This window comes from Hippopotamus amphibius, chromosome 9 (genome assembly GCF_030028045.1).
Source record: "Hippopotamus amphibius kiboko isolate mHipAmp2 chromosome 9, mHipAmp2.hap2, whole genome shotgun sequence".
NCBI classification, from domain to species: Eukaryota; Metazoa; Chordata; class Mammalia; order Artiodactyla; family Hippopotamidae; genus Hippopotamus; species Hippopotamus amphibius.
The window spans coordinates 143,475,512-143,597,407 of record NC_080194.1 but is presented as its reverse complement, the minus strand read 5'-3'; the positions used below and the strand labels follow the sequence as shown (position 1 = coordinate 143,597,407).

At 62.9% G+C, this 121,896-nt stretch overlaps 6 protein-coding genes across 9 annotated transcripts; 3 read left to right on the top strand and 3 right to left on the bottom strand.

Moving 5' to 3' along the window:
* Positions 1-1,190: 1,190 nt before the first annotated feature.
* LOC130861539 (cytochrome c oxidase assembly protein COX19) lies at positions 1,191-9,281 on the bottom strand. 4 transcript variants are annotated; one of them, XM_057750510.1, is made up of 4 exons: positions 9,099-9,281; positions 8,624-8,739; positions 5,674-5,718; positions 1,191-2,006 (listed from the first exon to the last, which is right to left on the bottom strand). In XM_057750510.1, exons 1-4 carry the CDS (start codon positions 9,178-9,180, stop codon positions 1,884-1,886), a joined length of 366 nt encoding a protein of 121 aa, XP_057606493.1. In that variant the 5' UTR covers positions 9,181-9,281; the 3' UTR covers positions 1,191-1,883. The 4 variants fall into 4 exon arrangements, with proteins under 4 accessions (XP_057606493.1, XP_057606495.1, XP_057606492.1 ...); XM_057750512.1 differs by having other exon boundaries at positions 1,995-2,050; positions 9,099-9,278; XM_057750509.1 differs by lacking the exon at positions 1,191-2,006 and adding an exon at positions 2,057-5,583 and having other exon boundaries at positions 9,099-9,275.
* Positions 9,282-9,401: 120 nt separating this feature from the next.
* LOC130861079 (collagen alpha-1(XI) chain-like) lies at positions 9,402-16,548 on the bottom strand. The gene is made up of 5 exons (XM_057749568.1): positions 16,468-16,548; positions 16,164-16,396; positions 15,648-15,948; positions 13,915-14,041; positions 9,402-9,651 (listed from the first exon to the last, which is right to left on the bottom strand). The coding sequence occupies exons 1-5, from the start codon at positions 16,546-16,548 to the stop codon at positions 9,443-9,445; spliced, it is 951 nt and encodes a 316-aa protein (XP_057605551.1). The 3' UTR covers positions 9,402-9,442.
* LOC130861365 (cytochrome P450 2W1) lies at positions 16,456-24,549 on the top strand. The gene is made up of 9 exons (XM_057750194.1): positions 16,456-16,880; positions 17,975-18,137; positions 18,406-18,555; positions 18,622-18,779; positions 20,055-20,228; positions 20,553-20,691; positions 20,777-20,961; positions 21,300-21,441; positions 21,551-24,549. The coding sequence occupies exons 1-9, from the start codon at positions 16,707-16,709 to the stop codon at positions 21,814-21,816; spliced, it is 1,551 nt and encodes a 516-aa protein (XP_057606177.1). The 5' UTR covers positions 16,456-16,706; the 3' UTR covers positions 21,817-24,549.
* Positions 24,550-27,603: 3,054 nt separating this feature from the next.
* Positions 27,604-114,268, bottom strand: C9H7orf50 (chromosome 9 C7orf50 homolog). Its single transcript, XM_057748956.1, has 5 exons — positions 114,131-114,268; positions 105,735-105,863; positions 33,759-33,919; positions 30,080-30,161; positions 27,604-28,265 (listed from the first exon to the last, which is right to left on the bottom strand). The coding sequence occupies exons 2-5, from the start codon at positions 105,861-105,863 to the stop codon at positions 28,080-28,082; spliced, it is 558 nt and encodes a 185-aa protein (XP_057604939.1). The 5' UTR covers positions 114,131-114,268; the 3' UTR covers positions 27,604-28,079.
* GPR146 (G protein-coupled receptor 146) lies at positions 54,929-66,116 on the top strand. The gene is made up of 2 exons (XM_057748955.1): positions 54,929-55,030; positions 64,737-66,116. The coding sequence occupies exon 2, from the start codon at positions 64,743-64,745 to the stop codon at positions 65,736-65,738; it is 996 nt and encodes a 331-aa protein (XP_057604938.1). The 5' UTR covers positions 54,929-55,030; positions 64,737-64,742; the 3' UTR covers positions 65,739-66,116.
* GPER1 (G protein-coupled estrogen receptor 1) lies at positions 79,760-80,993 on the top strand. The gene has a single exon (XM_057748954.1). The coding sequence runs from the start codon at positions 79,924-79,926 to the stop codon at positions 80,986-80,988; it is 1,065 nt and encodes a 354-aa protein (XP_057604937.1). The 5' UTR covers positions 79,760-79,923; the 3' UTR covers positions 80,989-80,993.
* Positions 114,269-121,896: the final 7,628 nt, after the last annotated feature.

Here is a 121,896-nt window from a genome sequence, read left to right as displayed (position 1 = left end):
CTCGGGGGCCTCGGGAGACAGCCCTCCCACGGGTGACCCTCTCAGCACTGCAGTGCCGCCGCCACCCAGCAGGGGCGCCGCGCCACCACAGGAGGCTCCCCAGGTGCTAAGACCCCGGTCTCCCGAGTCTCAAGGAGGAAGGGAAAGGCCGCTCCTCCGCCCCGGGGTTTCTGTCCTCCGGCGTCACGGCCAGCCCACCCCCGGCCTAACAACCCTGACGGCTCCCCCTCCCCCGACGTGGCAACGCAGCGCAGCATCTTCAGAAGGCTCTGTCCCCCTCGCGCTGAGACGCCCGGAGAGCCTCCCCACTGGGGACTGCCTGTCCCCCCCAACACAGCCGGCAGCCCACAGCGCCCATCACAGGGCCTGGCTCCGAACCCAGCGCGCAAGAGATCTGCTTCCCCTTCACACTCAGAAAGCGTCCACCAGAGACCCCGGTGGGCCCCCAGACGCTGAGTCGCCTGTGAGCTCTACATCCCACACGAGGGCAGCCAGCAGGGTGCTGTGGATGGAGGCTCCCAGAAGGCGCTGGGAGTCGTGGGCTTCCTGCAGGGCCCTGGAGGGGCTGCAGGGAACAGGGCAGAGAGCCTGCTGCTCCGCGTCTCCCTGAAGCCCCCAGGGCTCTGCGAGAGCACCCTTGGCCCTGTTCCCAGGGTGCGGCGGGGCGCTCCCTCACTCCACAGGCGCAGCTGAGACCTGAGTCCATTCCTCCAGGAGAGACTTTGTTGACAGGGTTACGACAGTCACTTGCTCCACGGATTCATAAGAAGTTCTTTAATGCTTCCTGCGATAATAAAACCCCTGCTTTCTCATCCATAAACATCTAATTTCACTAAAAGATGGACCTCAAGCACCAGGCGGGTGGAATGACCGACCTGTCTTCCCCAGCAAAGGCTGGGAAGGCAGCCCCTCGGACGGGAAGACGCGCTCATGGGAGCCGGTCTGTTCCCTGCCCCAGGGTCACCTCCGACTTCCTACAGGGAACCAACGCGGCCCCTCCCTCAGAGCCAAGAGGGTCCACGCTGGTGGCGGCTGGCCTGCCCTCGACCAGTCCTGTGCACTCGGTGGACCAGCAAGGGCCACTCCGCACCTGACACGTGAACCAGCACGTTTCTGCCCAGGGGCTGTAACCACCACAGGCATGCGATTTACAGATGATATCAAATTACAACTAAACACAAAGAGCCCTTTTAAACGATGATTTTATTGTTTCTATAAAAACGATACATGCTTGTTACAAAATACAGTCATAAAGAAAAACAGGAGGAGGAAGCCGCCCAGACAGACAGGCAGGCGTCCCGAGCATCCACTGTTCAGGGCTGCAAACTCTCTCCCGCCTTCAGAGCATCAGGGGACGTCCGGACAGATACCTGACGAGGCGGGGCACCCCGTCCCACACGGCTGTGACTTTCTGATCCTGGTTGCTAAGTACACACCCATGCTCTGCTGTCTGCCAGCAAGAAGTAGCAGCAAAGCCAGGACCAAAGATTCCAAAAAACAGGGATTTCAACTCCGTGCTGAGAAAGTTCAACCCACAAATGGCTGCAGATAATTAGGACAAATGCTCAGCTGTCCGAGAGCCCACGCCCCACACGAGCCACGAGCCACCGCCACCCAGCAGCTCAGGGACCCCCGTGCTGTGCTCACGTGGCCTCCCCCAAATCGCCAGCAGGTGGTGCTGTCGGCAGAGGACCGGCCTGAAGGGCCCACGTCCCGGTCCCGGAACACGTGAATCTGTGGCCCCGCGTGGGGGGGACTGTGCAGATGTGGTTAAGGATTTTGAGATGGGAGGGGGGATCATGGGGGGTGGGTGTCGTCCTCACAAGAGGGAGGTGGGAGGGCCGGGGTCAGAGAGAGGATGTGGGGAGGACAGATGCCACCACTCAGGATGGAGGCCGGGCCACGGGCCACAGATCACGGCGCCCCCAGGAGCTGGAAGAGGAGGAAACGGGGCCTCCCCAGGACCTCGGAAGGAACCAGGAGCTTCTGGACTTGTGGCCGCCAGGCTGTAGCAGAAATGTGTTGTTTAAGCCACTGAGCCTGTGTGGACCTGTTAGTGGGGAAGGAACCTGACTTGTGCTTTTGTTGTTGTTGTTGTTGAATAAAAACACTGCCTCCCTAAACAGACACACAGTAAACATATTCCAACCACCTTGCTCTCCGCAGCGTGAGGTTTTCACAGAGCTGCTGACGGGACCTGGCTTGCTCCCGGAGGCCGGGGCCCGGCAGCAGAGGCCAGGTCTGCGTGGGGCTGCAGACAGAGGGGCCCCGCCATGCAGCCCAAGCTTCCGTCCCAGGTGCTGGAGGGAGAGCCAGGCCAAGGGGCCCCACCTTCCGGGACGGTGGCCGTGGACCCAGGCCTGACCCGACTGCTCCGGCTTCCCTCCTGCCCAAGGAGGACACATGGAAGACATTCCGGAAACTGTCCTCTAACAACGTCACTGGCTCATTGTGACAAGCATTTTCGAGAAATAAAAGCGTCCTTTACGTGACAAATGACAGGCAACCAAAAATACCTCACGGGAGCTTTGGCAGGACCAGACGGGAGGTCTGGAGCCCTGAGCCTGGCATGTGTGGCAGCGGAGACCCGGGAGACGGCAGGCGGTGCGGGAAGCTGCTGCCCTCTGTCAGGAGCCCGACTGTCCCCTCCTGACGCAGAAACCATCACGTCTGCCCTCTCCGAGAGTCGTGAATGTGTTTCAAAATGAGAACTTACCCAATTATGGACATAGAAAGTTCAACTACAACGAGCTTAGCAGAAAACATTTTTTAAAATGACTCAAATAATTTCAGACTTCCAAAAAGCGGCAGAGTTTGCCCACTTCTCCTGACGACACCTCTGTGAGCCCAGGACACGATGTGCTGTGACCAACCCGTGGGCCCTCGGGCTCCCTGGCGCCACCCCCGCCCCCACCCCGCACCCCCAGCCCGGTCTGGGACCCTCGGCCCAGGGCAGCCCCGCCATCTGTCCTGCAGGACGTGGCACTTCCGAACCCTGTCCTTCACTTCGCAGAGCGTCCTTTGGGTCGCGTGTGCCTGCGTTCCCGTCAGACTGGGGCGACGCTCTTCTGGTGAGGAAACAGCGGAAGCGATGCCGCCTCCACGGCGTGGGGGTGGGGAGGCGCCGTGGGGCCACCGAGGCGCCGTGGGGCCACCTGGGCAGGCAGCCGCCCTGAGAAGTCTCGGCCGTGCGCCGAGTGCCTCGCGGGGCATCCTCCAGACCAGGCACACCCACCCCACAGCACGCGGCCCACCCACCTCAGGACCCACCGACGCCGTTCCTCCCACACGGGTGGCAGCAGGAAGAAGGCTGTCCCTGCACCGATACGTTTCCCCCACTCGTTATTTCCGTCACAGGGACCCTGGGGCAGGAACCCACTCTGCGCCCAAAGCCCAACAGCCACTCCTGCGGCTCCACCGGGAGTGCCGCCGCGCGCTCTCTCGACGAGGCCGCCGTGGTGCCCGCAGGTCCTCGCCTTCTGACGTCTTGGCCTTTCCCTGCCCGGGGCCTCCCACCGCAGAGGCTCGGATCCAAGGCCAGCCGTGGGCAGGTGCTGTGCTGCGGGGGGACAACGCCCCCAGCCCCTTGGTGCCCAGGGAGGGGACCTCCACACACACGTGCGTGCACACACACACACACACGCGCGCACACTCTCTTGTACGTGTTTCTCTCCCCGCCGCCCGTGCAGACGTCGCAGAATCGGGGTCCCACACACCTGCTCTCGTGACTCACAGCACAGCCCCCGCTCTCTCCCGCTTAGCATCCACAGCTCCAAACCGCCGTCCACGCCAACCGCAAAGGCCCCAACCAGGGTATGATCTTGTCCTTCTGCCTCTAGCTCTGGTCTAAACGCTGTTTTCCACGGAGGCCCGGGGGGCTCGAGCCCCGCCTCGCCAGCCCCTGTGCTGCGGGCAGCGTCGGCGCTGGCGCCACGCCGGGCTCAGGGTCACGGCCACCGGCCCGCGGTGGGCCCCCACTCCCCGGTTTATTTTTTGAGCACGTAAACCAAGAACACGCTCGGAGCCAGCAACACACCAAGAGGCGCTCCAAGAGGGGCCCCCCCCGGCCCGTTGGCAAGCATCCCCGCTGGCTTCAGGTGTGGCCCCGGGAGTCTCCCTTCGCTCCAGCACGCGGGCTCCTCCTCTCCCGCCACGACACCCTCCGGGCCCGCGCTCCCTCACAGCGCGCTCACGGCGCCGCCGCCCTGCCCCGCGGGCCTCCCTGCGGCGCCCGGCCCCTCCACTGCTCTGCAGGTAGCCAGCGCCGCAGTAAGTAACCTTGTGCGTGTGCGAGGTCGCTGTGGGAAAACGTAAAATATCTGCACAGCTCACTTTGGTGGTAAAAACCAAGGCTCTTCGTAAACTAGCTAAAAATTCGGAAAAAACCTGCAGCACAACTGGAAGCGTAGACAGACGGCCGAGGCTGAGCAGTGAGAAACCGCAGACGGGGTGCCTGGCCGAGCACGGCCCCCACAGCAGGCCTGAGGCAGACGGACGTCTCGCGGAGAAGTGGACACGGCCGAGGAGCAGGGACAAGGACTTCCCGGAGCCCGGGCCAGGTCGCCAGGCAGAAGGGGGTCAGGGCTGGTGGCCCCCACCAGCGGGACATGTTTGGATCCTCCCAGCACCGCCTCCCACGGGCCACACCAGGACCCAAGCCATCTGACGGCGGCCAGGGCAGGCAGCCCCCAGGACAGGTCCCGGGGCTCCGTTGTGGGTCTGCTCCCACACAACAAGGTGCCGCAGGAATGCCACCGAGGGGCCCGCACCCGCAGGAGCTCTGTCCTGGTGGCGCCTTGGACAGTGCCTGGCGGGACCACGCGGCTCCAACCCCGCACGGCCGGGAGGCAGGGCTGGCTGCGGGTTTGAGGGCTTCCTTGGAGTAAAAGCACTGGAGGCCACTGTGCACGTCGACAGACAGAGGGGAATATTCTGTTTCTCAGTTACAGCAAATGAGTTCTTGGAATTAAACATCTAGTTTTACAAATATCGTCTGATACAAATCAGAACATGCCCCTTAATCAGAAAGATACATGGCGTTCACGCATCACCGAAAAAAATCAAGTCAGATACATCAAATGCCAGACGGTTTCCCACTTGCAAGCTTGTCCTCTATTTTTGTTTAAAAAAAAAGAAAAAAAAAGGAAAAGCATACATATTTATGAGTACAAAGAGAAAACGACTCGCTAGGGGATATTTTCCTGACAGTCTCTGTCTGTGTAACAGAGCGCAACTGCTGAACGTTTACCACGTTTGCACAGAAAAGACACACAAGGCCCGTGACGTGAACCCAGCATCTCACAGCAGCCCGCAGTGCCCACACTAGGTGGACGTCACCTGGCGCCTCACCTCCCCGGGAGCCCCGTCACACACTTGAACTCAAAAGATAAAACCTAACGCTCCTGGTGAAACATGGGAATCTAAAAGGAACAAAGGTCTTCCAGAATCCTTTGGGGAGCATCAGAAAACGAGCCATTTCCCAGCCCCGAGGCGCATCCACCAGGGAGAGTCTGTGCTGGTTTCCAGCGGCACCTCGCAGGCGTCCCCAGAGCCCCTTCCTGAGCCGCGGTACCTGCAAGCAAGCTGTTGGGGCGGCGGCTCACCCGGATGACCCCTCACAGCCCTACGGGTTTCTTCCATCACGGTTCAGTTTCTGCCTGACGTTCCACCTACCAAATCTCCAAATCCAAGTTTTTCCAGAGGTTCTCGTGCCATCAGCTGCCTGAAAGGAGAAGTGACAGCGGTCAGGGTGGCCAGGATGAGCACTGTCCACGAGCGGCCACGCAGGCCCTGGGCGCCCGCCACCGCCGCACCCCCAACCACTCCGCCCTGCAAACAGACCTGCACCCCTGAGAGGCGGGCAGTGGTCGAGGCCAGGGCAGAGGAGCCCTGCCGTGCTTCTGGCCACACCTCCCTTGTCACGTGGTCCCTCAGGCCAGCCAGGTGGACAGCCAGTGGGAGACCAGAGGCAGAGGGGGTGGAGGACAAGGGGGTGAAGGGTTGCCTGGCGGCTCCGGGGTCCAGTTTCCCCACCTCCGCCCCTTTCCCTGCCCTCGTTTGCCACGCCCACGAAACCCAGAGGCCGGGCAAGAGTCCTTAGGACGATGTCCCCGGAACCATCAACCCCGCTCAGCACGATCTAACCCGGCAGTAGAGTAAACTAATTCCACAGTGATGGAATGCACAAGACGTTTCTTAAACCCAAACAGGCAAATAATGATACCTTGGACCACATCCTGCCAAAACAGCACAACTGGCTGACAGTTCTTACAACGGACTGCTCAGACGTCATTGTGGTCGGTGGACCCTGACCCCCCGATGACACCCTAATTCCTAGAACCTGTGGGAGTGATCTTACACGGAAGGGGAATTAAGGCTCGCAGAGGAAAACAAGGTTGTCAGTCAGCCGATTCGGAGAAGAAACCACCTTGGATTATCCAAGTGGACCCAACTAATCCCACGAATCTCTAAAGTCGGCAAACCTTTGCTGGCTCTGCTCAGAGAGAAAAATATGCACAGAGGACGGAGGAGGTGGCAGATGCAGCACTGCAGCCCGTGAGGACGCAGACGGCGGCCACGGGCCGAGGACACGGCACCCCTGGGAGCTGGAAAAGGCCCGGAGCCAGCACCTCCAGAGGAAAGCTGCCCACACCTGGTGACCGTAACAGTGTGTACGGGCCCCGCCCTGGGTCAGGCCGAGGGTTTCCCTAGGACCACCTGCTTTGCCCTCCGGCACCCGCTCAGGAGGCCCGGCCGCGGGCGGAAACTGGACTTGAGGTCGTGGATCACGTGTGTCTGCTGGGTCCCTGCCGACAGTGCCTCCCAATTATAACAGCTGCTGCCGTGAGAAAGCGTGACCCCCACCTAAGCAGCAGACCCGTCCACTTCAGGCTGACAGGGCCCGAGTCCCCGTGAGGGTCCCCGTGAGGTGACTTGCAAACTCTGCTGCGGTCTGGTTTTTAAAAAGACGCGCATGAAGTACGTAGTGGCAAAATAAGGTCTGGGATGTCAGCACAAAGGGAAAAAGAGGAAAAGAAAAGGAGCTTTAAAAAGGGTGATGGAGAAGGGCAACGTGGGCAAAATCTTGGCCCTGAATCTCGGTGGCACTTAGAGGTCCAGATGACCCTCTGCTCCTGTATGTTTGAGGATTTTCATTAAAAACAAACTAAAAGTCTCCAGGCAAAATAACTGACCAGGTCAGAAACACACACCCCCCGCACATTCACCCACACGTCACCTGACCAGCCAGTGAAGCCCCTTGAATTGTGGGACCACAGAGTGGCCGGCCGCACCCCCGTCTCCCCACATCCTCAGCGGCCCAGGGAGGCTGGTGCCCAGAGGCTGCGCTAGACGAGGGGCCGCCACATGGAGACCCGACAGCCCCCCCCAGGGGCAAATGGGGAAAGAGGGCCCTTCCGCTGCCCCCCCCCCCCCCCCCCCCCGCCCCGGGAGCCCTCGCCACACAGCAGGACCTGCTCTGGGACGAAACCAGCCAACCCCCCCCAACCCCCGAGCAACCTCGCACAAGAGCTGCTGCGCCCCACGCCGGCCCAGGGACGGGCACCTGAGCTTCGGGGAGGCGGGAGGCCTGTTCACACCCTTGCACAGGGCAGAGGCCAGCTCCAAACTCCGTCTGCAAGGCATGGAAGCATTAAGAAGAAACGCGCTGAGTGCTGGTGTGTTAAAGATGCATCCATTTAAGAGTGATTGAACGTGCAGCTCTGACGGACGCACTACTCAGAGGGAGCAGAGCTGGCTGCAGGCTGCCTGTCATCCAACCTTGGCCCCGAGAGCCTGCACGACTCGGGGCGGAACAAGCGCGTCACCTGAGGGCCAGACACCAAGAAGGCGCATCCCCCTCAAGGTCCCAAATGTCCGCAGACACCTGGGTCCCACCTGGAGGGGAACGTCTGAGTTTGTTCTGGGAAAACGAAAATGGGGCTCAGAGTGGATTGATTCACGTGAATCTGGCTTCAGACGTGACCCCTGACGACGCGATTCCTTAGGGAACTCACGAAGGGCTCAAAAGGAAGGAGTAAAAGTTCCCAACCAGGTACGTACTTATACCTCACACGCTTTCCCCACGAAGGCTGACAACAGTACTTGTTTTAAGTAAGATCTCAAACTCTCAGCCAGGGGCCTTCTTGTTTTCTTTAAAGGTGAGGCCTGGCGAATTCTGGTTGTGCCTGGAAGAACCACTCGTCTTTCATCAGGGCCCACTGTCTCGTCTCGCCCGTCCCACTGCCACCAGCTCTGAGAGACAGGGAACAGGCGGAGCGCGCGCTCCCGGGTTCCGAGAACGTTCAGAGGCATGAGCTGCACACCCACACGTCGTCGCAGCTTCTGGCTCGGTCAGCACTCTCACGGTGCACGATTCTGAAGCCGGAGTGACACCTCAGCGACACCCACATTTGGAAAGAAAACACCGTGAGGAATGCGGTCCCGCCCAGCGCGGTCCCTAGGGAACAGGCTCCCACGATCGCTGAACAGCCGAACGCGGCTGAACCTGCGAAGACCCCGCGGCACGGGCGAGCAGCCCCGCCGCTCCCAAACACACGCCCGCAGAGGCCCGAGCGAGGCCGGAGCCGCGGCAGCGGGGAGCCGCGGGGCGGTCGGCGGGTACTCGCCTCTCCATCCTGCACTCCAGATATTCTTTTGATTCGTTTCTGCACAAGGCGCTTTCAAAATTATTGTCCCGGAGACACTTCATGAACTTCTCCTTGAAGCTTTTGCACTCGCCTAGGATGGAAGAGAGAAGATGCTCCCTTTCCCAAGGAGAAGCGCGACGTGCGCGCCCCGCGGCCCTGCTGGCCGCCCCGTCCCCCCGTCGGCGCCGGCTGCCGCGCCAAGCCTGCCGGGCGCCGGGCCCTCCGCTGCCCTCCCGCCACGCCGGGACCCGCGCGGCCGCCCTCCCGCAGGCGGCTCGGGGACGCCCCGTCCCCCGCGGCCGCTCCCCGGCCCCGTCCGGCCCTCGGCCTCGGGCCGCGGCGGGAGCCCCGCGACGGGACTGGACCGGGCCGGCCGGCCGGCCCCGACCCTCAGCGGCCCCGCCCGCCCCGCGAGCGGACGCCGGGGCCGCCCCGACCGCCCGCGCTCACCGAAGTGATCCAGCGGGAAGCTGCCCTTGTCCGGCGGCCGCGGCTGGAAGCTCTTGGACCCGAAGTTCATAGCCGTCGACATGATGGCGGCGCCCGGAGTCTCCCGGAGCGACGCGCGCCGTACGCAGGGCGGCCGGCCGAGCGCCGAGCAGGCTCCGCGGGAGCGCCGATCACGTCGCGCGCCGAGCCGGCCCCGCCCCCCGGTCGCTTAGCCCCGCCCCCCGCCGCATAGGCCCCGCCCTCAACGCAGGACCCCGCCCCTCCCGCGCAGGCTTCGCGGCCCCACCCCCACCCCGCCCGCGGCTCTGAAAGGCCCGGACCCTCTGCCAAACGCTCTGCGGGGCCTACGACCTTCTGGGCAACCCAGTGGCAGAGGGTCCAGCTGTCAGCTGCGTATGGTGAGGAAACGGAAGTGCAGAGAGGGTCAGCAACTTACCCAAGGACACACAGCAGCCGTGCACGGTCCCGGCAGGCTGTGCCTGGGGGTCTCTGCATCCCCGCGAGTCTGCAAGGGCTTGTCCCCCCACCACCAGTGCCTGATCCTGGCGCTTGCCTGGTGAGAAGGAAGGACTGTCAGCCTCCTGCGGCTGCCGTAACAGAGTGCACACGCCTGGCCGCGTAGAACAACAGAAATTCTTCCTCTCACAGTTCTGGGGGCTGGTCCTCTGAAACTGGGGTGTCTGCTCCAGCCTCTCCCGTCCCTGCTGGTGGGATGCTGGCGCTCCCTGGCTTGCGGACGCATCACCCCATCTCTGCCTCTCGTGTGACCTCTTCCTGTGTGTGTATCCAAACGTCCCCCTTTCGCGAGGACGCACTAGTATCGGGTGAGGGCCCATCCCGACGACCTCACCTTAACTAACTGCGTCTGCAAAGACCCTGTTCCCAGAAAGCCCACGTTCTAAGGTCCGGCAGCTAGGACTTCAACATGTGAATCTGGGGACAAAACTCAACAGATTAAAGAGTAAAAATGCATCACAAACAGGAAAGCCCTGGATGGTCATTATTATTGTTGTTATGGCAACAGTACCAACAGGAAAGGGCTCCGTGGGGCCCCCAGCCCCCCCCCAGCAGAGCTCCTCCCTGCCCTGCACCCTGGGCAGAGCCTCTGGTTTCATCTGGGTGGCTGGGGAGGCGGGGGGCTGCTGGCCCAGCACACCCTGCCGTGCGATTCTGCCCTGACCTCCAACCCCCACCCACCCGCCGTGTGCCGGGCCCTGGACACACGCATGTGCGGGCCTCAGCGTCACGGACTCACCACCGGCCCCTCTGGACAGGCTTTCCTCCCCCAGGCCCTGACCTGACCCCGCACCACTCACGGTCCCTTGTAATGTCAGGGGCTTGCCAACCAGCCCCAGCAGCCCCTGCTCCAACCCGCAGGGCCTGCCCCCTTCCAGGCCTGGCTTGGACGCCTGCCCTCAAGAAGGCATCCGGCTCGCCCCCACCCACGCGCAGCGTCCCCCCACGGGGCACACCCCCGGATCTCCGTGCCCGAGGTCGCACTCCACCCTGTGTGTCCAGAGCCAGCACAGAACTAAAGGTTCACGGGGCCGCACGCAGAGGTCTGCCGGGAAAGCCCAGCCTGTTGTCTGGGCCTTGTTCGGCCTGGGGCTCTGGGCCCACTTAAAACTACAAAAGGAAGCTTGTACCTGTTCCTGTCATATTAACAACTGTTTACACTGCTGGAGCCAGGGGCCGCACACTGGGTTATTCATTAATATGTTTCCAGGGCTGTGAACAATAGAGGCTTTTATTACCCAGCGAATGGCACTTTTCCACTTGACTAGATCGCACCACTTAGCAGTAAAAGGCACAGCCCCTCCCCCCCAAGGCTGCCTAACCCTCTCTGTCTGGCGGCCCTGAGGGACCCGTGAAGCATCAGAGGCCCAGCGACCTGGAGGTGACAGCCAGCTTTTAACGGACGTGTTTGTACCAGACAAGTGGTTATTGCTTTGTAGGAGATGTTTAGCAGTGCAGAGATTGGAAAATCAGGGAAGAAACTAACGTTTTTGGAACTCCTCTATGTGCTGGGCTGTTTCGTGTGGGGTCACGGGGCCTGCAACAGCGCCCAGCACACAGCAGGTGTTCGGTCCATCCCCGGCACTCCAGTGGTGAGGACTCTGCGCGCTCACTGCTGGGGCCCGGGTTGGATCTCTGGTCAGGGAACTAAGATCCCACAAGCCTCAAAGTGTGGCAAATAAATAAATAAGTAAATAAAATTTTAAAAAGCCTTCCTGAAGAATGAGCTCAGTCAGGCAGGTATTATTACCCTCATGTCACACGTAGAGACACACCGTTCGAGCCCCTCGCGTGCAGTCACGCAGCCAGAGCACGAGTCGCCCACCGCTGCGTGACAAGCTGTGCTGCTGGACCTGCAGCGTGGGCGGGCCCGGGTCCAGACGGCCCCACGTGGCATCCGCTGGGCTTGCTGCGCCTCAGGCTGGGGAACCCCCTTAGGACGTGGCCGGGAGCCCTGCCGACGTCTGTGGGCCGGGGCTCCCCTCCCCCGGCCCTCCCCAGCTGATGGCAGCTGGGTCTCGCACACGAGCATCCCAGGAGGAGCAGGTGGAAGCTGTATCGCTTTAGTGCTCCAGCCTCCAAAGTCACAGAGCCCCGCCTCTGCCGTGGTCATGCGCTCCCACGCAGATTCAAGGGCAGGGCCTCTGCTCTCCGCGGGCGGAGCACACGTGATACAAAGAGCTTCTGAGGGCTGGGCGCCGTCACTGGAGGATGTCGTCTGCCTCAGCTAAGCAGATGGAGGCGCCAAGTGTGGAGCCAGGTGTGTGCAACTCCAGACCCCTCTAGGGACACCCTGCACCTCGGGTGTCAAGGCCATGTGTGACCTAAGCCCCAGTCAGAGCCCGGGGACCCCGGCCAGCTGGGCCTGGCCAGTGAGTCTGACCAGAATCTCCAGGCTTCTGCTTGAGCACCAGGATGGTGTTGGTAGAATTGCGCACTGGACCACAGCTGGGAGGAGGCGAGCCTGGGTGGCAGGCTGTCATCTGGCCACCAGGTGCAGAGAGGTTACCCGCACCCCCTGCGGCCCCCGAGTGCAGCCGGCAGACCCAAGAGCAAGGAGAATTCATCCAAACCCTAGTAACATCATCCGGTCCCTGGATCAACCCTTGCCTGAAACTAGATATCGCTGATCTTTCCACTTTAACAAATTCTGCTGTCAAAGTGTAATTTTCAAAAAGCTCTCAGACAGATACTGAGCACATGTCCGAGTTTTATCTCACCTGCTAGCGAAGGAGCATGTTTAGCTGGCAAGGCTGGTTCAAAGAAGAATGTCCAAACCCTGATGGACCCACGTCCAGCCAGATTAGAAGCAGCTCTGGAGCGAGACTGCTGAGCTGGGTTCCGGACAGGTTAATGTCTGACAGGACAACAAAGCCACCGCCCTCAGGGCTATCTTCTCTGCCAGGCAGAAGTCATTGCATGTTTACGGGGGGAAATCACCTGCACTTTTCCTCTTTTCTGCAAGGTAACCTCAGCTTCCCAGCACCTGGGCCTGGTCGATAGTAAACAGCAAGTTAAATACAGCGACCCTCCCGGGCGAACAACAGGGGCTCGTGTCACCTGTTTGCCTCGTTTCTGCGAGTGGGGCAACTTTCTGAACTCTGCTTCCACGGTCTCCTGGGGCTGCCCTAACAGGACCACAGTCTGGGGGACTGAAAACACCATCGACTCACACCCTCTCGCCTCCGGAGGCCGGCGGCTGAATCAAAGTGTCACAGGGCAGGCTCCGTGGTGGGGGGGGTCCTTCCTGCCATTCCAGCTTCCGGGGCTCCCGTGTCCCCTGGCTTGAGGCCTCGGCTTCCACCTCTCCCTCTGTCACCTCATGAGGGGCCAGTGACCTCGCTAAAGACCCTCTCTCCAAACAAGGCCCATTCTGGGGTTTTGGGTGGGCATGAGTGTTGGGGGACACCCTTCGACCCAGGGCCCTGCTCCAGCCAGCTTGGGGTTTCCCTAGGGAGAGTCCCACTGGGCACAGAACCCCTGGGTCCAAGTGCATGAGACGCGGAGGGTGGTCTCACACAGGGGGCTGGAGGGGTCCTCCTGGGCCCCAGGGTGTGGGCACCACCTCAAAGCTCAGGGGGCCACGAGTGTGAAAATCATTCCTGGTGCCGAGAAAAGGTACCAGCTGGCCTGGAGCAGAGGTGCGGGCAGAGGACAGAGCGGGCACAGCGCTCAGGAGACCCCCAGCACTTGGTGTCAGATATCGAGGGGCAGGAAGTGGAGGAGCGGCGGAGACCGGGGCACTCGGTGGTGGGGACCCCTCCGGACTCCCGGCAGACACAGTGGCGGGAAGGGCCTTGCCTGGGGTGGCAGGGGGTCGGGGTGCAGCCGCTTCCCTGGGTGGGAACGTTGCCGGATTAAACGAGGAACAACCCCGCTGGCTCAGGGGCCGTGTTTCCAGGAAGTTATCTTCAGCGACCATGCAACCGTGCACTGGGACGGGCACACAGGCGTTTTCAGCAGGAGGTTTGTAATGGCCTGAGATGGACCGAAGGACAGGCAGGCCCGGCCCAGCAAGGAGGCAGCAGTTACGGGGGGTGGTAGGGGGAAGGCCCCTGCCCGTCCCAGCCACATTGTTACGGTAAAATGAAACGCAGAGACTTGGGCGGATGGAGGTGTTTGTGTTCCTGAACGTGGCAAAGGTTCCGTGGGTGTCCCCGCATCTCAACTCACCCAGTTGTACGCTTTCACGTGCTGTTTACCATACGTGAATAAACTTTAAAAAAAAAAAGGGCACGTACACAACAGGGCACACCTCTGAAGGATGCACGAGGAAGAAGCAGGTCGGGGAGGGCCTCACCTGCTAAGGGACCTGGTGGACTTCTGGACTCTTCGCCGGTGTGCGTCTGTGAGTACTGGAGTCTGCGGGGTGTTGTAGTGGGTTCACTGCTGGCCCTGCGAGAGATGTGCCCACCTGGCCTTGGCAGCTGTAAGAAAAGGAAGAGTCTCCAGACGAGGTCATCCCGGATTCGGGTGGCCGAGGGGCGCCCACCGCCCTCGGGAGCTGGGAGACAGGAGGGCCCTCCCGTCCACCCCAGGCCTGGGGAGGAAGCAGTCCTGCCCACACCCACTGCGCAGCGGAGGGTACATTTCTGCCTTCTAAACAGCCGGGGTGCTGCAGCCCTGGGACCCCACACAGGGGTGGCCTGTGACGCAGTCGCTGGGAGGCTGGCAGGACCCTTTCTGAGGCTGGAGTCGGGGTGAGGGGAGCGCGGGGCAGCTCTTCTAGGAGTGTGTCTGGGAAAGCAGTGGCATGTGAGGAGGGCTATCATTATTGCCGCGGTTGTTATTTCAGGCTGGGGGGTGGGGGGAAGGTACTCGATGAGCTGCTGGATGCTGAGGGCTGAGGAAAGGTGGGGGGGGGCTGGAAGGGACGCCCCCAGGCCCTGCCAGCACCGCCTGTGGGAGCTCCTGGACGCGGGGCCCCGGGACACTGCAGACGGAGCAGCGCGGGCCCCCGGAAGGATCGGTGTGGACTCTGAGGGCTGTCCGCCTCCCCGTGCCAGACTCTTCTAGAACCCTGCCCCTCCCCCATCCAGCCCCCCCACCTCGGCTCCCCTAAGGTGGCAAAGCTGCGTGATTCCAAGGCTAGGTCGTAGGTCATCAGGCGTGGCCCGTCGCTCTCGAAGCTTCAAAACACAAGTGCCCCAGCCCCCTGGGGTCCCAGAGGTCAGAGGCCCAAAACGGCGCCCCACCCGCACGGCCGCCCCGGCCTCCCGGGGGCCCCGTGGTGCCTCAGGATAAGCTCCCTGCCTCGCGGCCAGCAGCCCCCCCACACCCCCGTCCATTTTGCACCAAAGGCCTCTGCTGGGACCCGACACGCGCACGTCCCGGGGCCCCAGTGCTCAGCCCCCTGCTTGCCGAGCCCGTGACCTCCCCTGCTGCGCGCCGCTCGCTGGCCGGGACGCAGCGGGTGGGGGTGGCTGACGCCTCCCAGCTGAGCCTGCCTCGGGGCGACCCCACCGGGCTGTGGGCGTTGGACGCGCGCAGGACGGACGCCAGCTCTGCTGGGGCCGGTCCCGAAACGTCCTCCCGGCAGCACCGTCCGGCTGCCGGGCCGCGCCTGCTCCCGGTGCCCAGGGGCCCCCCACGCAGCGCGGCTCCTAGGCCCGGCCTCACTGCCAACCTGGACGGCGAGGCCCCCACAGGGACCCCGCGTGCTGCCTCCAGCACCCCCAGCCACACTGCCCGTCACCAGGGGTGTGCTCCCCAACGCGGGCCGCCCCGCGTGGCTCCTGTGGCCGTGACCTTGGCCGCCCAGCGCCCTGTCCTCACGCCGCCCTGGCTAGCTCAGGCCTCCAAGCTCCGCACAGGCTGTTCCCTCTGCGAGATCGCCCTTCCCCGAGGCCCAGCTCTCCAGCTCTGACACCCGAGGCGGTTCCCACGGCAGAGTCGCAGCCACGTGGGCCCCTCCCACTGGGCTGTGGGGGCCCTTTTAGAATCCCTGTGCCTCCGATTTCACACAGGCACTCGAGAAACGCACGACGGATTAAGTGAACCGTCCTGGGCAGACAGGACCCCCAGCCTATGCACCTGGTAGCGGCCCTGGAACCAGCTGCTCAGCTCGAGACCCAGCAGACAGCGCGGGGCCTCCCTCACGGCAGCCCCACGGTATCCGAGCGGTCGGCCTGTGAGGTAGTGAGCGCTCCATCCCAGGAGGTGTGCAGATTCGGGCTGGGAGGGGTAAGGGCCCTCAGGCTGCCTTGGCTCTGGGATTTGCAGAGGGGCACGACGGCACCCAGGAGACGGGCCCTGGGGTGAGGGCCCAGCGGCGGGGATGGGGTTCCCGCTGCCTCGTGTTGGGGCAGGAGGCCCGGAGCAGGCCCAGCCACTTCTGGTGCCAACAGCCCTCCCGCCCCTCGGAGCTGGTTCCCAAAGCGGCGCCTCCTCCCCTCCCAGCGGGGCCACCGGGGTTTAGGAGGCCAGAGTGCAGCCCAGACAGACGGGGCACGCAGCCCAGCCACCTGTTGCCCGGCGGGCGCTGCCCCGGCCTGGCCCTGCCTGCGGGGGAGGCTCCCCTGAGCGGCCAACCGCCTCCCCCCCCCGCACCCCGCCCCCGTGGGACCCGTGCCTCCTGCCTGGATGCGCGTGCGCCAGGCCGCCAAGGAGCAGACCGTCACGCGGGCGAGCTCACCGCCAGGGCCTTCGAAGCCCCGGGATTTGAGGCGCTTGCTGTGTCGACCCTGCGGGCCGTGCCCCGTGGGCTCCGCGCCCGGCGTCCCCCACTGGCCCCAGGCAGAGAGGAGCTGGGCGGACCCAGGAGGCCGTGGGTCTGGAAGAGCCTAGGGGGTCCCGCAGAGGGACCGGGCAGAGGCCGAGACCTGAGGGGGGCAGGTGGGCCACCACGCGGTGCTCTCCCCAGCAAGGCCAGGGCCGGGGAGGCCCCAAGCGCGGGCCGGCCCCCGCCGCAGCCTCGACCCCACGTTCCACGCATGCCTGCTGTCGCTTTAAGCCGCCTGGCTGTCCCCTGCAAACTGCTCATTCCACATTCTCGGGGTGGTGGGGTGGGTGGGGTGCCGGCACGCCCTCCCGGGAGGCCTATAAGGCACAGGGCCCAGGAGGGGGGCTGGGGCCTCGCCGCGTGCTGTCCTCATGGCCCTGCTGCTCCTGGGGCTCCTGGGGCTCCTGGGGCTCTGGGGGCTGCTCCGCACCTGCGCCCGCACGCCCGGCCCGGCCCCCCGCTGGCCCCCGGGGCCGCGCCCGCTGCCGCTCATCGGGAACCTGCATTTGCTGCGTGTGTCTCAGCAGGACCAGTCGCTGAGGGAGGTAGGTCGGGGCAGACGTGTCCTCAGCTTGGCTCTGCGCCTGGGCCCAGGGCCGGGCCCCCTGCCAGCCCTGAAGGCACCCCAGCCCCACTGCGGGAAAGCTGAGCCCCCGTTTTCCAGGACCCCTGTGGAATGGGAGGTGCGTGTCCAGCCTGGTGCCGGTCCTGAGAGCGGACACAGGAGGCCCAAGTGCCCACCTTGCCTTGGGGAAGAGAACATTCCACCCCACAGGGAAGCAGATGGGCGGGCCACGGAGCAGGGGGCCAGGAGTGGCAGGCCAGGAGGGCTCCTTGGAGGAGGCAGCGTTTGATGAGTGCCCGCAGGGGGGCCAGGTTTGGGGGCAGGGGAGGGGAGGAGGTAGGTGCTCCTGGCAGCGGCACCCTGCGGCAGAGGTCTGGCAACGGAAGGACCAGGACCTGTGCACAGATCAGATGTGCCCGTGGGGCAGGTGGGACGCCTGCTGGGTGTGGCTTCTCCCACCTGGGTGGGAGCCTGGACTCCCTGGCCCACCTTGAGCTGGCTGACCTGGTGAAGCAAGGGGCGGTCCTGGCCCTGCTCTCGAGGGCCGTCCAGCCAATGCCCTGCCCAGTCCAGCTTTCACGGTCACTTGGCTGAGGTGCTTCCAGGACCCGCCCACAAGGCTGCCTGGTGGCCCTGCAGGTGGGTGGGGAGGAGGGCATGGTGGCACCTCAGGGGAGCCGTGATGGCCCACAAAGTCAGGCTGCAGGCACCAGGGTTCTCAGGCCTGTGCCCAGTGCCTGCCCTGGAGGCCACCATCCACGCTGGGGGCAGAGTGGGCAGTGGATGGGAATGGCAGGCCCTGCTCCGTCCGTGTGAGCCACAGCAACTCACTCCCCAACCCCAGGCCTCAGGTTCCCCATCTGTAAAGTGGGGAGATAGCCCTCCCGTCTCAGGCAGAGGTGCCGTGAGGACAGATGGGAGGGGGCGCACGCAGAGGCCCAGGAGCCGACCCCAGCCCCCGCCCCAGGCTCTGAGTCTCCCCGCGTCCTCCCCACACGGGCAGGTGGGGGCCTGAGGGGCTCCCACGGGACCTGGGGTTGGGGCAGCAGGCTGACCCCTGCCCGTCCCCGCCAGCTCGCGGAACAGTACGGGCCCGTGTTCACTGTCCATTTTGGGCGCCAGAAGATGGTGGTGCTGACCGGCTACGAGGCGGTGAGGGAGGCCCTGGTGGGTACCAGGCAGGAGCTGGCCGGCCGGCCTCCCATCGCCATCTTCCAGCTCATCCAGGGAGGCGGGGGTAGGTGTGCCGCAGCGGGAGGGGGCTTCCGCCGGTGGGGAGGGGCTGGGAGAAGGGCCCGTCCCTCCCAGCAGCAGGCGGGAGTGCTCCCCGCGTGACCGTGTGGCAGGCTGGGTGCGCCCGGGACCAGGGCACACCAGAGGGGGCCGGGCCGGCCAAGGCCAGCTCCAGGGGCACAGGCTCAGGGGTGGGACTGAGGCCCCCGCCAGCGGCCCCCCCCTCCCCCGCCCCACCTCGGGGCTGCTCACCGGGTGTGTCCGGCCCGCAGGCATCTTCTTCTCCTCCGGGGCGCGCTGGAGGGCTGCCCGCCAGCTCACGGTGCGCACCCTCCACGGCCTGGGCGTGGGGCGGGCACCCGTGGCCAGCAAGGTGCTGCAGGAGCTGGAGTGCCTCACGGCGCAGCTGGACGGCTACGCAGGTACGTGGGGCCCGGGGCGCCCCCTTCCCAGGGCCCCTCAGCCCTGAGGCCTCTCTCCACCCGCAGGCCGGCCCTTCCCGCTGGCCGTGCTCGGCTGGGCTCCCTCCAACATCACCTTCGCGCTGCTCTTCGGCCAGCGGTTCGACTACCGGGACCCCGTGTTCGTGACGCTGCTGGGCCTTGTTGACGAGGTCATGGTCCTCTTGGGGACGCCCAGCCTGCAGGTGAGAGGCCGCGGCTCCCGGCGGCTCGGGGTGGGGGCAGGAAGCGGCCCAGCAGCCCGAGGTGCAGCCCGCCCCTGCCGTCGACGGGCCGTGCGGCCCCAGGCCAGTCCCCTGTGCTCCTGGGGAACCGCGGGGGCCTAGGGCGGGGGCGCCCCCTCCCCGCACCTTCCCATCAGTAACAGGTGCGCCTGCTCAAAGGCGGGACCCGGGCGTTTCTTCCCTGGACGTGGGGCTCCGTGTCCCCCAGGCCCCAGCCCTTGAATCTGGGGGGTCCTCCTTCCGGGTCAGGAACCCACAGGGATCCGTCCTGATTCTCAGAGCCCCCAGAGCTGTGTACATTTCATTCTTTTCCAGAATTTAAACTGTTTCTATTTGTAGCCACTGTTACCAGTTTTCACTGTAACTGGCTTAGGCACACAGGACGGCGTGGGGGTGGGATGGGTGGGATGGGGGGTAGCGGGGTGTGTATCTGTGGTGGCAGCTGGCTCACGTGTACTTTTCAGCCTGATCTCGCCAGGATCTGAGGCTATGGGCGGGGGTGGGGGCTCATGGCTTCTGTCCTGATTCTAAGTCACCCCTCGCGGCTGGAAGAGCCTCAGACGGGCAGAAGTTTCAGCCTCCGCCAGAAAGTAGCCTGGCCGAGTCCCGCCAGGGAGCCCCAGGAGGACAGAGGCCGGAGGATCAGGGGCTCCAGGGAGACAGAATGTCCCGTGGCCTTCCGCGCCTGTGCCCGTGTGGTGGCTCATGTTCTGGGGGACACAGGGGTGCGAGTGTAGCCGGAGGGCAGCTGACCACGGTGTCAGGCAGGCGGGGCTGTGACCCCCTCTTCACAGCGTTGGGGGCCAAAGCTCTGAAGTTTGCAAATTCCCCTTTTTCCTGATGACTCAGCAAATTCAAAGTTATTTCCACAGTGGCAGCCCTGCCCCTTCTCCCCCTTACCTGCTTTGGTGGGTGGGGAGCAGGGGCCGTGACAGCAGTCGCCTGCTGTGACTTGCACGGACCCCCAGGTGTGTTACCTGTCAGACGGTTCAGGTGGAGGATTTCATCAGAGCCCCTGGGGCTCCTGGTCCCGCTGGGAGGGTGGGGGAGGGGCCCCGGGGGCGGGGAGCAGGTGCCCCCTTGCGGCACCCCTGCCCTGAGCCTGGGGAGGCGCCGGGTTGCTGCACAGGTGGACACACCCGCTGGAAGATGGCTCCGCCCCTCACCAGGTGGAGCTGTGGGGCCCGCGCCCTCGCCCCCCCCCCCAACGCTGTCTTGCCCCCGCTCTGCTCCCAGCTCTTCAACATCTACCCCTGGCTCGGGGCCCTCCTCCAGCTGCACCGGCCCGTCCTGCGGAAGATCGAGGAGGTGCGGGCCATCCTGAGGACCCTCCTGGAGGCACGGCGGCCCCACACGCCCGGCCAAGGGCCCGCACAGAGCTACCTGGATGCCCTCATCCAGCAGGGCCAGGTGTGGATGAGACCCGTCCACCACCCAGGAGGCCTGGGGGGCATCCCGGGTCTCCAGCCAGGCAGAGGGGACTGGGGAGGGAGCCACGCTGGCCCTATGCCGCGCTGCTGCACCTCCTGGCTGGGGGCCTCTCTGAGCCTCAGTCTCCTCATCTGTGCAGTGGGGCGGCTGGGAGGCTGCGGTGAACCCAGGACGCAGTAGGTGCTCAATGATCCTGGCGCCATCCTTCCCGCCAAGCCTGTGTCCTCCACGCCCTTCTTGAGCCCGGGGCTGGGGTCCATGGAGCCAGCCTCCCGCTGAGCCCGGCCCCGCCCACCTCTGCAGGGAAAAGACCCCGAGGGCCTGTTTGCCGAGGCCAACATGGTGGCCTGTGCCCTGGACATGGTCATGGCCGGCACGGAGACCACGTCTGCCACGCTGCAGTGGGCCGCCCTCCTGATGGGCAAGCACCCGCGCGTGCAGGGTGAGCCCGTGAGCCCGTCCCCGCGGGGCCTAGTGCCAAGGGGCGGAGGCTCCCGGGACGCTGGCGCCCACCTTCTCACCCGCAGGCCGGGTGCAGGAGGAGCTGGACCGCGTGCTGGGGCCTGGGCGGCCCCCCCGGCTGGAGGACCAGCGCTCCCTGCCCTACACCAACGCCGTGCTGCACGAGGTCCAGCGCTTCATCACCCTCCTGCCCCACGTGCCACGCTGCACGGCCGCCGACACCCAGCTGCGCGGCTACCTGCTCCCCAAGGTGGGAGGCCCAGGCCCCGCGGCCCTGCGCCCCCTCCCAGGCCCCCCTCCCACCTGTTCCTCCCACTCAGGGCAGTGGGGCCGGGACCTCGGGGACTCGGGTCATGACGCCAGGGCCCCGCGAGCAGCGGGAGAGGGGGCTCAGCGGGGGGCATCCCTCAGCCTCAGGGCCCCGCACAGCAGCCGCGGGGGGGCTGCACCCCCGGCCGTCCCCGGCCAGGCCCCGCCCCCTCCCCCGCCCCGGGCCCCGCCCACTCCCCCCCGGCCCCTCCCTGTGCTCCCCGTCTGCCGCCGCCTGGGCGCACGGGGTGTCCAGCTGCCCCCCCGCCGCCCCCACAGGGCACGCCCGTGGTGCCCCTGCTGAGCTCCGTGCTCCTGGACGAGACGCAGTGGGAGACCCCCCGCCAGTTCAACCCGGGCCACTTCCTGGACGCCGACGGGCGCTTCGTGAAGCGGGCGGCCTTCCTGCCTTTCTCTGCAGGTACCGCAACCCCAGCTGGGGGGGCCTGGTCACCGGGGTCCCCGGCTCCCAGGACTCCCCCCACCCGCTGTGGCCTCCGGGACCCACCTGCGCCCCGTGTCCCCTGCAGGCCGCCGTGTCTGCGTGGGGGAGAGCCTGGCCAGGTCGGAGCTGTTCCTGCTGTTCGCGGGCCTCCTGCAGAGGTACCGCCTGCTGCCCCCGCCCGGCCTCTGCGCCGCCACCCTGGACACCACGCCCGCCCCAGCCTTTACCATGCGGCCGCCGGCGCAGACCCTGCGCGCGGTGCCCAGGCTGCAGGGCGCTGACTGCAGGAGGCCTGGCCCGACTGCGGGACAAGCCCCAGGGCCGGGAGGGTCTGAGTCCCTCCTGGCGTGAGGTGCTCAGCAGGGGACGGCGGGCGGGCGGGCGGCCCCCAGCTGGGCTCTCTGCCTTGACCGCCGCGGGCTGTGTGCCCCGCCCCCTCCCTGAGAGCCCCGCCCAGGCCCCACCCCGCGCTCTCTCTTCCAGGCCCCGCACCACGGGGCAGAGCTGGGTTCCCTCCTCCCTGTCCCCAGACCCTGGGGCATCACTGTTGCCTGTCTGCACCCGGCCCCCTGCCCCAGACCCTCCAGGGCACCCCCTCACGGGTGCAGCGCCCCCTCCCCACCCTCCCACAGGCCTCCCCACTGCCTCCTCTCCCACAGCCCCCCCACACCGTCCCCATCTGGCTCCCCTGCCCAGGGGGACGGTGTGACCCAGGAGACCCAGGGCCAGTGCCACCAGGCAACACCTGCCAGGCAGGGGGGGGCCACCCGCCTGCAGTTGGGGTGCAGGGAGATGGCAGGGGTTGCTGGGCCCCAGGGCAACACCCACCAGAGGCCAGCCTCAGGCCAGCATTCCCAGCTTGCTCCGTGCCGTGCCAGGCCCTGGGCCCCTGGGGCCCCTGCAGACCCACCCCATTCTCAGAGCTCCCTGAGCCCTGGGGCAGCCACAGAGATGCCCTTCGCAGGAGACAGGCCAGCCACCTAGAGGGCAGCAGTGGGGCTTGGGCGGGAGTCTGCGGGGAGGCCACCTCCACGAGCCTTTTCTCTGGTCCATTCTGACCCCCCACTCTTCTTCCACATCTGCCCCCGGACCCTCCCCCTGAGCCGACTCTCTGGGTGAAGGTCACCTCTCCGAGGATGAGAACACAGGGACCAGCAGGCAGTGGGCGGAGAGCCGGCCGGGGCCCCAGACATGGCAGGAGGTTAGCGACAGTGGCGGATTCTGAACAAAGAGCTGAGGTCACACCCAGGCCTTCACAGCGCCTCCCCAGTGAGCTGGACGCTGGAGCTCGGAGCGTGCCTGCGGGACTGGAGGGAGGCACAGGGCTGGGGGCAGGCGGGAGAAGCCCCTGTTCCCAGCCGGGGGCCGGGGGGCCTTCCTGGAGGAGGGTGGACACCAGGGAGCATCAAATGAGCACACGTTAAAACGTCTGACCACACTACGAGTCGGTGACCACGCCACGCGTTGGTGACCACGTGGGGAGGCTGTCCCGGGGCGTGCACTGGTGGGCAGGATGGGGTGGGGCGGGCATGGCCCAGGGCTTCCAGTGCAAAGCACCCGTAACAAGGAGCCCGGCGCTCCAGAGGGCAAGCGGGTGACCTAGGACACACCAGTCAGCACACAGTCTCGGGGCGGGAGGTGGGGCCTGGGCAGGGCTGTGGCCACGGATGCTCCGGGCTGCGCTGACGTCACGCTGGGCCCTGGAGGTGGAGGGGCTGCGGGCAGGGCAGCAGGGGCTTGCTGTGTCCTTCTCTTCTTGTGGGTTTGGAACACCTGGCATTGAACACGGGGCGGAAGGAGCCTGCCTCGCCCGGGCACAGCTGCAGCACCGAGCACCATCCTGCAGGGCGGGGCAGGCAAAATGCTCCGGAGGCCACGGAGCCGCCCCCCAACCCCAAGCTGCTGTGGGAAGAGACTCGGCGTCCTGGCAGTGGGCCCTGGTGGGAGGAGGCGGGTACGGCTATAAGGAGGGAAAATGCGGGCACCGCACAGCCCCTGCTCCGGGCCGGGGACCCAGCCCAGGAACCGCAGCCACGGGGCCTCCCAGGGTGTCCTGCTCGGCCCAGGCGCTGGCCCCAGAAACTAAGGCGCTTACTTTCTAACGTATAAGAACAGGCATCAAATGAACCACTTCCAAAGGTGACGGTTTTCTCAGAAGAACCCAATGGGCTGCTTGACGTTTTAGGGCAGTTATTTTAATTTGCCAAGCACAAATTTAAAAAGCCACCCTGCTGGATCGGAGGGGTAGATCCTGGCAAAAAAAAAAGTATAAAAAATGTGCTGTTCTGGGAAGCCCGGCCCCACAGGTGGAGTTGGTGGCTTGAATGCGGCCAAGGGGGCGGGGGCGCTGGGGGGCAGAGGCCCCAAACACGTCTGGGAATGACGGCGGCCCCAGGGGTGTCCTCACAGGTGAAGGGAGTCAGGGAACCCTGTTTCTCGGCTGAGGCTCCAGTGGAGACGGGTCTTGGCTGGGGGGACGTGCCTGGGGCGTCCGACGGCAGCTCCACCCCATGACCTCCGCTCTGTGACCTCCACGCTCCGTGGCCCGTCTTGCGGGCCTGGGCTTCCCGCCAGCACCCAGGCATCCTGCCACCGCAACTTGGTGCCCTCAGGTGGCTGGCTGCCTGTCACCTGCCCCAGTCGCACCTCTGCCCCCCATGCCCGTGGGTGGTCACCCTGTGTCCCGATGCAGCTCTCAGGTGGGCTGAGCAGAGGGCTGGTGTGAGCGAGACCCTCACCCACCCCGGTCCAGGGCTCGGACCCCACCGTCTCTCGGCCCCGGAGAGCCGAGCCCACCTAACCTCTGGGCACACCGATCCCCTTCCCCTGACACAAAATCAATACGTTCTGCCAAGTTTGACGTCTGTCGTCTGACCCATGAAACCACCCCTGGACCCGCCTGCCAGACTCACACAGTCTGAAAGCTTCTTCTTCAGTGAGGCACGCGGGGTGAGGAACCGGGACGGCAAACATCTGCCTGGCCCCCCCGGCCCTGGGGCTGCCCTACCCCAACCAAGAGGCAGAGGCCCCCGCCACGTGCTCAGACCGACCCCAGATGGCAGCTGATGGGCCAGTCATCTCTTTGCCTCATATTGTAGTTGGTTTTGTTCCTTTTTAAAAAAAAAATATTAATTAATTAATGGGCTGTGTTGGGTCTTCGCTGCTGCGCACGGGCTTTCTCTAGTTGCGGCGAGCGAGGACTGCTTTTCATTGGGGCGCACAGGCTCCTCACTCGGTGGCTTCTCTTGTTGCCGAGCACAGGCTCGAGGCACGCAGGCTTCAGTCGTTGCAGCACACAGGCTCAGCTGTTGTGGCTCACGGGCTTCGTTGCTCCGCGGCATGTGGGATCTTCCTGGACCAGGAATCAAACCCATGTCCCCTGCATTGGCAGGCGGATTCTTAACCACTGCACCACCAGGGAAGTCCTGGTTTTGTTTCATTTTTAAAAATATTTACTTGTGGTAAAAGATACAGAACATAAAGTTTACCAACCTAACCGCCTCTCAGTGTCCAGTTCAGGAACATCAAGGTCACTCCCACCATCGTGCAACCATCCCCACCGTCCGTCCACAGAATCTTCTCATCTTCCCAAACTGAGACTCTGTCCTCCCCCTCCCCCAGCCCCCCCCCCCCCACTTCCTGTCTCTGTGACCCTGACTCCTCCAGGACCTCACAGAAGTGGAATCGCACAGTGCCTGTCCTTCTGTGATGGTCTATTTCAGGGAGCCTCACCTCCTTGAGGTTCACCCACCAGGTGTGGGCATTTCCTCCCTTCTAAAGGCTGACTCCCGTCCCATTGTACGAATGAGCCACATTGTATCCACTCACCCTTCGATGGACACTCCAAGTTTCAGATCCTATTTCTTGCCGGCTGTGTGGCTTTTGGGAGAAGCCTCTGCAGACAGACGTCCATCAGGAGCCGCCTGGCATTGTGGGTCAGGAGGGGACCCGTGGCTAGATGTGAGGACTAGGCGCACGCGGGTAGGTCGGTCCCCGGATGCCTGTTTCCACGGCTGCAGCACCCCAGCCTCTCGGTCTTGAGGACGTACCTTTAGGGGCTGGCGGGCGGCTGTTGGTCCAGATCTGCCTTTGGCTCCAGGGCTGGCCGCCCGCCACACCGCATCAGCCCCAAACCACAAGCGAACTCTCCAGGACAGACACACAGCCTGTGGGCTCAGCTCCCAGGTCTGCGGGGACTCAAGACATTCTTCCGTGAGTCCAGAGCCTCGCAGGGCAAACACGTGGTGTGGGGAGAGCAAGCTGGGGGCAGGGGTCCTGCTCAGGGGTTCACAGGGACCCTGTGGCTGGTCACCATGTCATTACAGGACCCACGGGACACACTCAACTCTGATTCTCCCAAAGTGGACGCACGCCTCCTGGGGGCACAGAAGCAGCTGAGTCCCCACGTCTACAGCCGAGACCAACAGGAAACACCCGTTTCTCAGCCGTGAATCCTACAACCAACCACTGGCTCCAGGGCCGGAGGGCGTGGGGCTGGGGCTCCGACAGGCCAGTGAGCTCGACCGCACCCCAGAAGGCCCGGCCCGCACCTGCCAGCCGCGTCCTCAGCCCTGGCGGTGCCACGGCCGCTGACCGGATGGACACCCGGGACTGCAGCCAGCACAGGTGGGGAGCCCCGCCTGCCCCTCGGGCAGACGCCCCTCAGACTTAGGGGTGCGGCGGAGGGCGCGCCAGGCTCGGACCCTCCACACCCACTGACCCAGGGCCCCAGGAGCCCCTGGGTCCCAAGCTTGGCTCACCAAGTGACATGTCACCTCCCCTGCACCTTCTGCGGCGGGGGGGCGGAGGGCAGAGGGGACACGCTTCGGGGTACAGCACCGCACACCCGACAGGAGCGCTCGGGGAGGAAGGCGCCCCCTGCAGCCGCTGTCGCGCGCGAGGGCGGGGGGCGCCAGGCCCTCCTCGGCCGGCTCCGTCAACAGGCAACGAGGAGCCGGAACCCAGCACGTCCCCCCGTTTGGTCTGGCTGCCGGGAGACGCAGAGCTACCCTCCTGCTCAGTCCATCGCGGCTCCTTCCGGGGAACCCGCCCCTCCTCTGTGCCCCGGGGACCTCCTTTATCGCACGTCTATTTCCCAGTCTTTAAGACGCCCCAGAGCTTACGGACAGGGAGGCCGGCACCCGGGCAGCCGGCCTGTCCACAGCTTATCTGTGGAGCTGTGACGCCTCACGGTCAGGAGCTGCTTTCCTGCTGGGGACCGCGCCTGAGGGCCTCCAGGAGGGCGGGGCCCCCTCGCTCTGTCTCCAAGGGCTGCAAGGCCAACGGAGGCGCCGGGCCAGGCGCGCCCACCGGAACTGGACGTGTGCACGCGCAGCGGGGGGGGCAGGGGCCCCCCGGGGAGCAGCACCGCACCCCCTTCCGTGGCACGGAGCAGGTGAGCCTTCCACACGGTGCGAAGATGGAAAGGCCCTGAGTGGTCAGTGAGGGACCTGCCTGGGCCCTCGAGACGTCTGGCCCTCCTGGGCTTGGGTCACCCCCTCCTCAGGCCGACCCACTCCTCGCCATTCAGACACGTCTTTCGGGTAAGCGCGGACGCCCGTGGGGACACTGCTCTGAGGCGAGATCCCCGAGGCCACGGCGGGGGGCCCCGCCAGGCCGGGAGTGGCCACAGGAAGTCCCGAGACCTTTTTCTGGAAAAGAGGGCCCCCTTACTCGCTGGCCGTTGGTGTCAGACTCACGACAGAGTGGCCCCCGTGATGCGCAGCCTGCAGACGCCTTCCTAACCGCGCCCGCAGACGCGGCTCGCAGGCCCGCCACGGGCGCGGGAGGCGGGGCTCGGCTCCTCCCGCCCCTCCGCGGCGGCCGAGCCCCCCAGCCAGCCTCGAAGCCCCGGGATGCCCGTGCGTCTCCCGCGCGGGGAGCCGACCACACCGGAGGGGCGGAGCATCACAGACTCGGGGGCCAGGTTTAAATGCATTCCCCTGGGGAACGGGGCAGAGCTCGGGCTTTCCCGCCCTCCGCACGTGGTCCCTCAGCACGTGGTCCCTGCCGCCCCCTGGAAACGCAGGCTGCAGAGCAGGGGTCACCCCGCAGCCAGAAAGCCACACAAGGGGCTCGCCTGGATGCCGTCCCGGGGAGGCCACAGGGCCCACCCCCGACCCACAGACACACAACGAGTCACACAAGAGCCATGGCCTCCAGGGGCCGGTTTTTATTGAAAACACACCCAGGTTTCCCCTGTAAGTGGCCAGCGGGGCCGTGGCCTGGCCCGAGGAGGGAGGTGACATGGCCGAGCCGCAGCCCGGGCCCCCGGTGAACGCAGACAGGCGGCACGGAGGGACCGCCAGACCAACAAGGAGAGCCGGAGCCCTCACACGGGTGGCCACAGCTGGCAGGAAGGGCCAGCCGTGGCAAGCTCTAAAACACCCCTGGTACAAAAATAGACATTTCACTCAATAAGCAACTTCCTTGGGGACCTGAGGGACAGTGGGAGGCCAGGTTGTTTCAGAGTGACTGCATTCAGCTGTGAAGGGGTGAAAACCGTCATCCCCCATGAACAGTCCCTGGTCAAGGAGCCAGGAGAGAGAGGTAGTCCCTCCAAGGGTCAGGGGGCCAGGAGGACCAGGGGCCTCGCCCCCGCGGCGAGCCGCCCGCTAGGAGAGCAGCTGCAGCACCTGCCGGACGCGCTGGGTCCCCCCCGGCAGCAGGGCGGCAGCGCCGGCGCCGGCCTCGTCCAGCTCGCGCATCAGCGCCTCGGCCTTCTGCACCGTCAGCTCGCGGGCCTGGCCCCTGAGCCCCTCCAGGTAGGCCAGCAGGGTGGAGAAGTGCTCATCGGGGACCTGGGCAGGGCAGAGAACAGTCGTCAGGGCTGGATGGCAGGCGCACAGAGACGCGGCGGACCGTCCAGCCCCCGGCGCCCTCGGAACCAGGACGACGGGCAGGGAGGTGGAGGGAGCGGCCAGCCCGCTGTCCTCTGCCGGCCCCGCTGTCTTCCCCACAGGCTCTGGCTCGCGCCCCAGAGGCTGGCAGACGTTGGTTTCCACGCCCTCCTGAAATGCCACTACAGCAACAGTAACGTCCGTTTTCAAAGAGAGATTTCTCAGGACAGAGAGAGTAGAGGACGAGACAAGAGAGACACAGCCTGGGGGCTGGAGAGGAAAGATGGTTACTGAGCAGATCTGAGAAGACGAAGCCTGAGCTGAGAGATCGTGCTGCAGAACCCCCCAATCCTGCCCAGGACCCCAGAACTGGGGTTCCAATTCCTGCAGCACCGCTGGCATGGCCCGGCCCAGCCTCTGCACCCTGAGGTCCCCACGGCCCCTGACAGCCACGGCCTGACTTCAGAGCTCAGCTCACAGGTGCCTGCTCCACGGAGGGCCCCCCCACCCCATCGAGTGCACACAGGGCCGAGCCAGCCCCCGACGACCCCCGCTGGAGCCACCTGTCGTCACGAAAGCGACACGCGTCACAGACGATGGCAACGGCCCCAAATGAATGGGTCGCAACCCGTCGCGCACACCGGGAGGGTCCGCAGACGTGGAAACACACAGTCCCTGGCGGGCGCGGGCAGCAAAGCTCTTCCTCACCAGAGACGGGATGAAGGAAACAGGAAAGCCCCGGACAGGGTCAGGGCAGCCCCCAGACACGGCACTGAGGGAATCAGTAACCTCTCAGGAGCAAACCCCACAGCCACCCCGAGCCACGTGGCAACGTCGACACCAAGTCACCACGGACGGGCTACCAGGACGAACACAGGCACTTCCGCCTGAGTCTGGGCGGGGCCCGCGCAACCACGCTGGCCACACACCTGCCCGCTGTGAGCACATCAGGGCCGCGAGGGGAAGACGAGGGACGTTCACGGCAGAGAAGACGGAGGGGCAGGCACCGGGTGAGTGCAGTTCTCCACGGGCCCCGCCCAAGGACGGCACTGAGAACGTGGAGTTGGCGGTGGCCACGTGACGTGGAGCCCTGACTCGGGCTGGGCTGTGGTCCTGTGGCACGCCCCGACGTGTAGGAAGCACGCTGGAGTGTCTGGGGGGATGGCGTCTCCCAGTCTCAGCCTTGAATCCACACGCCCCCAGGACCCACGGGCGGGGGCCGGCGCGGGGGGCCGGGCAGGACTTCCAAAAGCACGTGGAATGGCAGCAGCTTCCTGTGGCCGGGACCCCCGTGGAGGAGCCCCGTGGAGGAGCCCCGTGGAGGAGCCCGCCACTGGGCAAACCCAGCAGGGGTTCCGACTGCCTGACCCTGAGCGGGTCCCTCCCTCTGAGCCCGGGTTTCATCTCTGCAGAGCGAAGGGCGGGACGGGGTGCTCCCCCGGGGCCTCCACGAGCTCCAGAGCGTCCTCGTAATCGTCACTCGGACAGGCCACGGGAAGGACGGCCGGGGCAGGGGGCGGCGATCGAGGGGCCTGCCCTTCCCACACCCCCGGCTGGAGGGGCGGCCGCGCACAGAGGGGCTCGAAGACCCCAGGCCAGCGTGGCCCGACCAGGCCCTGCCAGCCGGTCCTTCCCACCCCGTCACGGCGAGACCTGACCCCACCCTCTTGAGTGTACACGACCTCGCTCCCCGCCCAGTGTGCAAGGACCTCGCCCCGCCCCCCCGAGCGTGCACGACCTCGCCCCCGCCCCCGCCCCCCCGAGCGTGCACCCACCTGGTCACGGTCATACATGTGCAGCAGCAACCAGGTCTGTCTCGTCTTCTGAAACTTCCAGTTCTCGTGCTTCTGGGCCCAGCTGGGGAGGCAAGGACACGACGTCTCAGGTCCTGGACAGGAGGAGCCAGAAGGCCTGCACCCCCTGGCCTGGGTGGCTTTTCCTCGGCTGGGGGGGGGGGGCAGGGCATCTGCAGAGGACGCAGAGGACCCTCCCAGTGCGAGGGCAGCAGGGGGGCTCGGGTCCACACCGGGAGGACCCTCACCTCCGCGCGCCTGCTGGGGGCCCTGGGCCAGGATGGCAGGGCCGGGGGCACAAGGCTACTTGCTTCCGGCTCTGCATGTCCATCGTTCCACAATTCTACTGTGGACACCCTGAACGTCACAAATCCAGTCCTTCTTCCGGAAACGTTAACTGTGCAGGATGGCAGGAGTGGGCCCTGAGCCGGGCATCGGGGAGGGGGCAGGAGCCCTGACCCCGAGCGCCACGCGGAGGCCCCAGCGGCCCGGCCTGCACGTCACCACCCAGGGGCCTCAGGTGACGAGCACACGGTGGCAGAGCCCAGCTGGTCCGGTGGAGCCCAGGCTGAAGGGGCCTGCGGAGGAGGAGGCCGGCCGCACCGGGACCCGTGCCCGGGGGACTCGAACGCTGGGACTGGCAGGGCAGCGTGCGGGCACCGGGGCGGCAGCACGGCTGTGCCATGCCAACACGCCCGGCACGTTCTCCGAGGACAAGCAGCCCCCTGTGTCGTGTAACGGCACAGCCCCCCAGGCCCTGCCCACAGGCGCCCTGGAGACCACGGGCACTTCGCCTGGCAGCCGCCTGGGCCACACCGGGCGGCGGCTCCCGTCCTCCCGGGGGTCCAGCACCCCGCCTGGGCCTGCGGTCTCAGCTCCAGCACTCAGCAGCGAAGCCGGGAAGGCTGGGCGCCCACGACAGGGCCCGGCCGGGGCGGGGAGGGGAGGAAGACAGGGAGAGGGGGCCCGCAGGCTAGGGCGTCCGCGCCCCAGCGGGGCCATCTGTGTGGCCGACGCTGAGGGGGCCCAGGGAGCCACCCGCCACCCACCGCCGCCCGCGGGACCCCTCCCGGATGTCGGCGGCCAAACAGCTGCCTCTCGGCTGCACACCCACCTCTCCCCCTCCGCCCGCGAGCGTGGAGACGGGCCCTTCGAGATGTTTCCTTCCCAGACGGGGCACCGTCACACAGAAGAGGCTGGAGACGCACGGGGTGGGGAGGAGGGGGGCCCGCAGCCCTCCCTGGGGCCCACGTCCGCAGCGCCGCCTTCCCCGCAAGCCCGCGGGTGCTCCCGGGGCCTCCCTGCCACCCGTGAGCCCGTGCTCCCAGGCTCAGCCCCGCCCATCTGCTCCTCTGCAGGCTCGCGGCCTCATCCCGGAGGGTTCTCGCTCTCTCTACAGTTCACCAGTCTTTAGAATAAAGAAGACGCCCCCGCTCCCCCACCCCTGGCCCCAGTTCAAGCCGCCTTGTGGTTCCACCCCCATCGCGCCCTGGCCCATTCACCTGCCCTGGAAGACCTCACTCCCCCCAGGGTCTCGGGGGTCCTCCTGAGCGGCCAGAGGGTTTGGGAGGGAGGGACCACCTCGGGCCTGGGGCCCCGTGGGCCTGGTTCCCTCACTGCAGCAATGGTGATGCCGACGGGCTGGGCATCGGCCCAAAGCACGGCCTCCTGCCTGACCTCAGGGCTCCGACCGGGGTCGGCTCGGCCCCTCCGTGGTCAGCTGGGCCCCAGAAGCGGCTCGGACGTCTGCGAGCGGCGGACCGGCTTCAGATGGGCTGCAGGCCCCCGGGGAGTAAGGGGCACCGGGCCGGGGGCCCCACAGAAAGCCAGGACGGACAGAGAAGGCTCCCAGACACACCAGGAGCACGTGACCGACGATGGAGCGACCTGTGCCCACAGATGGAACACCTGCGTGACTTCGGCGAGCAGAGGAAGAGGTCGGAGGTCAGCAGGGAGGGCACATGGGGGGCGAGGACCGCACCTGACCCTCTCGAGGGGTACTGCCCAGGACACAGCTCTCAGCACCGTGGGGTCAGGACGAAGGATGTTCTCACCAGCCAGACGAGGGCGAGAGGTAGGTACGGGCGCTGCCCGCCGGGCCCGGCCCAGGTGCGACGGCTGCTCTGAAGCCACAGCACCCACAGGGTCTGGTCCCACGGGGAGCCTGGGGGGGCCCTGAGCTGCTGAGGGGCCCACCACTCCCCCCCAGGACCACAGTCTTCAGAGCCGGCCTCTGAGTGAGAGCAGGGCCTGCAGGTGCCTCTCGTGGCTGCTCTGCACAGCTCTTGTCACCATGGAAAATATCATCTCCGCTGCAGGTGGAAGGTGCCTTCACGGGACCAGGTGTCACTGAGGGGCCTCAGTCCCACTGGTCCCCCCCCGCCGCCTCCCAAGAGAACAGCCCGGGCCCAGGGTCAGGCGAGGCTGCTGGGAGGCTCCCTCCACCTGTGCTCAGGCCGGGCCTCCCTGCCCCCTGGGTTCCACGTGGCCATTCCACGTGGCCCCGGTCGGCCAGCCAAGGGTGGTCCCTGCAGGGAAAGAGAGGGCATCCGGCTTTCCTGTGAGAAGAGGAGCACTGCGCCGAAGGCATGTTTCCTACAGGAGGTGGGCAGATCCTAGCGGGAGCGTGCCCCCACAAGGAGGGGATGCCGCTCGGAGACCCCGGCAGCGCAGACGGCGGGCTGCTCCCTGCGGCTCAGGCAGGCCCAGCACGTGGCACGAGACTGCCCAGGGCACCCGTCCCGCTTACGGCCTGTGTCCCCCTCTGTGCCTGGCTGGGGCCGGGGGTGGCAGGCCCCAGTCCATCCAGCACGTGAGAGCCCTGCCCAGGCCCAGCGGGGTGACCTGGCTTGGCGGAGACATGGGATAGTGTCCAGTGCTTTGCCACGGCCTCCTGGGCTCCCGAGACAGCAGAGGGCAAGGCGGCGGGGGTGGCTAGGCCCGAACCTGGGCTGCCCGTGCCGCTGACTCACTGGGCACTCAGCCCGGTCCAGGAATCCGGAAGATTCTGCTTCACGCAGAGCCCTGGGCGCTGGGCAGCGCCTCCTTCCGAGAAGCCAGGGCTCTGGAATGCCCCGTCTCCACAGGGCCCTTCCTGGCCTACGGCAGGGTTCACACGTGCACACGTCCTCAGGCCCGTCTGTCCTTCCAGAACCCCCCGTTGGGCCCCCAGAAACCCTGTTCCTGAAGCCTGCTTTCTGAACCAGCCTCCAAGCCGCCAAGCCCAGGCCTTGGCTGGATCTTGAGGGTTCCACGAAAGAGCACAGGTTTCTGGAGGGAGACGTGTGTGTGTGCGTGTGTGTGTGTGCGCGCGCGCGACGGGTGATGGTGGCGGGGGTGGCGGGGGGGACAGGGCTGACGGTGCGATGAGAGGCCACCTTCGTCACCGCCCAGGCAGCTGCAGGGTCACCGCCGTGTCAGGCTGTCACGACACGACGCGAGGCTGGTGGGCGACCCCCCCCCCATGCTGCTGATCTCAGACGCAGGCGCGGGGGGGGGCCTCGCCCAAGCGCCTGCAGCTGCGGACCCGTCCCCCTGGACCCCGGGGCTTCAAGCCGCGCTGCGCAGTGACGGACGCCCGGGGAGGGGCCCGGCGGCTCCCCCGGCCCCGCAGACACAGCCACAGAGGCTGTGACCCCCCCGCCCCTCTGGGGCCGCTCACCTGCACAGGTAGTCCAGGGCCCGCGCGGCCCCCGAGCGCCTGGCCGCCGGGCTCTGGGTCACGGCAACGCCCGCCTCCCGAAGCCGCCTCCGGGCCTCCTTCTTCCGTTCCTTCTTCAGCTTCCTCTCCAGGACCCTCTGCTCCCCTGGGGACGCGGCTCCCTGGAAGCAAGGGGACTGGCATGAGGGCTTCGGGCGGAGGGGGCGCCAGGGCTCCCCGCGCCCCGCGGCCCACGCCGGCCCCTCGCCCCTGGACCCCCGGGGAAATGCTGCGGGGGCCGCACGTGCCCACAAGGACCCCCCCACCCCCGGCTCCAGGGGCCGCAGGAGGCACGCGCGAGAGTCTCTCTGGGGCTGAGCGAGGAGGAGGCGCCCGGCCTGCGATGCAACGCCCCACCCCCCGGCAGACGGAACAAGAGGGGAGTCCGAGGGCTCCCCACCTCCCCGGACGCCGGACCAGCCCGTCCACCGTGATGCAGGCCGGAGCCGCGGCCCCGGGGCTTCCGGGAAGGCCTCCAGCGCGGCCCGCACCCCGGGGAGCAGGGCACAGCGGGGCGCCCTCCCCGCACGCCCGGCAGGCAGGCCCTCACACAGGCCGATCCCTGAGCCCCTCTGTGTTCCCGTCCCACACCCGCTCCCTCCAGCATCTTCTAGAACAAGAGAGCTGCTCTCCCCAGCCCCTCCTCCTTCACCGGCCGGGACGCGCCCCCACCCGGGAGCGTCGGCGCGGCTCTGGGCGCGGCTGGCGGCCCTGACACGAGGCGCACAGCCCACCTGCCCAGGAGGTGCCTCCACACGGGCTCGGGGCTCCTTTCCTGGAGAGGAGCGGTGCCCTGCACGTGCCCGCATGCACACCCGCCCTGCTGTGCAGTGAAGGGGGGAGAGGTGGGGGGACAGTGAAGGGGGAGGGGGACAGTGAAGGGGGAGGGGGGCAGTGAAGGGGGGAGGGGGAGGGCGAGGGGCAGGAGGGGGAGGGGCAGCAGGCCGGAAGAGCCTGGATGGGCAGCAGGGGCTCTGACCACACAGCTGCCCGAGGGGTGTGTGTCCGTTTTAAAATCACATCTACACCTAAATTAGCAACACCAGTCACAGTCAGACGGGCGCTGACAGGAAGTAGAAACCGCCCTGTAAAGCAGCGTATTCTTCACGGGAGCAACACGGGCTCCGGGCACGGGAGTTCTGCTTCTGCGCGCCACCCCTGAACCGTCCATTTCCATTGTCACCCTGGGGAGACCCTCTAACTCGCCCCCGCCCCCTCCCCCGGTAACCACCGCCCTGTCCCATCTGCGTGTCTGCCTGCCTGTGCTTCAGCTCCACGTGGTGAAATCACACTGTCTGACTTACTCCAGCACGACACCCTCCCGGTCCCTCCACGTCGTCACAAATCCCAAGTGGGATGTGACGGGGTCTGGGAGACGCAGCCCTGGCTCACGGAGAAGCTGGCACTGAGAGCGGCTGGCCAGCCCTGCCCCTCTGAGCCACGTAAGGGGCTTCGCACTGGCCACCAGGTTCTAAGTCCCAGGGAAGGGTCAGGGCTGGGGACTGGCCAACACTGACCCCCGAGGGAGGCCAGCAGGTTGGGCAGGTCTGGGAAGGGACAGGGGAAGTCGGAGGCATCTGTCCCCAGGGTGGGCGCACCCCCGACGGCCCCTCGCTGTCACCAGGACGTGGCAGCATGCTCCAGACCCAGGGCCAGGCCCCTGCCGCCCCCCCACTCTGACCCGGTGGGGTGCTGGCGGCGGCCCGGTCACGCGAGAGGGGACAGCCAAGTCCCACTCCCAGAGGGCGCCTGGGGGCTCTGCAGGCCCAGTGATGCCTGGGTGCCACTGTCCCCACAGAACGGCACAGGAAGGAGGCTGGAGGGGGACATGGCCAGGGCTCCCGCGTGGGCCTGGCTGGGAGGGGACAAGGACCCTGGCGGTCCCATGGGGTGGGGCGGGGGGGGGGCACACCTGAAGGGTCCAACTGTCTCTCCCAGAATGTCCAGCGCCAAGGACCTAGGTCTTATATTAAGCACGGACTCTGGAAACTACAAGAGGTTCTTTCAATCACTCTCACTGTGGCCCGTGGTGCCCGATGTGGCGGTGGTGGGAGCCCACACTCCGTGGCCCCGGAGAGGAGCTGTTTGGAGCCATGAGGCCCAGGGGCCAGGGGCGGGGAGGACACACAGGGATGTGGGAGCCGGGGGAGCTGGGGGTCCCGGGCAAACACCAAGCTGATTGGACTTTCACGATGAGCTCTATTTTTTAAAGTATTTATTTATTTTTGGCTGTGCCAGGTCTTAGCTGCGGCACACGGGTTCCTCCCTGTGGAGTGAGAGCTCGTTAGCTGCGGTGCATGGGCTTAGTTGCCCCGCGGCATGTGGGATCTTCGTTCCCCAGCCAGGGATCGAACCCACATCCCCTGTAATGGAAGGCAGATTCTTAACCACTGGATCACCAGGGACGTCCCTCTCCTGAACTTTTTTTTTTTTCTTCACATCTTTATTGGAGTATGATTGCTTTACAACGTGGTGTCAGTTTCTGCTGTACGACAAAGTGAGTCAGCTGTGTGTACACATACATCCCCACCCCCCTCCCTCGTGAGCCTGCCTCCACCCTCCCCGTCCCACCCCCCCGGCTGTCACCAGGCACCGAGCCGACCTCCCTGTGCTCTGCAGAGGCTTCCCGCGAGCCGTCTGTTTTACATTTGGTGTATTTGTCACTTCGTCCCAGCTTCCCCCAACCCCCCACCCACGGCCTCAAGTCCGTCCTCTACGTCTGCATCTCTACTCCTGCCCTGTCACTGGGTTCACCCGTAGCATTTTTCTAGATTCCATATACATGTATCAGCATACGGTATTTGTTTTTCTCTTACTTCGCTCTGTATGACAGACTCTAGGACCGTCCACCTCACCACAAATAACTCAATTTCGTCCCTTTTTATGGCTGAGTAATATTCCATCGTATATATGTGCCACATCTTCTTTAGCCATTCACCTGCTGATGGGCATTTAGATGGCTTCCATGTCCTGGCTACTGTAAACAGTGCTGCAGTGAACACGGGGCTGCATGTGTCTTTTTGGATGACGGTTTTCTCTGGGTATGTGCCCAGGAGTGGGGCTGCTGGGTCATATGGCAGCTCCACGCGCAGTTTTTTAAGGAGCCTCCATACCGGCTGTACCACCGTACACTCCCACCCACAACGCAGGCCTCTCCTGAACGGCAGATGCTTGTGATCCCAGGTAAACAGCACGGGCTCCCCAGGCCGGACGCACCACCGTGTGGCCCAGGTGAGGATGCCGGCACCTCTGAGCCCCCGGGTCTGCAGACCTGCCCGCGCCCCAGGGACGGCCCCCTGCGGGACCTGCGTCCTCTTCCTGAACACGCTCAGGCCCGGGGGCCCCGCCCCTCGCGCTGCTACTGCTTGGTGGGGAGAGCCCATGAAGACACCGAGACCGTCTGGAAGGAGGGCAGCAGGCGACAGCAGCGGCCGGTGAGGGCCCTTCTGGGGACTGAGTCTCAGGGAAGGAGGAGCCTTACCCCCCAGGAAGCCCTGTGGACCACGGTCGCCCCGGGACTCTCCGCAGCGTCCACCCTGTGCGCCCCGCAGGCCAGGCCCACTCCTGGGGCAGGCTCAGCGCTGTCAACGTGACGGCTCTCGTGGCCCGTCTCCCCGACGCAGCGCCGCCGTGCAGGGCTGACGCTGCGGCCTCCGAGGAGGCACCACGCATGCTGCCGCTGCAGACGGGGCAGGGGCCTCGCACGAAGTGAGGCGGAGACTTCAATCTCAGCAATGTGTTCCCTTCTCCAGCGAGAGATCTCTAGGGTTATGTTTCAAAAGGCACAGAAACAACTCAACCTGCACGGAAGACCTCGGGCAGGATGTACAGCCAAGCTGACCAGCCACAGCCCTGGAAGGCCCTGGAGGACCGTGGGGGCTTCTCCAGGCCGTGCAGAACCACAGAGAGCCCTGGAGGAGCCTGGAGACCCGGGCACAACCTGCACCCACGGCACAAACGTCTGCAGGCGCCGGGTTAAGTAAGGCAGCATGTGTGCAGTTAGAGGTGCATTTAACATCTAAATCCTTACCAGCTTCTCGGCAACAAAGGCACCGAGTATACCCAGTAAACGCCCTAAACAAACAACTAAAGGAACTGCGCTGACCTCTTACAGGAACGGCGACACAGAGAAAACAAGTGGGCGAAGAAAGGATCCTGCCCCGCGACTCTGGGCAAGAGACACTGAGAACAAATGGCATGAACTTGACCTGGAAAGGTTTCCACAGACTCAGCCCAGGCAGAGAAGCCCCCAACTCAGAGGACAGGTTCGAGTCCCTCAGGCCAGGAGGCCCGTCAGCCCCTGTCCACAGGCAGGGCGCCTGGACCCCCAGCAGGCCTTGTGCTCCAGCCACAGCCTCTGCCCTCGCCCCGAGGCAGGCGGCATCGCTGGCCACACCCCAGCCGGCATCAGAAAGTGCAAACCCACTCCCCTCCCCAGCAGGAGGACCCCAGGGAGCTCGGGAGATCCCACAACTTCAAGGTACTTGAAGCACCGGCAGACATGCATAGGGGTCCCCATCTCCCTCCGTGACCCCGAGACCCCTCGGAGCAAGGCTGGCGCTGACCGCTGGCACCCAGACTGGACTTCAGTCCCTGCTCGTCCTGTGTTCCTTCAGTGAAGACGGGCCGGGAACACAGTTAAAAACAGGACACTGTGGAAAGACGCTCACCGTGGGACCATGACCACCACGGGACCCCTCACCTGGCACCTCTCTGCCTCAGTCCCCGGCCTGAGGGTGTGGGGCCATCAGGAGGCACTGGGAGGGCAGGCGTCCTGCCAACGCTGCATCTGTCAGGCTCAAGAGGCCACCGGGCCTTGTGAGGGGTCCTCAGTTACAAACCGGCTTCTCGTCCAGCCACTTTTTTCCTTCCCTCCAGCCTCAGGGGACAGTCTTCATCCATGGAAGGAGGCTGACCCAGGAGGGTGGGGTGGGCCCAGCACAGACCCAGGAAGGTGCTGGGGGGCCTGTCTGCTGGATGGGTTGGTTGCTTTCTCTTCTCTGGGTTCCCCCTGCACCCCAACCACGTCTCAGGCTTTCAGATGGGGTTTTCTGGAGTTCTGTGTGCACTTGGGGACAGACAGTCCTGGGGACCCGTCCCAGTCAGTGTGGTCCCCCCAGGGCCTCTCAGGTCCCACTCTGTGCAGGGCGCCTAGACCACCAGGACCTCCCAGACCACACACACGGGGGCTCCCACCCAGGGCTCTGAATCGGATTCGCCCAGAGGCCCCAACGCACGGCAAAGGGGGTCTGCGTCTCCACGCTGGGGATCACGGGTCTGGGGAGGGGCTGAGGAAGGCTCCGCTGGGGTGGCCTGAGCTGGGCCGTGTTTGGGGGGCCCCTGCTGCCTCATGCTGATGGGTCACACCACACACAGCTTCGGGGGGCAGTGCAGCCCCAGCAGGGGTCCCCTTCCTGCAGACCCTCCAGTCTGCCAGCTCAGGAGGAGGAGAAGCAGAATCGCCTGGTGCCGCTGCTGTGCTGCCCAGGCTCCGCGCAGGGGCCGGCCTCTCCGCCTCTGATCTCAGGCCCAGACGCCAGGGCCTCACTGCGAGTCCCGCCCTGTGGGGGTGGGGGTGGGGACACACCTCAGGATCTCACCAGCAGCTCTCAGGGGAGGGACCCGACACCTGCAGAGCCAGGGGTGTCCCGGGGTGGGGGGCAGGCTTGGGATGGCCTACCTGACGGCAGGGAGAGGGCAGTGCCCGTCACCCACGTGCTCCCCGGAAGCCTCCTGTTTTAAAGAGCATCATACTCAGTGCCGGGGTCCAGCTTCCCCCGCCTCGGAGGCGCTTTGGCGAGGAGCCTGGGCTTGGCCGGAGCCAGCAGTGCAGGGAGTGCCTCGAGTCGGACTTGGGGGGGGGGGGGGGACTGTTCCTTGCTGACCGCTGATGCACGGGACAGGGCTGTCGGCCAGCCTGGTGACAGCTGAGGCTGGGGGTGGCGGCCGGCCAGCTGCAGGGCAGCACCTCTGCCCCCAAGCCCCTCACTCACCCACTCTGTCCAGGCAAAACCTACCAACCCACAACTCCACAGAACTGGGGGACTAGAAAAGTGTGCGCTAAAAATCCTTACCAAGCACGAGCCTGAACCAGGTATGCGCTGTAAGGCGCGACCTTACCTTGGTGCGAGGGCTGGGTTTAGGGTCAAAGTGACCCTGAGGCGTGGAGGGCAAAGGCCCGGGTCACTCGGCTCAGCGGTCCACAGGCCGGACAGCGTCCCGAAGGGCACGGCGACTCTCCAGAGCGGGTCAGAGCCCAGGGCCCCTCCAGGCACACCCCCGCCCCAGCAGACGCATCCTTAACCACAGTCTCTGCCCCAAAACTGCCAAGCCCAGGAGCCCCGTCTCGTCTCCTGGAAGTCAGCGGAGCTCTGGGCTGGAAGCACGGGCACCTAAGAGGAAGCTGGTCCCAGACTTGGCGTCTCCCCAGGCCGCGCAGGCTCCTCTTCCTTCCGGTTCTGAAGCCAGGTGTCCACAGGCAGGAAGCCCAGTGCCCGCCTGCAGCTCCTTGGAGACACCACTCCAGTTTGAAAACTAAACCTTAATCAGAAATATTACCGCAATTATTAAAACTCACGCGGTAGCCAATTACTTTTTCCTTTTCTGAAAGTAATGAACAAAAGAGGGAGTGTTTCCTACAATATTTTAATAAAACTTTGTGTTTTTGAAACAACTAGACGCAACTGAAATGCAACACAGATACCACAGTCTTCGCCCAGCTGCCCTGCAGAACTAGAGCAGAAACACCCAGGAGACACTGAGATTTCAGTTACAAGTTGTTAAAAATTCTTTAAAAGCTCGTTCCTCCAACACGTGATACTGAGCTACCTCTGCTAATTCAGAAATATAAACAATGATTTCTCTTCATTTTATTTGCAACACCCTGATTAAAACTAAAACAATTCCAGGCAGTTCCCTGGTGGCCGACTGGTTAGGATTCCGGGCTTTCATTGCTGTGGCCTGGGTTCAACGCCTGGTCAGGGAACTGTGATCCCGGATGGCCAAAAATAAAGAAATAAATCACCTAAAACAATTCCAAACACCTTCAGAAAGCATGCACACAACAGGAGGCTGCTCTGATCAACCACGTGAGCGCCAGGGGCCGGGGGTGGTGGGCCGGCGCCCTGCAGGGGTGGCAGCGCTGGTGCTGGTGTGGAGGCAGACACGGGCTCTGGCCTCCAGGAGCGCACGGCCGGAGGTAAGTGAGCTCCTGGAGGACAGGGACGGCGGCTGCCCCGGGCGGAGCGGCCATTCGCAGCAGGGCACGGCCCCTCCATCCAGACGCTGCAGGGACCAGATTTCCAAATGCGTGAACCAGGATACACGGGCACCGGGGCATGCTCAAACAGACACAGGTCACAAAACACTGCCTCCGTGTTTCATCAATGCACCCAGGGCAGACCCACATGGGTGACAGAGAGACGTCCCCTCACTGTACGTGAAAGGCTGCCCTGCACACCTCCCCAGGACCGCTGTGATCTGCTGCCGACGTGCACAGCAGGAGGAAATGCTGGATTCTAGTCAGTCCCTGCACTGGCGAGACAGACCCTCTCACAAGAACCCGGCCTCCAAGCCCGTCCCAGGCCCATGTCTCTCCCCTCCCAGCACATCACCCCGGGCCCCTTCTGCATGGGCCTCGGACGGTATGATGAGCCCACCAGACCCTCTTCCCAAAAACACACGCACAGGAGTCCTGCTGGAGCCCGGCTCCTAGGTTAGAGGGAGAGGTGAGGGTCTCAAGGGGTGGGGTCTTGGCACTGCCCCAGCACAGGCGGCCCTCGCAGACAGGCCAGGGCTCTGGGGAGGGTCGTCCACATGACCCTTTCAAACTCTGTGGCCTTGGCTGCCAGCAGGACCTGGCCCCCACCTGGGATGGAGACATTGGCCCTTGTCACAGACCAGCTTCAGAACACAGGCTCTGGGCATGGCTGTGTGCTCAGCGGGCTGGGGGCATCAGTGACCAGAAGACTTAATTTTTATTCTGCTCCTCTTGTGACCCAAGGATTAAAATGAAAGTCTGCTACGTGCCAAGGTGCACTGGAAAAGCCAGAAGACAAAGCTACACAGATCAGGGTGCCAGAGCCAGGGAGGAGAGGACCAGCCCTACAAAGTGCTCTCAAGGGCCCCGGCTTAGCCTCCATGATAGCAGGACCCCTGACTCTCCCAAGGCTGTGCTGTAACCAACTTCTCGTCCCCCCTGGACAGGGGTTCCGACCAGCAAGGACAGCCTCTCTGCAAGCCCCACACCCGCAAGATGAGGGCGGGGGCAGGGCCCCTGCAGCCTGAGGATAGCAGAAGGCCTGGTCTGACTGCCCTCAGACAAGAACTGTGTTTACAAAGATCGGATTAGGTTTCTGGAAACATAAAGTCCTGAGATACTTCAATCTGCTACTTTACTCAGTTTACCATTTCACAGGCCATCCATCCATTCCTGCCATTGGACGGACAATGGAGCAAAGCCAGGCTAGAGCTTTGGAGGGCGGGGGGTGGGGAGCAGGCGGGGGGACGGGGCAGTGTCCCTCGGCTCTCTCCAGAGGCTGTGATCTGGGGAGAAGCCATGGGCAGAAACCCCCCCACCAGGGACTTGTGGTCAAAGGAGATCCCAATGGCAGACGTGGCAAAAAATGTAAACACACTCCTCCCCCACCTGATCAACCAGCAGGTGCAGAACAGGCCAGCACCGTCTCCCGAGGCCCAGGGCCTGGACATGGGGAACCTGGTCCCACCCAGTACCTCCCCTACCAGGGCATCCTGTGGGACAAGCCTGTGCCTACTGCCTTGGGGGACATGAGCTGTGGCTGAGCTGACACAGGCCTGTGGGGCGGATGCTGTGGACAGCGACAGGAGGTGGGGGGGTGAGGAGCACCTGGCTCAGGTGTAACATGGGCGCCCCAGAGGCTGGGGGGCTTCAGCGTGCAGGCCTGGCCCCCGGCACAACAGGCCCACGTGCTCCCGGGCTGCCGAGGTGGGGCACACGGAGCTCAGGGCCACCGAGGTCTCAGATGAGCCCCCAGGACACACCGCAGAGGAGCAGCACAGAGAAGATGCAGCACATTCCATCCAGGAGATTTCCAGCCCCCAGGGACGACGCTGAGAAGAAGGCCGTGCGATCTCCTACGCCTCTGGCAGCATTTCCACTTCCAGAGAAGCTGCCCTGCTCCCCCATGAGCCGGCGGGGGGTGGGGGTGGGGGGTCCAGCGATTCTTCTCACCAGGCATTCACGGGAGCGTGGCTTTCGGTGGCTGACTTTTAGCGGGAGCCTGGCTCCTTCACACCCAGTCGTTAAGGCCTTCTGAGGACAGGACGAGTCCGGGAAGAGGCTGTCTCCTCCTCTTCCCCACTGCCCCCTGGAACCTTCACAGCCCCAAGGTCTCCCCCCAGCAGGCACAGGACACAGGCCTGGGCCAGGAGGACCCCACAACCCCTCCCAGCTGCACAGGGAGCACAGGTCTCCCTGGCCCCCCAGATCCCAAGGCCCGCCAGCTCTCGCTGCTTCCCAGGATCTCCGCTAAGCTTCTGGGTTGATCTCACCCACATCCAGGGAGCAATCAGGCCTCCGCCGGCTGTCCTTTGTAGGAGCTTTGATGTCCACGTGCAGGACCAGCCTGTGGGCCCTTCTTGCTTCAGGCACGAGGATGACTTACAACCCTCCCTTTTGCTACCAGGAGGCCAACAGGCTTGGGGCCCAGCTGTGCTCTGCACAGTCCACAGCCTAACTGCGACGGCCCGAGTGATCAGAAGTCAAAGGTCAGAAGCTCCGTGGGTTCAGAGAAGCTGCCCGGCTCTGCAGGCCCGGCCACGCCCACCTCCTCCCCACGGGAGGGACACGTGCGGCCGTCGGAATCCAGGCTGCATGTTGAGTTTAACCGGGACCTGCAGTTCCGGCAGGCGGCCAGCCAGGGCGGGCAGAGCTGCGCGGAACGTTAAGCGCGACAGGAACCGCGAGTGCAGCGAGAACGCGGAGCGCACGGCAGGCACGACCGCAGCGCCGTCCGAACAGCCCGCGGACAGCCCTTCCCGACCCGGCCACGCCCACGCCGCCGCCCGAAGGAAAATCAGGCTCGGGGTTTGGAGCACAGACGCCCCCACAAAGGCCTCTCTCCCCGCCAAGCCGGAGGCCGGCCCGCGGCGCCAGGGTGCCCGCAGCGTGCACGCCGCTGCCCTCACAGCAAAAAGCCCCAATGCTGCACACGCCCTCCGGGGACGCTCAGCCCGCGTGAACCCAGCGGGCCCCGCACTGTCCTTCCCCAGCGACGTCTGCGGCCCGGGCGCCGGGGCCAGACACCTGCGCGCCCGGGCACAGCGCGGACGCGGCCGTCGGGGGCCAGGGCCCGGCCGGGCCGCAGCCGCTGGGGCGGGAGGGCGGCCCCGCGCCCCCGCCGGACGCGAGCGCGCGGGGCCGCCCGGAGGCCGCGCCGCCTACGGGCCCGAAAACAGCTGGCCAGGCCAGGACGCCCCCCACGCGCGTCCCTCCCCGCTCCGCGCGGCCCCGGGGGCGGCGCCGGGCACGTCAGCAGCGCGCGCTGCCAGGGAGCCCCGCGAGCACCCCGCGGACGCCCCCGAGCCCTGACCGCTAACGCGCCCCGCGGCTGGGCAGGCCCCCGGCCACAGCGGCCCGGCGGGGTCGGCCCGGCCCGGGCGCGGGACCAGGCGCGGGCGGGCCCTCCTCGTGGCCCCGGCTCTCCAGGGCCCCCGTCCCCCGGCCCAGCGCACTGACCTCCGCGTCCCAGGCCGCCAGGTGCGCCCGGCCCGCGGCGCCGCCCGGCCGCCGCAGCCCCGCGCACTGCGCATGTCGGGCCGGCCCGGCTCGGCTGGAACCAGATCCAGCCGGCTGGGCGGTGACGCAAGCGCGCGGCGGGCGTGCGGGCGGGGCCCCGCGGGGCGGGGCTCCCGGCGGGCCGGCGCAGGGGAGGCGGGAGAGCCACGCGGGGCGGGCGGCACGCAGGCGCCTGCGGACGCGGGCTCGGGGGCGCGCCCGCACCTCCGCCGCGGCAGCGGGGCGCCTGGCCTGCTGGGTCCCCCGCGGGGCCCGGCGCAGCAGTCCCTGGGGCCGGAGCGCTGTGGGGACGCCGCCTGCGCCCGAGCCACGGAGCACGCCCTCGGCTCCGGCCAGCCGCGTGCCCCCCGCCCGGACGGCAGCTCCGCGGGCGCCGGCGCCGCCCCGCACGGCGCGGGGGCGCGATGCAGCCTCCAGGGATGCAGCGACGGCGGCGCCCTTCGCCCCAAGACAGAGCCGCGCGCGCACGTCCATAGCCAGAGCGACCCGCGTCCCGCGCCGTCCCGGCTGCTGAGCGCGTGCTGTGCGCGGGCGGGCGGGCGTGGGCTTCCCGCCCTGGGTGTGGGGGTCCCAGCCTCCCGGGCCGCTGACGATCGCCACGGTCCCCGCGCCAAGACCACATCTTTTTGAGCTTTTCCTCTGGGCTATTTCCGCACCACCCAAGGCCGATCCGCACGCAGAGGCTCGCGCGGGGCTGCAGAGGCCCCGGGTCAGAGCTGGGTGGACGGGGAGGGGCCGGGCGGGGCCCTGCTGGCCCACGACCAGGGTCTCTGTGCTAGGCGGTCTCACCTCCGGGACCCTGCGTAACCCCCCGGGTGCTGGCATCCGCACTCTCACTTTTACAGATAAGGAAGCTGAGGCTCGGCAATATTAAACGGTTTTCAAGATTGCTGGTTCGTGGAACGGACTCCACGTGTGGTCTTCTGAGTCGCAGAGGATCCGCGTGCTGATTTCCCAGTGCGTCTCCTGTCTCAGTCCTGCGACCCCCAGTCTGGTTTCTTCATCCCACGGTCTTGTTCTGTGACTCTAATGGGCCACCTTGGGAGACTGGTGATGGGGAGAGATGGCCCGGGGCGAGGGAGGGGGGACACCGCAGCCCCGAGGGAGCTTCGTGCTCCCTCCTCGTCTCCCGCTCCCCGCCACCCCGCCCCCTACGCTGTGCAGACGAGGCGCAGGGTGTGAAATGGGCCAGGTTGGCCCGCTCCCAGTCCAGCTCCTTCCCAGGCCCTTGGCTGCCCAGGGGCCTGTCTGCAGGATACACTCGGTCCTCGCGAGGCTTCAAACAGAGGCAGGTGGAGCGCACCCCCAGCAGGTGCTGCGGGGCCGTGCGACCCCCGGTGATCCGCCCCTGACTGGTGTCGGAGAGCAGCAGGCACAGGGCTACTCGCTGTAGGAGGGCACTTGGTCCAGCCCCCAGGGCCTCTGTGGACAAGATCCAGCTGGTGGAGGGGGACAGCGTGGCTGAGAGGCCTGCTTGTCGTGTGACCCTGGCAGCGGCACTGGGTCCACCCTGAGGAACCCCAGAGACCCTAGAACCCCCACCCCGGGCAACTTGGCCCAGCAGCTCCTGGTCAAGACAAGTGGGTGCATGACGGCTGTCCACAAGTATCTGTAAAGCAGCATCTTCACACGAGACATTCTTCTAAGTGCTACGCTAACTGAGGGAAACAAAACAGACAAAAACGCCTGCTACCACAGACCATGCCCCAGTCGCCCCAGAGCTCGTATGTTATAATCCCACCCCCCACCCCGTGATGGCACTAGGAGGTGAGGCCTTTTACAGGTGATCAGATCATGAGGGTGGGGACCTCACGAAGGGATCAGTGCCCTCATCAGAGAGACCCAGAGAGCTCCTCACCCCTCCACCGTGTGAGAACCCACCAGACACCAAAAGTGCCAGCAGTTTTGATCTTGACTTTCAGCTTCCAGATCTGTAAGATACACATTTGTTACTTATAAGCCAGCCAGCCTATAGTATTTTGTGACAGCAGCCGGAACTAAGACAGCTGACCACAGTGAGACTACATTAGAAGGCTATAGTATTAACGAGGAAAATTAGGTACGAGAGACAGAGTTGGTTATTTATGTTTTGTAATTTTAAATGGTTGGGACTTCCCTGGTGGCTCAGTGGTTAACAATCCGCCTGCCAATGCAGGGGACACAGGTTCCATCCCTGGTCCAGGAAGATCCCACATGCCACGGAGTAACTAAGCCTGTGTGCCACAACCAGAGAAAACCCGCATGTAGCAATGAAGACCCAACGCAGCCAAAAATAAATAAGTAAATAAATAAATAAATAAAATGGTTGGAGGAGGGGACTTGGTGGTCCAGTGGTTAAGAATCTGTCTTCCAGTGCAGGGTGTGTGGGTTCGATCCTTAGTCGGGGAACTGAGATCCCACATGCTGCCTGGCAAGGAAGCCGACACACTCTAGACTGCTGCTCCACAACTAGAGAGCCCGTGCGCCTTAACAAAAGGTCCTGTGTGCCTGAACAGAGATCCCGCGTGCTACAATAAGACCTGACGCAGGCAAATAAACAGAGACATAAACGTGTGTGTGTGTGTGTGTTTTAAATTAAAAAAATTAAAGTGGTTGGAAGAGGATGCAGGTCAAGGAAAGGGGATCAGGACGGTGACACCTGCGACTCGGAGGGGAGGGAACAGCAGCGGATATTTGGGAGAGATGTGGTCCAGGCGAAGGGAGCAGTGCCCCCATCCTTGGGGGGGGACGGGGGGCACAGAGGCCATGTGAGGCAGAGGCGGAGCCAGGATGGCTGGGGGCGCAGGGAGGAGGGGAGAACGGCTCTGCCCAGCTGGCATTCTAGAGCATGAACCTGGGACCAACCCCCCCCCCCCCCGAGGCAGTAAGGTTTCACCCCCAGGGTGCCAGCACCCCAAGACCAGGGGATCGTGCTGAGTCACTACGGAAGGAACAAATGCGTCTGACACAGATGTCATTAACCAGCACGTCCGGCTGCTGAGCAAGCCCCGCTTCCCACGCACGCCACCTCCCGAGAACTGGCCCCTGGAGGAATCGCTGGGTACGTGCAGGCGGTGTGGGACACCCACCTGGATGCCAACACCTGCTCCAGCCCACAGAAGTCCTACACAAACCCCTTCCCTCCCAGTCACCCCGCCACCGGGTCAGGCCCTGCTTGGAAGCGCTTGACGGGTGGAAATTGTGAGTGTGAGTATGAGGGGAGCCCCAGCCGCAGGGGAGCGGGTTCTGCTGTCGGCCACAAGCGAGAGGAAGCAAAGAACTGCTGGAGGCCTTGCTGCAGCCAGCCCAGCAGCCCCTCCGGAGACACCATCGCAGGCCGGGCTGTCTCAAAGGCGACGACACGCCTGACTCCAGGACCTTACATCCAAGCCAAGTGGCTTCACTGGAATTCTATTAAACACTTAAAGAAGAATTAACACCAATTTTATACAATCTCTTCCAGAAGATGGAAGCAAAGGAACCATTTCCCAATCTGCTCTATGAGGCCAGTGTGACCTTCATACCAAAACCAAACAAAAACAGTACCAAAAAAGAATGAAAGAAAAAGAAAAATATAGTCCGAAATCTCTCATAAACACAAAAATCCTACTCAGCAACATATAAAAAGAATTACAGGGACTTCCCTGGTGGCGCAGTGGTTAAGAATCCTCCTGCCAATGCAGGGGACACGGGTTGCATCCCTGGCCTGGGAAGATCCCACATGCTGCGGAGCAACTAAGCCCGTGCGCCACAACTACTGAAGCCTGCATGCCTAGAGCCCGTGCTCCACAAGAGAAATCACCGCACTGAGAAGCCCGCGCACCACAAGGAAGGGTAGCCCCTGCTCATCGCAACTAGAGAAAGCCTGTGCGCAGCAACAAAACCCCAATGCAGCGAATAAATAAATAAATTAAAAAAAAAGAATTATACACCATAACCGAGTGAAGTCTGTTCCCAAGACACAAGGCTGGCTCAATATTGAAGAAGCCGTCTGTAAGCACGTTACATCGATGGTTAAAGAAGAACTGTCACATGATCACATCGACTGATGCAGGAAAAGCATCTGACAAAATTCAAAACTCATTCCTGATACACATTCTCAGAAAACCAGTAACGGAGGAGAGCTCCCTCAACTTGGTATATAACACGCAAACCGCTCCCCCACCAGACTGGGAACAAGGCAAGGAGACCCACCCTCATCACTGCTATTCAACAGAACACTAGAAGTTCCAGCCAGCGCGCCAAAGCGAGACAGTGACATCAAAGGCACTCCGACTGCAAAGGAAGAAATACAACTGTCTACATTTATGGCTGGCATGATGGCCAGCATGGAAGGTCCCGAGGGATCTGCACATTTTTTATCTGTGTGTGTCCTGTTACTGCAGCACCATCTGTTGAAAAGTCTCTAATGAATTACTTTTATACCTCTGTCAAAAATCAAGTTGCTGATGTGGGACAGTTTCTGGAGTCTCTAATTAAATGTGTCTCTCCTTCCATCAACACCATACTATTGCTTGTTTGCTTTTTGTTTACCACTAATAAACCAAGATCTATTTAGAAACTTCTAAACCTACCATAAGTGGCACTTGCCAAGCCCTAGGTCCACCCTCCATACCAAGCTCCAAGGGGCAACAACAGTTCACCCACCACCACCCCCGCCCCGCCCCTTCACCTCCCCCTGCCCACCACCAAGCACGCACACCCACACCCCAGGCCTTGCCAGAGACCTAGAGTGCACTCTCCTTCTAGGAGGCATTCCTCCTGGGCCCAGGAGCCAGGGTGGCAGCCCCTGGCATCCCAGGAGGTGATGGTGGCCAGAGCTGCTTGCATAAGGTTAGGAAAGAGAATAAGGAAGGAGGCACCGAGGAGGGCTCCCTGGAAACCCCGACGTACCCCTGTACAACAGCGCGGCTCCCGCGTGGAAAAGCCTGCTCCGCGAATCATGCGAACACCCAAGGCTGGGCTGAGGCCAGAAGCAAGGCCGGGCTGGTAGGAACAGCACTGCACTGTCACGCTAAACAGGGCCTCAGCGTTCACGGCCGCTGCACAGAAATACAGCTGACTGCTGTGTGTTCACCCGAGGCAGAGGAGCAAGGCCACGAGCGGGGAACCAGCCTGCACCAATGTCCAGCATCCAGCCCCCGCCCTGAACCCACGTTTTTCTGTGCAGGGGAGCCTGCCAGACCCCCTCCCCCCACCTCCGCCGTCTTCATTTCGACAGGTCACACGGGGTAAAAAATAAGACCGCCACCCGTTATTCTGTCGTGAGGCCTCAGTCAAGTCCTGGCCCCCCACGTGGCTCGGGCCCTTCACTGCGGTGCGGATGGTGTCCAGGGGCCAGCAGACGCCGCGACAGCCCCGGCGTGCAAAGCCCGGGCCCTGGGCCCCCCCGGGGACCCCGCTCCCGCTCTCCAGGAAGCACCGTGTCACGCACACAGTTTTTAACGTTGATTAAAGGTTTGGAAAGTGAAAAAATAAACTTCCAGTGTAAAAACTCCAGTTCTTTCCCCTCCTAAGCCCAGCTTCGAGGCGCACACACGAGAGGTCCTAACCGCAGCGGCAGTCAAGCCCCGCCCGGGGTCAGCAAGACCAAGACTGCGCGTCGGGCCTGGGGACCCCCCGCCGCAGCAGGCGTGGGGGGGGCGCGCGCTCGGCCCGCCGCCCTCCCGCTCTCCTCCTCTTTTTACTACGGGAAGCGTGGTGATCCGGTGTGTCCAACAGTGCGGCCCGTCTCCCTCCTCCCCCCCATCTCCAGACATCTCATCGCTCCTTCACACGCACCTCAAACACTTCAGCGCACAGCTCTGATACGATCCGTATGTTTCACACCACCACACACACACGCAATGTACACAAATCAAAGCACACGTGACTACAGCAGAACAGCTTTTCTAAGTAATGGAATATTGTCATGACTGTATTATTTGGAAGCCAGACGATGAGTTCTTCTTGGCTAAAACGTGGCAGAAAAGTTTCTTCAGTGGCATCGGGTGGCATGCGAGGTGTCTCCTGACGCTGGGGCGTGCTGACTTGACTCCTGGGGAAGGAGCCTCCGAGGCTGCAACGCGGAAGCCAGCCTCCCAAAGGCGGACAGCGACGCGGCGCCTCACGGGCTCCCACCATCAATTTCCTCCACATCCTCGGCTCTAAGGGAAGATCCAGCTTCAAGAAAACCACCCAGTGGACGACGCCCCGTAGCCACACCAGCTCCTCCCCTCCAGGATGGCTCAGACAGCCACGGGGAATCCCACCCTATCCGAGCGGGGGAGCGCCCCCGGGCCCACAGGGGGGCTGCACAAAGGCTGAGGCACAGTGCCCACCGCAGAGCAGGGACCGTCCCTGCCCCTCAGAACAGGGAGCACGAGGGGCCGCCAGAGCCCGCAGACCTGGTATTGACGCGGGCTCCCGTCCCCGACCGCGGCAGGACCCTGTGGTCAGTTCCTCTGCAGGCCTCTGTTTCCCCACCTACAAAGTGGAGCTGCCAAAGCGCCCCCGGGAGCTGGGCAGTGCTCTGATGAGGCCGCCGGGCGGCACAGAGCCCCAGCCGTCTGCTCCGGTCAGGGTCTGTTACCTCCTGGAGCCCGGCCGTTCTAAACCGGGCCTCGTGGCCGCTGGGAATCCCACTCAAGTGCAGGAAATCACTCCGTAAAGACCGCAGCTCGAGGCCAGCAGCTGGGGTCCCTTTCTAGGCCCTGAGGGCACCGTGGGCGGCCTCGAGGGTCCCCGACTCACCCTGCACGCCCGCGTGCTGCGGAGAACAAGCGGGCGCAGTGCCTGTTTCTCTTGGACGCACAGCCCACGTGGCTGCACAGCCGGGGCCGCGACGGCCCTCAGCTCAGCACATCGCGGGTGAACCTGCCGTCCCTGAGCTGCTGCTGGGGAGAGCGGCACCCAGGCACGGAGCCCCCATGCCCCTGCCCCCCCCACATCCATGTGCCCCCATAGTGGGGGGCTGCCCTCCTCTCCCGACCCTCGGCTGGGGTGGCCGTGGGAGAGCCGGGGTGGCCAGGCTGGCGAGGGGTGTGGAGAAAGAGTGGAGCGAGGCGGCGGGGTGGCCCCAGGTCTGCGCAGGACGGCGCCTGGAGTCGGAGTGGACAGAGGGGCCCTCCCCGCAGTGTGTGCCCACAGGGCAGCGTCCTCGCCGCAGCCGCCCAACTCAGACTTGGAGGAGAGACAGCCAGGCTCTCTCCAACGGGGTCCTCGTGGGCTCACCCGCTGGGGGTCGGTGGTCCTTCGCATATGCAGACCAGAAGTCGAGAAGATGGCCACGGGGCAGCGGAGGGCAGGCCGCTGCCGGGCCAGCATCGGGACACCCGAGAGCCAGAGAGGCCCCATCCCCTCCCCCTCCCCGGCCGCCATCAGGTGGCCTGGGGGTTCTCAGGAGGGGCCACATTCTCCAGACCTAAGAAGCACCACGAAGGCTGTTTCCCGGGCTGCTGGGTGCGGGGGTGCCCGTCGGCCTCAGGCTAGACAGCGCTGGGAGCAGGCCTCCGAGCGTGGCTGAGGCCGTGGCTTGGGCCTTGGTGGCCCTCCTCCGGGCTGGCCCAGCGCACCTCTGCCAGCTCCCGGTGTCCCTGGTGCTCCCTGCGGAGGACCAGAGCCCCAGCTCACTGCCTGCCTCGCGCCGGACGGGGCTCCTGGAGGGTGGGCCCTCGCGTTGACCTCTCAGAGCCACGGATCTCACCCAGGCCTGGGATGGGCACTGCCGGGCAGGGCTGACACTGAGTGCCACTCCACTGCCCTCCCTGAGTCGGGGTGGCCCCTGCGCTGGGCCCTGCCCCCCAAGGGCAGGGACCCTGTCAGACACCCACCCCGGGCGTGTCCCACACTAATAACGGGGAGATCTCTGCTTCCGGGGAGGACAGGAGAGGTGCTGGCCGAGGCCGAGCAGGACAGGATGTGGGGGGGGGGGCAGTGAGGCAACAGCTCCGACAACGGTGACAACCCGGGCTGACCACGCAGAGACCAGGGGCCAGCTGTTGGCCGACGTCCACCCCCGGCCCCTCCAGGGCAGGACTGGGACTCTCCCCAGGCCCCCACGCTTCCTTATCAAAGGTGACCACAATGACCGGGCCGGGGCAACAGGCAGGACGCTACAGTTACAGAGCCACAGAGAAGCCACACTCGCAAGAACTAACAAGGGAACTTCAATCATTCCTTGTCCTTGACCCACATTTCACATCGAATCACACTTCCCCAGAGGCGTGTAACTCCTAAAAAGGTGCATCTTCAAAAGGAAGACCCACCCTGCCTCGTCAGCAGGGGTGGCCGTCACGCCCTCACCCCACCCCCATGAGGGAAGGGCTGAGTGCGGCCTGACAGCAGGGGGCCCTCAAGTCCCTGACCAGCAGTCCAGAGCCCCCGGTGTGTGTGTGACCCACGAACGCTCCAGGCAACCAGGAGACTGGCCAAGTCTTGGGACCAGGGAGCAGCCTCCCATCCCTGAGAGGCGTGTCCGTGACCTCCGCAAAGCACCAGCCGGAGTCTCCCTTTGCTCTAAAGTGTGGTGCACAATTAGGACCCAGGAGCACATGACTGCTCCTCGGGGGGGGGCCCCCACCAGAACAGCGGGGGAGGCCGACTCGACATGGTTTCCAACACCGACACTAGAAAATGCAGCTGGAAACCCAGGAACTGGGACCAGCTTCCCACACCTCCCACCCCCTGGACGGCGCAGCTGTCCCTGCAGGCACCTGGGTCTCGCACGGGAGTGGACCTGAGCTCTGGGGAGCAGCCAGCAGCAGGCCACGGAGCTGGCATCCGCGGAGTGTGTTTACATGCGCCAGCTAGGGAACACTGGTCTGGGCTCAACTGGAGGGGGTCCACTTTGAAGACTCCCCGACACACACAGACTCTCCAATCGCCCTGGCCGCAGGCCTGCTTGGCGGAGGCAGTCTCTCTCCACAGATAAGGCAGTGGGGCCCCCGAGGGCTAAGGGGCTGGGTGGAGCCGAACGCCTGCGCTCCTGTCACTACCAGCAGCTCCCCCAGGTGCGGAGCACCCTGTGGGCAGCCCTCGATGGGCCTGGCATTCCAGGGACCCTGACCAGGAATTCTGGGGTCCGAGGCCTTTCCTAAAAGGAGATAACACGTCTCAGGCAGATTGCTAGGACAACCCAACGTCCCAAGCCCTGATCTAGAAAGCAAATACCACGTGGGTGTTAAGTTCTGGCTCCACTCTGCTCTGTGCCCTTGGGCACCCTGCTCGATACAATGTAAAATGAGTAGGACCCTGCGTGCAGGGCCCGTAAGGCACAGCTCCTCACTTTAACAGGCTGAGGTTGGCCTGCTTCCCACAGTGGACAGCGTCAGGCTACTTTCTTATAATGGTCTGTAAAGCTCTGGCACATGCAGCACGAACGCAGTCTCAGGCTGGATGAAACACGGAGTATATACCTTGAAAGGCTGCTCTGAGGGCCCAGAACAGAAGCAGGCACAGAGCCCGTCCTTCCTCACTGCTGGATGTCAGTGCCGGCTCACGGGACTAGGCCTCCCCAAGGCTGGATGCCGGCAGCCACAAAGACCTGCTGCTGAAATGAGGAGCAAGTCACCATAATGAGAACAGGGCCCCGGGGTGGAGGTGGGGGGGCAGGGTCTACAAGTGACCTGGACAGAGAGCGAGAGGCAGCTGGTCCCCCAGTGGACCTTCCTTCTGCGATCCTTGGTCCGGAAGCTGTCCTGTCCAGCAGGATGGCCCAAGGTGGAGCCCTGAGCCCCGCTGGCAGGACCCTGACACCCAGGGCCAGCCCTGCTTGCTGGTCTCATCGTTCCTGTCCCATCAACCCCTGGTCACACGGCAAACCTCCATCAGTGCAGCAACCTGCACACCTGGATTTCCAGGAGGACACGTCCTTGGCTCCGGAGCCAGAACGCATTGTTAGGGGCGCTGTCACAGCACAAGCCTTACAGCGGAGGAGACGACCTCGCTCCTGTAATTTTACCAACCCCTTATCAGAGCAGCAGCTGCAAAATTCATCGGGCTGCAAACAGGGCACTGTCTCTTTAAACGGCTTCCCTGCGGCCAGTTGTTTACAGAGAAATTCCTCAAGCCGGGAAGTAAGGGTCAATCTGGAGCCAGCCACACACTTGGGGGAGAGGAGCAGGTGCCCTGGCAGCCCCGGCCTCAGCCTTCGCGGGCGGGGTGTCTGTCCCCCGCAGATCAGAGCGCGTCCTGACTCAGCGAGCCTGCCGCCCGCCCACCTCCGCCCGCCGCGCGCCGGCCCCCCTGCGGGCCCGGGGCCGGGCGGGCTCCCGGGAGGGGCGTGGCCAGCCCCGGGGGGCGGGCCGAACTGCCGGGCGGGGCCAGGCCCGGGGGCGGGGCCGGCTCCCGGGAGGGGCGGGGCGGGGCGGGGGCGGGGGCGGCGCGGTCACGTGTGTACACAGGCCCGCGCGGCGTGCGCGCCGTGAAGCCCCGCCGCCTCTCCGAGCCCGAGCTGCCCGCTGCGCGGCGACTGCGCGGCCCGCGGCCCAGCCAGCCGGTGAGTGGGCGCCGCACGCGGGGTGGGGGCGGTCGGGCACACTCGGGGGCTCGGCCCGCCAGGCGGGCGGCAGCGCGCGGACGCCGTGGCCCGGCGCCGGGGCTGCGCTCTCGGGGCCCCGCGGCCCCGCCCGTGGCTGCCCTCCGGCCGCGCGCGGCCCGAGCGGCCGGGGCCGCGGCCCTGCGGTCATTCACCTGTCGGGGCCGCGGGGCGCCGCTGGCGCGTGGCAGGCTCAGCAGCACCGCCGGCTCCTCACAGGTCCTGCGGGGGCTGGCCGCCGGCGCCCGGGTCACCCTGGCGGTCACTTTCGTCCCCTTGTGGTTGCAAAACCTTAGGGAGTTCGCGAACAACATCTAAACGGAGAGACCAAGTGTTCTGAACGGTCTAGGACACTTGATAGAAAGAGAAAACCCCCGGGCACGGGAGGCTCCTCCGCAACGTGAAGCGGCGGCGCCCAGCCTCTGAGCGCCCGTCCACCGGGACAGGGGACCCAGCACCAAGCGAACGACACGAACACCGCAGCTGGGCGCTCTCAGCGGGGCCCCTGTCCCGGTGTCGTGGGCTAAGCAGGCTCTGGGGAGGGGGAGGCTGCGCCTGGACCTGACACACCGCCCCCCCCCCCACGCCGGCGTCCGCTCACCCGGCAGCTCCAGGCCACCTGCCGACAGCCAGCTCTGTACCTGGGCCAAGCAGCGGGCCGCCTCCTCCCCGCTCTCTGCCCGCAGCGCGCCGTGAGGGTGGCCTGCGGTCACCGCGTGGCCGGCAGCCTGCTCTCCCGGCCTCTGCGGCCGCGAGACTGTGAACGTGATGGCTCTGACCCTGCTCTCAGGCTGCTCACGCGTAACGGGGACCAGACGCTCTACCGTCTCAGCTGGGTTCTCACCGGGGCCCCGCCGAGGGGGGGCGAGAGGCCCTATTCATAATTATGCCGAGGGGACGGCCACGCGCTCCGCGACCCGCCCCGGGGCCCAGCTCTCCACCCTGGGAGCTCTTGCTGTCTTCCTAGATGCAGAAGGCCTCCAAGATAACAGGCTTTGAGAAACTGTAGCTCCCGTTTGGTGAGTGCGTCTGTGCCGAGTCAGGGACAGGAAGCTAGGGCCGGGGCCCTGCCCCTGACCGCCGCTGTCCTGCCTCCCCGGGGAGTGTGGAACCACCCTGAGGAGAGACAAGCACAGCGTCCGCTCTGCGTTGACTTGCGGTCCCTGGAACTCAGAAGCCCCTGGCAGGCGGGTGACGGGAGAAAGGCACATACATCCACTGGATGAAGGGGTGCGGGGTTTAGGTTAGAACAGTACTGCTTGTACCTGTTGTATAATGAAAAAGTGACATACTTGCAAAGAACCCTGCTAGGAAACACGCGTGTGTGATTACAGGTGGGAAGACGGGCCGGTTGCTTTCTGGGGCAGGGAGAGGAAGGTGCTCCTTGGGAAAGCCGCGTCCATCCTCCAGGCCCTCGGATGTAACCTGGAACCCTGAGAAAACATCTTGCCACCCGGCCTCTCACGCCCCAGCCGCACACCAGGGCTGTGTCTTGGGGGTGGGGCTGCTGTGTTCTGCACAGGACAGACCCACGCGTCTCCTTCCTCAGACAGGGTGTCCAGCTGTCTCCCTCGTCCGCTGCCAGCTCCTCCACCATCTCAGGATAAAGCAGGACTGGGCCACACCAGGCTGCATCTGTCCACGGGGTCTCACAGACCCAGGACCCCAGAATACCACCCCGGCACCAGAGGGGCCTCCGTCTAGGGCGTGAGAGCGAATCTTCTCTCTAATTGGAGACGCTGAGACGCGATGCTGCCAAGGGGCAGAGTGCAGCCCCCTGGAGCCTGCAAAGAGAACAGCCCTTGAGTCGCAGAGGGACAGAGGGAAACAGGCCGGGTGTCCCGTGCGTCCCCCCCCCCCAACCTCCACTGGGGTCCCCTTCCTCCCACATGGTGGGAGGGCAGATCCCACCCAGGACTTTCCCAGGTTTAATGAGAACCAAGGAAGCAAGTGTTACTATTAGACCAAGTGTAAGGAACAAAAATAACTGCTGGTTCCTCCCTTGGAAAGAACCGCAGGCAGCGATAAGATCTGTGGCTCCTCGGAGCACCCCCCCAGGGAAGAGCACACCAGGGAAAGGCAGGCCCGGGTGGGGGAGCCTGGGGGGTGCCAGCCTGCCCGAGCCTGAGTGGAGGCCCAGTCTCAGTCCGGCCCTGGAGTTTCTGAAGGAGGCTTTCTGGTTCTGTCTCCCCTGCTCAAGAGCACCTGGAAGTGGGGGGGGGCACTGGCCTCAAGCTAAGTTAGTCAGGGGACAGAAAAAGACCAAGGAACGCGTGCCCCACAAACAAAAGAACATGTGTCCCATATTCTTCCAGGGAGAGGAGCCTGGGGCCCGGTACGGGTGCCCCGCTGGCCCAGCGGCCAGGACCCGGCCGGTCGGTCCCCGTCCCCGCAGTCCTTCCTGAGCAGCCGACATGCCCGTTCTCTTCCACGAAAACCGAAGGGCTTATTGATGCCTCTGAGCCAGGCTGCCGGGTTCACACTCACCACTCCTCAACGGAGAACCTTAAAAAGCAACAGGCTACAGAAGTCAAAACACCCCATCTTTATAATGGACCATTTCTTATCACAGCCCAGGAAGGCGCAGCGTCGTGACAAGGATCAGGGTGCGTAAGCGCTCTACACTGAAAACCTGTGAACACGTCAGCCTTCCCGCCGCGTCTGGCTCCTACCAGCCGGGTGGTAATTGTAGCAAGAGCCTCTGCCCAGCATCACAAAGGGAAACAAACACTTGGGAGCCGTTTCCACAGCACTGTGACGGCTCCAGAGCATGGCGCTGCAGCCCAGGCACGGGCGCCGCGGGTCTCCAGGACCCTGGCCAGGCCGAGCTGCCTGCCTACCAGGATGCACCGCCCAGGCGCCTTGGGGAGAAGACCCCGACACCGTCTCGCACGCCCTCTTCCCTGGACACAGCCAGCCGGGCTGCAGGCACCAATCAGGAACGCTCCCACGTCGGGGAGCTCTGGGCAGGCGGGAACTGACGGGTGCGGTGGGACCAGTCCAGCGACCTCGGACGGGAGTCGGCTGGTTCTCTGGTTCGCACACGCTCGCTCAGGACCCCCGCCCGCCACAGCCGGCCCCGCCCCTGCCAGGCTGCTGCTCTGACGTGCTCCTGGCATCCTCCCATTTCCACAGAGGTGACCACGCACTGTAGCCCTGGATTTGAGCAAGCCTCTTAGTTGCCTGTGGACATTCACTTTTGAAGGGTTGGTTTATACAGTTCTGGGCTCTTTCTGAAAAAGACCGGGGAAGAAAGACGCTGACACCTGGCCTCAAAATGCTTCGAGCGGCCAGCCCAACTGGCGTGCGGCCCTTGCTTGCAGAGAACGCAGGAAGGGCCCGCAGAGTGTCTGTGCGCGGGGTGCTGTCGGGGAGGAGGCCGGCTGCACAGGGCAGGGACCCCAGCGCAGTGGAGCGCAGCCCCGGAGATGCGCTGTGCCACTGCTGAGGCCCCAGCGGGGTCCCGGGCACTCTGAGCTGTGACGGGATGGACAGGGTCCGCGCCCTCTGCCTGTGAGAACTCGCCCCCGGCCTGCGGCCTGGGACTGTGCTCACATGCTCTGTGCTCCCTCCCCCAGGTTCCCTCTCCCCACGTGTCAGTTGACAAAGATTCTGAGGGAAAGTTCCCACCGCAGCTTCCTCTGCAGTGACGGGAGGTGGAGGCGGGTGAGGACTTGTGGCCCCACCCCCGCCCCGGGGACCGGCCCGGCTCCCCACTGACTTCACTCTCTCCGTCCTCCCCCGGGCCTCTGACCCGGGGACAAAGCCAGGCAGCTGTGAGCAGGGTGCCCGGCGAGCCCGGTCCCGACCGCGAGGAGTCCTGGTCGCAGCACCTTGTCCCAGTTCACGGGCCACCGCTTGGTTGCCTGTGCAGCCCACAGGCGAGAGCTCTCACCAGCAGCATGGGTCCCTCCCGAGGGGAGGACTTGAGTCAGGCCAGTGGCGCGGCCACACTGCTTGCTCCAAGTATAAAAGCCGAGCCCTGATGCAGCAGGGCTTGGACATGCGCCCTGGGGCCCCACGGTCCCCAGATGGGTGCCGCTGCGCACCCGGCCACTGCCCGGGCCTGTGGCCAGCCCCCCCCAGCCCCCAGTCACTGATCGTGGTGGGGGGCTGCTGCCTCACTGTGCCCCGCCACCCCCCGCTGCTCCCGACACCCTAGTCCCTCTTGGGCTTCAGGGCCCCTGGGCCGCCCCCCGGTGGGCCTCTGCTCTGAGCCCACGTCCTGCAGGGCCCCCTCTGCCCAGCGTGCGCGCTTGGCTCAGCATGGGCCGGCGGCTGCCCAGGCCACAGGGCCGTCTGAGGGGGCCTCCTGGCTGCCACAGAGGAAGACAGCAGCCGTCCTGGAAGCGCTTGCTCAGGGCCCAGAGCCGAGCAGGGGACCAGGTTCTGTGGAACTCCCAGCCAGCGCCGCACTCTGTGCTCACATCACGGTCCACCTCGGAGCCAGGTGGCCATGGGTTTTCCTGGCGCGGTGTCTCCAGCTCCTCCCCGCCGGAGCCTGGAGCAGGCAGCTCTTCCCTGCCATGTGGCGCGCCGACAACCCCACCAGAGAGCCTCCGGCCCAGAGGGAGCCCCCCACCCAAGGGGCACACAGCGTGCCCAGGAGGTGGCTGCGCCTTCCCAGGGCTGGAAGTTGGCAAGTCTGGGAGAACATCTTGAAAGATGATTACTGGAACCCAGGGGGGTCTTGGAAGAAAACTACTTTTATGCACGAGAACATCTGTGGTGAATGACAGTCACTTCCGTCAAGGATCAAGGAAGAGAGACAGCTTTAGGGACAGACAGCTGAGTCCTCAGAAGCTGGGACGCGGGGGACCCAGAATGGCTCCGTTCCCTGGGCCTCCCGTGGACCCTCAGAGACAAAACCACCACCTCCACGTGCAGCAGCCCTGCCCGAGTCTCGCTCCACCCGCCCCGTCGGAGGCGGGTTCCTGTCTCCGTGCCTGTCTGACGAGCTAGCTCAAGGTGGGACGGCAGTGCCACAGCCCAAGGACCACAGGTGGACGCCCGCTTGTCTGCCCGTGAACCTCTGGCCTTGGAGCCTCAGCCTGGTTTCCTCCAGAGGGGAGGGCTGCTGGGGTCCGAGAGGGGAGCACCTGTGTTGCAGGAGTGGGGACCTTGGCTTTGCTCCCTTAAAAGCATCCCTCAGCCCCAGTGCCCCACACGCAGCAGGGTTGGCAGGGAGGCCTGAGAGCGTCTCCGTCACACAAGCAGCAGCCCCGCCAGGCCGCACGCAGGTCCGCTCGTGCGTCAGGCCCAACACGGGCCCCACCTCCTGGGCCTCTTAGGTTTTCTGTAAGAAATGTGATTTTTGAGTTCCAGCCTCTCCTGAGGCCACCCTGTCTGTGACGTGCATGCAGCCAAGCTTGGAGAGAAAGACCCTGAGCAGATGCTTCCTCAGGGGCAACGCTCTGAGTCAGCTGAGCGCCCACCCCACCATGGGGCCGACCTCGGTCCCCGAGCCTCAGGCCAGCGGTGCCCTCCCACAGGTGAGGTACGCTCTGCTCTGCCGTGCTGGGCTGCCTGCTCTCCTCTCTCCTGTCCACGGCTGGCCCCAGGCCGGGAACCACCCTGCCCCAAAGCTGCAGCGATATCTCCAGCCCCTCGAACAAGACCGGCCAGACACCCGTTCCACAGCAGCCGCGCCGCGACCGGGCAGGGAGCGGGCACCGCGAAGGCCGCCGTGCTCACGGGGCCGAGGCTGCTGCCTCCGGAGCGTAATCAGAGACGAGGCAGACAAAACCCTCATCAATAATCCATCCCCTTGCAGGAGAGGCCACGCCACCAGGGACAGCCCGAGGCCCGTGCCCGGCCTGGGGAGCTGCCTCCCACTTCTCTGCCGGCGCCGGCAGCCCCTGCCCCCCAGCCCAGGGCCACACACCAGCCAAGCGGATGAACCAGGCTTGGCGGTTCGGCTGCTGGCAGGGGTGTGATCCCTGCGGCAACGCGCCGCAGGCGTCCCTGCTCCATGGGCCGAGGCAGGTCGCCGTCCTGGTTTGGCACGCCTGCCGCACATGAGAGGCGACCACGGGCTGGGATCCGAGAGCGAGCGGGCTGTCCCCAGGCTGACGTGTTCCCTGGCCCTGTGGAGGGCGGGCAGGCAGGGGCCCAGGGAGGAGGTCAGGGCCCTGAGCAGGCAGAGGGCGCGCTTCGGGGGCAGAGCCAGGGCCTAGCCGGGTGGCAGGAGTGGGAGTCCCCGAGGGCACCGGTGCAGTCCTGCGGGAGAACAGGAGGTCGGGGCCACCCCGGCGCCCTGCCCGAGGAAGGGGCCACGGACGGGACCTGGCGCGGGTCCTGCACGTGGGTGCCGGTGCCGGAGGAGGGGCGGGGCGGTCTTGGAGGGTGGCGAGGCAGCCGAGGCGTGGGAGGAAGGCGGCCACCCCAGCCAGGGCGCGTCTGGAGCCGGGCAGCCGGGGCCGGGGTGGGCTGGCAGGGAGTGGGGGCGGGAGGGGGCGCAGGAGAGGACAGGCCCAGGAGCCGGGAGGGGCCCAGCGGGTGGCCGGGTGGGCAGCTCTGACCAGCAGGTGTCGGGAGGGCCCCAGGGATGGGGGGACAGGACCAGCCTGTTCCTAGGGCCAGGTGGGATGAGAGGCCACTGCGGTCCTCGTTCATCCTGATCCCAGGAGCTGGGGGGGGCTACAGCAGGTGACAGGGCCACCAGAAGTTAGATTATTAATCCTGCCACGGGGGGAGAACGTGGCTGCTTTCAGAACGAAAACCACAGGGCATGGAGCGTTTGGCGCCGGCAAGGACGGCCCACCGAGGCAGCCTGGAGAAGGGGCCCAGCCCGCTCAGCGTCCGTCCGCCTGGCCTCGTCTCTGCTGCCTCTGGGAGGGGCCGGACCTCGGAGAGGGCGCTTCCTGGAATCCTGCCCTCTGTGCTGGCCGCAGTCCAGCCCAGCTTCCCCTTTCTCGGGAAGGAAGTGAACAGAGGGCCGGTGACGGGAGAGACCGGCCCAGCCTGAGCCTGTGTGGAGGGTGGCTGCCAGGCCACTGTTCACAGGCCTGTCCTCACGCGGCCTCCGGGCGGGGGGGGCAGCCTTGTTCCCAGATCCCTGCACTTGCAAAACCAGAGCGCGAAGGGAAGTGGGGTGACCGGGGGAGGTGGGGGGAGGGGAGAGGCAGGGACAGTCTGCGGCCAGGACGGCCACCCCCGCCGACGTCCGCGGGACGCCCGGAGTGTGACAGGCGTGACCGGCGTGAGGCTGAGCGGGTCTGGCCGGCTGCTCTGTCACCCGGGTGGGTGGTCACGTCCCCACGGGGCTGCCGCTCTCCTGCCAGACTCCCTGCTGCTCGGCAGGGCTGGGGGCGGGGGGGCGGGGGTTGCGGTGCCGCCTGCGGAGCCTCCCCGGACAAGATCCCCAGCCCCCCCGCAAGCCCACAGGCGCCACCCAGTCTTGAGCCAGGTGGCCACCCAGCCCCGGCCTGCAGGTGGCCCGGTGACACGTCCCCTCGGTGCTGGTGGTGTCACCGTCTGCTTCCTTCCCGTCTTCTCACCTCACGTCCCCACACAAGTGAGGACGGGCCTCCCCGCTTCAGAAAACACCAGGCCCCCGCACCTGTGCAGGAGACGGTGCCCCCGACAGGTGTCCCCGTCCCAGGCCCTCTGAGTGGCGTCTGGAGACGAGGGGCCTCCAGGGAGGACGTGGGGACAAAAAGCAAAGACAGACGGAAGCAAATGAAAGCTTCAGTCTTAAGTTTGCGGGCTGCACCTGAAGTCGGCGGTGTCCTCCCTGCTGACAGGAAGAGGACGCGCACACAGCTGCCTGTAGCTCACGGGGCAGAGTTTCTACGTTCTGTGCTCGTGAGCTGGCAGGAAACAGAACTCGGGTGGGTCTTAACCTGAAACTGAGCGCTGACCGTTGAGACACTCAGAGCCCCTCTCAGGTCGAGTGAGCCCACGAAGGAAGTTCTGAGCAGAGCGGCTCCACGTGACCACCTCCCGAGCGTCGAGCCATTCTTTGCCCGGGGCAGGGCCCTGGCAGCAGCCCCGCTCCTCTGCGGACAGCGCTCCCCCTGCCCTCCTTGGCCGCAGCCCACGAGCCCACGGGACCCCTCCACGGCCGACGGTGCGGGTGGGCCGCCCTCTGCCCTGTTTCCGAGAACAGCTGTTCTGTGGGTTCCCCGGCTGAACCCGCCCTCCACGTGGATGGATGGCGACCCCAGGAGCAGTGGGGCCACCAGGGGACCCACCACCGGGCCCCAGGGCAGCCAGAGGGCAGGGCCGCCCGTCCCACGGGCCGGCCCTTCCAGACGTAACCCTTGTGGCCCCAAGCTGGCTGTAAACAGAGAGCAGGCACTGCACCTGCCCCGGGAGAAGGGGCGTCGCAAGAACCCACAGGCGGACACACGCTCACCCACGCTGCCTGGAGGAGTGGCCCCTCAGAGCGGCACCGGGAAGCCTGGGGACCGGAGCGCAGCAGGGTGGGCGCGGCAGGAGAGCAAGGGCGTGTGGAGGGGAGGAGGGGAGGGGCCGCAGACCCTGGGAGCTTCCGGAGGCCCCGAGAGCCGGGTGAGGCCAGAGCGGAGGGGGACTGGGCCGTGGGCTGGTCACGGCAGGGACGGGCTGCTCTGGCGGACCTGCTCCCCGTCCCCCAGCCGCCTTCCAGGCCGCGGCTCAGTGGGCGTTCGGGACAGAGGTGGGAGAGAAGGGCCAGCACCGAGCGGGCTGGAGGAGGGCGTAGAGGGCTCTGAGGACCTCGCGGGAGGGCAAGCCCCCTGCCTGGAGCTCCCGCCGGCTCCCTGGACCCAAGGGCTCTGGAAGGAGGACCCGTGTGGTGGCCAAACGCGGCGGCCCACAAATGCCCGTGGGCCTCACACACGTTGTCCCACGTGCCCCGCATCTGCTCCCTGTGGCAGGCTCTCTCCTGCGGGGTGGGGACTGGGTCACTGTCGGCAGGGCGGGGCCTCGCTGTGACCCTGGGCCTGGGCTGCCGGCCTCGCTCTGAGAGCAGGGGGCCTGGTTGATCAGAACACGTACAGTGGAAGGTTTCCTCCCCAGGACGCGCACGTTTCTCAAGGACGTCTGTTCTCCCCTTGTGGCTCCTCCACCCGCCTGGGCTCCCTGAGACCCCCCCGCCCGCTGGTACCAAGCTTGCGTGCACACCATGCGCAGACCACCTCGCACACACCTCCGGCCCCTCCTCAGGCTTCCTGGCGCCCGGGCCCAGTGCCGGCACGCTGGAGCTCAGGCGGGCACCCGCTCCTGGGGCTGCCCAGGCGGCACGGGGGAGGTGGATTTCTGGGCACAGACGCAGGATGGAGGGGAGGGTGGGGCAGGGTGCAGGAAACCAGGGCTGTGGCCGCCTCCGGGGCAGAAAGGCGGCGGTTCCCGCTGAAGGAGGGGCTGACGTGGCCGCGGGAGGCCAGGCCTCGGGTCCACCCCTTCCTCCACAGGTCTTTCTCGCGGTGGTCCAGTCACCATTCGTCACCAAAAGGTGACGGCAGACACGTTATGGCTCCGAGAGCTGTAGGCTTCCCTCGCACGTAGAGCCGGGGAAGCTCCCGTGGCCATTAGGGCCCTCACAGCTTCCAGCGATGCCATCTCCAGGTCAGAGAGAATACCCACGCGGTACAGCTTCTGGCTGCCCGGCTGGTCCAGGGGGCGGGGAGGGGGCGGGCTCCGGAGGCCGCAGGGAGGGACTCACACACGGCTCTCCCCACAGCCCGCCATGTGGAGCTGCAACCTCAACGGCACGGGCGGCGAGGACCCGCTCCCCTGCCAGCACGCCCAGCGGGCGCTGTCCGCCCTGTCCCTGCTCTACCTGCTGGTGGGCGTGCCCCTCGGCCTCGGCCACAACGCGCTGCTGCTGCTGGCCAACCTGCAGGACCCGGGCGGCATGACCATGCCCGACGTCTACTTTGCCAACATGGCCGCGGCCGGCCTGCTGCTCAGCGCCCTGGCGCCCGCGCACCTGCTGGGCCCCGGCGCGCTCGGCTGGGCCGTGTGGGACCTGGGCGGCGAGGCCCACGTCACGCTGCGGGTGCTGTTCAACGTGGCGGCGCTGGTGGCCCTGTACTCCACGGCGCTGCTGGGCCTCGACTGCTACATCGAGCGGGCGCTGCCGCGCACCTACATGTCCAGCGTCTACAACACCCGGCACGTGTGCGGCTTCGTGTGGGGCGGCGCCCTGCTCACCGGCTTCTCCTCGCTGCTCTTCTACGTCTGCAGCCACGTGGCCGCCAGGCTCGCCGAGTGCGCGCAGATGCGGCACACGGAGGCTGCCGACGCCATCATGCTGCTCATCGGGTACCTGGTTCCCGGCCTGGCCGCACTCTACGCGCTCGTGCTCCTCATGCGCGTCCGGAAGGAGGACACGCCGCTCGACCGGGACGCGGGCCGGCCAGACCCCTCGGTGCACAGGCTCCTGGTGGCCACTGTGTGTGCGCAGTTCGGGCTCTGGACGCCCCACTACCTGACGCTCCTGGGGCACACGGTCCTGGCCGCGCGGGGGAGGCCAGTGGATAGGCACCACCTGGGGACGCTGCTGCTCGCCAAGGACCTGTCCAGGTTCCTGGCCTTTGCCAGCAGCGCCGTGGTGCCGCTTCTTTACCGCCACATCGACAGAAGCTTCCCCGGCAAACTCCGGCGGCTGATGAAGAAGCTGCACCGGGGGCATGAGAGCTGCTCCCTGGACCAGACAGGGCCGCAGCCGGCCACGGCCTAGACGCTGCTCCACGCACCTCGTGGGACCGGAGGGACGGCCCACGGTGATCGGGTGCCCTGTGCCCACCACTTGCTCCCTCCCTCCCGGGTCTGGCATCCAGCCGACGTGCTGGCACCGTCACCTGCTCCCTGCCAGCCTCCCTCCAAGCGATCAGGCAGGACCAGGTGCATCCCCTGTGTCCTCCCACAAAAGGCCACCCTCAGGCCAAGGCTATGATGTCAGAGCAGCAGGTGCCGGGGTGAGGTCGAGCTGTGCCATCAGGGTGCCCGGCCGCCCTCGGGTGTGTGCCGTCTCCCACGTGCACCTTTCAGGTCCACGCCCATGACAGCCTGCTTCCCCTCAGCCTACATCGGCTTTCAAATGAAGTGATGAAATCTAACACCACTATTTATACCGTGTTGTTAAAATCCTCCATCCCCTTCCCTCTTGCTTTGTTGCTGGGTAGGAGGGTCAGGAGGTATTGAAATGAAGGAGCCACAGAAGCACACACGGGGATGGGTGGCTGGTGGGCCTTGCTGCTGCAGAGCCAGGGGGGCGGGGGCTGCTGGGGCTTGTGTCTGCAGGGACATGGTGGGAAAAGAGTCAGACGGGGCGTCTCCTGCCCCAGGTGTCCCCTGAGTCACGTCCACTGGCACTGGTCCAGCCTGCTCTGTCCTGAGCCTCTCCCCAAAGTGTACACACAAGTCAGTAACCTGAAGGAACTGCTGTTGGGATTTCTAACCTGACCTGAAAGCCGACAGGCCTGCCCACGGGAAAGAGGGATCTGGATGGGCGGGCGTCACCGGGGCCACAGCGGTGCTGCCTGCTCCCTGGACAGATGGAAGGTACAGACCTGGCGACCTGGCCAGACAGGGGAGGGGCGCAGAGCCTGCCCTCCCTCCCCGCTCCTCTCTCCTGTAAGCGGCAGCTTACGGGGCACAGGGGAGCCTCCTTCCCCCGGCCCAAGTCTTCATGAAGAAATGACAGCCCCCCAACCCCCGAACCCTCAGTTCCAAAACAAAGATTGGTTTTCCACGTGTGCAGCCCAGGCAGGAGGGCGCCTGCCGAGGAAAGTGAGAGTGCCGGCGAGCGCGGCCCTGCCCGGGCTTCCGCGCACAGCTTCACGCAGCACGCTCACTGCTGCCCACCCGGCTGTCCGAGGAGGAGGTGGGCTCGTCTCTGTGGCATCTCCCGGGGAACGTGCCCCATTTGGTCCCAGTCTCTTGGCACACTGACCCCTGAGTGAGTTACATGGCTTTTCTATGCATAGACTGTTTCTCCTCCAGGCTGAAGAGCCTGTGCGGAATCACAGACACACTGGATGCTGGGCCTGGTCCCCGCTGCCCCTCCCTGTGGACCTTGGGATGGTTCTGGGCAGTAAACCTCGGGGATGGGGTGGGAGGGACTGGAGAGGTCTCTGGGCTGCTCCTGTCTGTGACAGGCGCACAGCCACCTCCCGCCGCCCCAGGGCCGCAGGGTGTGGTGGGATGTCTCTTCAAATTCCCGGCGGGTGCCCTCCCCTCCTCCAGGTGCTCCTGAAGGATCGCAGTGGGCAGTGCCATCCCTGCAGGGTCTCCCGGCACAGCAGCCCCCAGAGTCCTGCCCCTCGGCCAGAAGCCAACACTGCCCTGGGGAGGGCGGGATCCCAGGAACTGAAAATAAAAGCCCCGCCCCAACTTCCCTTTCTGCTCTGGGCTCCCAGGGCTCCCGGGAGGAGGTACATCCCAAGGCTGCAGGGCAGGGGGCCTGAAGTCACTTTTTATTTCTCACCAATTTCTCAGCGGCTTTGGTTGCAAGCTGGCCCGTCTCTGGGGGCCTCCTGGGGCGTGTGCGTGTGGGCGGGGGCCAGACGGTGGCAGCCACGTGTTTCCGCCCGTCCCCCATCCCAGCGTCCACCTCTACTGGTGACAGAGGGCCCGCGGAGGTCTCAGGTGCAGACCCCTCTGTTGCTCCTGCTGCATCTCAGATCCCCCCGGGGGCCCCCCACCTGGAGGAACAAGCCCACCTTGGCCTCCATCGCTGGCGCGGCAACACAGGACCTACTTCCCGGGGACGCCTGCTTGATGACCTCGTGCAGAATCCACCGGGCCACTCTCTGCGGCCCCGCGTGTCTGATCCCCAGTACTCCCGCCACGGTGCTGTATGGCGCCGCGCGTGCTCAGCCACTTCAGCACCACCGGGCGGGTTCGGGGCGGTGTGGCCGCAGACGTGAGCCGTTTAGCGGGGAACGAGGCGCTATCTGGAAAAAGCCACGGCAGGCTGGGCTCTCAATCCTTTCTTTTTCTTTTTTAACTCTGTATTTATTTTTGGCCGTGTGGCACGTGGGATCTTAGCTCCCCCACTAGGGATCAAACCCGTGCCCCCTGCCGTGGAAGCACAGAGTCCTAACCGCTGGACCACAGGGAAGTCCCTCAATCCTATTTTCTTAATTGACCAATCCTGTATCCTTCAAACGCATCTGCAAGACAGCAGGATGCAGGTCTCTCCGTTTATGTCCTAAGGTCGTTAATTCCACTACTGACACTTCTTGAGTATGATTTTAAAGATCATCATCTTGTTCTGTCAATAGACAAAAGCTCACCTACCTTGCCCTGCTTCATTACTCAAGAGAGGAGTCTGACCTTGGGTTTATTTCATGAAGGGTATAAAATTAACTGCAGGAAACTGGGTCTTTTGCTAACTGTGGCACGTATATCAAGAAGTCAAACATTCGCTCCCTTATAAAAAGCGTCCGACAGAGAAGAAACCCCGAAGACGCCATTAAGAAGTTAAATGACACATCAAGTTCTTGAATGTAAAACCAGGTGGGAAACCCGGCGGCTCGCTCACGTCTGGCCTGTCGCGGCCGCGTCTCCGGGAGCGCGCGGCTGCTGGAGGAGCCCCGCGTGCGGGGACGGGACCACGGCCTCCGCCTCGCCCCGCGTGGGCTCCCGGGGTGCGGGGCCCGCCGCAGGCGGCTCGGGAGCATCGCCGCGCAGGCCCCGCTGCCGCGACTGCCGCCCGCGAGGCCGACGGCGGCCGCGCCCCACACGCCGGCGCCCCTCGCGCCCCACGGCGGGCCTCCCGGCGGGGCGGACGCGCGGGCTCCTCGGCTGCCCCAGGGGGGGGCGGCGGCGGGGCCGCGGGAGGCCGCGCGCCCGCCCTCCGGGCCCCGGGGGCGCCGGGTGTCCAGGGCCCGAGCGGGCGTGCGCGCGGCGGCCGCCGGGGGGCGCTCAGGAGCCCGAGCGAGCCGCGCTTTGCCGGGACACGCCTCCCAGCGGCGGACGCGGGCTCGGGCCGTTCCCCACGCGGCCCCGGGCAGCGCCAGACCCACGGGCCCGGCCCTCACCGGGCGGCCCGCCGACCGGCCGGCGCGGCACCGCGGGCCCCCAGCCGGGCCCCGCAGCGGCGCGCTCACCACGGCGGCGGGAGGGCGGGCAGCCCCGGGCACGCGGCCGCCCGGCCCCTCCCGCCAGCGGAGCGAGCGGACGGCCGGAGACGCGCGGGCCCGCCGGCAGGACCGGGGCGGGCTGCGAGGTCCCGCGCGCGCCTGTCTGAGCGCGGGAGAGACCGCGGGCGGGGCGGGCGGGGGGCCCGGGCCTGGGAACCCGCGCGCTCGGCGGCAGGGAGACGTGCGCGCGGGGCAAGCCCGCCGCCCACACCCAGAAAGGGCCCCAACCCGGGCCCGACGCCGCCCCACAGCGCACGGCGAAGCCCGCCCGGGCCGCAGCCGAGCGCCGAGACGGGCACCAGGATGCCGGGCGCCGGCGCGGGTCCTGCCCCCCGGCCAGCTGCCCCCGACCACAGACCTCGCGGCAGGCACGTCCTGAAACGCGTTCTGGCCCCCGGGTGGGCGGTCCAGGCGCAGGGCTGGCTGCCGCCGGCGACCCCCGCGGCACCGCCCCGGCCCACCGCCCAGCTGCGCGGCGGGCTGTCGGCTCCCAGCAGACCTACACAGAAAGCGCGACCCACGCACCTGCCCGTGCTGGGCACCCCGGCTCCCAGGAGCCAGTCCACCCCCCTCCGTGCCGTCCCCGCTTCTTGCTGGGGGCGGAGGGGAGGGGAAGGGGAGACCATCAGGGCTACGGCGGAGCCCAGGCTGTGAGGGGGTGGGAGCGGGGCGCGGGGGCCGCAACCACGGGCAGTCTCCTGAGGAAACGTCTCCGGCGTTTCGTGTTATCTCCCAAACACACCCAGAACTGGAGGTGAGGAGAGCGCTGGCCAGCCCGGCTGTGGAGGCGGCTGTCGCCTGCTAAGGTGTATGTGCTGGGGCAACCGGGAGGAGGCTCGGAGCCCCCAGACCCTCCGCTCCGCGCCAGGCAGGCCTCCCAAGACCAGGTCCCACCCACTGGGACACCCCGCTCCCGGGCCAGATTCTGAAGGCAGAGGAAGGTGTGGGCGTCGGTCTGGGTCTGCACGGTGTATGAGGCCACAGACTCTACCCTCTGCTCACAAGCCTTGCCCTGCGGGCCGGCTGGCTGGCTGGCCGGGGAGCCAGTGCGCCCGGCCCCCACCCCCAGGCATGGCATCTGTCTGGCTTCCTGTCCGCAAAGCTTCCCAAGCCTGGGAAGAGGCTGTCCTGGTGCCCGCCATGCAGACGGGGTGGCTGGGACCTGACAGTTCAGGTGGCCCACACGCGAGAAGCCGCGGCCACGCCAGGACACCAACTCCCATCTGTGGACCCCACGTCCACGGCCTCCCACCAGACAGCCCGTGGCGCAGGGGAAGGAAGACAATGCCGTAAAGCTGGGACTCCTCTCGCCCGAGGAAGGCCCGGCCTTGGAGAGAAGCCACGGACACGGCAAGAAGCAGCCAGAGGCTTTCCCGTCGGGTGCAGGAGCCCAGAAGGCGCTCTGAGGCCAGGTTCAGACATGCGCCCTCCCCCTGCCCGGCCACCAGGCCAGGTCACAACCAATAGCCACAGCTGTGTGGCCCTGACCACACCATCAGCAGGGACCACAGCACACGCCCTGGGGGGCCTGAGACACTGGCTGCTGTGGAGATCGGACACCAGGGCAGCCTGATGCCATCTTCCAACCTGAGGTCGATGCTCCCGAGATCTTATTTCCAATTTGCCTTAAAGATACAGGCTGCGACTTCCCTGGTGGCGCAGTGGTTAAGAATCCGCCTGCCAATGAAGGGGACACAGGATGGATCCCTGGTCTGGGAAGAGCCCACATGTCACAGAGCAACTAAGCCCGTGCGCCTCAACTAGTAAACCTGTGCTCTAGAGCCTGTGAGCCACAGCTACTGAAGCGCGCGCCTGGAGCCCGTGCTTTGCAACAAAAGAAGCCACTGCAATGAGAAGCCCACGCACCACAACGAGGAGCAGCCCCCGCTCGCTGCAACTAGAGGAAGCCCACGCGCGGCAACGAAGACCCAACACAGCCAAAAAAAAAAAGAAAAAAGAAAAAAAGACACAGGCCAACTCATTTCCCCTCAGTCTGGTCAGCAGTCGTAACTGTGACATCACTCAGCATCCTGGCCACTGCTCACGGCTTAGGCGCCGGCACATGGAAAATATCACTATTCACTGTGCCTCGAGGACCAAGAAAGCTGGACACATACCTGGGAAGGAGGGGATCCAGACCCCCTGCACCTGCGTGTGGGGGGGCAGCAGGGTCAGGACGTGGACAGAGCCCTCTGTGGGTCAAAATAGAGCCAGCACACCAAGCAACATTCAGGCAGGGCATCAGCGCTGCACACGCGTGTACTGGCACGTGTGTACAGGCGCACGCGTGGGCCTGAGACAGCGAGTAGGAGAGAAACGGCAAACCCATGGATGCAGAGACTGCCGTCAGGCAGCCAGCATGCCTGACAATGCGGTTCCAAACGCAGGGCCTGGGCCAGGTTACACGCCTGCCCGGTGGCCACACTGGGCACCTCTACCGGCCGGGCCACGGCCCCTCTGGCGGGGGGAGCCAGCCCACCTTGCAGCATTCCCTGGAAGTGCTTTCCAGTTTTATTGCCTTCCATTTCCTCTGAACAAACAGCAGTGCTATCTCCCCGCCTCGTCTACTTAAAGTTTGAGGAGGGGGGACGTTTACATGGAAACAAGATGATTTCTGGGCTGGGAGGGCTGAGCCCGTGGGGACTGTTATTTAAAGCCTTCCCTCCAGGACTCTGCCCTGAGCAGGGCCCCCACCACCACGGAGAGGCCAGAACTGGTCAGAATTTCTCTGGCCCCAAAGGCAGCGACACTCTGCCTTCCAGCAATGTGGACCTGTTCCCTCCACGAGGGCAGAGGCCCTGATGAAACCAGCAGGGCCACGGACAGGCTGGAAACCGAGATCCTCGAAGCCCACCCTGGGAAGCCTGCACGGAGCCCTTGTGCAGCGCAGGTGGTTCTCAGAAGGCGCTCCGTCAGCACCAAGGGCCAGGGAGGTGGAGGGGTCCTGGGGGTCCTCGTTACCCGCCCCCCCACCGTGGGACCCAGCTTGAATCTGCCTGGGATCCACCGCTTCCCACACCTGCCCACCCTCCTCGGGAAATTAGGGAGGGGCCCAGAAACCTTTTCAACGAGGTTGCAGGGCGTCCCTAAGTTAGGGCAGCCCAGGTCCCTCTGGCTGAGGCAGAGCCAGCTCCCCTGACGTGTGTCCACAGCCGTCGAGGACGTCGCAGCCGTGCAGGGCATCACGTCCAGGTGTGCACTTGGCTACACGGCCCTATCTGTCCCCGTGGGCCCTGCAATCCGACCGCCTCTGTCGGGGGCCGCACCAGGCTGCGCGGCCTGGGCACCTGCCTGCTGGACCTCAGGGCCCCCGACCTGCTGTCAACACTGACGTCGCTCGCAGCTGTCGGCCGGCCAGACCTCCCGGCTGCGGCCAGCCTGGGCTGTGCCATCCTCTCCTTTCTGCCCAACACCTGCTACGTCAAAGTGCGGGACGTGCAGCTGGCGATGCCATTCGCACCCCTGCTGCAGACAACCCCCGCCCAGTCCTCTCTGCAGGGGCTGGTCCAGCTGCCATCGGAGGGTGGCACGCACGGCCGTGTCTGGGGAGCTTCACGAAACCACGGTGCCAGGCAGACCTGCTGACGGCCCATCCCTCGTCCCGCACGGCGTCCCGCGTCCTGCGCAGCGTGCAGCAGACCGGACAGGCAGCTCCTGCCCCGGGGACGTGGCCTCCACTCCCCTGGTGGGTCCTGGTCGCCCTGACCGCCTTCGCCCGCCCCTCCCCCACGACGTGGTGCTCCTGCAGCGGGCCAGGGTCGCGCTGAGGAGGGACGGCGCTCCCCCAGGGATGAGCTGCTCAGGAACCTCACGGAGCTGGCCCTGCCTGGGGCGCGCTGCGCGGGCTCCCGGCCCCCCTCCCCCCTCCCCCCCACAGCGGCTGGGTGTCCCAGAGCGTCTCCAGCAGAGGAGCAGGAGGAGGGAGGCCGGCAACAGCTTCCCCCCCCGAAGAGCGTGGGGAGTCACGCTGGAGCTCCCCCTGCGGACAGAAGCCACACAGGCCCGCGGGGGACGCTCCCTGGCCCTGGAGAAGCCCAGGGCGGCGCGCTGAGAGCCGACGGGGATGCCGGGCTTCTGGAAGGTGCTCACGAAAAACCAGCTTTTGGCTTTCAGCTCAGTTGGGCAAAAGCATGACGCTTTAGCCCAAGCCAACCCTCACCCCTGCAGGCTGGCGGGGAGGAGTGTGCACGGGTGACACCTGACCAGGTGAAGGTTCCAGCCTGTCTGCTGGCCGGCACCTCTCCCTAAACACAGGCATCACTCAAGTGACTTTGTGGCCGTGTCACGGCCTGGCCCAAACGGTCATGTCTGGTGGCCCCCCAGCTCTGCCAGGAAGTGGGGGCACACAAATCTCAGCGACAACAAGGGTTCATTTCGTCTTTTTGATTTATCACCATTGGGGGTCTGAGAACGTCACCCCCAGAGTCCAGCACTAAGATGACGGGTGTGAGCCCGTGGTGACCGCTGCACAGAGCACGTCTGCTCCCCGTGACCTGGTGGGCAGCGGGCACCTTTCTCCAGGAGTTCTGATAAACCGGCAGAAAGCTGCTTCCAAAGCCTCATCTGCTCTATTTGACAGTATTTGCAGAAAGGCTAGTCACACAGGAAACATGAAGACACAAGGGAGGGCAACTCGTCTTATTCCAAAGCTCACACCCATCGGTCTTGCTGGGTTACCACCATGGTTTTCTTGGTCAAGCAGAGAACAGACACATGCAAAAGAAAGGCGTCTCTCTGCCTTTGTGAAGCCTCTACCTTTGATAGCTTTGATTTTTTTAAATTAAGACCTTGCTTTTTTAGTTTTTAGATTCACAAAAAAAATAAGAATTTAAAATTTTCTCATTTATCTCCTGCCCCCAAACACATGCAGCCCACCCCGCTCCACGGTGTCACGACGGATGAGCCTGCACTGAGGCACCGTCATGCCCGTGCAGCCAAGACAGGTGTCGGATGACACATACCACTTCTCCGTCACTGACTCACGTACTCGTGAAGCCTCCACCGTGGACTCCGTGCAGCACGCCCACGGGGAACAGAGCTGGGGCTCAGGAGCGAGTCGTGCCCCCCCCCCCCCCCCGCAACCATCAGCAGGACACGCAGCATCGTGGTTGACGTGGAAAGGCTGCTTCTTCGTGTGACACAGGCATTTGCCACCAGACGCTGGCTGTGGAATCTCCTGTGGAGTGCTTCAGTGTCACCGTCCTCCTCGCAGAGCACCGACTGTTTACTTGGGTGGGCAGGCTATGGCCTGAGGACCCGCAGGGTTCTCTGGAGAGCTGTGTTCGGGCGCTGTCAGTCAGGGTCTACAGTAGCCTCCATCACGGGTCCGCCCTGGAGTCTCCACGCACGGCTCACAGATGGGGTTGGGGGGCTAGAATGTGCCCGCCTCAGGGGCTGGGGGGGTTCGGCCTGTGGCTCCACGGCAAGGATGTTCGTGCCCTGCAGGCAGATTCGGCCAAAGAGCCCAGGGGCTGCTATGCAGACCTGGGGGGCTTTCTCGACGTGGCCCCCTCCCCTCCAGGAGGGTGCTCACCTCCCAGAAGCCCAGCCCCGCCCCCCCAGCGCAGCCAGACCCGGGGGCGGGCACACAGCCTCCCCAGCCCAGCTCCCTGCGGGCGCACACGCTGCCCGCCTGTTGCGCCAGCACCAGAGAGAGCTGCTTCCTAGCCTGCATCCAGCTTCCTGTGGTTCGTGGCAGGAGCACAGGCTCCCTTAGTTACCCATTCATGGCCGGGAACGGAAGGCCCTCCGTCCACCGTAACAGAGGCCAGCGGCGGGAAGTCCGCAGGTGCGCAGGGAGGGCTCCTGGGAGAAACGGCCAGGCGCTCGCACTGAGTTTCTAAGTATTTTGGCTGAAGGAGCCCTCTTGGGACCAGACGCGAGAATGCAAACTGGTGGTCCTCAAACTTTCTTTTCAGCAGCAGGAGCCTTTCTTTAAACAATGCCTGAGACCGTCAAAGAGCTGCTCTGGCTGGAGGGGGTGGGGGGGGAGGCCGACCGCTGGAACGTCCAGGCCCCCAGACCCCAGCCCCGTGCGCCCGCGGCCCTGGTCCACTCGGCCAGCACCTGCACCCGTCGGGACACACAGAGCGAGCCGAGAGCTAAGCAAACACGCAGGGCGGCAGGCGGGCACCCGACTCCAGAAGAGGGCGCGTGGGACAAAGCGGGACTGACGGGGCAGGGAAACCACCTCCTGGGGCTCCTCGCCCCCCCCAGGACACCGCTGGGGCCACTAACGTGGGGCTGCGACAGGGACCTGGGCCTGCAGCCTGGCCTTCTAGAGCATTCCACCCACAGCCCCGGGGGACGAGACAGCCCCTCCCAGGGCTGACCGGCTCCCATCGCCGGCACGTCTCCGAGGCCGAGGGGACGCATCCAGGGGCCCGGGCTGCCGCCTGCGTCGTGAACACCGTAAGCACGGCGGGGCCCTGGGGTCGGGAAGCAGCAGACTCTTCCCGCGACGGGGCTGCCCGCCCGGGAACAGCGGGTCGTGGAGACGTGGGCCACCGTCGCGCACACGCACACAAGCAGGACCGGGGCTCGCGACACCCACGGGCATGACGGCCACACTGAGCGTGAGGAGCCCAGCGAGGGGTTCTGCGCCCTGCACAGAACAGAGAGCTGGGGGTGCAGGGGCCGGCAGGCGGCACCAGCCAGCTGCTGATGGGACCAGACTCCAGGCCCCCACGGACCAGGGACGGGCAGGAAAATCACAGGAACTCCAATTCAGCAGCAAGACAGCACATCCCAGGCCAGCGGTCAATGTGGGAAGTGCCCGGTGAGGAGAGACCTCGAGCTCAGAGGCCGTCCCAGCTCCGAGGCCTTGGTGACGTCCCTCCTGAGCTCGGCTTTCCCCCCAGTGCAGCGGGGAGACCACAGCCTCCCCCTCACGGGGAGCTCACCGGGGATCCCAAGACAGTGGCCGCTGCGCCGCCCGGCGCAGAGCAAGCGTCGTCAAGGCTGCATGCTGGAGCTCACAGGTCGCTTCGCGCGTCACACAGCGTCTGAGCCTCTTGCGCCCACCCGTGCCAGCGTCACCCGGGGTTCAGTGGCCCGACGCCCCTCACACGTGGAGCAGCTGTAGGAGGGCTGACGCGAGAGAAGGGGGCCCGTGGCCTGGCAGCCGCACCTCGGCCCCGACCCTGAGCCCCAGGTGAGCTCGGGGCCACACGGACGCGAGGCCGCAGGCTGTGGTTCCCACCAGCAGGGAGCAGCTGTGCTTCGGTGACGTGACTCGGCTATTTCAGGGTCTGAGTTTGTGTTTTATTTATTTATTTAACTTGAGAGGAAACTGTCCTTTCTCATGACTCATTTCTCTCAAAATGGTGTCTCCAGCATTTCTGGTGCTGAAACCATCTTGCGTCCCATTTATGTTCTCATGCCATTCTTTAAAAAGCGAACCTATTAGAAGCAGAGCTGGAAAGAACCCTGAATATTAGTATTTTTCCATGAAAAATTCAACACAATATTCTGCTGAAAAGTGTACATCTCCCAGAAGACGCAGCTGAAGGATGTGAAGTCAGCATCATGCAGAAACACCTTCCCACTCGCTTGCACGCGGCTGGGAACAGAGCAGGGGGCTCTCGGCACGCTGGCCCCGGGGCTCAGGGACCCCCCCCCCAGTCCCACCCGTCCCACTGGCCGCCACGCCACGTGAACAGCCCTCCTCCTCCGGGGCAGCACACGCGCTGGCCCTGTGTGGCTCCCACGGCAGCCGTGTGCTTCACGCGTCCCCTTGGAGTTCAGTCTCACAGCTTCAAAAACCGAGAAGGTAAAAAGGGGGCCCCAAGAGGAAGACACAAGAGGGATGAAAATGCAATGCTAACGAAAACCGCAGGACGCGTGCCAGCAGCTGGGGCCCCGAGGGCCCTGGACCCTTCACCCCAAGCCGTGCACGTCGGGATGCTCGGGGCCGACGGTGACGTCCAGCCGCCAGCAGGTGGGCGCGTGGCCGGTCAGCACTGGAACTGGGGTCGGGTTGGTCCTGCCAACAGCAGGGGGCCCGGCACAGAGCAGAGGGCGGGGGCCGTGGTGGGAAGAGGGGTCTTGGGCAACACCTGCCGGACAGGTGCCTCCAGGGGGTTCGAGAGAAGGGATGGGGAGCGGAGACAGAACTCACCTGCCAAAAAGACCTGCAACGCACTGGGGTTACATCTCTTTCTACAAGTGTCTTGTGAAATTCCTAGGTGAAATCCTCTATGTGAACTCAGGAAATCTAGTTAGTTCAATGCTAAAACAAGAGTGTGTAAGCTTCAACAAAGGATGATAGATTTCTATTTAAAAGATAAACAAGACCCATTTACAGTCCCTGCAAACTTAGAAAGAGGTTCCAATGGTGAAGAAAAGCTGTTCAATTGGAATCTTCCCTGAAGGCATTGGGTGGGACTGAGCTCAGCGCCCCAGGGTGAGAGAAAAAGGCCCAGCAAAAAAGGGGTTACAGCCGGACTTGTGGGAGGCGGCTCGCCTATAAAACCTGCAGCCACCAGGGGCCAGCGCAGGCTGCGAGGATGACGGGGCTGGGCGCCAGGGCCTCAGCACGCCTCTCCAGCTTCCCGTGAAGGTCCCGATTCCACCCCCAAGCCCAGAATCACCACCGCCCCCCCAGCCGTGAGCACCTCCTGGAGGCTGGCTGAGCTGCCCTCCCAGGAATGGGCCCGCTCAGAGTGACACAGGTCAGGGCGGCCGGCAGCTACCCAGGTAAGCGGGTCCCAGGCTCTGGGTCTGCGTTCGGGTCGGCTCCGGGATGCCGACGGGCAGGGCAGGCTGGGCTGGGCGGTCTTGCCTGGGGTGCAGCGCGAGATGGAGAAGCGCCGGAGCAGGTGTGGACAGACCGGGTACCCCCACCCAGCCTTCAGTAAGGGCGGCTCAGCAGGAAGGTTCTTTTATAACACAGGCGGAAAATAACGCTAGCTGCTCTCTGTCCTGTTTGTTCAAACGAGGATCTTTCTCACTCCAAGGAGACTGCCGGGCGCTGCTGGACGGCACTTTACCTTCAACGATGATGCCCGCCAACCCGAGGTTAATTTAATATGTAAAAGATATATACCGAATAGATCTGACCAAAATGCGGTTTATCTTTCTAGATCTGGACAAGCAGTGGCCACCTGACACAAAATGATACCCAACTGTTTAATACTCATCTTTCTACCTGCAAGCTGGTGGCCAGCTCTCCCGGGTGCACTGTGTCAGCAGTGAGGTGCGGCCAGACCTCTTCACCAGACCTCCACGCAAACAGCAGCGCCGGTCACGGGTCAGAGGCCCATTTAGCCGAGAAAGGTGACAGCCACCCCCTAACGCGCACAGGGGAGGGCAGGTGTGTCCCGGGGGCTCTGCTCCCCTTGGAGCTTCCTGAGAATCGGCCCAAAACTTTCCAAATTCCCACACTTAAAGAGCAAAACAAATACTCTAAGCAGTTTTTACAAAGAAATCTAAAAACAGAGGCTTTAAACATTACAGATGAATCTGACCACAGTGGCATTTATGTGGTTCAAACTGGGATGATCTATCACAGATGAACAAAGAACACAAAACAGCTAGTAAAACCCAGTTTATCAACCCCAGCGAAGCCGAGGTTACTGCATTCTTTTACAATAACTGACACCGAGGTCCCTATTCGTCTCTTTTTTAAAAAGCTGTATTTCCAAGGGATAGGTCAGTAAGCGTCTGCTGCTTTGGCAACACTCTGGAAACGACTCCCCACCACTTCGCAGGTGACGCAGACACTCCCCACGCCTGCTCGCTGAGGCTCTCCGCCCCTCCCCAGCCGTGATGCCCCGACGTGCACATCCTGCCCAGGGGCGCCCTGGGGAGTGCAGTGAGCAGAGGGCGCGTCAGGCTGAGTGCGTGAGCTGCCGCCAGGCCGAGATGGTCAGAAGCAAAGGTCTGGGAGGATTTCTCTCCCCTGCCTCCAGGTCACAGCACTTCTGGGTTGCAAACAGCAGTAAAGGAATACATTTGGTTTCACAATAATTTGTCAAAACAGTGAAAAAAATTTAACTCTCATTTCCTAAAACAGCAACCAGCTCTACTCCTTATGTCCTTTCTTTCATTGCACATTATGAAAGCAGTTTCGTGTTCAGCACCCGAACGCGGGATGAGCCAGAAGAGCCAGGGTTCTCTAATCTCTGCTGTAAGAGAGACTCTGCTCCACCTCCCACCGAGCTGGCTGGGTCCACTCTTCCAGAAGAGCCAGCGCTTCCCCGTCCCGTCTTACTTCTCTTCCAACAGCTGCTGAAATAAAACTTGGTCTTCCTAAGGCTCCCGCGTGAGCACCCCGCCGCGCTCCCTCCTGAGCTGTGCCCGGGGGGCCTGAGGACGTGTCGCCCAGGGAGCCGTGGGAGAGAACCGGGGCGTCTTCCGCGTCTGGCTCTCCTGCTCCCGCGCGGGGCCGGCCATCCCTCCGAGCAGCGGGGACACGTCCAGGCCTGCCCCACGCGCGTGCTGCACCCGTCCCGCTTCATCAGGGGCCCCGGGGCCCCCGAGCCTGAACCCTCTGCTCTTGCTTCCCCAGGTGCCCGGGAGTGAGCGGCTCAGGGGTGGCGCGGACACGGCTGCGGACCCAGAGGCCGGGCAGAAGCAGAGGCCCAGCACAGACACCGACCACCGCCGGCGGCTGCACGAGCGCCCAGGACCTGCCCCGGCCTAACAGACGCCTGGCTCAGTCCCAGGCGCGTCCCCTTTCTTTCTCAAGATGGATTTTCTGGGGAAAACAGGTTTCTGGGAGCCTCGTGGCAACTCCTGAGAGCCCGGCCGTCCCTCTGGGCACCCGGCCTCAGCATGGAGACGCCCCCGGGCGCCGACAACGGCACCGCCACGGGCCTCGACCTGCCCCGCGTGCTGGCCAACGGCTCGGCCGCGCTCTCAGAGCAGCAGCAGTACGCCATCGGGCTCTTCCTGTCCTGCCTCTACACCGTCCTCCTCTTCCCCATCGGCCTCGTGGGCAACCTGCTTGTCCTGCTGGTGAACATGCGCTTCCGGGAGAGGATGACCATCCCCGACCTGTACTTCATCAACCTGGCGGCCGCGGACCTCATCCTGGTGGCCGACTCCCTCGTCGAGGTGTTCAACCTGGACGAGCAGTACTACGACACGGCGGCACTCTGCACCTTCATGGCGCTCCTGCTGCAGGTCAACATGTACAGCAGCGTCTTCTTCCTCACCTGGATGAGCTTCGACCGCTACCTGGCCCTGGCCCAGGCCGTGCGCTGCGGCCCGTTCCGCACCAAGCCCCGCGCGCGGCTGAGCTGCGGCCTCATCTGGACGGCCTCCGTGTCCGCCACCCTGGTGCCCTTCGCCGCCGTGCACCTGCAGCACAGCGGGGACGTGTGCTTCTGCTTCGCGGACGTCAGGGAGGTGCAGTGGCTGGAGGTCACGCTGGGCTTCGCGGTGCCCTTCGCCGTCATCGGCCTCTGCTACTCCCTCATCGTGCGGGAGCTGGTGGCGGCGCACAGGCACCGCGGCCTGCGCCCGCGGAGGCAGAAGGCGCTGCGCATGATCCTGGCCGTGGTGCTGGTCTTCTTCGTGTGCTGGCTGCCCGAGAACGTCTTCATCAGCGTGCACCTGCTGCAGCGCGCGCCGCCCGGGCCCGGGCCCTGCCAGCGCTCCCCCCGCCACGCGCACCCGCTGGCCGGCCACGTGGTCAACCTGGCCGCCTTCTCCAACAGCTGCCTCAACCCGCTGGTCTACAGCTTCCTCGGGGAGACCTTCCGCGACAAGCTGCGACTCTACCTGCAGCAGAGGACGGGCCTGTCGGCCCTGAACCGCCTCTGCCACGCGGCCCTGAAGGCGGTGGTCCCGGACAGCGCCGAGCAGCCCGAGGTGAAGTTCAGCAGCGCCGTGTAGGGGGCGGGGCGGGCGGGAAGGGCCGGACACGGCGCCCCACGCAGCCCCAAGGCGCCTTCCCGCCGGCCACTCACACACAGAGCTGCCTGTCCGTCCAGGTCACGAGTGTGGGGCACGGACTCCCGCACCCGCTGGGTCACGCGGCAGACGTTTCTGACGCCTGCCAACGAGCGCGAAGAGGAGGGGGCGCTAGGACGCAGCGCCCTTGTTTCCAGGGAGACGTGCCGAGCGTGCGCCGCCTCAGGGGGCCTGGAGTGCGTGTGGGTGCCCTGGCGCCATGGCTGAGCAGGAGGACGCAGGGCCCCCGCGCCTCCCGCCACACCTGGGCAGGGACGCCCTTGTGCCCAGTCGCCTCTGCACCTCCTGAGGGTGGGACGCCGGCAGGCGCGCGAAGAGTTTGCCTCCAGAGCACGGCGGTAACGACGCAGACCCTCCTCGTCAAAACGTACACGAGAAATGTGTGGTCTTTGTCAATAAAGTGCACTCGTGTCAGTTCTGAATCCTCCGCCTGAGTCGTTCCCCAGTGGGGCGGCTGGGGGCGCTCAGAGCCTCAGCAGCAGAGCCGCCCCGTCCTCACCAAGGGGAAGGAGCACCCTCACTCTGGCCCGAGCCCCGGACTCCTGGCACCCGGGGCTGCCAACACGCGTGCCCCACACTCCAGGCACCAGGATAAGCTTCGCTGCACACACACCACACAGCCTCGCTCTTCTGGGGGCTCCCCCTGCCCGCCCACCCACCCACCCTCCGCAGGGCGCCCTCCTCCCCAGAAGCGCAACCAAGAGGGGACCCAGCGAGCCTCGCCAGCAGGATGCTGGAGAACGCTCCAGCGACAGGACGCGAGGCACCGTGGGCTTAACCGTCCCGCATGGGCGCAGACCTCCAGGAGGGCACCTGTCCCCAGCAAACATCTGCGTCCCAGGCACCGGAGCCTCGCTTTCCTCACAGACCCCCGTCTCACGAGAGGAGGGCTGTTCCCAGGCCCCCGCCCCGGCAAGGCCCCATCGCAGGAGCCCCAGCACCGAGGCTGCACTGAGGGCCTGCGTGCCCTCGATCCGGCTGGGAAGGTGCTGACGGCCAGCGCGTGAGGGTGACGCACAGAGACAGCGCGTCGGCGAACGGGCGTCTCCGACCCTCCAGCAAACCCAGGAGGGGCGGCCCGGCCCGGAGAGTCCCACTCGACGGCTGGAGGCCGTTCGCACTCACGAGGCACAGCGCGGCGGGCCCTCCCTGCGGGCTCGGCTTCCCCCGTCCTACAGGCCGCAGCAGGCCACACGGAAGCCGCCCGCGGCCACAGGCCCCGTCCCGCCCCAGAGGGCCGGCCATCAGGGTCTCCACGCGGGAACTGCGTCCGACCGCGGCCCCAGAGTGTGGATCAGGGAGGGGCAGCCCCCACCCCGTGGGCCGGCCGACCGCACCCCCGCCTCGGCCGACGGGAGGTAGCTTCCACCCGGCAGTCCTGGGCTCGCAGGAGATCACAGAGAAAACCTGTCCTCACCCCGCGAGCACCGAGGCCACGCGAGCCCTCGGGGGCAGAGGCGCAGGTCACGCAGGCCGGGCACAGCGCCTGCCTCTCGGCTCTGGAAGCCCAGCACCACAGTGGCTCCGAGCGTCCGTGGCGGGGACGACGGGCTGCGGGACCGCGGGAAGGGCACATTCAAGGCAGAGGCCCTGGCTCAACCAGGAGGGTCCTTATGAGGCGGAGGCTGCACCAGGTGCTCCCGGAGTCCCTTTTCACCCAGGCCCCTAGGGCCCCGGTCTGGAGCAGAGCCCCGGTCAGCGCCCCCGCGGGCTCCGTGCACATCCCCCCGATCCCGCTCACACACACCCTCTCGGCATTCGTCCGAGTGGAGGCTGGTTTCATTATTCTGGCAGGAGCCGCACGAGATAAGATCAAGGTGTTCGATGCCTTTGCTGTTTCCTGGAAACCCGCTCTCCTGGGCGGTAACACTCTTCAAACCCGACCAAGAGCCCAGAGTGGAGGGCGGCCGGCACGGAAGGCGCGGTGTCAGCACCGAACGCGACTTCCTCACGTCCTCTGCGCTTAGAAACTCACTCCCCTCACCCAGGCCCGAGGCTGCGGGGCCCCGGGGGCTGGGGGCGGGGGGGGGGGTGCTTCATTAGAACCTGGGCTGTGCACCCGCCTCGCCAGAGGGAAGGCCCAGGGACCCACACCGCCCTCTTGGAGGCTGTTCACCTGGGCGTGCGGGGGAGGCACCTGAGACGGCCCCGAGTCGTCCTGAATCGGGCGCCGTAGCGAAGGTGCTGATGCCAGAGGCAGAGCTGTCCCGGTGGAAGCGGGCGCGGGAGGGGGACGGGCAGGCAGGGAGCGCCCGTGGGAGCGGGTGGAAGTGGGGGGCTGGGCTTTGGCCCTCACGCCTACGGCAGGAACGTGCACGGGGGGCGTGTGGTGTGCGTGTGCACCGCGGACGTGGACGGGGGGTGTGTGTGGACAGACACACACGCGCGCCTGTACTTCCCCAGCCCGCCCCGCCGGGCCCGGGCCTCCAGCACCCGCACCCCCCAGGAGGCAGGCACTCGGGGAGCCCTGCACGGGTGCCCTGTCAGGGGGCGGGAGTGTCAGGACGACAGGGCCACGTCACCAGGACACAGGGACCCAGCGCGAGGGCTCCCACTGGACGAGCCCTCACGGCTGAGAAATGAGGCTCCGCGAGTGCACCGGGGGACCTGTAAGAGCATCCCCTCCGCAAGCTGGACAGTGAGGAGAAGAGCCCAGAGGAAGGGAGGAAGGACCGAAGGGAGGGTGCGTGACTGGCCCGGCGGAGGGCCCTGGAGGGCTCGTCGCCCACGCGTCCCGGGTGCGGCTACCGCGGGGCACCCTGGACCCGGAGCAGGACGCAGGGAGCAGGGACCAGCAGCACCGAGGCGCGACGGCCCCCGCTCGGGGCTCACGCGGACCCGGGGGCAGCGCGGTCCGACGTCCACACCCGGGACCCCAGGCAGAACCTGATCAGGGGGAAGCATCACCAGGTCCCAAACGGGGACGGGGGGTGGTACCACCCACAGCACGTGACGAGAGACACAGGAGGCGGAGGGCGCGCTCCAGGTCAAGGGCTGGTCGGAGCCGAGCCAGACGTGCTCCCGGGGGGACGACCCCGGGGAAGAACGCGCGCTGCCCGTGGGGGTCGGCCGGCGGAAGTGGACCGGCCCCCGCAGGCTGAAGCAGCACATCAACACTGGACTCCCCGAGAGCGAGGGCCGCGCTGCCCGCAGGGGACGTGAGGGGACGTCCTTGCACGGAGGGGACGCACGTGGAGCGAGCGCGAGCACTGCGGGCAGCAAAGCAGCTGCAACAGGCGTGCGCGGCGCCAGCTCCACGCCCAGGCGCACACGCGCTCTGAGGGACCCAAGCCCGTGTGCACGCGTGTCCACCGACGGGAGGGTACAGCGCGGCCCGTCCGCACGGTTCCCCGGCCCTGCGAGGGTGTGATGTGCTGACCCTGCGACAACGCGGTTCAGGGCGGCCCCGGACACCAGGTGCTCCGGGAGAACCAGTCAGGGAGGCGCCGCGCTGGGGGAGCCCTCTGACGCGAGACGCCCCGCGTCGGCAAATCCAGACACGAAGCAGGAAGCGGGTGGCTGGGGTGGGTGGGGAGGGGCTGCAGATGGGGACAGGGTGAAGCCAGCGTCTCCAGTGAGAGACACTGGACGGCCACAGGCTCTGTGAGCCCCTGAGAACCGCTGTGCCCAAGGGAAGAGGGTGCCTGGATGGTAGCTTCGCGGTATCTCAGTGAAGCTGCGCTTGGAGAGCACAGGGCCCGGCACTGGGTCCTCTCTTCCCACAGTGGCCTCCCCTGCTGGACACTCACCCCTGCAAAATGCCCCGCTGCACTCGCAGGAAACGACACCACCAGGCAGCACTCACTCACTTCTGCCCACGGAGGACAGACGGCCCGGCCTCTGCCGCACTGTCGCAAAGCGTGAAGGTTTAAGCCGTCTGGAATCCCAGAAGCGTCCTCTAATGGTTACTGCAAGTCTCCTGAAGGTCTCTTCCTCCTTACTGCCTAGTAATTCAAACTTTCTTTTCTTTTCCACCGTGGGAAACGGATCACCTGAGGTGTCTTTTGATGTGCTTTTAAATTAAAAATAGGGGAAAAAAGACCTCGGTAAAAACTACAGCTGAATTTACTAGGTCCTGCTCTGGACGCCTCAGAGCCACAAAGGCCGATTCTGTCCCTGTGAAGATTCTCCATCGGGCACCCAGGGACCTGCGGGCTGGCGGCTTGGCCAGCATCGGGGGGAGGGGAAGCATTCCTCACCTGCTGACTGCCCAGGCACCCGCCTCTCTGTGGCACGGAGGGCGAGAGGGCAGAGGGGTGCGTGTGGACGGCCGTCTCCTGGGATGCTGGCCCCGGGGCAGCCTGCTCAGAGCCCTGGGAAGCAAGGGCTTCTGGTCCTAGCTACTCCTGCGCCACTTCCTCCCCCCTGACTTTCTACGTGTGCTAAAGCGCCTCCTGGAATCACGCCGCTGACCCAGGATGGCAGCCGCCGCACAGAAGACCCCCCGCTCAGGTCAGGTATGGCACCTGCCTGAACATCCCCTGCATCCGTGGTTACCACGGAGACCTGCCTGCCAAGCACCTTCCGGGGCCCCAAGGCCTGTCTGCAGATGATGCTGGCACTCAGCCCCACGGCCAGGGGCTCCAGGGACAGTGGAAGGGGGGGTCGGAGGGCAGAGTCACCCGCCCCAGCCCTGCTCCCCACCGAGTGCCCACCAGCCTCCCAGTCAAAGATGCTTGAGCCCCTGAGCCCACCCTGACCACTGGCACGTCCTACGGGCCCCAGAAGGCCCACTGCAGGCTGTATCAACCCGCAAGCCCTCGGGGAGTGGCTGTGGGGCCTGAAAGATGGGGCCCAGGAAGTGGGGGCACTGGCCATCAGAGCAGGACCCACCCAGGCTGCTCGACAGCAGGCGCCGAGGCTGACACGGCACCCCGAGGCCTGGGGAGCCCAGGCCGGTGCACACACCCCACGGGCGCCCGCCAGAGCCCTCGCCTCCACCGCCCAGCTCGGCGTCATCAGAGAAAGCCAGCCGCCCTGAGTTCATCGGGTTCTCGCCATTGTCCAGTGGGTGGGGATCTCATCCGGGAGCAAGGGCTCTAAAGGCCAAAGGAGCGCGGAACAAAAGTGGACCCGCAGCTCTCAGCCCTCACACGTGGGCGGGAGCCGCCCGAAACGTATCACAGGAAATCAGCCGGGGGGCCGGGGGGGTCCAGCAACTAGGGAGGGCGCTGTCCCCGTCCGTCCAGGGGCCGGTCCCGGGGACGCTGACCATCGGACACGAGGTCTCTGGAGTGGGCGCGGGCCCTTCACGCGGCATCCCTGCGCCCCGCGCCTTCCTCCCTCTGCCTGGGCCCCACTGCCCTCTCACCCACTGCCCGCGCTCCGGGAGAGGGGGGCACCCCGGGCTGTGGCCCCCACAGCGCCTGCACAGGGCTCCACACGTGTGGGCCTCCTGTGAGGGCTGGGCACCTGCACGGAGGGAGCCTCCGTCCCACGCCGGGCGGCCACCTGGGACACGCGTGGGTCCCCCACCCTCAGGAGACATGGGCCTTCCGGGGAGGTCACAACAAACTCCCACAACCCACCCTCTGCTCCGAGCGTTCAGTCTTCAGCAGACAGGACAGTCTTCTCCGCCGATTCAGCAATGTAAACCGCCCAGAAATGAAGAAACCCGTAACAGCCACTGTCTCAAGGCACCAGTTTCACCCTCCCACCGCCCCCCCCACCCGCTGAGCCCGCCCCTCGAAGAGCCAACAGCGGGGTTCTTTCCCCGAAGCCACAGCGCAGACCCTTCCCCAGGGCGGCGCTGCACCTTCCCTGGGCGTGACGAGCGGCTTTCAGGGCAAGTCCCCAAATGGCTGAGCAAGTCCAGTGAGGTCACCTAGACGTCCCATCGGCCCCCCCCGGCCCCCGACAGCAGTGGCAACCTCTGCATCGGGCAACACGTGTAAGAGTCAACCCCTTAAAAACATGGAAAATCAGAAAGGGTGGGGGCTCCCAGACCAGTGTCTGGAAGAAGGCTTGAAATCGGGGAGGTGAGTGACAGAGCGTGACGCCGCCAAGGTCCTTGCCGCCCTCCCAGCCACCCCAGGCCTGGCCGAGAGCACCCCGTTAATAGCTCTTCAAAAGCAGCGGCAGCGGGGGGGAGGGGTGGGGGAGGGGGAACTGGATGAAGGCAGCAAAAGGTACAAAACGCTAGCTGTAAGGCACACGGGGCCCAGGGATGTAGGACACACAGCCGGACACGATGGACGTAATGAACACGGCTGCGCGTTCCCTATGGCAGGTGTTAACCCTGAAATACTTTCTTCCTTTTATTTTGTATCCGTGTGAGATGACGGACACGCTCACTCAACTTAACGTGGTCATCATTTCACGACGGGTGTGATCACAGCACATGCTTGCGCCTTAAACTTGCACGGCGCTGTGTGTCAACTGTACTCAACAAAACTGAGGAAGAAAAAACAGAAACATGAACGCAGCGACCAGGACGTCGTCAGACAGGCAGGTAAACGCTGAAGGAGAAACGGCTGACACCGCGACAGGCACGCAGACGTGGCGGTGGCCCAGGAGGTGCAGCCTGGGGAACAACCACGCCCACCGCGTTCAAGGAAACAAGTGTCAAACCTGGAAACATCTGCTGGGAGCGTAAAACGACAAAGAGGAGCTGAGGGAGGAGACCAAATCCTCAAAGAGCACGCGCTTCCGCACCACACCATCCCCGAGAAGCAGACCGCTGGACGGCACTGTGGCTACTAAGGAAACCAAATTCATACCTTAAAGACCCTGAAAAATAAATCTGCAGGCCCAGAGGGTTTCACTGGTGAATTCCACCAACGTGAAAAGAATAATGAACACAAAACACCGGATTCAAAACAAGCCCAAGACAAAAACAGGCAAACTACAGACCAGTGTCCCCCATGAACTTGATGCAAAAATCCTTACCAAAATATTGGCACACAGAATTCAGCACTAGGTAACATTTATTACCTGCCAGGACCACACAGGGCTGTTCTGGGGATGCAGGACTGGTGCCACACTCAAACATCAACGGGTGTAACGCACCGTCTTTGACAGACAAAAGAAAAATCATGGGACGAGAACAACTGGTAGAGAAAAAGCATCTGACAAAACTCAACATCCATTCATGGTACAAACTCTGAAGAGCAGGAATAGAGGAGCCTTTCCTCAACTTGAAAAGCATCATCTACCGAGTGTGGCGGGAAGGAGATACCTTGAGACAGAGGAGGGGAGGGAGCAGCCCGCAGGCTTGAACCTGAACTGTGCGCATCGGGAGCCACCACCGCAGGGTTCCAGCAGAACAGCTGAGCACAAGGGGGGCCCCACCTGCCCGGGGCTGACTCCGGGAGGCGGAGGCGGGGCGGGGGGGGGGGGCGGGCTTGGACCAGGAGGGGAGCACTTGCTGCGGCGGGGGCAGCGGGTTCTGGGCCCATTCTGCAGTCAACAGGGCTCGACAGGACTCCCGGACAGAAGGGACGTGGGACACGAGAGGCAGGAGGACAGACACTGCGTCGTTCCACTCACGAGGTCACAGAGACAGAGAGTAGGGGGTGGGGGCCAGGAGCCGGGGAGGGGAGGGGGCCCGTGTCTCAGTCTGGGAAGATGCAACGTTCCGGAGATGATGGTGGTGCCGGCTGCACAACAGGAGAGTGTACCTAATGCCCCTGAACTGAACACTGAAAAATGGTTAAAGTGGTTCATTTGATTAGGTGTTATTTCACCAGAATAAAATTCAAAAGAAAGAAGAGAAGGATTTTTGCCTGAGCACGGATGTTGCCATGATTTCTCTGGGGAAGGTGGTGGAGGGGACGCTCTGAGAGACCGAGCCTTGGATTTCCGGCAGCTAAGCAGTCGGTCCAGAGCTGTAACAGCAGCAAAACCAAGCCAGCACTAGGGACGCGGCCCGGGAAACGTGGTCACGAGGCTAAGGGAAAAGCACAGACATGGAGAGGCAGCCGACTTCTGTTTCTCAACCTGGGTGTGGTTTCCTTCAAGCGGCATGTGCCTCCTGTGTGCTTACTTTACCATAAAAAAGAGGACAGGAGAAAAAGACAGAAATCTACCACACACAGTGTGCCTGTCTGCAGCCATACATAAAATTCTTCCACTTAAATCACAGCTGCTCAGTTTAAAATTCTAGGCTCAAATCAAAATTGAATATCGAAAGCCACCACTGTTTCCCAGGTAAAGAGGCTGCCCTCAGGAGCCCACACTCCCTGCGCCTGTTTCTGAAAGTCAGGACACGTAAAGGCCAGAAGGTAGATATGACGCTGGTAACACCGGACCCAGGATTAGCAACTTCAGTGAGAAAAGGACAGCAGGTCTTCACTGTCTCGAAATACAGTCTGAAGGAAAGAATGTCTCCTGCGAGGGTGAGCCTGAGAAGAAAGAGAGGCACATGGGTATAGGGGGTGACAGGGCCAGAAAATGGGGGGAGCCCGCCACAGCGACCTAACCCGACCCCCGCCCAAGCCCCCGAGGGCCCCCAGGGGTCGAGCCCTGGGAGGACACGGGGCGGCAAGACCGACAGGAAGTGGTGCGTGTGCGAGTGTCCTCCTTACCAACCAGAGGGCAACAGCTGGTACGCACGGGAGTCTCAGAGCCTCCCCACCAGCCATCACACATTCCTGCTCCCTCCTCAGACACGCTGGGCACCTGGGCGGCCAGAGAGGCCAGGACGAGCGCGCCGCAGCCTGGCCGACCCGGGACGGTGCTGCTTGGGAAACACGCCTCTACCCGGAGGGCCCCGGCACCAGCCCTGCAGCCCAGGCTCTGGGGCCAGGAGCCCCACGTGCCAGACACGCGCGCGCACTCCCTGGGTGCTGTCCTCGCCCTGGCTGACGGGGGTCCCCGAGCCCACACCCCCAGGAGGCACACTTCCAGACACCCCTCTGGTCCCCGGGGCGTGGTGCTCCGTTAACCTCTCCCGACAAATCCGCCCCTGAGGGCCCCTCGCTGCCCCCCACGCCGACCGCACAGACGTCACTCAGGGGCAAGAGAAGCAGCAGCAGCGCGTGTGGAAAAGCACCGTCCGCCCCACGTGGACCAACAGAACAGCACGACACGGCGGCAGACAAGACGCGGTCAACCGGAGGGTCCGTGCCCGACAGGCCACGACCACACAAGTCACCCTTCACTGGTCCATCGGTTTCCACAGTCCAGCTGTATCGTCGGGCATGTGCTGACGGGACTCACCAAGTCTGACTTCCTGGTATGAAGTCCAGGACCCAGGAGGCCCGGTCCACACTTCCATTCATCACTCACGTTAGAAAATGAACCGCCCTCCCCTGCCCGCCCTCGCGTGCTCTCCCGGCACCCACAGAGCTGGGAAGGGCGGCGGGCGTTCCTGGGGGGTTCCAAACTCAGTGTAAACAGACGACGCGTTCATCAAGTTGCTAACTCTCAACAAATGCAGAAATTCACTCAAACCAGCTTCTGCGCCACCTGCACAAACATGAATCCCACCCTCCCAAAAGGACATACGTTAACACACACGTGGCCCGTTCTCATCGCCACAGCACGCGGCAGCTGCCGCACAGCACGCGTGTCCTCGAGACGCCACGTCAGCCATTCAGCACGTGATCTTGCGGCTGCCTAGGTGACCCCGTGCGATCAGGATGTATTCTCTCTGCTTGACAGTGTCGGAGAGAAGCGTGGTGCCCAAGGTCACCACCGCCCCGCGCCCTGCGTAAACCCCGGTCTGTCTGAGCCAAGCAGTGCCGGTCCTACCCCACAGCCCTTTCCTGAACTTGGAAGTGGGGCTGCAAGCCCTGGCCAGTGACAGAGGCGGGCACGCTCCCGGGCAGCACCCCCTTTCCGGGACCGGGTGCACGGCTGCCCAGCTGGAGGTGACGGTCCCAGGCCGCCCGCAGCTTCCTGGTCGGCTCCTGCAGACAAGGCCACTGACCCCGACTGTGGCCCCCGCCCGGCACGAACCGCACGTGCGCCCACTGACCGTACACCGGGGCAGCAGCCCAGGGGCAGCGGGACGGCGAGGCCGGAGGAGCCGGGTCCCTGGACGACCGCAGGAGGCAGCCGCGCCGGCCTGGGCCCTTGCCTCTGCACTGCGAAATTCTCATCCTGCTTAAGACACTGGATTCTGGGGTCTTGGTGCCACGGCGGCTGGCCTGCACCCTGACACGTCTGTCCACAAGCCGCCGTGTGCCCGCTTTGGGCCACGCTCCTGGCTGCAGCACTGCGAATCGCACCCCAGGCGCTACCCCTCAGTCACGCGCTGCAGCCCCCGCCCCACGCCGGGCGTGTCCTGGTTCCAGCCGTCTCGCCCCTCCAGGCCGGCTGGGCTGCTGGGTGGAGGGGCCCGGCCTGGGCGGCCACCGTGCTGAGCCCTGAAGGGTGGGCAGGGCTCTGTCAGACCAGCAGAGGTTCAGCACGCAAAGACAGCATCCTCACACCAACCCCGGCAGCCGGTGGTGAGCAAGGACCTCAACCCCCGCTTTCATTTGCCTCTTAAGACGTCACCTCTGAGCAGAAACTCAGAGCTGAGCGACGGCTGGGGGCGGGGCTCCGGTGCGTGCGGCTGTGTCCTGACCCTCACCCCGCACCGCCGTGCTCAGGCGTGCATCTGGGCAAGCGTCTGTCAAGGTATGTTCGGGGAGGGGGACAGCCCAGCTCAGACCGACCGTCCTCCGCCAGCAGAAGCCCCCGGAGCCGTACGTTTACAGCAGACGCCGCCCCGGCCCTGCGCAGCGGGAGATGTGAGCCCTGTGCCTGGGAAAACCATCTTCAAAGCAGCAACTGTTTTCCCAGCTGTGAACCCTCCATCCTGGGAAAGCTTTTCATTCCACTGCAAAAATACTTTTGAAAAGACTGAACAAATATTCAGCCTCAACGGTTCATTCTGGTATTTTAGACCCAGAACTGGAGAACTTTCTCAAGTACATGCTCTGATGAGCCAGCAGCTAACATTCCTTACAATCACGTGTGAACCTTCTAATGAGTGAGCTTCCTGAACTAAATGTGGTGAGAACAGAACACGGAGTGGCTTCCTGTGAACGGCGGGAAGTGGAGGTGCCCTCAGCAGAGAAGGCAGGACGGAGCTTCTCCCCGTACCTTCTGCTCTGTTAACACACGACCTGGCGGGAGAAAGACATCCAGGCACAGGCACAAGACGCCGCGGCCCAGACACGCGCTCGGCACCTCTGAGCAAAGTCTCCCTCAAGCTGTAATACCCCCAGTTCACACACGGCCAGGGGTTCACGGTGACACGTGAGTGCTGGCGGTGACCGCGGCCCCTCCCAGGGCCAGGACATGGCGGACACCCCCCCGAGACAAGGCCCCAGAGGCCCTGCCACCACCGTGCGGGGGACTCGTCTCGCACAGAAGGGAACAGACCCAGCCCTGGCCTCCCTCAGGGACAAGTGGGGGACAACCCTGGGCTTCCAGAAGCCCCGACCCCAAAATGGCCAAAGGCCTACAAACTGGGGAGACGTGAGCCATCACCCCCGTCCCAGGCCGTCTGGGCTAACGGGGTGTGCGGAGACCTGAGAGCCAGGCTGCGGGAGGTCCAGACTCAGTCAGCGTGCCGACACCTCCCTGCGCTTCTCCTTGCCCTCGGAGTTTCCACAGTGGGTGTTCTGCTTTTATAAGGCGGGCGGGGGGGGGGGGAGGATTAAACGAAGGAAGATGCTGTGAGAAAGGACCCCATAACCTGAGCCGGCACGAAGAGGCCCCCGTGGCAGATACGCCTTCACAGAGGGACCAGAGCGGGGGTTTCAGGGCAGAACTGGGGGGCAGAGGGGAGTTTCCCTTTTCAAACTTTCCTTTGTGATTTCGACACTGTGTATTCAGGAAGCGGGCATTGCAGTCCAGGGCGCGCAGCACGCAGGCCTCGCTGGGACGAAGGGTTTTCACTCCCCATGACCTCAGACGTGGGGCCTGACCCGCAGGGATGTTACGGGACCTCCTGGACTCCGGGGCGCGTGTGGGCATCAACGGGCAACCCGGGCTCTCCAAAACGGTCCTTCCAAGTGCCCCCATGTCCCAGGCCCGCGCTGGGGGAGGTGACAGCAGAGGTGTCCTGGCCGCCCGTGGCCAGAGGGGAAGGCAGACAGGCAGGCGGAGGCTGGAGGCCTCCACGCAGGCTCAGGGTGGAGGCTCGGGGTGGGTTCTGCTCAGGTCGGAGGCAGCACGGACTGGGCGAGCGGCGGGGGAGCGCCAGGAGGAGCGCGGTCTGCAGGGCAGGTGGCGGACACGTGGGCTGGGGAGATGCGGTCAGACCCAGCATGTCCTTTACTGTAGAGAATACAGCGCGAAAGCGGCCAGAGGAGACGTTCCCCTGGCTGAGGGGCTGTCTGTCTAGGGCAAAGGCCATAAAAATAACTGGGCTGGAAAAATATCTGAACCATTAGGACAAAGAGCTCTCAGCACAAGTGTTTTCTCAAATCCATACAGAGAAGGTGAGCTTTGCAACACAACTGGTAAAAACGTACAGGCAGCTCACAAGAGAAAAGCAAGTGACCGTTCACAGCAGTCATCAAAGAAACTGAAATTACAACCCCCACGAGCGAGCTTTCTCTCAGTCACACCAGGAAACACGAGAGACACTGTGGCACCAGGCGGCTGTGGTCCAGCGCAGGACACTGAGGACCCCCCACAGCATCAACCGCAGCGTTCTCTCGGGGCGGCAGGATTCATCCTGTCTGGTTTCTTCTGTGTGTTTCTATTCCTTTTCTCCTTTTTCTTTTCTCCATTTGGCCATGTATAACATTGGCCAGGAAAAATAATGAACATTGCTTTTTTTTTGAAAGTACGTTGTGCTGAGTTACTTTCTGCTGACACGAGGAAGCAAAGCCTACAAACACGGCCGAGCAGCAATTAAAGCATCAGAAACCAGCGTGCAGACAGCTGGGCCGGGCCGGGGAGGGACACGGGCGACAGGTCCCCACAGCAGCAGGGCGCTGGGCTGTCTCCAGCTCCTCCCTGAGCTTCAGAGTCAACAGAGGAGCCGAGAAAACCCACCTGAGAGGCAGAGGTGCGAGCGCGTGGCCAGTCTGCCAGCAGACCATGTGCCCTGGCCGCCACCGCGAGGAGCGCCTGGGAAAGGTGACGAGGACGTCACACAGCAGGGAGGGCTGCACACGCGTGGCCCGGGAGCCAGGTGACAGCAGCTCTGTGCGACACCTGCAGTAACTGCACAGAAACATGCACGCACGCGTGCAAAACCAGCAGGCCTGAGCGAGCTGTGCGGGGGGCACTGGGGCCCCTCTGCTGTGACAGCACAGCCCGTTATCAGCGGGGCAGCCCGGGCACATGGCGCCTCCCTGTGGTCCTTGCAACTCCCTGCGTAACCTACAGTTGTCTCGAAAATAATTTTTTTTTTAAACAAAAGCAGGTGTCCCAGGCTTCCCTGGTGGCACAGTGGTTAGGAATCCGCCTGCCGGTGCAGGGCACACGGGTTCCATCCCTGCGACAGGAGGACCCCATATGCCGTGGAGCAGCTACGCCCGTGCGCCACAGCTACTGAGCCCGCGCTCTAGAGCCTGCGGGCAACAACTACTGAGCCCGTGCGCCACAACTACTGAAGCCCGAGTACCTAGAGCCTGTGCTCTGCAACAAGGGAAGCCACCGCAACAAGAAGCCTGCACACCACAACGCAGCCAAAAATAAATACATAAATAAACAAATAAATAAAATAAATCTTAAAAAAAAAAAAACAAACCATGGGGGTCCAGATGGCATGACTCTGCCCAGGCCCTCAGCGTGCATGCTGAGCCCCTCGGCCACCCGTCCAGGACCCTCCAGGCAGGCCCAGGGCTCAGCCCGGCGTTCAGAACGCGGTTCCCGTAACAGCGAGAAGAGCCCACACCCACGCCACAAGGCGCCAGGGTGGAGGACCACGCTCCAGGGCACACGCGGGGGCATAAGACCTGGGAGCTGCCAGGACCACAGAAGCCCCTCCTCACCGGGGCATCGCACTGGAGTGCTCTCCGCTGTCACAGTCCTTCTGTCACCAGCCCTGTGTGTGGTGGTACCCACGGCAACCTTCCCACGGCCGAGAGCCCAGAGACCCCCGACCTTCCGGGGAGGCAGAAGGCCAGTGAAGCCACGGGCCCAGGGAAGGGCCTCCTGTCGGCAGAGACCAGGAGACCCGGGTCTCGGGGCAGAGAGACCCAGCGCCTAAGCGACCTCGGCAGGGGGTGGCTGCACTGCGGCCGGGAGCAGCTCAGACTCGGGGTGCCCGGAGCAGGGGCGCCCTGCCTGGCTGCAGGGTTCCCTGTCCAGGCTGGGGCACCTCCACCGCCTTCTGGGGGCAACATGGTCCCTGCGCCCAGCACCGCCAGCCTGGCCCTGGCAGCAGCGCTCGGCTGCGACAGAGACCCCGGGCCGCTGAGCCGCAGCGCACTCCCCCGACAGGAGGGGCTCCCCAGACCCCGAGTCGACTGAGATCCACTCTGGCGAGGGGGAGGGGCGGCGACCACAACCGTGGCCCGAAGTACAGAACTGGCCTTTCCCGGAAGGCGGAGAGCCGGCGGGGGTGAGGCACCCGGAGCCCAGGAGCCACGGGCCGCGCTGTCCCGCGCGATTCGCAGGGCCCTGGGAGCTCGCCCCTGGGCGCAGGTGGCTCCCGTGGCCAGGGGACGGACGCACAGCTCAGGGCCCCCAGGTGGAGGGTCAGAGGGCAGGCCTGGGCCGGGAGGGCCTCTGGCAATGCCTTCCCGCCAAGGGACCGGGGCTCCTGTGTCGTCCCCGTGTCACTGTCTACGCGCATGTGTTAAGATGTGTGTCTCACATTGAGTCGCAGTCACCGTTTCAGAGTGAATGACCTGGTGGAATCACATTAAAGTCTCTGGTTTCCTGAGAAATGCTCACCTTTTGAGATAAAAAAGATCCAAAAAGATGTGTCTGACTTTATAAGCTGTAACCAGTTCTTTGGGGAGAGGTTTTCATTGGGGGGAGGGGTCGTATGTTTCCCATCACATTTGGAGTTTGAATCTTACCCCGTGCTCTCCAGGCATGTGTGGGGACAGGAAAGCCCACCAGCGTCCCCACGGACACACCAGACCTAAGGGTCAGCAGTGGCCAGGCTCACCTTCCCGCCGCCACCCACACACTGTCTGCTACTTAGCGTGAATCAAAGGAGACCAGTGAAAACCACCTCGTACCTCCAAGGTCAGAAGCCACCTACCACGAGGTTTTCTATGTTGTGTGAGATTTTTCCACCCAAACAGGGACGGGTGTGTCGTAAACCCGACCGTGGGCAGCGTGGTGAGCTCACCACGACTCTGAGAACAGGCAGAGCCTGACGCACCTGCTTGTCTTCTGGCTACAGGTACAGGCTGAAAAAGCCAGTGCCAGTTAATGCACCCAGGAGGACACGCTGAGGCTCCCCGACCTCTACCCCACCCCCACCCTGTCTCAGTCACCGGCCTTTCAAAAACTCTCAGCAGGTTATCAGGATTCATTGAAAAAAATATGTAATAATTAACACTCCCACAACCTATTACATGTTAAAACATATAAATTAACACAACATTAAACGCAACCTCTGTTTTTAGCAGCACAAAATCCCAATTTTTAATATGTATTTGCTGCACAAGTGTCCCAATTTGATCTGAGAGAGCTGCTGCTGAGTTTTATTGGTTATAGAAAAGTTAGGTTAAGGGTCAAATGGAGAATGTGAGAAAACATGGAGAAGAAGAGACATCGGAGGGCTGGCCAGGCCAAGGAGATCAATGGCAGAAAGGAACTGCGGCAGAGAGTGTGCCCAGAAGGCGGAGGGGCACAGCACGTGGCCAAGGCAGGACCGAAGGGAAGAACGGGGGGTGGGGGGTACCAAAACCCCCAGGACATTTTCCACACAGGATAACAACAGGTCTGCAGTCCCTCACGGAAGAGCCCTGACCACCACGGTGCCTTTTAATGCTATGTTACACAAAAAATAGACAAATGAAGTCTACACCATGTTTGCTATAGGAATACCGTCCAAGTCACATACTCACTGAGAAACAGGTTAGATCTCTTCAGAGAAAACTGTGAAACTTTCCTGAATAACATAAAAAACAATCTCGGTAAACCACGGAAGATTTCTCAGTACGACAACATAAGAGAATATCGTACAACTTTGTTTTAGAGGATAGGCTATTTCAACAAGAATTCTAAGACAATTCAATAAAGAGTATTTTCAACAAATGGTGCTGAGACCACCTGACACCCACATGCAAAAGAACAAAGCTGGACCCTTACCTCACGGCACACACAAAAGCTAACTCAAAATGGATCAAAGACCAAAATGTAAGAGCTAAAACTATAAAACACAGAAGAAGATATATCTTCTGTAAATCTCCATGACCTTGGATTTGGCAATAGTTTCTTAGATATGACACCAGAAGCATAGACGACAAAGGAAAAACAGATTCGTTAGACTCATCGAAATTTAAAATGTCTGTGTTTCAAAAGACAACATCAAGAAGATAAAAAGATGGGGATTCCCTGGTGGTCCAGTGGGTAGGACTTGGTGCTTTCCTTCACTGCCCGGGGCCTGGGTTCGCTCCCTGGCGGTGGGGAGGGGGACTAAGATCCCACAAGCTGTGCAGCCAAAAAAAAAAGAGAGAGAAAGTAAAAAGACAACAGACAGAAAAGAATGTCTGTAACCCACATATCTGACAAAAGAAATGTATCTAGAAATCATAAAGAACTCTTACAACTCAATAAATGAGACCATTTTTAAAATGGAGAAATGTCTATTCAAACCCTGTGCCCCAAGAAAACATATACATGGCCAATAAGCACACGACAAGGGGCCCAACATTACCAACCACTGAGGAAATGCAAGTCAGAACCGCAAGGAGATACCACCTCACACCCAGCGGGAGGGCGAGAATCAGAGAACAGCGCCTGCGAGGACGAGAAGGAGCGGAGCTCCCACCCAGGCCGGCAGCGCGACAGGTCGGGGAACAGCGCAGAGGCTGCAGACAAGCCGGGGGTTCCTCAAGGAGGGACGTGCAGGACGACCACACGGCCCGCAATTTCACGCCTGGGTCTACAGCCCAGGAGCTGAAAACAGGTGTTTAAACAACAACGGGCACACGAATGTTGCCAGAGGCACCGCTCACAGCCGCCGGCGGACTCAGCCTGACCAGTAACAAAACAGGACGCAGGGTATTCACATAAAGGGACGTGATTCAGCCCCCAAAACTCAGGAATGAAGCACGGACACACACGACCACGCGGATGGACCTCGAAAACCTGACGCGCCGTGAGGGAACTCAGACACGACGTGCGACACATGGTCACACCCGGTACGCGTCCTTGTACAGGAAGTACCCAGAACAGGTCATCCCAGGAGACAGAAGGTGGGGGAGCCCGCGGCAGGGGCGGGGGCTGGGAGCTTGCGCCCGCAGGTCCGGGGCTGCCCTCCGGCGAGGGGTGAGGGCGACGTGCGGGGCTACACAGAGGGGGACGGCTCATGACACGTTCCCGCACGGACGTGCTGCTGTCAAGGGTGACCTTCACCTCCCTGCTCAGTCAGCTCCCATCACAATCCCGGACGTTTCACTCGGCCGCCAGACCCTCCCGAGCTCCGTCTGCGTCTGCCTCCGTGCACCAGCAACCCCCATTTCAATTCTTAAAAATATGGACTGAATCTCCTGGCAGCCAGCACTTTAAAAAACGGAACGACCCTAGCTAGGGTTAGGTTTGGAAACCCTGACACCGCCCCTGATGAGGACACGTGACCGTCTGCTTCAGAAAAAGCCTCCACATGATCAGTCTGGATAAACGGAAGGATGACAGAGTCACAAGATGCTGAAAAGACATTTCTGCTCTTACAAATCGACAATAAAAAGACAGACGACCCAGTTCAAAAATGGACAACGGGTCTGAACAGATGCTTCTCCAGAGAGAGACGACAGCCAATGAGCAACTGCACAGACGCCCGGCATCAGTCACGAGGGACACGCCGATCAAAGACGCCGCCCCACGCCCACCGGAGGGGCCATAACCAAAGTCAGCCGCCACCCGCAGCAGGGCCTGGCAGGGAGGTGGGGACACACGAGCCAGAAAGGCCACTCCTGGAAACATAAGAAGGAACACACGTGTGCTCACAGCAGATCGCCCAGAACATATAAAGCGAGGAAGAGTGCGGGGCAGACATGCTGCCATTTGTGTAAACACACGCACAGACACGGCCACGCGCAGAGAAACGTCTGGGAAGAGACTAAAACCCATGGAACTGGGAGGAAACATAAGAAACTGAAAAAAGTCTGGCCTGGTGGGAGAATGAGGCCACTGGGTGGCCTTTTGCGTCTTCTGGATTGTGTATCATGCCCTGCGTTACCTAATAAAACATTAATATTGTTTTTAGAGCACTATAAAAGAAAAAGAAAAAAGAAAAACAGATTAGCAGAAAATGCAGAGCCTAGAAAATTCGGAGAAAAATAGAACATGTTCTATTAGAAGGACAGAATATTCATTAAATGACAGGGGACAACTGATTCTGTCTTTTAGGAAAAAAATGTCAGATTCCTGCCTCACATAACACAAATAAAAATTTCAATTCGTTTAAAAAACTACAAAAATTGAAGAAAAATATACAATAAAATGTTTATATGTGTGGAAGAGAGGACTTTTTAAGGGAAGAAAAAAAAAGAACAAAAAAAACCATTACGAAGCAAAACTGACTGACGCCCGCCGCACACGACGGCAAGTCCCACGGAGACACCAAACTCAGGAGACGAGGCGCATGGGGAGGAAGGCACGCACTAGGCACACAAAAAGTTCTTTTTTACAAAAGGCAATCAATTCAACAGAAAAATAGGCAGAAGATGTGCTGAGGAAATTCATAGAAGACAAATGCTTAATAAATAATCGAAAAATGTCCACCTCACTGGTGATCAGGAAAATATAAATGAAAAGCAGACTTTACTCTTCACGCACCAGATTAGTAAAATGAAAGGTGGCTAACACCCAGTGCGCGCTGCGATGCCACAACATGAGTTCTGCGGCCCTGAGGCATCACGTGTCGGATCTTACACGCTGTGTTTCCAAGAGAAACATCACACATGTACACAGACCTAAATGGACATTTCTCCAAAGAAGACACACAGACGGCCAACAGGTGAAGAGATGCTCAACATCGCTAATTATTAGAGAAATGCAAATAAAAACTACAATGAGATACAACCTTACACCAGTCAGAATGGCTGTCATTAAAAAGTCTACAAATAACACATGCTGGAGAGGGTGTGGGGAAAAGGGACCCCTCCTACACTGTTGGTGGGATTGTAAGCTGGTGCAGCCACTGTGGAGAACAGTAAGGAGGTTCCTCAGGAAACTAAAAATAGACCTACCGTATGACCCTGCAATCCCACTCCTGGGTATGTCTGGAAAAAACTGTAATTCGAAGAGACACAGGCACCCCTATGTTCATAGCAGCACTCTTCACAATAGCCAGGACATGGAAACAACCTAAACGCCCATCGAGAGATGAATGGATAAAGAAGATGTGGTACATACACACAATGGAATATTACTTAGCCATAAAAAAGAAAAATGAAATAATGCCATTTGCAGCAACGTGGATGGACCTAGAGATTACGACGCTAAGCGAAGTACGTCAGGCAGAAAAAGAAATGTGACATCACTTATCTGTGGGATTTAAAGTACGACACACATGTACTCATCCACAGAACAGAAACAGACTCACAGACACGGAGAACAGGCTTGTGGTTGCCACGGGGGGAGGGGGTGGGGGAGGGATGGAGCGGGAGTGTGGGGTCAGCCGACGGGAACTAGCACACACGAGATGGACAGACGTGGTCCTACTGCAGGCACAGGGAACTGCACTCAGCGTCCCGGGATACCCCAGCATGGAAAAGTGTATGAGAAAGAATGGACGTGTGTAACTGAATCGCCGTGCTGCACAGCAGAAATACAACACGGTAAATCAACTGTACTTCACCAAAATTTAAAAGTAAATACGTACAGTCCACTCTGTCAACTGCACCTCAATAAGGCTGTTTTGAAAAACCACACACACAGTAAGACACAACGACACCCACGAGAGAGGCCGAGACCAAAACCACTGCCAATACCACCCATGCTGGCACACGTGTGGCGCCCCGAGACCCCCCCCCATAGCTGGCGGGACGCGCAGTGGCGCAGCCTCCTCGAGGACCGCGTGGCAGTTCTGTAAGGTAAACCCACATGTCCGTACAACCCCTCCCAGTCCCAGGAACCGACCCAAGAAAGTGAAAACACAGGCCCTTGAACACAGCCTGTTCATAACAGCCCCAAACTGGCAGCAACCCAGATGCCCAGACCTGGGGACGGAGAGCGTACATGGTGCGTGGTGAGTCCAAGGGGGGGTCAGGGGTGCAGCCGGCAGCTCCCCCAGGCGGGGACGGGCCTTGGGGCGCCACAGAGCCTCTCTGCTCTCAGGGTCCCAGTCTCGGAACCCCTCTGAGCCCCGCAAGCCCACGGTTTACAGCCCCCAGGGAATGACCACCAAGCACTCAGTGCCCACGAAGCAGGAACCACGGCAGTGGACGAGGGGAATGTCTCCTAAGAAAACCAGTCAACTCCCAGGGAGCTGCCTGTGAAGATCAGCCACCCTCACCCGGCTCCTTTAATGACCAGAAGTCGGGCCGGCCAGGCCAGAAACGTTTCTTGAGGCAAAATACCATTGGTATGAAATCATTCTGCTGAGCAAGTTCTCAAGGCCATGAAGTTCACAACCTCGTTTGATGGTTTTATGAAGTGCTTGTGGCTTAATGCCCATGTAATTCCTCTGATTTTTCCAGGTTACAAAGGAAGGAGGAAAGATACCCCATGCTGAGCTCTGCTTCCTTTCCACACGGAGGACACAGCACGGCCTCCTGCAGCCCAGCTGCCCCGTCGCGTGTCAGCAGAGCCCACGAGGACACCAGGGAACCTGGGGCTCGGAGACGGCGCACACGGTGTTACGAAGGCACAAAGTGGCGCCCATCCCTCCCTAAGTTACCTGTCACCCCCCACTCCAGACGGTCACTCCAACATAGGGCCAGCTGGTCACCAGGGCGAGGTCTTCCTCCCGGGACACCAGCGTTTACGGCTGAGGGTGGACGCCAGGGAGGAGCTGGGTGCGCTCCCCACACGCCGCTGGGCTAGGCCTGCCTCCTCGTGTGACGCGTCAGGAAACCCAAGCGAGGGCCTCTCCTCTTTACCAGCTGCCCCGGCACCGTGCCCGTGATCCGGCCTCTCCAGCCAGCTCCCCCGCGAGGCCAGCGACGCACCCACAGCCCTGTCCCTGGCATCTCGGGGCGGCCGGAATCCACGGTCAAGGTGCTTCTGTGACCAGAAACATGCTTTGCCGACGTAAGAGATTCTCCTTAACGAGACCCAGAGAGAAGAGCTGAGCTAACCGCCCCCGGCTCACCCCCACCCCCCACCCCGCTCTCCCCACTCCCGTCTCCAGACAGCCTGGGTGTATTTACAGCAGCAGGGGGCAGCCAGCTCAGCCCAGGTGCCCCCCGAGGTGGCGGACAGTCACTGGCTCCAAGGGTGACAGCTGTTCTGTGCAGCTCCCTGCCCCAGGTCTGGCTCCGTGTCTGGGTTGGTGTCTCCCCAGGGAGGGCGGGGGGCAGGGGTACCGAGGCCTGCAGACCCCGCACCACCACGCATGCCGTGCTCGTCAGACCAGTCCTCCCGACCCTGCCAAGCCGGAGCCTCCTCTGGAAGGGCTCCAGGGACGTGAGCACAGAACCGGACCCTGTCCCCCTAGCCCCAAGCCCAGCTCACGGGGACAGTTAAGCTACGATTCGGGCAGAGACGGGCCATCTCTGAGACCCCTGTGCTCGAGCAGCACCATGAGAAAAGACCCTTGAACCCCCACCTCGCGAGCCCTCTCTAGCAGGACAGGGAGGACAGGCGCGGGGCGGGGCGGGGCTCCCCGAGGAGCAGCAGCCGGCCCGCAGAACCCAGGCCAGGAGGGCTCGTCCCTGCCTCGAGGACACCACAGGCCACCCCCTCCACTATCCCAGCCCACGTGCCCCGCGGGTCAACAGCAGGAACAAGAAGTGGACAGGGGCCCAGCCGCACAGACGTCACTCACGGTGGACAAAGGCACCAGGGCAGCAGGGATGGGGACAGGACAGGGATGCCCCCCCCCCCCTCCCCGCCGGCCAAACGCCCACCCCCGCAGGGCTCCCAGTGCGCGAAGCCTGCCCCCCTCGGGGATCCTTCAGCCCTCCTGGCGCAGGCTCAGGGCCTGGGCTGTGGGAAGTGACTGCACAGGGACTCGAGGGTCCCCAGACGGGCATTTCCGGGAGGACAGCGCCAAGAGGGGACAGAGGCTCCTCGGGGCTCCTTGTGGGGGTTGGCGCAGCAGCCAGGACGGGGACAGGGCAGTACTTTTCCACTGGCTCCCGGCAACCGGGGCGCTCTCTCCAAGCCCTGCCACCCACCCTCTGCAGACAGAAGAGTCCCTCCTTTAAAAAGGCCTGACACAGCGTCTCCCCAGCTTCCCACGAGAACCGGGGAGTGAGCGGGTTAGAAGTATTTTGATGAACACAGACCAGGATGTGGTCTCGAGGAAGCAGTCTCCATTTCCTCGGGAGACCAGCCCTGGTGACACAAGAGGGGCCCTCAAAACACCAACCCCGAGACCAGCACTGACGGTGTGGGGACTCCCCCAAGACCCCCCTGTGCCCCTGGGTACCAAGGCGAAGCGGCAGAGCACGGGCCCCACGGGGCCCCTGTGTTCCACCAACCAAAAACTGAGACAGCAAAAGAGACCGGAAGTAAACACACCCAAATTCTTCTTCCCGCTTTTGTTTTCCAAATTTCTTTTAATCAACACGTACTTAAATAATAAAAAAACAAGAATAAAGATGCAGATGCAGAGAATGAACTGGAGGACATGAGGCTGGTGGGGCGGGGGTCAAAGGGGAAACTGGGACGACGTGAGAGAGTAGCATAGACATATATATACTACCAACTGTAAAACAGCCAGTGGGAGGTTGCTATATAACAAGGAGAGATCAATTCGATGATGGGTGATGCCTTGGAGGGCTGGGACGGGGAGGGTGGGGGGATGGTCGCGGGAGGGATGGGATAAGAAAAAAAAAAAATCACCTACTTTTTAAAAATCGCGTGAGCGTAAGAATCATTACCCCTCTCAGACAGAAACTATAAGCTGCACCAACATTTATCATAAACCCACAGTCTAGCGTCCTGCCAGCAAACAGACCGCTGAGAAAGCTAGAGATTTACAACAAAATTACAAGCCACCAGGGCGACAGCATGCAGTTCATTTTAAAGAAAATTGGAGGAGTCTAGAAAAAGCAGGAAACTGTCCCGGAAAAGGCCCGAGAAATTCACATGTACCGGAGGTTCTGTGGGGCTTGGGGGCCGGACCACCAAATGGGAGCTGGAATAGCTCTGAAACACCAGTTTCCATCTGGGGTCTGGAGACCAAAAAAGCCTGACAAAACTGGGGCTCCAGTGGAGAAGGTGAGGATGGCGAGGACGGGCCCGGGGCACACGGCTACGAACCCAGGTGAGAGCAGGACGCGGGGACTGGAGACGCGGCGCAGCTGGCCCGCCTGGGTCCCGTAAGCGCGGGCCTTCTGCACAGGGAGGGGCGCCAGGCCTGTGGGTCTCGCTGGAGAGACAGCAGAGAAGGGGCACCCGGGACAGGTGGGGTCCTGAGTGCCGACCTGGCTTCTTCCCCGGCACCCAGCGGTGACAGCTGGGTGGCCCCCCACCCCGCCAAGGCGCTCTCCCGGCAAAGGCCCTTGCACCTGACCCCCTCCCCCAGGCCCTGGACCAGCATCCTGTGCAGAGCCCACAGCGGAGGCCCAGGGTCCACCCCGGGGCCCACCCCAGGGCCCAGCTGGACCTGCAGTCGAGGAGCCGCTGGCCGTCGGGGGGGCCCCCCTCCCCCAGGCCCTCCGAGTCTCAGCAGTGCACACGGCCCGGGCTCGCAACAAAGGCAGAGCTGGAAATACTGGCGCGTAAGGGTGACCAAACCCACCCGCCACCCGCGGGCGATCCTCCTCACAGGTGAGTCTGATGACGGCCCCGGGCGGCCTGACACACCCCGCAGGGCGGCTCTGACCACGCACGCACGCCCGCGCGCGCAGGGGCCGCACCGGCCCGCCTCACGCAGGGTCGGCACCCTCGCCCGCCACGCGAGGCCCAGAAAGGCCGCCTGTCACGACCCGTCGCGCACCGGCTTGTACTTCGTGTTAACAGCCTGTCGGGGTCTGTAACATCGAACGCCGTTTTGACCACCTACACACTAGGCATCGCAGTCTGCTCGACGTAGAAGGAAACGTTACCGCCGAGAACCTGGTGGTGACAGCAAACAAATGAAACAGACGCGTTTCTGTGGCGCATCCAGAACACGTTCAGATGCGGCCTCGTAAACACAGCCCCAGCCCGCGGCCCACACGGCGCCACGCAAAGGGCCCTCCCTCGCGCGAGGGGCTCAAAGGCCCAGCCCCGGCCAGGCCACGGGCGCCGCCGCCAGGCCACCAGACCACCGAAACCCCGTGCCAACGGGCACCCCGACCGCCGCCTGCGGTCTGATGGCTGAAGAAAGGCAGCCGTGCGGTTCCGACCTACAGTTTACGGCGGCTCTCACCTGTCCTATGATGGCCTCTAGAAGGCACTGGGCACGCCCAGCCCCTGACGCCGGCCGTGGGAGCACCGAGACCCCTCCGGGTGCGGGAACAAGGCCAGGCCAGCGCGCCCGCCTCACCTACCTCAGCGGGGGCCCCCTCAGCGCCTGGCGGGGCCGCAGGGGCCGGTGGCATCTCTCTCGCTGACGCTGTCTTCAGCTTCCTTTTCTTCTTCTCTGTCACTCCGCTATCTTTCCTCTTCTGTTTTGCCATCTTGCAACAGAGAAAGTAAACTATAAAGACACAGGAAATAAAAACTCTCATTAACAGAGAGGGGAGGGCACTATAAAAGAAATACAGAGCTACTTCAGAAAGCACAGAAGATAAAGTCGTTGTCACAAACTCAGGTTCCCTGTTTCGTCACCTGTGGACGACCTACCATCCTGGTGGATTTCCTGCCTCTCTTCTGAGTGTCTTATGTAACGCAGCTGCCAGCACACACAGGTTATACGTCCTGTTTCTGGCGCAACAGGAACATAAGCTTTCAATGTGAGCGAAGGGCCTTCCCCGGGGGTCCAGCACTTGGGGGTCCAGCGCTTGGGGCTCCGCTCCGCCAGGGCAGGGGGCGCGGCTCGGATCCCCGGCGGGGGAGCGAGGGTCCCAGGAGCCACACCGCACGGCTCCCTCACCCCCAGAAAGAGGACAAGAGACACCGTTTTTAGCCACAGTATCCAAGTCTTCCAAAAGTGAAAATGGGGGACGTCTGTCTATTCCCTACTTAACGGCTCTTTGGACTTATTTTCATTTTCCGCGGTTATGGAGTAACATCCTTCCTCAGCAACGAGGGCAGCTGCCGCCCCAGCTGGGCTGGCGGCGACCGTCACTAGGTCCCTAGGTCACGAGGGCGCAGTCACGCGCGGCGGGAGGGGGCCCCCCGGGTGGTGGGAGCAGCCCCGATGGGGGCCGCACTGAAGGGGCGGCGGGGGTCCAAGAGGCTCCGATCCCCTCTCTCCTCGGGCACAGCCGTGTCCAGAACTCCACGTACAAGCACAGAAAAACGCTCCTGGGCCCCGAAACCAGCTTCCCTCGTGGGACCGGATGACAGCGGAGCCGAGGAAATGGTCGCGGTGCCGGAGCCCGGAGGCGCAGGGCAGGCGTCGGGGGAGAGCCCCGCACCCGAGGGAGGGCGTCGTGAGGCGGGAGGTGGCCAGGCTGTCCGCCCGTCCCCCAGGAGGAGGCAGCCGTGCGACCTGACCGGTCCTCTCACCCGGCGCCCCTCCGGGAGGAGCTGAAGACACAGGAAAGACCCGGAGGCTTGCAGCCAGGCTGCGCGCCTCCTGCGGCGCAGGCTCCGGGCTTGGGCAGGAAGCGCCGCCGCCGCGCGCACCGCACACGTGCACCACATGCGCACCGCACACGCGCACCACACGCGCGCCTTGTCACCGTCAAGCTGCGGACTCCGCGCGAGCCGAGAAACCTGCCCCGCTCACGAACGGCGGCCGACGACGAGGCGGCGCGACAGCCGCGGGACGGGAGCGGAGCGCCGTGCGCGTCTCAGAAAACAACAGAGCTACACACGCACGTACAGGCAAACGTCTGAGGGGCATAAACGGACCCTTCGCCTTGACACCCGGGGTGGGGTTGCCAGGGACTCCCCACCCCCACGGCTCAGGTTTGTTTTGCTTTTATCAAGGTTTTATACATGAAAACGTCATTTTTAAAATACTATTCCTTTAAACCTCTATTTACAAGGCCTACTGATATCAGCTTTTATTCGAACAAATTACGAGAATGTATTTAGTCTTATTGATCCTAAAGTCACTCCACTGGCTTCATTTATGTGTGTATTATATGCATTGTATAGACATAAGCGTGTAACATGTATATTACACACACACAATATTGACACTCACGTCTCTACCACAGAGGTAGCTTCATTTCGGACACGCTGCCCAAGGCTGTCTGCGCGGGAATGGAGACATAAACCCAGTGCCTCCTCCTCTGACCCCAGAATCCCCCCGCCTGCACCCACAGATGCTCCACGACGTAACGCGCTGGTTCCACAGGGTCTGTGGAGAGCCGGCGCTGGCCTGGGCGCCGCTGCACACCCGGCACCGAGCGGACAGCAAGGGCAGCACGAGCCTCTCGAGGCGCCTCCTCTGGCACGAAGCCCAGGCCCATCTGAGTGCAGGAGTCAACACGTGCACAGAGATAAACGCTCCCGGGAATGCAGAACCAGGTCGAGGGAGCAGGTGCCCGGAGAGGCCGGGAGACACAGGCTGCGTCGGGGGCCTCTGAGGGGCCGGAAACGGACAGAGGCAGCGGCACCTGAAGAGCTGGGGAGGCGTGCGCAGTGCGGAAGCAACAGCAGGTGCGAAGGCCCCAGCCAGGTGACCTCCAGAGGGGCAAGGTGCGCCGGTGGAGGGAGAGGTCTGGGCAGAGCTGCCGGCCTCAGGTCCTCTCACCCAGGCGTCCGTCTCACGGGCCCACTTACTGAGGCATTAACGTCCCCCAAGGCAAAACGTTCCACAGGGACAGACAGACAAATCACATCAACCTGTCAGCCAGGGAGGGAGCACGCCCACATCCCCGGCAGCCCCACCCCAGACGAGACCCTGCACCCCGTCATGCGTCGGCCACACAGTCTCCACCGCAGAGGGCTGACCACGTGAAGGAGCTGCTCCAGGCTGCACCACGTGGTCCAGAGCACCTGCCCACAGGCAGCTCACATTCTGATGGGGGAGACAAAGGTGTCAGAAAATGAGGATGTTATGTTAAAAAAAAAAAAGGAATGAAGGAAAAGGCTGTGGGAACAGCGATTACTGAAAGGCCCATCATGACAGAAAGGGCCATCATGACAGAAAGGGCCCACCCAGAGCCCAAATCTGGGCTCTAAATACCGTCCTCTATAGAGAAGAGCCAGGCCGCCTTAAGATTCCCCATCTAGAGCGAGGAAAGTGTAAGGTGCACCAGGGTGCCACGCTGCACACGACCAAGCCAGACAACGACAGGGCCCCAGCCAAGGGTGCGGAGCCAGGGGGAAGGGCCCCTGCCGCCTCTGGGGCCGTGATGGTTACAGCACACAGAAAGAACATCGTGACTGTGAGATCAGAAACCTGCAGGCCCCACGGTCTTCAGTGAAGCCTCATCTGAAGAAAGCGCCCACACCAGAGCCTGCGCACCTCAGTCAGCAGTGTGGTAAGAACGCAGGAGGAATGAGACTGCGGACCCAGGGTTTTGAAAACACAAAGGGCTGTGCCAGCCAATTACCTTGTTGGAGAAGTAAGAAAAGTTTAGCAAATATTTACACACCGGTTACCATAAAAGGTAAGTTAAATCTACATTCATTCTAAACGTTATCATTAAAAAGTTCAGTCACTAAGTCTATTTGCTAAAAAGGGGGGGAAGATTTCCATGTTATAAAAAGGCTTCTTTTAATAGTCCCGAGAGACGGCGATGCCCACCTGTGAGACACAGAGTGTTTGCTGCAGGAAACGACAGTTCCTTACGTTTACGGTCAGCTGGTCTTCAAGAAAGGACAACAACTCAGTGGGGAAGGACAGTCTTTCTAACACGTGGTGCTGGGACAGCTGGACACCCACCTGCAGAAGAATGAAACTGGACCCCTACCTCACACCATACAGAAAAGTTACTCAAAATGGATCAAAACCCTAAATGTAGAGCCAAACCTGTAAAATTCTTAGAAAACAGAGTGAATCTTCATGACCTTGGATTAGACAACAGGCTCTTCACTATGGCACCAATAACATAAGGAGAAGAAAAAAGATAAATGGTATCTGTGAAAATGGAAAATTTTGTGGTATAAATGATGCCAGCAAGAAAGTAAAACGACAACCAACAGAACGGGAGAAGGTGTCTGCAGGTCGTGTCTGACGAGAGGCTTGTGTCTAGCACGTAGGCGGGGTCGTCCCTCAGAGGAAAGGGCAACAGTTCACTCCACATGTGGACAAAAGTCTGCACAGACAGTCCTCCAAAGGAGAGCTGCAAATGGCCAGGAGGCCACGAAGGAGCACACGCTGGTCCTCACTAGGGAAACACATGAGGATGGTGAAGACAGACAGGTGACAGGACATGCGGGTGAAGACGTGGAGAAACGGGAGCGCTCGTCCCTGCTGCGGGGACGACTACGGTGCAGCCACCTTGCAGAGCAGTCTGGCCGTTCCTCAGAGCGTCAGGCAGTTACGTGAGCCAGCACTAGGTACACACGCACATTATCAGGGCAATGAGCAGGTCCACACAGACTCGGAACACGGCTGTTCACAGGAGTCATAGTATCCGTGCGGGGAAACAACCTAAATGCCACAGCTGATGGATGAACGACTGAATTCTATCCACACAACAAACCACTATTCAGCCAAAAAGGAAGCAAGCGCTGACACCGGCTACAACACGGATGAACCGTGAAGACACGCTAAGTGAGACAAGCCTGCTACAGGCTGTATAATTCCACTTACGTGAGAGGTCCAGATAAGCAAATTACAGAGACACAACCAGACCAGTGTCCGCTTAGGGCTGGGCAAGGGCGGGAGTGGGAGCGAGTGACTGGCAGCAGGTTTCTTCTGGGAAGAGACACATGTTCTAAGATTAAGTTGTGGGGATGGTGGCACACCCTGGGAATATACTTTTAAAAAACACCGCTAAACCCAAATTATTTGCTGTACGTTAAAACACGTGACACCCCAGTGCTGTTTGTAAAGATAAACAAAGGGAAAAATACGGTTTCCTACCAGCACCATTTCAGCACATGTGTCTGTGTGTCAAAGCTGCTCCTCACACCCCCTGGCCAGGCGGGACCTCCCGGCCCTCTCTGTCCACCGCCCATCATGAGTGGCCTGGCGTTGCCGTGTCACAGCATCGAGACCTTTTATTGTGTTTTCTTTCCTTACAGGCCTTTCTGCAGAAATCCCAGTGACTCAGACTAATGTCTATGAGCACCACCAACTTAAAATTTCTTTGTGCTTGGTGGTCGAGAGGACTGGGAGGGGCAGGCATTACAGCTAATCATCCTCACACCGTCCCTAGAACTGGCGCTGATGGAGAGCTTCCCGGGTGCCAGGCCCTGCTCCGGGTGCTTCCGTGTGTGAACTCATGTACTTCTTGTGACCATCGAGGCAGGCACACACACAACGGCACTGAGGCACACCTCCCGGGGGAAATCAACAGACTACGCTCAAGACTGGTAAATCAAAAAAAGTCACCAATTTGCCTATTATTCAGAAATACGGAAGCGATTCCAGTAGAAACAGTGGGAAGATGAGACTGCGCTTGCCTGAGGAGCAGCGTGCCTGCTGGTTCACGTTTCGCTCCAGGACCCCGAGGTCTCAGCCACACGCACACATCACTTAGTTAACTTGACAGAGTAAATGTCTTCTACAAAGATTTTTTAAAATTACATTATCCAGCGTCAGCCAGAGGAGGATGGAAAGGACAAGATCATGCCCTGCGGATGGAGAGTGAATGGGAACAGCCCTTCTCAAGGTGACCTGATAACATTTACTCACGTGCTTTGGTCCAGTAATTCCATGCCGAGGAACTTACCCTAATGAAATAATTACAGACAGACTTATGCAAGGACAATACTGCCTCTAACATTAAAAAGTGGAAAACACCATAATTGTCCAATGGCAGACTGGGAAACGGAGGCCTCCTTCCTGCCAGGGAACTCGGCCGCACACCCATGGACAACTGTGATCTCAACTGTTGGTCCACAAGGCAGAAGGCCGGGCTATAAACCCATGGATGCGCAACATGGCCCTTGACTTTAAGAACAATTACATGCAGATGTGCACAAAAGAGAAAAGCAGAAGGCAGTACATTAAAACATCAGCATTTTAGGGGGTAGAATTATAAGAAAGTTTACTTCTTTTTCCTTTATACTTTCCAGCAATTTATACAATAAAAGGAAAGACATTTGGGGGACTTCCCTGGCAGTCCAGTGGTTAGGACTCTGTGCTCTCACGGCCAAGGGTGCAGGTTTGATCCCTGGTCGGGGATCCCTGGCTCGGCAAGCCATGCAGTACGGCCACAAAAAAAAAAGAAAGAAAGAAAAAAAAAGACATTTTAAGATAACAGCTCAAAAGTGTTCAGTGAAGCAAGCAAATAACCCCACCAGCAGACAGCTGAAAATCCAGGCCAGACCAACAGAAGGAAGCCGGCGAAGCGCTGGGAGGGGTTGTGGTCCCCGATGGGGACAAGTCAACACCAGCAGGCCAGGCTGCCCAGGCTCCAGGCTGAAAAGAAATGCCACAGGACCTTAAAAGATAAATCAGCCTCAGGGAAAAATCTTTTTAAAGTCTGAAAGTATCACTCATCGCCCCTGACGTCCCCTCTCACCCGGTGCATCTAAGTCACCACTGATGTAAGCTGGCAGGTCTAGGGAAGCACCCCCCACCCAAAGGAATCCACAGGAATCAGCCCCCACAGTCCCAGCGCGGGCGCCCAGGACACCCCAACCCAGGGCTATTCCGAGGCCCCACTTGGATGAATGGCCTCCAGCTTCTCTGCTCTTCTGCTACCTGACCCCACGCCCTCCCTCCCGTGGCCTAAACCCCATAACACCAAGCATCCCACCCACTGAGCCCAACTCCCATCTTGCCAGCTGGCCTCGCCTCCGCGCTCTGGGGCTCAATGGCCCTCCAGCCTCACCAGGCCTGTAGGCCCCAACCCCACACATTTCAGTGCCCCCACCGCCCACCCCTCATGTGCTGGCTCCCACAACTCCATTTCTGTGGCCCATCGTCACAATCGCACCTTTACAGACATTCTCAACTCCTTTCCTGGCAAGACCCCAACTCTAGTTCCTGCTCCCGCCTGGCCGGAAAGCTCCCAGGACGAAGCTGCTTGGTCTCACTTGACGTTCACAACCCCAGCCCCCAGGGGTGTCCAGTGCTGCCTACCAATCCCCGCTCCCCGGCTCCGGCCACTGGCCCAGACGACTGGTTCATCCTCTCCAAGCTCTCAGACCTGCAACACATCCTCCCCTCCTCCATTCAGTCCTGATCACTGAGCTTCCAGAAGCTCCCTGTGAACCCTTCCACCATTCCCTCCTGCTACGAGAACCATGCCTGCTCCGAGCAGGGCTGGGCCTCTATCACCCTCTGATTCCAGAGACATCGATGGCTCTAAGCAATTCCCCTTCCCCATCAGCTGTCCTTCTCTTCTACAGAGTCAACCACAAGGTCCCATGTCTAAAAACCCTGATTCCACATGCTCTCCACCCCGTTTCTGGTGCTTTCTGTACGAAAACCCTCAGGAGCTGTCCACCGGCACCATCTCCACCTCCTTTCCTCCTCCATCAGTCTGCCACCTGATTTAGCCAGGTGGGTGTTACCAAGACCACCAGTGACACACATCTGCTAACGACTCTCCGACCAAAGCCTGGCCAGGCTCCTCTGAGCCCTCCCTTCATCAAGCCTCAACTTGGGCCTGTAAAGACCTGAAAAGTTTCTAGCAGCTCAAGCCCGCATCTTTACAGTGACTCTACCCCTCTAAAAAGCACCTGAGAAAACTCAAGGCTACAGAGAGGATCCAGCCAACACTCGCCTCTGTGGGAGAGCAGAAGCCTAACTTCCCTACGCACCCCGGGGTCAGCAAGCCCCGAGGGGTTTCACATGACCCACCGACCCCTTTCTGCTCACTGTTCCCGACTTACTCTACAGAGTGCCGCCCCCACCCCCCTACTCCCTCACTGTCCCTTTAAAACGCCCTCTCCCCTGCACAAGTCCAAGGCGCGTTCAGTTTTCACCGACTTCCCCTTGTTGCAATAGTTACCACTGATTAAACTGCGACCTTACCACTAACACCAAGCCCAGCCCGGCTTTGTTCATCTCTGTCCGTCACTGACTGGATGTAACTGACCTCAGGGCGGCACGCGCCATGGCTCGTCCCCTCTCCTGACTGCCCTTTCCCCTCCACTTCCCAGATGCACACCACGCTCTCCTGCTTTCCTCCCACCTCTCCACCTCCCTGCCCCCCGGACACAGAAGGGTCCAGGGTCAGCACTCCCTTCCCCTCTACGGGTCACTCCCCTGAGATCTCACCTAGTCGTGTGGCTTTAACTACCAACCTCAGGCTGACGCGTCCACATTTCTCACTGACGTGCACGACTACACCGTCAGCTCACGTGCGTGTCACCTACACACACTGCGTCTCAAACCAAGCGTGTCAAATCCACACTCGCCATCATCCTCCACACACCTGACCTTCCTGCAGGGTCTGTCCCCTCAATAAAAGGCCATCTGGTGAGATGCAGATCTCGGCGCAAGCTAAAAGCCGCGGTGTCGCCCACAGCTCCTTTCTCAAGCACCCAAAGCACATCCAGAAGTGGACCTTCACCGCCTCTACCCCAGCATCCTGGTCCAACCGCCTCTCCCACCTGGATCCCTCCAGAGTCTCCACCGGGCCTCTGCCCTCCGCCCCGGCCCGGCCCTCCAGGCCACTTCGACGCAGCACAGAAGGGCGTGTGAAACACCTGCGCCGGGCCCCGCCCCACCCCGGGCCCCGCCCCCCCGCGAGCTCACTGGCTCCAGGCTGTTTCTCCCGCAGCCCCGCGGACACGCGGGAGGCCCCTCACAGGGCTGTGAGGAGGCCCGGCGCGCCCTCCGCGGGCCCCCGCGCACCCCGGGCCGCCTCGCAGCCGCACGCCCAGGCGGGGCACCCCCGGCCCGCCGCCCTCACCTACCCGCGCGTGGCCGCCGACGCCGACTTCCGGCAGACACGGCGCCCGGGTAACGCGGGCCGGCCCCGCAGCGCCACCGCCTATTGGCCGAGGCCCGCCTCCATCTCCCCGCCGACCAATGGCGAGCGACGGCCGCCAACGGGCGAGGCGGGGCCGGGCGCCGGCCGGCGGCGTCATCGCCGGGCGCCGGGAGCCACCGGTTGCCAGGCAACCCTGCGCGGGCGGGCCGTGGGGACCTAGGCCCCGGCTCCCCCGGCCCCCCCGACTCCCAGCGGTCGGCGCCTGTGCGTCCGCGGGCGGCGGTCGCGAGCTGGACGTCATTATAACTGCTGCCCCTTAAAAAGTGCGCGCGGGATGGCGAGGTCGCCAGCGCCCGCACGCGCGAGGCGGCCGACGCCGCGGCCTGTCTGCAGCCCCCGGAAGCCCAGCTCAGGGCGCCTGCGGGGGCACGAGGCCGTCCGGGGGCGGGGGCGACGCCACGCCGCCGAAGCTCGCCACGCGTGACCCCGCTGTCTGGGTCTTCCAGATATTTAACCGTCTGGACACCGAGAACAGGAGGGCAGCGGCGGACCGGGAGGCGGGGACGGCTGGGCGGGGTGGGGGACGCCGCGGCACGCAGGGCGCTCCAGCTCCACGCTCTGCGGACAGCTCGCTCGCTCGTCGCGCCGTGGAGCGGGCACCCTGCTCGTCTCTCGTGCGCACACGTGCCAGTCCCTGAGGCACCCGCGGGGACCTGGCCACAGGTATAAGCGTGGCCAGCGTCACGGCTCCAGGAAAAAACATTCCGTTTTCAAACTGCTGCGATTGGCTTCACGACCACTGGAAAAGTTCTCATCCATACATAAGCTTAAATGATACAGACTATAAAAATATAGATGTGTTTACCACGTATTGTTTCCTTTTGCTTTTATTTTGAGCTCTGGTGAGGTAGGGATGGAACGGAGCAGGGCCCTGTGGGGCCTTCCCGAAAGGGAACAGACCCCGCCCCCCCACCCCGTGTCCTCTGCCTGCCTCTTGTCTGTAGAAAAGCTTTAGCCTCCAAGGCCTGTCACCGAGCAGGACCCTACAGGCCTCCCCTGCTCCATGTCCACCATCTGCCTTTTGTCTGTAGAAAAACTTTAGTCAAAGAATATGTTGAATCTGAGAAGTGAAAAAACGCAGAAAGGAAAAGTCAAGCAAGACAAAATAATGACAGGTTAGCCATTAAACAAAGTCAAGCGCCTTTAGTTCTTCAACGGCTACAGATAATATTCTGAACCACATCCTTTGAGCTGTTTTGCAGATACTAAAACCCCCACCAGGGGGAAGAAGTTAACTGCGTGCTGCCCACAAGCACAGAGACTCCAGGCAGCAGTTGGAACCAGAAGGTTGATGATGCTGATTCCAGATAACCTCACCACCAACCAATCAGAAGAATGTCCACAAGCCCAGCCCGCACCCCACAGCCCTCTCCCTCACCCTGTCTTTAAAAACCTTTCCCTGAAAGCCTTTGGGGAATTCTGGCTTTTTAAGCGCTAGCTGCCAGGCTTCCTTGCTGGGCGCCGGCAATAAGTACATTTTCCTCACCACAACTGGTGTCAGTAGGTTGGCTTTACTGCCCCTGCCCCCCCCCACCCCCGCCCTGGCAAGGGGATCCAAGTTTGGTTTGCTAACAGGGAGAGGCGATTCAGATCAGTCTCCTACTGAAAACAGCTTAAAAAAATGGTCAAAAATATATGTAACAAATATATGCATATTGATAACATCAGTGTTAATTTGACAGTGAAATATTATGGGACCAGTAACAAGGGAAGAAAGGGAAGTCCAGAGAAACGAGCCTTTCAGTAGGGGCCACTTTTCACTCAAGGGTCGGTCAATTCCGGAAGAAACAGCTGAAAGGCCGAGAACCTGAACAAAGACTTTGTCAGCTTTGCAGGCTTAGGGCTCCCAAGGGGGAAGGTTCTCGGAAGTGTCCCATCTTTGGGTTGAAACTCTGAAAGGCTACAATTGCAGCCATGAATATGAACAGAGACCAGCCCCTGCAGGAACTTCATAAAATCCATTCTGAATTCATTTCAATTTCTGAAACTGCACTTAAGTGACCCAGGATTTATCACTGGTGCTGTGGGAAGACATTCTGGAACCTTTTTGAAACATTGAAAATGTTGAAGTATGTGGGCCGAGCGATGGGATTCAGAATGTCCTGCTTGAGCAGTGGAGGAGCTGAGGGTGCGGGGCATGGAGACTAATATCACCCTGTTTGGTCCTGAGGGATGGCTGGTTAGCCAAAGACGGGTAAGATTCCTCAGAGGAGGAACAACCTAAGACAGGCACAGCCGCAGAGGGGCCAACAGGGGTGGTGCATAGAGCCTTCCTTATATCACCGTGTTTGGCCCTGGAGGATGACTGGTTAGCCAGAGACGGGTAAGATTCCTCAAGGGAGGAACAACCTAAGACAGGCACAGTCACAGAGGGGCCAACACGGGTGGGGCACAGACCCTTAATCCTTCTGAGAGAGGTCTCCTTCCCCCAGGGCTGCTTTGCTCTCCACACCCAGCTCAAATCAGGACCCAGGAGGCAAACAAAGATCATTGCCCCCAGTCATGTGAGGCCTTTGATTGTTTATGGGATTAACCTGGGAGTGTCAGACCCTTAGACTATGCCGAGAACTCAATAAAAGCAACGTGGGATCAATCAGCAAAGCTCTTGATCCTAGAGGTCTTGAGTCCCCCGGTCCCATCTTTCTCTTCAGTCTGTGTCTGTGTGTTCTTCAAGCTTGCGGCACCCGTCACTCACCTCGAGTCGCCGAGTTGATCCCGGCATGGTGCCACGAGCATGCTGAAGGAAGAAAAGGTGAAGTCTTTCTAGAAGACCAAAATGTGCTGTGCCCCACATTATAAATGCTCACAGAGCATGACCAGTACTCAGTAGAAAATAGCTATGTACACAAGGAGACAATGTGAAAGAAAGCCGAGAAAAACCACCACTGTCAGCGTGCACCAGACTGCCAACACAGCCGCCCAGCATAGCTTCATGGATCTGAAAACGGACAGCTCCAGTTACTACCGGACCAAGTTCCTTTCGCCTAGAGCACAGCAAGCCAAAACGCTGAGATGCCGAGGTTTGCAGAAAATCAGCCAAGCAAGGAGGCAAGTGAACAAGCCTCAGCTCCACCTCCCCGAAGGTGAGGGGCTCAGGGTATTTATGGGATGGAGAAGCAGGGCGGTCTGAGGCCTGGGATTGGGGGTGGGGGGGAGCGTGGGGACAGGTGTTTGGGAGAAGCTGGGATAATCTCGTTCAGCACAGGCGTAACTAAGCCACAGGCCTCTGCATGTTAAAAAATGGAGGCACTTAGTGAGACTTGAGGGTGGAGTTCTCAGCTCTCTGACGTCAAAGGTCGTGGAGGGGACCGTGTCCTTTGGAGGGGCGGCGGTCCCATCCACCCCTAACCAGCTCAGCTGGAAGCAGATACAGCTGACTCCAAGTTCCTGGAGAACAACTCAGGCAAGCACCTCCTTGTTTAGGCTCCATGCTGCTTGAGTCTTAAAACGACCTTGACCAGTGCAGCAGGTGAAATGGTTCCGACCCAGGGTCTCACAGTCACGGGCTAACATGATGCCCCGACGGGGCTGTCTCTGCGAAGCCCCGCAGCACAGCAGGAGCTTCTGAGCCTGATGTGTAATTCTGTGCAGCAGAAGGCTGGCTCTACCCCACAGTCCGGGGGACTGTGCCAGAAACCGCCCCCCTCCCCCAGTCTCATCCACCACGTATGCCTCCAGCACTACTGAATCTCCCAGGTTATGTGCAGAACCACTTGTATTCCAAACTGGATCTCTTGCTTTGGGCCCCCCTCAAAGCCAGCAGACTTCTGAGTTAGCCCATCAATGGGTGGTAGTCAGACCACATGTGACCTACGCTGTCTCCAACCCAACAGGGCCGCAGGACAGTTTCTTCGTGACTGTGTTCTCTATTTCTGCACAAGAAATTAACGCAACAGGTAGCAGCTGAAAACTACACACATTTACTAGCTCACAGTCTCTGCGGGGTGGGCACATGGGCGTGGTTTTGCTCTACGGGTCAAGGTGGCCGCCAGGGCTGTGGTTTCACGGGAAGGTTGGCCTGGGGGACGGTCCATTTCAAGCTCACTCACCTGGCTCCTGGGAGGATTCATCCCTGGAAGCTCGCCGGGCTGAAGGTCAGCTCCTCACTGCCAGCAGCCGGAGGCCTCCCTGTGCTGCTCGCCACGTGGGCCCCCCCACAGGGCAGCTGGGAGCACGGCACGGGCTTCCCTCGGCCAGGCACGCGCGCGGGGCCCGTGCTGGAGGCGCGCTGTCGCGACCTCACCTCAGAGGGGACGCCCCGTCCCTCTGCTGCGCTGGGTTCGCTAGGAGTCGTCAGCGGGCGTCACGCGCAGGAAGGAGGCCACAGAGGAGCGGGCGGCTCGTGGGGGTATCGAGAGGCCTCCCAGCTCGGGGGTGGAAGGCGCGGCCGCAGGGGCCCGGCCTTGCCGGGGGTTCTCGAACACCCCCAGACCACCAGCCCCCCGAAAGCTCGGTGGTGCGGCACCGGGCTCCACAAGGGGCTCTGCCTTACGGGGCGTGCGGAGCTCGACCCCCTCGTGCTCCACCAGCTCTGCCCAGCCTGGCGCCATCCACGCAGTGACCAGGGGAAGCTGAGGGACGTCGCATGGCCTCCAGCCAACCATCAGCGAGCGCTCCGTCCCTGCCCCGGGAATGCGGGCGGGCACGAACCAGGTGCCCGGTGCTGGGATCTGTCTGGGCACACACGGCACAGCTCGTCATCACGGCTGCTGTGGTTCAGGGCTGCCTGACGGAGCTGACCGTCACCCACCACGACCCGTCTGGAAATCACTCGTATCTGAGGGCCCCCACCTCTCACTTCCACCTGGGACCAGGCGCTGCTTCTCACGGATGCGCCTGGCCAGAGGGCAGATCCGAGTGGCAGCCACGTGGCCTCTTCTCCACAGGCCAGCGCTCCGACAGGAAGCTTCTGTAGGCTATTAAGTAAGCCCCCCCCCCCCCCACCAGCTTGCCTTTAGAGACGGGGCGACCCCCGCGGGAGTCTGTGGGTCCACAGGACCTACTGTGAGACAGACTCAGGCCAGGACCCCACTTCCCACCTGGACCCTGTCAGGCCCCCGGGATCCGTGCCAACCCCAACCCTGGGTCTGGCGGCCGGCAGCTCCGAGCCCCGCTCCACGTGGTGGCTGCTCGGTGGCTGTGGGGCGGGGCCCGGGCACACGGACGCCCGCGGGAGGCAGGGAACAGAGGGATGAGGCGTGCTCCATACCCCACAAACTGTTACTCGGCCACGGGAGGAAGGATCTTCTGCTACGTGTCACCCCGAGGATGACCCGGGCATGGGTGGACAGTCCTGAGGACCAGACAGCGTGTGGTCCTGCTCCCAGGAAACGTCCAGAACAGGCGACTCCACAGAGATGGGAGGGAGACCAGCAGCCACCGGGGCTGGAGGTGGGGGTGGGGACGGGGAGAACAGAGCAAAGGCTAACGGGTACGCAGTCTCCCCTGGGGGACAAGAATGTTCTGGAACCAGACAGTGGTGGTGGTGGTTGCTCAACACTGCGCAAGTGCTAGATGGCGCCAAGTTATTCACATCAGGATGCTGAGAATGGTGAATTTTATGTGTTTTTTTACCACAATAGAAAGTGTCTGTTCCTCCTCTAACGTGGTTTTGTTGCTCATGTGAGAGACCTGTGTTCATCTGCCTCTGTTCTCTCCAGTGCCAGGCGCCCCGGCCGCCAGCATCTTTGTTGATTTTGTTGATCATGGAAAAACTCACCTGAGGGTATCATTCCCTCCCCACCCCCCACCCCCCACTTAGGTACCCGGTTTCATTAGTTTCTGGTTTATCCTGTGTTTCTTCTGGCAAAAATAAGCAGATACATGGGTATTTATTTCCCCTTTCTTGCACAGAACATAGCATGCTACACGCTCCTTTACACCAACAACATATCCTGGGGACCTCGGCCGGTTTACAGGCTTCCTCCCCATCCTCACAGTGCCCGTGGCGGGGCGGGGTCAGCACGGTCTCTTAGCCACCGCCCACACGAGGACAGACGTGGGGATCAGCTCCAGTTCTGCACCTGCCAACTGTGCTGCAGAGCGCGCCCTGGTGCACGTGCATCTGAGGGCTCTGGGGGGTAATGCAGGCTGGGTTCCCAGAAGTGGGACTGCCACGCAGACATTCGTTTTGCCAGAGTCTGCCAAAGTTTCCTCTGTAATGGCTGTGCCATGTGGCTCCCCCGCCAGCGGTGTGTGGAGGTGCCGCCGCCTCCCAGCCTGGCCGGCGGAACCCGCCGAGGCTCACACGTTTGCTAATCCAACAGGAACAGGGACCCAGGGTGGTCTTCATTCACATCTCCCAGGGCGAGTGAGGTCGGACACCGCTTTACGGACCCAGTCTTCCCCGTCAGCCCACATCCTTCACCCATCATTCCATGTGGCTTCTGATCCTTCCGCCTCAGTGTTCCGGTTCTTTACGTGTTAGAGAAATCCACCTTTATGGGACTGCACTGCAAACACCGTCTCCTGATGCCAGCGTCCTGCACCCCGAAGGCCTCCCGTCCCTGCACCTGACTCCTGAACCCCAGTGAGAAAGCCCCTCCCACACCCAGGTCCAGAGAGACCACCCGTGTTTTCTCCCAGTGCTGGTTTGGTTTCATATTTTACATTCAGATTTCTGATGAGTCCTTTTTGGTGGGTGATATAAGGTATAGGTCCAATTTTATCTTTTTCTAAATGGCCGTCCAATTGAACACCAACTTTGAAAAAAATCCATCTCGGCCCCACACTTGGAGACAGGCCTCCTCGCACACACTGTCCAGACACACCCGGCCGGGCTCTGCACCTCCTTCCTGCGCCTCCCGTGCCGGCAGGACACTGTCGTGATCACAGAGGCCACACGGGCCCTCACGGCCCCCTTTCCAGGGCTGCCTTTCCTGTCCTGTCGACTTTCCCTGTGAACTGAGTATCGACTGGTCTAGTTCCAGAAGACAGCCTTTGGTATTCTTCCTGGGATCATCTTAGATTTAAAATAACTGTAGACAGAATGGACACCTTCATGATGCTGACACTTCCTAAGAACAAGGACGGCCGTCCCATCGATTTGTGTCTACTTTTGTGTCTTTCATGTTTTAAAGTTTTATCTAGGTCTTGTATATATCTTAAGTTTACTAAGTATTTTTTTAAATTTACGTATTTATTTTAGTGGCTGCGTCGGATCTTCGTTGCCGTGCACGGGCTTTCTCTAGTTGCAGCGAGTGGGGGCTACTCTTCATTGTGGCGCACGGGCTCCTCATTGCAGTGGCTTCTCTTGCTACGGAGAACAAGGCTCCTAGGCGCACAGACTTCAGTAGTTGCTGCACGCGGGCTCGGTAGTTGTGGCTTGCGGACTCTAGAGCACAGGCTCAGTAGTTGTGGTGCACGGGCTTCGTTGCTCCGCGGCGTGTGGGATCTTCCCGGGCCAGGGGTCGAACCTGTGTCCCCTGCATTTGCAGGCAGATTCTTAGCCACTGTGCCACCAGGGAAGTCCCAATTCCTAAGTATTTAATCTTTACTGGCATAGTAAATCGGACCTTCCTCTTCCACT

Excerpts from the sequence above, each read along its gene's own strand:
- LOC130861539 (XM_057750510.1), bottom strand. The coding sequence starts at position 9,180 with ATGTCGACGGCTATGAACTTCGGGTCCAAGAGCTTCCAGCCGCGGCCG. Across the intron at positions 8,740-9,098 it reads CTTCCCGCTGGATCACTTCG|GCGAGTGCAAAAGCTTCAAG; the intron begins GTGAGCGCGGGC and ends CTTCCATCCTAG. Across the intron at positions 2,007-5,673 it reads AACTTGGATTTGGAGATTTG|CCTGGCGGCCACAAGTCCAG; the intron begins GTAGGTGGAACG and ends TTTCTGCTACAG.
- LOC130861079 (XM_057749568.1), bottom strand. The coding sequence starts at position 16,548 with ATGCGTGGAACGTGGGGTCGAGGCTGCGGCGGGGGCCGGCCCGCGCTT. Across the intron at positions 15,949-16,163 it reads ACGGGTCCCACGGGGGCGGG|AAGTGGCTGGGCCTGCTCCG; the intron begins GTGCGGGGGGGG and ends TGTTGGCACCAG. Across the intron at positions 14,042-15,647 it reads GGTTCCAGGGCCGCTACCAG|CTGCCAAGGCCAGGTGGGCA; the intron begins GTGCATAGGCTG and ends CTTTTCTTACAG.
- LOC130861365 (XM_057750194.1), top strand. The coding sequence starts at position 16,707 with ATGGCCCTGCTGCTCCTGGGGCTCCTGGGGCTCCTGGGGCTCTGGGGG. Across the intron at positions 18,556-18,621 it reads GCAGCTGGACGGCTACGCAG|GCCGGCCCTTCCCGCTGGCC; the intron begins GTACGTGGGGCC and ends CTCCACCCGCAG. Across the intron at positions 20,692-20,776 it reads CAAGCACCCGCGCGTGCAGG|GCCGGGTGCAGGAGGAGCTG; the intron begins GTGAGCCCGTGA and ends TCTCACCCGCAG.
- GPR146 (XM_057748955.1), top strand. The coding sequence starts at position 64,743 with ATGTGGAGCTGCAACCTCAACGGCACGGGCGGCGAGGACCCGCTCCCC.
- GPER1 (XM_057748954.1), top strand. The coding sequence starts at position 79,924 with ATGGAGACGCCCCCGGGCGCCGACAACGGCACCGCCACGGGCCTCGAC.
- C9H7orf50 (XM_057748956.1), bottom strand. The coding sequence starts at position 105,863 with ATGGCAAAACAGAAGAGGAAAGATAGCGGAGTGACAGAGAAGAAGAAA. Across the intron at positions 33,920-105,734 it reads CTGAGGGGGCCCCCGCTGAG|GGAGCCGCGTCCCCAGGGGA; the intron begins GTAGGTGAGGCG and ends CCTTGCTTCCAG. Across the intron at positions 30,162-33,758 it reads GCCCTGGACTACCTGTGCAG|CTGGGCCCAGAAGCACGAGA; the intron begins GTGAGCGGCCCC and ends TTGCCTCCCCAG.